This window comes from Pelobates fuscus, chromosome 6, assembly GCF_036172605.1.
Source record: "Pelobates fuscus isolate aPelFus1 chromosome 6, aPelFus1.pri, whole genome shotgun sequence".
Classification (NCBI taxonomy): Eukaryota; Metazoa; Chordata; class Amphibia; order Anura; family Pelobatidae; genus Pelobates; species Pelobates fuscus.
Window position 1 is genome coordinate 249059525 of NC_086322.1, and position 144179 is coordinate 249203703.

General features: G+C 41.9%; 2 protein-coding genes across 3 annotated transcripts; one reads left to right on the plus strand and one right to left on the minus strand.

The window, feature by feature from the left end:
• Positions 1-2118: 2118 nt before the first annotated feature.
• Positions 2119-45215, minus strand: BECN1 (beclin 1). The gene is made up of 12 exons (XM_063458913.1): positions 45065-45215; positions 42068-42192; positions 40732-40796; positions 32344-32402; positions 30806-30896; positions 30525-30661; positions 20124-20318; positions 15431-15577; positions 10651-10800; positions 6701-6761; positions 3743-3885; positions 2119-2959 (listed from the first exon to the last, which is right to left on the minus strand). Exons 2-12 carry the CDS (start codon positions 42186-42188, stop codon positions 2791-2793), a joined length of 1338 nt encoding a protein of 445 aa, XP_063314983.1. The 5' UTR covers positions 42189-42192; positions 45065-45215; the 3' UTR covers positions 2119-2790.
• Positions 45216-45794: 579 nt separating this feature from the next.
• On the plus strand, positions 45795-95999 carry PSME3 (proteasome activator subunit 3). Of its 2 annotated transcripts, none has more exons than XM_063458919.1 (11): positions 45795-45955; positions 62045-62077; positions 62469-62531; positions 62608-62712; positions 62882-62930; positions 65559-65671; positions 70748-70816; positions 72775-72842; positions 85247-85301; positions 92380-92466; positions 94017-95999. In XM_063458919.1, exons 1-11 carry the CDS (start codon positions 45914-45916, stop codon positions 94095-94097), a joined length of 765 nt encoding a protein of 254 aa, XP_063314989.1. In that variant the 5' UTR covers positions 45795-45913; the 3' UTR covers positions 94098-95999. The 2 variants fall into 2 exon arrangements, with proteins under 2 accessions (XP_063314989.1, XP_063314990.1); XM_063458920.1 differs by lacking the exon at positions 45795-45955 and adding an exon at positions 47876-47926.
• Positions 96000-144179: the final 48180 nt, after the last annotated feature.

Below are 144179 nucleotides of genomic sequence, written 5' to 3' on the forward strand. Positions count from 1 at the left end.
AGTCGCTTTTCTCTCTGGTTTCTGCCATTCTTGGGAAATTATCTCTTTGATTGTAGAGTGTCCCGGAAAGGTAGGTCTATTAGCTCTTAAATCCTCAAAATATCTATCAGATTCCTTTATTTCAGATTCTTCTTCCGGGAATCTCAGGGATATCCGGTCTCAGACACTGTTCTTTACCCAACCTCTGGGTTAACAGGTTTCATCAGTTTGGTGAAACACCAAGGGGTGGAAGAGAGACCAAAAGGGAGGCAAGTGAATTGCCAAAAGTCTTGCCAGAGAAACTACAGAAAGTAACGATGCAAGGATGTCACTGGGACAGACATGCGTCCCTTAAATCGAAGCGGGAGAACCAATGTCCCTCACAGAGGAGGTTGCGAAGCATGTGTATGCCCTCCATTTTGAAGTGGTGATATACCACATCAGATTTCTTCTGAACCAGGAAAATGTTGATAAACCTGGGTGGACAGGGAGAGCACTCGATCGTGCTTTTTTCTCCGAGATTGAGTAATGTGTGTAGGATTGCGGTGTCCGACAGGGACATATTTATGGGATACTGGGGGAATTCTTGAAGAGGGTTTGATATAAAATGTGAAACCTGGACACTGTTTGAAGGATCCAAGGATCCTGAGTAAGTAGAGATCACTGTGAAAAAAAATATGTTAGACGGCCTGCAATATGCACTAGAAAATAATGTAAGTTGATTACCTGGAGCATTGCGACCCCTGAGTGAAGCGGATCCACGTCCTCTGATTGATCCTCTGTTAGTAAAGAAGGTGCTCACTCAAGGGTCCTATTTCCCCAAGGACCTAAACAATCTACAAATAATACTGAATGAGGAGCACAACCATAAAATGTTTTTTTTTTTAAAAATCACCTTTATCAAGGAGGCATGATGCTCCCTTGATAAAGGCAATCCTGCTGTAACATTGGGGGCTACTTTCTCCCTCTTCTCACTATTTCCCTTTTTTTTGGTATGTATTTCAATGTTGGGTAGCTTTCTTTTAAGGTATCATTGGGACTCTACTCCATGAATAGCATGGTTGTATTTTTTTTTTTTTTTGCTGTCTATGAATACATGTGATAAACATATTTTGTATTTTATGTATTAAGTACCGTTGTGAGATTATTGCTCATGTTTTTGGCATGATCCTTGGGATACCTAGCATATTGGAAAGTGATTTTTCATTTTTTATGGTTGTGCTCCTCATTCAGTATTATTCAAACTAATTATCTACCAGACACACGAGGTACAACAAGTAAAACCCCCAAAACACAAGGAAAACAGACAGGAACCCCCACATATTTTATATCCCCGGATAGCCTTGATTGGAGCACCCAGGTTGTCCAAATAGCACTCAGATCTATGTTGTGTAGCCAGATCGCCACCGGGGTTAACTTTTGACCGACCGCACATATGGCTGAAGCCCAAAATAGTTTCTGGGCGATTATCCTTGTGGTCTGTCAATTTATTGGGAGTTCCTGAGGACAAATAAATACAAACTTCCCCTGGCTCTAAGGGAGCGATTGGTTGCCATACTCCAGAGTGACATCCCTCCAATTGGCTGGCCAGTAAAAGGGAGGAAACCAGTGGTGACGTGGACCGGGAAAAGGCTGGTGGAGTGGTGCAGACACATGAAAGTTGTTGGAATTGAACGATCACGCCTAGATTGTTGTGTACCAATAGTCAGATAGTCTGAACCTGATAACACGCAATGCAGGAACTGGCAGCTGAGGGAAGTTTACAGAGAGTACAGCATACATGGTGGATATCTAGCTCTGTATGAGCTTATGGGAGGTGTAGAATACAAGTGTCAGTTAATGGTCAAGAATTATGTATGTACTTTGCATATTGGGATTGATTGATATATTTTAAAAGAAAGTGAACAATAAATATCGCACTATGAAAGTTATTGGTTGCACTGTGTTTCATATATGTTAACTAACATGCATTTGTTTTCATAGTTCAAATCTGAATCACATATGCAACTCTTTTTTTTTATATAGAGTGTGAGAAAATGTAATAAGCATTTTATCAAATTCAAGTAGTTGCGTCTCACTAAATGACTTACTATTTAGAAATTTAAGATCTTCAACACACAAAAATCCAATGAGATGTAATTCAGGGTTACAAAATAATATTTATTTCAGTGTTTTCTGTTTATCAGTGCAAAGATGCTAGAAATGTGCATTACATATATTTTGATTCTGTTAAACAACTAGCTCAAAACATTACACAATTCTTACATTGTTGCAACATCCTCCGATTTTCCAATCTCTTAAATTCAAATTTTAATACATGGTCTTAAATTATAGTTATTTTCAAGTATAGAAAAATTGCAAAGGAGGTTATGCCTTCCAACCTCTCTGTCAGATATGATATTCAATGAGTAGCAGCAGCAGGACCAATAACCTGTATCTGTAAAATGTTTACTAGGCTGTTATGTTGCCTTAACAGAAAAGGTAATATGGGCATATATATCAATGTAACTTATTTCAGCCTGTTTTGTTTTTTTTCACAGGAGGTATGTATATTTAGTTGTAGACTTAATCATGTAATAAAGCCATCTTTTTCTTTTGCAAATACTTGTCTACAAAAAGCTATAAAGCCAGGCAGACTGATGCAATTGTGTGGCAAACGTGTCTCTAAATCTTCTTACTGCCAGAGTATCCAGCCTCAAACAGCAAAAGCGTTAACAGTACAAACAGTCACAAAGATGATACTGCTGTTACTTCCTAACATTTGAGAAGACCACACTTTAATCATTAGTGCAGTCTATACTAGCCTCCACTTCATTTGTTATAAAATTGCGATGAAACCCAGGCCAGTCCCCATTTGAGATTGGTTAACATAAATTTCAAGGCTTTGGTCCACTGCTCCTCAGAATTAAATTGTGTCTTGATGGAGTAAGATCCTCCACTGCCACCTGTATCTTCAATTTTCCCTTTCTCTACATCCATCCTGAGGTTGTTTAGGAGAATTGTGATATAAAAACAGAAAAGAGCAAGTTATGTGAGTTGTGTTTTTTCCATGACATACAAAGTTTTTAAAAGTGCAGAGTGATTTAAAATTCCAAGCAGACCTGGCTACATTATAATGCACTATATTAATACTCTAAGCACAAAAACTATTTTAGCTTAAATAATCAGTCTTTTGTTTTGCTCATACCCCTGCAGTTAAATCACCTCTTGTTTATGCAGCACTAGCCACACCTCCCCTGGCTGCGACTTACACAGAAAAAATAATAAAAAAAAGTTTAATTTTCAATTAGATCGAACAGCGTAGCAGTGTGCTTACTTTAGAAGTTCTAATTTTCTGCTCTATTAATTAAACTTTAATCACATACATAAGGCTTCTGCAGGATCTAGCATGCAATTAACAAATCAGGAGGTAACAATTCTAAATTAAACACATTATGCAATAAGGGCAGTTTAAAAATGAGATTTCTCTTTAGAGGACACTAGGGCAACATTCATTTTTATTTTATTCCATTCAGTAATCTAAGCAAAGGAACACATCTCATTAAAACCGCAGAGGTTCAGACTTGAAAAGTTGAGACTTGAAAAGAATCCAAATCGGTACTGGGTGCTCAATGAAATGTTTACGTGAGATTATAAGAAAAGTATTTTTTGCCCAGCAAATTTGAATCACAATCTGCCATATCTTTTTCACTTTAATAAACAGTCTATTAACAGAAGTGAACCCAGTGAGTTGTTTAGATTATTAAAGAGCACTGTTACCGACCTGTAAGGTAGACAGAAATCTGTATCTTGCTTCTCCACCTTTTCCTTAAATTGCTGTACACAGTCGAGGAAGGCTACCATTGCATGATCAAATTTGTTATCCCAGAAAAACCTCAAACCGCCAGAACAATATAGGGGAAGTTCCTAAAAGAGTTGATCAAACAAATCAAAAATTGGAATGGGATTTAAAATTTTACCTTGTGCTATATTATAAATAAATTGAACTGTATCAATTTTCATTGTGCAGACCTAAATTTTATTCAACCAATTTGAGGCAATCTACATTCCACCTTAAAAGATTGCCAATCCAATGTAGCTAATTATATGAAGAAACCGCAGAATAATGTGTGTTACATCAAATCGTATTAGGGAGGTGAATTAAGAAGTTGTCTGGAAACAATATTAAAAGAAGAATATGTGGTGTGATGGACCGCTTGGCACCCTGACTGGGTGCCTCTGTCAGTCGAAGCTCCTAGTGCTAACCGAGGGCTCCAAGTACTCCACCAGACACCATCAGCACTGTAGTTCCCAGTGTTACAGCTTGGCTGGGAACTCGCCTTCCTCCACCCACCCTGGACCCAACACCAGGATCCAGCTTTCAGTGGGTGAACCACTCCTACTCCAGAGAGCGTAGCATGAACAGCTCTTAAAAGAGCCAGTGATTATAATCCCAGGGGAGTTTAGTGATATAGCAATCCCCAGGGTAGATACAGCAGTTTCCCCCACACGAGATGAGACTATGTGGAGGGTAAGCAGGAACTAAATTTTAATAGAGGCCTTTTATGCAAGTTTCCCAACAAGGGTGACACCCAGGTGGACCCTGTCGGGCACAGGGACACAAAGTTAACAAACCAATAAAAATAGTTATACAGTGAGACACTCCCATACAGTATACACAATCCCTCCCCTCATCCTGGGAGATAATTAAGGCAGATAATGTATTAACTTAATTATCCCCAGGCAGAAAAAAAGACATTTAATAAAGTCCCATAAGTACCCCAAAACATAAATGTTACATCCCCCGTTAGCCCTGATCTGGGTGAACAACATATCCAAAAATCACCCAGATCAGGGGTTCAGAAATGTTATGGAAGTCTCTTTTTGACTAACCGCACGCATGGTTTCATGCCCAAAATAGTTCCGGAGAGTCCGGCTGTGTGGCCGGTCTATTTCAAACAGTCGAAGTAACGTTTAAATAGTCGAATGGAGCTGTTCGTGCACAGAGTCAGTGAGTGTATCTGGTTCGGTAGATTTTTTCTACCGAACGGCACTCCGTTTGAGCAACTCTAGTCGAACCTAACTGGTGGTTGAAGTCCCAGCGGTGTTCGTGCCGTGGAGTGTACAATTTTAATTCCATGCGCTCGACGACAACACACCGCTGAGCGCGATCGACTAAACAAGATGGCCGCCGCCACGTGTTCGACTATACCAATCATCAATTAAGCTGCGGTTAACCACAGCTTCTGGGAGATTAACAAGTAGCACACTTGCGGGTGGTCTGGCTGTTCGACAGTTCGAAGTCCCACTTCGAAAGTTCGAAGTCCCACTTCGAAAGTTCGAAGTCCCACTTCGAAAGTTCGAAGTCCCACTTCGAAAGTTCGAAGTCCCACTTCGAAAGTTCGAAGTCCCACTTCGAAAGTTCGAAGTAACATTGTCCAAAGTCCCAATGGGCACAAATGTTTTTAACCCAAAGTTCACCACAGGGCCATTGTCACGTATTCATCCACACATAAAAATGTGGTTACTGGCATTTACTGTCCTGACAGGAAAAGTTGTGCCGAGCAACATTACCGTCCTGACAGGAAAATTTGTGCCAAGCAGTAATCATGCACATGCAAACCTGGTAATTACTTTTGGGGTCAAAGGCCGGTCATGGCCAATCAAATCCACAGGAGGGTTTAGCTGAGCAGCACTCATGGACACCTGGTAAATGACTTTGGGGTCAAAGGCCGGTTACAGCCAATCTGATCCAGAGGAGGGGTATTTAAACCCAACTCTCCTCTTGCTCATTGCCCTGTCGTGGTTTCATGCCTATGGTAATCCGAGAGTGCGTTCCTGATTTAGATTTTCTGGTATTTGACTTTGGCTTTGTCTTGATTTCCCCGATATCTGGTATCTTTGACTTTTGGCTTTCCCTCCTCTTTGTGTCCGATTCTGTGTCCCTGACCTCGGCAAGTATTTTGACTATTCTTGGAGACATTAAGTCTGGCCATTCTAAGGTCAGGTTATACGTTATCCTTAGTCTTAGGTGTGACACAGTACTGCGTGCTGGATCAACTTGTAATCCTGACAGCCATAGTCACAGGGCAGGAGGATGGCAAACAGACCCCTCCAGAAACCAGTGGTGAGGTCACTTTCGCCACATGTGGTTCGTCTTTTAATCGTAAAACGTCCACTGCACAACTTAAAGCAACAGGGTTGACGGCAAGAGTAAAACTAATCACAAACTTTTTACCATAAACTATGTCACATAGCCAATATGTCACTTGAACCAACAGTTCTGATGAACCCTTTGTAAAACCTTGATAATTAGCTTTAATCCAATTGTGTCCTGTTTTTTGTCATGTTCCTTTAAGCCTGAAATACAAAATTATTGAAACACAGCTTTCAAAAATCTGATCCTGGTACTTATGGCATCTATCTGGCTAACAAATCATATTTTCTAGACTAAGTTCATGGAGGAACTGGGTAGATAATGCACTACTCTATTTCATGGTTATTCACTAATGTGAGAATTGTCAGGTATTTAGAGTGAATTTCAAATTCATGGCCAAAATATCCAAACTGGAAAAACGTACCACGTCAGCTGTCCATCCAGTTTGCTAGCCTTAAATTTAATATACACAATGAATTCCTGGCAGTTCACACCACATCAAGATAGTCATAAGAAGAACTTGCATCGTTTTGTTTTTTTAATCACAGTTACCTCATCTGATTATTAATGCACATAAACAGTCACCTTAGATTTATCTGTGAGAGATTCTAAGTATGAGTGATTTCCAAATGGAACCAGCCGATACCTGTATCAAAAAAAAAAAAAAAAAAAAAAAAATGAATTAGTGATGAAACTTGAACTATTTGTTATTACTAATGGCTGTAAAGGGAATACAGATATCCCTGGGTGGGGGGGAGATGTTAGACATAGGTGTGTAAACATTGACTTATGGCAAAAGGGAATAAAACATTGTGGGGGGGACAAAAGGACAGTGGAGGGAAGGCCAGAGTAGAACGAGCATGAGGAGCAAAATTTAGGGCAGGCAAGATTCACAAAGGGAACAAGGGATGTAAGATGTATGTATTTTTGTTTGATGGGGAGGAACTTGGGAAAAAAAAAAAAAGAGAAAGGAGATAAAAAGGCCTTGTAAAAAAGTAGGGCAGAAGAGGAGTGACATAGATGAAGAAAAAAAAACAAAGTGAGGTGAGTGAAGCTGCAACTTCTATGATTGGAAGGTGTAGTGAAACCGGTATGAAGAAATCAGAGAAAATAGGACACTGACTAAATGTTAAAACAAAATGAAAAGGTAGAATAAGAAGACTGACATACAAGGAAAGGAGGAGGAGGATAAAAGGTTACTTATGAAGGCTTGAAATGGAGGAATTGTGACAAAGGTGAACTTGATATCCTGAATAGGATAGGGAAGACCAAAGGCAGAGGCACACCCATGTTTAACATTTAAACTAAAATAAAGCAAGAAAAGTTTAAAAAGTAATTAATAACATCTATAAACTTACTGAGATTATTTTGTTCGGCCCGCCTCTTAATCTACCCATCAAGAGCATAATAACCATCAAAGTATAATAGCCGATGCATTGCACAGTGAATACAGCTATATACTGAATGACACCCACACTGCTTTGCGCAGTGAATCCCTCTATCTAAGCCCTCAATGAATACAATCCTATCAACCTATTTTTCTACCCTATCCTTACCTTTTGTGTCACTATACCACACTCCCTCTAGCACATAAGCTCATTAAGCAGGGCCCTGAATCCCTCTATTCCTGTGCGTAAAACTTGTCCCCCCTCCACCTCAAAGGGAACCCTTTTGCCATTTAAATATTTTTTTGTACTATCATGTCAGTGATTTAAAGTAAATGCCATATTATTACTATTTATATAGTGCCAGCAAATTCTGTAACGCTGTACAATGGGTGGACTAACAGACACATAATTATAACCAGACAAATGGACGCACAGGAACAGAGGGGTTGATGTCCCTGCTCAACGAGCTTACATGCTTGAGAGAATGGGGTATAGTGACACAAAAGGTATAAGTAGGGGTAATTAAATAGGTTGCTAGAAAAGTATTCACTTAGACTGTGTCATGGGGAGGTGGGAAGGGGGGATTTCCTGTGTGTTTTCAAAGATTTTTTGAAGGAGTAGAGAGTATGTGAAAGTCTAATGGAGAAGGGAAGGGAGTTCCACTGAAAAAAATGCAGCCCTGGAGAACTCTTGGAGGCGATCAATCAGATATCGGAGTATGGACAGAGGATAGACGTAGGTCTTCGGCAGAGTGCAGGGGCCTCAACGGGACATACTTGTGTATTAGGGAGGATAGGTAGGTTGGAGCAGCATTATGTAGGGACTTGAAAGCAAGCACCTGAATCTTAAATTGAGCCCTATATCTAACTGGAAGCCAATGTAGGGAGTGACTGAGGGGGGATGCGTGGAAGGTGCAGGCGGACAGAAAAATGAGCTTCGCCGCCGCATTCATTATAGATTGCAGCGGTGCACTCTGGGAACTCGTAAGACCACTGAGAAGGGAATTGCAGTAGTCAAGGCGAGGAAGAACAACGGCATGGACCTGCACCTTAGCTGCGTCTGGTGTTAAATAGGGAGCGGATGCGAGCTATGTTTTTGAGATGGAAGTGGCAGGATTTGGCGATCGACTGGACATGAGGGGTGAAGGAGAGGTCGGAGTCAAAGAAAACACCTAGGCAGCAAGCCTGCGAAGGAGAGGTGATGGTGGCGCCATTGACTAGGAGGGAGACAGACACAGAAGTAGCAACACTTGATGGAGGAAAGACCATAAATTCCGTTTTAGACAGGTTGAGTTTAAGGAAGAAATCGTGGAGAGGCAGTCATGAGTCAAGAAGGGCGGATCTTGATCAGGAGAGGACAGGTAGATTTGCGTGTTATCTGCATATAAATGATAATGGAGGCCAAAGGAGCTTATGAGTTTACCAATGGAGGCAGTATTGATGGAGAAGAATAGGGGACCAAGGACAGAACTTTCGGGAAGGCCAACAGAGAGGGGTTCGGGAGAAGAGGCAGAGGTAGGAGGAGCACCAGAAGAGAGCAGTATCTCGTAGACCGAGATTATGGAGAATGAGAAGAAGCTGTTGATGATCAACAGTGTCAAAGGCAGCAGAAAGATCAACGAGAATTACAGAGAGCAGACAGGAGGCATCAGGGCAGTTGAGGTTTTTGATTGGGATGTTAAAGTCACCAAGAATGAGGGAAGGAGTGTTAGAGGAGATAAAGTGGGGTAGCCAGAAAGAAAAGTGTTCAATGAATAGCCTTGCATGGCCAGAGGGGGTGAGGGGGGGCGATAGATGATGGCAAATCTTAAAGGAGTGGGCTTAAATATGCGGACACTGTGAACTTCAAAGGAAGTAAAGGATAGGGCAGGGGCAGGGAGGATAGGTTTAAAGGTACATTGAGGGGAGAGAAGGACGCCTACACCGCCACCTTTACAGTTGAGTCTGGGAGTGTGGGAGAATTGTAGTCCTCCGAAACATGAAGAATCTGGAGTAGCGTTATCAGAGGGGGAAAGCCATGTCTCAGTGAGTGCTATTAGTGTGAGGGAATTAGAGATTAAGAGGTTGTGTATGGCTGTTGATTTAATATTGCTACAGATGGAACGGGCATTTCAGAGTGCACACTGAATGTTGATAGAGGAGGATATATATATATGTATTTGAATGAGGTTTGTGTGGTTTCTAGTTGTTTTAGTGTGAGCAGACGAGGTGAAGGGCACTGGGTTGGGAGAGACGTCACCTGCTGCTAGAAGTAGGAGAAAAGATAGCAACAGGAGGTGTGAATGGGTTTTATGGGGTCTAGGATGATATTGGGTGGGAGCAGGAGAGAAGGAGTAGAGAAATTAGTGCAGGGCATGAGATGAGAGAAGAGGGGGAGTGTAGCAGAGATGGATTCATGTGGATGTGATTGTGTTGTTGAGGGAAGTGGGTGTAAGGAGATATGTTAATGCTGAGGGAAAGGAAAGAAAAGGAAAACAGGAGAAGATAGATTATTGCTCAGATGAGCAAGTACTTTGAGAACAGCATAATGGGCAGAAGTAAGGAGAATGAGTGTTAGGGGTTAAGGGAGTGTATGAGTGTTCTGATTGCAGCTGTCATTTCTAACTATCTATATGCACAGAGGAGGTGAGGATTGGTCAAGCAAGACATTTGGGTGGGTATCAATAAAATAAGGGGGGAAGTGCAGCAATTACAGTGAAAGTCTTTAGAGATAAGCAGATAGGTGAAATAACATTTAAGTTAACAAGTCAACAATGTTGAATAGGGCTAGGAACAACAAGCTTTAGCATGCAGGGCATGACAAAAAAATATATATATGTTTAAATAAACAAGTACACATGCACACCACAACTGTAAATACATATACATACACACATATATTATTATTTAAAAAAAAAAAAACAATAACAAAGAAAACACGACCGTGTATGTTAAAATGATAAAGAAATGGAGATTAAAGATACATGTATTCAAATATATGCAAGTAGTTAAAGTACAATAAAATTATAGTGTCCAGCATTAAGGGTTGATAGTGTCCTCCATAATATAGAACATACAAATATGACATGCTGTCAGTTCTTGACTGAACATCTCCACACATTGTTTTATTTTAATCAATATACACAATAGAATTGAGATGGTATCATACCTCTGAAACTCCAGGCCTATCTTGTTTGATAGTGCATGGAGGAGCAAGACAGTTTGTCCCCAGGCTGCATTTATCTCATTCCATTCCACAGGGACACTGGGAAGACGCCCAAGGCGGAAGTTGTTGATGGTGCCAAACTGTCCACTGTGCCTATTAGAATAGAAGTACTAGCTATGATTGTGACATTTAAGAAGCATACTAAATTAATGGCATTATAGAAATAAAGACTAATGCATACAATTCCAGGTCATACTTTTTTCTGCAATGTACTTTCTAAATCTTAGGAACAATTTGAATCAAAATGCAAGCAGTTGTTGCTTGGACGTGTAAAACTCCCACTAATTTCGAACAGACTAGAATTATTCTCTGTACATTTTGACATTACCATCTCTGCAAATTTAAATATATATTTATTATATATCTAAATATTATTTGTTTTATTTATAAAACATTTTACCAGGAAAGATACATTGAGATTTCTCTTGTTTTCAAGTATGGACATTAACCCCCACAGGCTTTCATTTAAACTATTTTTAAAATGCCGTTCCAACACCTTTTTGCAATCATTCTTGCCATTTATTTCAATCACTGAGTCAGAAGCTTTCAACGCTAAGTATAATATCAGATCGTTTTTATTGGAAATCGATATTATCCTGAGTGATATTTATTTTCTCTCTATAAGTCTTAACGTTAGTAATTAAAGGAACACTATAGGGTCAGGAACACAAACATGTATTCCTGACCCTATAGTGTTAAAACCACCATCTAGCCCCCCTGATCCCCCCTTTCTTCCCTAACTATAGTAAAATCTTACTTGTATTCAAGTCTGGAGCTGCTTGCTTTGTCCCGGTTTACTTTTGACCTACCTACTGCCTGCTGACATCATGAAGAGTGGTGGCCTGATCCAATCACAATGCTTCCCCATAGGATTGGCTGAGACTGTCAAGGAGGCAGATCAGGGGCGGAGCCAGGGCCGGATTAACATAGGGGCTGATGGAGCTGCAGCTCCAGGCCCAGGCCCATGGAATAGGCCCATTTAAAAAAAAAAAAAGAAAATTTTTTTTTTTTTTTACACACTACTCTTAGGTTTGCCACCTGACTGGTATTTTACTGGCACAGCCGGTATTGCAGTAATACCAGCAATACAAATGCATGTATTTTTCTCAGAGTAAATGAGAAAATAAATAGATTACTCTGCAATACCAGCACCGGCCAGTAGGGGTCACTGTGTGTGGAGAGAGGCAGGGATAGGAAGTTACAGCATATCCCTGCCTCTCTCTACTACTCATTGATCTGTGGGGGAGCAGCAACACAGCACAGAGTCCAGACAGCAGCTCTACAGCTCAGGTAAGTGAGGGATGGGGGGAAAGGCAGCAGGGACACATGGGGACACTGAGACACTAGGGGACATGTGGGGACACTGAGACACTAGGGGACACGGGGAAACACACTAGGGGACACAGACACTGGCAGACCTGGGAACACTGAGACACTTGGGGACACTGGAAAACATGGGGGCACTGACACTAGGCGACACTGAGACACTAGGGGACATATGGGGACACTAGGGGACACATGGTGACACAGACACGAGAACACTGAGACACTAGGACACAGACACTGGGAGACCTGAGAACACAGACACTTGGGGACACTGGAAAACATGGGGACACTGGGACACATGGGGATGCTGAGACACATGGGGATGCTGTAAGACATAGGGACATTGGGAGACACTGAGACATTGGGACACGGAGACACTATGTCCCCATGTCTCCCAGAGTCCCCATGTCCTCCAGCCAGTGTCCCTAGTGTGTTTCCCCAAGTCTCCCAGTGTCTGTGTCCCATGTCTCTCAGTGTACCTAGTGACCCCATGTGTCCCTATATGTCCCAGTGTCCTCATGTCTATGTCCACAACTGTCCCCAAGTGTCTGTCTCCCAGCCAGTGTCCCCTAGTCTCCCAGTGTCTGTGTTCCCATGTCTCTGTGTCCCTAGTGTCTTAGTGTCCCCAAATGTTTCAGTGTCCCCATGTCTCCCAGTGTCTGTGTTCCTAGTGTCTCAGTGTGCCTAGTGTCCCCATGTCTCCCAATGTCCCTATATGTCCCAGTGTCCCCATGTCTATGTCCCAACTGTCCCCATGTCTCCCAGTGTCCCCAAGTGCCTGTCTCCCAGCCAGTGTCCCCTAGTCTCCCAGTGTCTGTGTTCCCATGTCTCTCTGTCCCTAGTGTCTTAGTGTCCCCAAATGTTTCAGTGTCCCCATGTCTCCCAGTGTCTGTGTTCCTAGTGTCTCAGTAGGCCTAGTGTCCCCATGTCTCCCAGTGTCCCTATATGTCCCAGTGTCCCCATGTCTATGTCCCAACTGTCCCCATGTCCCTAGTGTCCCCAAGTGTCTGTCTCCCAGCCAGTGTCCCCTAGTATCCCAGTGTCTGTTTCCATGTCTCTGTGTGCCTAGTGTCTTAGTGTCCCCAAATGTGTCAGTGTCCCCATGTCTACCAGTGTCTGTGTCCCTAGTGTCTCAGTGTCCCCATTTCTCCCAGTTTCCCTAAATGTCTCTGTGTCTCCCAGTGTCCCCATGTCTCCCAGTTTCCCCGGTTCTCTGTGTCCCCATGTCTCTAGTGTCCCCGTCACCATGTCTCTAGTGTCCCCGGGTCTCACTGTGTCCCCAGTATCCTAGTGACATGGGGACACACTGAGACATTGGGAGAAATGGGGACACAGATACTGGGAAACTAGGGGACTGGGTGACATGGGGACACTGACACTGTGATACATAGGGACACTGAGACACTGGGTGACTTGCGACACTGAGACACAGAGACAGGGAGACACTGGGAGCAATCCATCTATACAGCAGAATCAAACTGTGAGTAGTTTGTTGGTGATTTTACAGAATTTTCTCTGATGTCACTCCTTGTGATTTACATCATGTGGTGTCACGCTTAACTAATTAATTATACAAATGATTAAGGCTGGTATATTTTTCCAAGAAAGGTGGCAACCTTAACTACTCTTCACATACTCTTGCTTAAAGGAGCACTATAGGGTCAGGAACACAATCATGTATTTCTGACCCTATTATGTTAAAACCACCACCCTGGCCTGTTCTTACCTCCCTAAATATAATAAAATATTACTTGTATTCAAGTCTGCAACTGCTGGCTCTGCCTGTGAACAGACTGTCTGCTGACATCATCAGAAGTGGTGGTCTGAGCAAATTACAATACTTCCCCATAGGATTGGCTGAGGCTGTCAACTAGGCAGATCAGGGGCAGAGCTAGCACAAGTCCAACATAGCCCTGGCCAATCAGCATCTCATCATAAAGATAAATTGAATCAATGCATCTCTATGAGGAAAGTTCAGTGTCTGCATGCAGAGGGTGGAGACACTGAATGGCAGTGCTGCACACTAGGCAGTACTGCCCCAGGAAGCACCTCTAGCAGTCATCTAAGGAGCGGCCAGTGGAGTTATTTTCTCTGAAAACACAGTGTTTACTGCAAAAAGCTTGAATGGAATGATTCTACTTACCAGAACAAATACAATAAGCTGTAGTTGTTCTGGTGACTATAGTGTCCCTTTATGTTTGGAAGCTTGAGAGGGATGTATGGGAATAAAACTTGTGTGGACTGGCTGATAATAAAATTAGTTTAGGTAATGCAGACGTTGGTCTCTTTAACACTGTGGCATGTCCCCTTTATTCTACACTCACCTTTTCTCTGTCTCAGACTATATACCAGGAACTTCTGCCTGCTAGTAAGAAGGTAAGGAGACTAGTGGACCAGCGAGTGCTAGGGTACAGTCCTAAGAAAGCATGGAGTGAGCGCATCATTAGACACATTTATGTCAAGCTCAGGGTGCTGCCTGCATAGTATGCCCTTAGTTGGACAGCCTGCAGGATTGGCGGGCAGCCTGACATGCATTCATGCCAGGCTGACCTTCCAATTCTTTGGACAAACATGCCCCCTTTCTGGGCATGTTCACCCCTTTTGGCAGGTCTGGTCACGTGATTCGTGCCAGTGGCACACCCTTTTACCGCGCCCATTGATTTCCTGCTTCACTGGACACTGCTGTTAGGGGGTATGGATTTACTTATAAGATGAACGCATAAATTAGAGGGAGATTAGCATAGAGTATGTGTTTTCTTATAGCTGCATCCTTTGAGTTTCCTTCCAGCACCATCTCCATCAGATACATGATGCTTGGGAGGTATGACTGTTTTAGTGTTTTTGGTCGATAAGATTCCGTAATTAGGCCCATCATAATTGTCAGCTCCAGGCCCACTGGGCTCTTAATCCGGCCCTGGGCGGAGCCAGCACAATCCAAACACAGCCCTGGCCAATCAGCATCTCCTCATAGAGATTAATTGAATCAATGCATATCTATGAGGAAAGATCAGTGTCTGCATGCAGAGGGTAGAGACACTGAATGTTGTGATGCATTTTAGGCAGCAATGAGTCAGGAAGGATCTCTTACAGCCATCTGAGGAGTGGCCAGTAAAGTTATCACTAGGCTGTAATGTAAACACTGTATTTTCTCTGAAAAGACAGTGCTTACAGCAAAAAGCCTGAAGGGAATGATTCTACTCACCAGAACAAATTAAATAAGCTGTAGTTCTTCTAGTGACTATAGTGTCCATTTAAATCAAATTGAACTGAACTGATAAAAGGCTTATCAGGAGTCGATTAACGTTATCATCTGGAATGTAATCGAGGCCTAAGCCTGCTGTAATAATTTAAATAGTGTCATCATTGTTGTATTCATTTGACCCCACCCATTGGTTACCAGATGTGAAATGTTGCATTAAAGACATTGGTCTTCTTTAAATTGTCTAGCTGGCTTTGTGCATATGCCATCTGATTCTCCACACTGACTCGTTCATCATCAAGTTCCAGTTGCTGACGTTTGAACTCACTGTATTCTTTCTGGTACCTTTAGTAAAGGACAAGTGTAATGTGTTCATTTGACAGTCATAACAAGCACTAATTATGTTTAGTAAATACTCTGACATGTTAACAAGAGCAAACCCAGAGATTATTTCCACCAAACAATTTTAACATGATAGGATTTTACTATACCTCAGAAAAATAGTTTTGTATGTTTAGGTAAAATAGTTTAACATGAAGTGTAGTTTTCAATCAAGAGGATGGTTACATGTGATGTTCTCAAAACAGCACAACTCCTATCTGGAAAATATTATTAATCCAATACTATCTAAACAAACACAGGCAGATCATGGAGAAATAAAAAAAGGCACTGTGGTGGTTATAAACCAACATAAGAGATTCCTGGGTGTACAATGTTCGGCCCCTCACCTATCAAATTGCTGATGTGGAAATCACACTTTCACTTTACAAATACTTTGAAATGTTGCTTTGTTAGCCACAATGTTGCTATTTCCCATAACTAAATGCCACTGAATAGGATATGGTGTGCATGGTTCTTTTCTTCAAATGGTGCATAGTCGGTTTTCTTTGGAGTTTGTCAGCTCTGGATCATTGAATTCCAAAAGATTAATCTACATAACTATTCTATCGATCTAGAACTATTCACGTACACTTTAGAATCTATACAGGCTACTAAGAATCTGTCCTTTTAAAATCACTTGCACGTTTTCTGTTGTTTTGATTTAATGAGTCCATTGATAATTTAATAAAGATTGTTTTTTACTTTTACCATACTAATTTTGTGCCTCACGAGCCACTATTATCACTGTGGGTATACCTCTGGCAAGTGTTTTGAGGGGAACGGCTTCATGCCTTTTATCCTCTTTAATACTCCGAGGTAATTTCTATCTCTATAAATTTGGGGTTCATGCCCGCCTATACCCACAGAGTCCTAATTTGTTGGACCTTGGGATTTTGGTTGTCCTGATTCCCAAGTCCTTCCTATCTTTTTTCTTCTAGAATTCCAAAAGAAGTAACCACATTGAGAGCTTGCATGATAAGAGGACTTTGAGGACCTTGGTGATGAATGTTTGATAGATCTCTGCAGTTAAACAGACCACACAGGTGCTCTCTAGAGAGTTATATAGGTCGTTTGTACAAAGTTTTATATTCATAAAATAGCCTAGAAGAACAGCTTGTAGAACTTAAGCTTGCAGAGCTGGTAAAGATTACTACAATGAAAGAACTGAAAAAACGTCTAGTTGATTTTTATTTTCTCTGTACCCAGAAAAGAGAAAAGGACAAAAAAATGGTGTCAAACACCATATTTCAAATAAGTTGTATGTACCATGTAAAGCCTATGAGTCAAGTCACTGTTTGCATATGTATCTATATTTACCTCTTTTTTTTGAGCGTGTGTTTTAGTTATTTTGTCTTTGTAATAATTGTATTGTTCCATGATTTTGGTAGTTATTTCCTTTTATATCCTGTGCTTCTATTGCAATTTAGTCTATACTAGCTAAGTCTTACAAAAGTATTTTACTGCAAGCTAGCAGTTCCACAAGCTGTGAATATAAAATTATTTCTGCACGGAGCGGAGCCTAACTGCCTAGCGGACCAGACGTGCCCGAATAGGGCTCCCGCATCTGGGGACATAATCTGGGGTGATCCAGCCCCAAAAAGCAACATTTGCCTACCGCAACCTATACCACGCGACCCGGGAGAGGCTGCTGCACCGGACGGTGCCTTTCCCGACCACATCGCTGCTGGAACGAGGTTTGCGGCCTACATGAGGAAGAGACCTGGGGAGACGGCCGCTCTCCGGACTCACTAACCACGGCTGGACACCTCGGGAAAAACTCCCGGACCGATGGGGGTTATCTCGGTCCACGCCAGCACACCTCACCTACCGCACAGCCGGCAGACGGCTAAGCCTGTGGTCGAGAGCACTCGCAACATGGCGGACACACTCACTATCAGAAACACGCGACAGTCCAGGCCAGACGGGAGCGCTGTGCTGGATGGCATGCTACAACGCATCGACGAACTCTTCACCCGATTCTGGAAGAAGCTGGAGGAGCGTATGATGACAGCTAAGGGGGAGTGGAGGAGCACATGGCTGCAAGCGGGTGAGAGGGAGAGGGGGACCCCACAGGGCATTAACTCCCGCCGAACCCCCAACCCACGTATACATAACCCACCAACGAAGAAGACCAAGCGAGTATACCTCTCAACCCTCCCCCTCCCCCCCCATAGGGGACAGGGGACGGGTACTAGCATGAAACCCCCTGTACAATAAAGCGGCAACTGGCAATGGCCGTCCCAAAAGCCTTCCCGGGCTGAAGACCACTCGGAGCAACCCTCCCAGGCACCGACCACATCGCCGGAGAGTAGGCCACCGCAGGCGGCGGCAAAACATCCACGCTCTACACGGCGCCCGACTGAGGATTAACCCGGCCTCACAGAGATACAGAGTTGGTGGATTGATGGTGCAGGCCTTCACAAAGACCTGGGGCCGGCAGGCGGCCGCCACATACCCGCATCCTACTGCCCCTTGGGGCGCTCTCTTAACCGTGGGGGCCAACATACCCAGTAGAGGTATCGGCTGATCTTTATCTCTCTGCCCAACAGACCAGACAAGAAACCTTCGGCGATGGGCACTAAACTCCCCACCTTGAAGGGGCACACCTGATAACCAATGAACTCCAATTAAACGACAAATCTCCCCTGTTACCGGATGGCTGTTACTCCTGGGCGTTCCATATCCAATACTTGACACACCGGAGACATACCCAGCTTACAAGGACTTCCTAACCGGGACATGAAACCTAACATTAAGACCCGCACACATTTACCACACGCGTTTGCTGATCACGAAGTGGACAAGGTGCGGGCCTAGCTCACGCGGCCATTTACAAGTCCCTCACGTTCTGGACTTTCCCACCGCTGGGCAACCTATCTCGACTGCCTAAGATGTGATGTTTCTGCACGTCTAGACCAGGACTCAAAAATCTCTTTACTTGTTTCGATTGTGCCTGACTTTTCTCATACAAAAAATGCATATAATACCGCACAATGATGCTTAAACGCAAGTAACTCTAACTCTAATGCCCACCCTGTTAGGCCTTGAGACACAGCGGAAGGTTTAAATGTGCCATTAACTGCACACTTGTATATATGTTTTCCGAATTGCAAGCTCGAAGCCTGTGCTACAGCGCAGGGTTGGAACACGGGGGATGTGACGCCTAGGGGTCCCGTAGCCTCTTTACAAATAGGCATAGGCATAGCAGCTACCCGGTAGGGTAATTCACACTGTTATCTCCGAGCATAACGAGAGGTTGACCCACGCCGGAGATTAGGTTTAAGTAACAGACCTAGGGAACTCGGTGTTGAGATGTGCCCACTTCCTGTTAAACGTTACCGTACCCAAATGTTTATTAATCAGTCTCTCATTTAGCCTGTGTGTAGCCTCGCTGGGAACTCTGACTGTAAATATGACTGACAATTTGCAACCATTTATGCTTGGACTTACTCCGAGCGAACTCCTAGCCTAATTACGAGGAACCATAATGTACGATGTGCATGTTGCTTATATGCAGGTGAGGCCCACTTCACTTCACTTAACTCACCCTTACGGGCTTCCTTTACCACTTGTAAGCGGAACATCGTTCAGCTTGGCTATAATTTCAGTTTACTAAACAACTTGTTCCATAATCTGACACCTATAATGAAAAATGTGCAAAGTTTCTTAATGCCATACCAATGTTATGTAATGTTTATATACCTGCTTACACCAGCTGTTGTGGCAGTGCAGGCATCTTTGTTCTCTCTAAGCACAAATAAAATAAAGATTGAAAAAAAAAAAAAAAAAATCTTTCTGCAAACATATCCCAACATGACTTATATAACTTGCTTTCAAGCATAAGGTTACATCCTCTGGTTTGCTTCTCTCTACAAAAAATAACCATGTACAGGTCATACACAAAGTATTCCATACACCATTATTACTGGTGGCAGGGTTCATATATCATAAAGTAAACTCATGATGTCAGTAAAGATAAAAAATAAAAATACCAACTGGGGCATAAAAATATATTAAGAAATACCAATATCTGGGGGAGCGGTCTGGTTGGCAGCCAAGACGGCCACAAACGGAAAGAGCTCTGAACAGACCTGCGCTAAAAAGCAAAGAAACAGCATTGTATTTCACTTGGATTTATTATCTATATGCTTATGGAAAAAAAAAAATCAAGATGTTTCCTGTATCAAAAACTGAAAGTAAGAGGGTCCAAGCACATAGCAGGATAAATATATATGTCACATCAAATTAAGGCCCTTTTTGTTCTATAAAAAAAAAAATGGTATATAAAATATGTGTAGGTGCAATAAATGAGAAAGATGGAAATTGTGGAATAACACACAAATAGCAAAAATTGCTTGCGTCCGGTACAAAACAAGCAAACAGAAGCAGTGTCCTTAAGAGGTTAAATAATTTTTCCACATTGGCGGTTTTGAACTTAAATTTGCAAATCACTTTGAATTCTCACTTATGAATAACCCTGAGTGTGTCAAACATGGTGGCAAATACATACTGTGCTTCCTCTTGCTCCAGTCTTTCAGCTTCCGCCCTGACTTTCTCTATATCTTCTGCGACCTGTTCACGTTTCTGCTCTACTTCTTCCAACTCTTGTATAAGTCTTTGTTCATCTCCCGCTAGTTCCTTTAATTTAGTTTCCAACATGTCCTTGTCTTCTTCATTCATTCTTTCCAGGATCTCCAGGCAACGTCTAAAAGCAAATCAGAAGAGACCTAATCTAAAGGTTCAATGAGATTTAGGCATCAGAACACATAAATCTATTGGGCCAATGCATTCACTTGGTAAAAAAACAGTGCTAAGCTGGGGAAAAAAAGTTATGTAGAAAAATAATACAAAAAGATAGAAGCACACTAACAAAGCATCCATCCCTTAATATGCATAAATGAAGACAAAATAAACAGGACGTAGGCATACTGTGCAAAAACAAACATAAACGATTTAGCTTGCTTTGAAAGCTTTAATCTCCTGCTCTGTGGGTTGAACTTTGATTACATACAGGATGCTCCTGCAGAGTCTAGAAATACATTTACAGAGCAGGAGATTAAAAATTTTGGATTAAACAGAATGTGCAATGGGGAAGTATAAACTTGGCAGTGAGTGTCTGGGAGGGCTGTGTGGGTCACATTCAGGGAGGTGTGACTGGGGTGCATGAACAAAGTGGTTCAGCTCCTGGGTGACAGGGTGTTGAGTGGTGGGACTGCAGGGATGTGGTCTGTGCAACAGGGATGCTTCAGTGTACGGAGGTTGGTTTGGCAACTATTGTGTCCCTTTAAGCATTTCTAAATAGAGTTAGTAGTGAAATGAATTGTCTAAAAATCTTAGCCATGCCCTACATGAGATAGGACAGAAAGGAGATGGGCTTTAGAACAGTATAAGGAGGGTGGAGACGGGGGGAGGGGCAAGCTCAGAACAGAGAAGCTATGTAATGTTGGTAATTCACAAAATAAACAAGAGACGCATGATATTAAATGTATGCTTACTAATGCAAGGAGCCTAAATAACAAAATGGGGGAACTAGAGGCATTAGCATACACTAAACAATATGATATAATAGGCATAACTGAAACATGATGGGATGAGACACATGACTGGGCAGTTAACTTAAATGGGTACACATTATTTAGGAAGGATAGGAAAAACAAGAAGGGTGGTGGGGTATGTTTGTATGTCAACCATGATTTAAAGCCAAATCTTAAGCAAATTGAATGCGATGAGGAAAATGTGGAAGCTTTATGGGTAAATATCTGCTTGGGGGAAAAGAAGGGAAACCAACTATTGGTTGGGATATGTTATAAACCACCTGATGTTAATATTGACGAGGAGCAACAGCTGTTTGAGCAAAGTGAGAAAACTGCAAATCTTGGTAACACTTTAATTATTGGAGATTTTAATTACCCAGGCATAAATTGGGACATAGGGACTAGTAGCTCAGCAAAGGGAATTAGGTTTTTAAACTTGTTAAATGAAAACTTCATGTCACAACTTGTACAAGCACCAACTAGAATGGACGCTTGTCTGGACCTGGTTTTAACAAACAACGTTGATCTTTTGACCAACATTCAAGTAGGTGAGCACTTGGGAAATAGTGATCACAATATAGTGTCCTTTGAAATAAACTCAAAAAAACAAAAGCACATGGGGTATACTAAAACATATAATTTTAAAAAGGCCAATTTCAATAAGATAAGGGAAGCTTTACAATATATTGACTGGCATAAACTCTTTAGTGAAAAGAACACTGAGGATAAATGGATCATCTTCCAACAAATATTAGAAAGGTACATTTCTCAGTATGTACCATTGGGAAATAAGTATAAAAGAAACAAATTAAAACCAATGTGGCTTAGTAGAGAAGTAAAACAAGAGATTAAAAATAAGAAAAGGGCATTTAAAGCATTTAAATCAGACAAATCAGATGCATCTTATAAAAGATATAAGAAAGCAAATAATGCGTGCAAAAAGGCAATTAAACTTGCTAAACTTCAAAATGAAAAAATGATAGCTAAAGACAGCAAAACAAACCCCAAAGCATTTTTTAAGTACATAAATTCCAAAAAACCCAAAAATGAAAGTATAGGTACACTTAAAACTGAAACGGGGGTGTTAGTTAATGAAGACCAAGAAAAGGCAGGAATTCTAAATAACTATTTCTCCTCCGTATATATTAAAGAAGAACCCATGGCAATAGATGTGCAAATGATTGCTACTAAAAACTTGCAGAATAATTGTAATTGGTTAACTCAAGACAATGTGCTGCAGCAACTAAAGAAAGTTAATATAAACAAAGCTCCAGGGCCTGACGGTATCCATCCACGTGTACTTAAGGAACTAAGTGTAGAAATAAGTGAACCTCTGTTTTTAATCTTTCAAGATTCTTTTCTTTCAGGAAGTGTTCCGGAGGATTGGAGGAAGGCAGATGTGGTTCCTATATTCAAAAAGGGTTCAAAATCCTTGCATGGAAATTATAGACCTGTGAGCTTAACTTCTGTGGCTGGTAAAATATTTGAAAGGTTATTAAGGGATAATATTCAAGAATTCCTTGAGAAGAATATGGTTATCAGCAAAAATCAGCATGGTTTTATGAAGCACAGGTCATGTCAAACTAACTTGATTGCGTTCTACGAAGAAGTAAGTAGAAGTATAGATCAGGGTGTTGCAGTGGATGTGATCTATTTGGATTTTGCCAAGGCATTTGATACAGTTCCACACAAAAGATTAGTGTTCAAACTCAAGGAAATCGGTCTCGATGAAAATGCTTGTTCTTGGGTAGAACATTGGCTTAAAAACAGAATACAAAGAGTTGTCGTTAATGGTAAATTTTCAAGCTGGACAGAGGTGGCAAGTGGTGTCCCTCAGGGGTCTGTTCTGGGACCCCTTCTATTTAACATTTTTATAAATGATCTTGAAGACAGCATTGAAAGTCATGTTTCAGTGTTTGCAGATGACACAAAACTTTGTAAAATAATACAATGTGAGCAAGATATTACTTTGCTGCAGAAGGATTTAGATAGACTGGAGGACTGGGCACTCAAATGGCAGATGAAATTTAATGTTGAAAAATGCAAAGTTATGCACTTCGGCGTAAAGAATACACAAGCAACGTATACCCTTAATGGAAGTGAATTAGGGATAACAACACACGAAAAGGACTTGGGAATTGTTATAGACAACAAACTATGCAACAATGTGCAATGTCAATCAGCAGTGGCCAAGGCCAGTAAGGTATTGTCATGCATGAAAAAGGGCATTCATTCTCGGGACGAGAATATCATTTTGCCTCTCTATAAATCACTGGTAAGACCACATATTGAATATGCTGTGCAATTTTGGTCACCTGTTCTAAAGAAGGACATCATGGCACTAGAAAAAGTGCAGAGGCGGGCTACAAAATTAATAAAAGGAATGGAACATATCAGCTATGAAGAAAGGTTAACAAATTTAAACCTATTTAGTTTAGAAAAACGTCGCCTGAGAGGGGATATAATAACATTATACAAATATATTCGGGGCCAATACAAACCATTGTGTGGAAATCTATTCATAAACCGGACTTTACATAGGACACGAGGCCATGCGTTTAGACTGGAAGAAAGAAGATTTCGTCTAAGGCAAAGGAAAGGTTTTTTTTACTGTAAGAACAATCAGGATGTGGAATTCTCTGCCTGAAGAAGTGGTTTTATCAGAGTCCATACAGATGTTCAAACAGCTACTAGATGCATACTTGCAAAGACAGAATATTCAAGGATATAATCTTTCAATGTAGGGTAATAACTGCTTGATTCAAGGATAAATCTGACTGCCATTCTGGGGTCAAGAAGGAATTTTTTGTCCTAGCTTGTTGCAAAATTGTGCTTCAAACTGGGTTTTTTTTTTTGTTTTATTTTGTTTTTTTGCCTTTTGGATCAACAGCAAAAAACAGGTGTGAGGAAGGCTGAACTTGATGGACGCAAGTCTCTTTTCAGCTATCTAACTATGTAACTATGTAACTATACATATATCCCAATGACATAAACTGTACTTCTAACTCTTGTTTAGACCAAGCTCTACTGATCTATGCTACTGCATTACTATAATTTCCTAACAATATGTCCTCAGGATTCCTCCAGTAAATGTAAATCTAATTCTTGTAATAACAAAAAAGCTAAAAAAAAAATGTAAAAGTGCTAACAATACAATAACTGGAAAAGCATACATAGAAATGCTAATAATGCATGTAGATGAATTAAAGGAACACTAAAGCATTAGGAATTTAAACCGGTGCCTACGTTTATAGCTCCCCCTGCCCCGGCATTTATCTTGGCGCTGATTTACTCTCCTCATCCTACAACAGCAGCACAGAAGAGGCATGACCTCGTCCACGTATGTCCAATCCAAGGCTCCTCATAGAGGAGCATTGATGAGTTTATGCACATGCGCGGCAAGTGCGTCACTTTTCCTTACAGGAAAGCATTTAATCAATGCTTTACTATGGGGGAATGCAGTCTTGATGTCAGAGTTTTACTCCGTTACTACAGCAGGGAGCATCTCCAGTGGCTGTAAGTATGATAGCCACTGGAGTTGTGTTTAACCTTGCAATATAAAAAAAAAAAAAAAAAAAAAACTGCAATGCTTTATATTTCAGTGATAAACATACAGAACAACAGCACCCATGCCACTTCATTGAGATTAAGTGGCCTGGGTGACTTTAGTGGTCCTATAAATGTTACCCCAGCCACTATGACATCTCTGCTTAAGTAAGCACACCTCCCTCACACATGAACTAGTCAGCACGGAACATTCTTGTGTAAAAAAAACAGTAGTCGTCAGCATGCACTGTGTGCTGGCAATGAATGCAATTAGCTTTTTTATTGGCTGGCAGCACTATGAGCTTACCCTTCTAACGGTACAAGGCACACTTATACCTATAGTGGAGCGCTAAAGTACAAAATAAGAGGGGGTAACTTACCCCACTTATATATACAGAAGATAATGTCTGGCACATTAAAAAAAATAAAAAAAAATAAACCAGAATATAGCGCAGACAGTTGGCATAGTATATAGGGCTGTTATGCTTTTAGGACAGCATTACAACACTACTTCCCTCCGGAAAAAACACAAGACCCCTGCACTCACTCACATTGATCTTAGCCAGCGGGACCTCAAGCATGTCACCTTCCTGGACACTAAAGGTATGCCAACAGGAGGATGACTGCAAATATAAAAATTATGCCATTTATGTGTATATGTATGTGTCAAGATGTGTGTACCTACCAGTGTGAGTCTCTGTAGAGGTGCTTGTGTGTACAGTGTGTGTCAAGGTGTGTACATGTTATGGTGTGTGCACATCTCTGTGTCAGGGTGTGTGCATGTGTCCGAGTATGTGTGCATATGTGTGTCAGGATGTGCACCTGTGTATATCTCCGTGTGCGTAACTGTCTGCCAGTGCATGTATCTGTGTGTGTGTGTGTGTGTATCTATGTATGTGTATGTTATTGTGTATATGTGTCAGTATCTTAATATGTATTTATCTGTGTGTTAATGTGTATGTATATCTGTCTAAGTATGTATATGACAGTGTATGTGTTTATGTGCATACATCCAAGTAATCAAACACATGCAAACACACTTCTGCAATCTAACACAAATATTACACGCAAACACATGCCTTCACTCAAACACCAATACTACACATAAATGTACATGTACATCTAAAAACCAACATTACATCTAAACATATCCCTGCAATCAAATGCAAACATTACATACAAACACACCCCTGTATTAAAACACAAAAATTATATACAAACACCCCTTCATTCAAACACCAACACTACACACAAAAGCACACACTTCTGCAGGCTCTGGTAACAGGGGAGGAGATAAGAAATTAAAAATTAAATACACTGTGTAATAAAGGAAGTTTAAACATTAGATCTCACTCTACAGGAAATTTGTTGGTCACATGCAGCGGAGGTGTGACTATGGCTACATAATAAGTGATTTAACTCCTACATTGCACAGAATTGAGCGGTTAGACTTTAGGAGCATGACCTATACACCAAAACCACTCCATTAATCTAAAGTTGTTTTGGAGCTCAGTGCCTGAAGGTTCTCCACTGCTTACCTAATGTTTTCTGCAGTCATTGGTTCAACACACTTCAATATATTTTTAAAGGTTCTCCCTATACATAGATAACATATCTTATCATATAAATTTAAATCAATGTTATCTCATACGTTGTTTGATTTTATGAGATTTGTGAACTCTATTTACTTTTTGCAGCAGACAAGTACATTGAGGGGATTCGTGTGAATGGAATATGGAATCTATGATAATGTCACTAAGGCACATATGTATGGTGAGACAGTCTTGCTGCTCAATTGTCTACTATTTAAGAGTTAAACAGTTGTATTTACTTTTGGAGTATTAATATCTCCTGCTCTGTTAGTTAAGCCTTAACCCCTTAAGGACACAGTTTCAGAAGCTGGACATACCCTTAAGGACACAAGTATTTTTTTTTTTTTTTTTGTGGTTTGTGTTCAACTGCAATTGGCATCTCTCTCATTTATTGTACCAACACATAATAGATACCGTTTTGTAGACGTCAAAAATAGCTGTAATTTGATGTAACATATACATATATAGATTCCCATTTTTTACAAAAAAAGATGTAAAATAATGGGGGGAAAAAAACGAAACAAATATGCATTCCCCCTAAGTTTTGGCAATAATAACGTGTGCATAATTTGTCCAGCTTAGGAAAAGTAAATCAAAATCAATTAAAGGGACGCTATAGTCACCAGAACAACTACAGCTTATTGCATTTTTCTGGTGAGTAGAATCATTCCCTTCAGGCTTTTTGCTGCAAGCACAGTCTTTTCAGAGAAAATGCAGTGTTTACATTACAGCCTAATGATAACTTCACTGGCCACTCCTCAGATTGCTGTTAGAGATCCTTCCTGGGTCATGGCTGCCTAAAATGCATCCAAACATTCAGTGTCTCCTCCCTCTGCATGCAGACACTGAACTTTGCTCATCGAGATTCATTGATTCAATTGATATCTATGAGGAGATGCTTATTGTCCAGGGCTGTGTTTGAATCATGCTGGCTCTGCCCCGATCTTCCTTTTTTGTCAGTCTCAGCCAATCCTATGGGGATGCACTGTGATTGGATCAGGCTACCACTTCTGATGAGGTCAGCAGACTGCTTGTTTTTCTGAGTCAAACAGCATGCAGAGTTACAGCTTTTCATAGGTGGTCCTATGTCTGATTTTGTGGCATTATAGCCATTTGACTGTTCAAATAAACCCACAAAGGCTTTCCATTTGAGAAAGCAGACACTCCAGGGTATCTTATTAGGCATATATTATACTTTAAATTGCCACCAACTTTTCGCCAATTTATTTCAAATTTTGTGGTGAGAAAAAAATATTTTTTTTTATATACATGTTGCATTTTCGCTGGGTATTTCGTACATTTGATAAATGCCACTGTCATAAATTTCCCCTTCGTACGCTCAGTTACCTCGTCTGAGTAAAACAATATGTCCAATGTATGACCTAGACACTATTTTGTGTAATTACAGTGTTGTAAAAGAGACCTGTCAATTTCAGATTTTTAAGTGTGAATTTTCATACGTGGTTTTGACGGGTCCGTATTCTATTTTGAAATATTTTAGCAGGTTGCTTTTTCCAACTACCCCAAAAAGGCATACTACCCAGAGGGTATTTGAAAAAGGCAAGATTTGGACCTTAGCATGGAATAATTTTTCCGCAAGCATGTATCAAGTGTAGTGGTAATAAGCATTTTTTTCTCCCTTTCTGACACGCACAGTGAGTTTGTCCTGTATATTTTGCAAACTTTATGTGTGTTACGGCTTTATAATACTTCATATGTACCTTTACCAGGTATATGACAACTTTAAAGGGGCACATTTGAAACACAGCCATTTAAGTTTGATTTTTATGCTGGATCCATGCCGCACTTTTGAATTTTTTTAGTAGGTTGTTGTTACAAAGTACCCTCTGTCTGCCACTTTCCTACAATGTTTGTTTATTTCCCCTGAATAAAACCACGAACGTAATTCACCATGCCATTCGTATTAACGAATGACCGACCACCCGGCATATGGAGTGTGCCGCCTATTAACCGCCCTGAAGCTGCGGTTTGCCTTGTTGACCTTTTCACCTTGCAGTAACCGAACAAACTGCCAAACGACCGACCACCCTGCAGGAGGAGTGTGCCTCTTTTTAGCCGCCCAGAATCTGCGGTTTGTGGTTAACCGCAGCTTACTTGTTGAACGGCTAGGTGGTCGTCGTTCGTATGAACAAACACGTGGCAGCGGCCATCTTTAACTGCCGAACGCCCAGCAGGGTTTTGTCGTCGACCTCATGGTACTGTTTTCGGTCACTATTTTTCACGAACCCCACCGGGACCTCAAGACTTTCATCCGTTTGTGGATAAATCATACGAACGAAGCGCTGTTCGGTATTTTTATACTCCCGAAGTGTCAGGATTAATAGTTGATCCAGCATGTAGAATTGTGTCACACAGATGACTAATAGGTAACGTATTACCGGGCCTTAGAATAGCCTGACTTAACGTACCAAAGAGTAGTCAGGATACTTGCCGAGGTCAGGGGTTACAGAAAGAGACACAATGATAAGGGAAAGCAGGAGTCAGGGATACCAGAATACAGGGAAGTCAAAATCAAAGCCAAAGTCAACAACCAGGTAGAAAACTATAAACAGGAACGCACTCTCGGACAACCACTAGGGAAACCACAACAGGGCACTGAGCAGGATGAGAACTGGGCCTAAATACCCCTCCTCAGGATCTGATAGGCTGTAATCGGCCTTTGACCCCAAAGGCAGTTACCAGGTTCTCATTTGCATAATTGCTGCTCAGCACAAACCCTCCTGTGGATTTGATTGCTGCTCGGCACAACTTTTCCTGTCAGGACAGTAATGTTGCTCGGCAAAAACTTTTTCTGTCAGAACAGTAAATATCATTAATCACATTTTTATATACAAATGAATACGTGACACTAAGGTAGAGCGACCCTATGTCTGAAAACTGTGGAACTAATTCTAGGTTGACTGCCGAACTGCCGTGGAGACACACTTTACCCCCATGGCGATCCCACTATATTCGTGAGATCTGAGTGCTTTTTGGACATATTGTGCGCTCAGGTCCAAGCTATCTGGGGATATGTTGGACATATTGGTTAAATACTGTATTATATAAGTTATGTATTTGTATGTATTTTTGGTTATTTGTTCAACTTTAGAATATATTTTCTGTACCTGGAGATAATTAAGTTACTACAGCCACTTAAGCCATTTATCTCCAGGGCAGAGGGGAGGGTTCAGAAAGATGCACTTTATTCTGAATGGTTTGTGTTCCCTGTATCACTGTGTTCCATCAGGTCCTGAGGGGTGTGCCCCTGGCCTAAAAATGTGTATATAAGCAATGCCTTTCTGCTCAATAAACCAGATCTTCTAACCCTCAACTCGCAGCCTCGTCTCGTGTTTTAGGGTACTGCTATATCACACTGGGGATTGCTATACTCTGTGTACTCCCCTGGATGCTAATCACTAACTCTTGTAAGAGCTGTTCCTGCTTCGCTCTCTGAAATAAGAGAGGTTCACCCACTGGAGCCTGGTCGTAGGTCCAGGGTGGGTAGGAGACGGCGAGACCCCAACCAAGCTGCAGCGGCTGTGGGGTCTGCAGTGCTTATGGTGTCTGGTCCGGTGCTGATGGTTCTTGGTAAGCACTAGGAGCATCGATTGACGGAGGGTCTGTTACAGTTGTGTTTTCTAATTCCAGGGTGTTTCAAAAGGCATATTTTAAACCCTAGGAGACACACTACAGGAACATAAACCCACGATTGCCGCAATCTGGGGTTAATTTTAGTATTGGATGGAAATTTAAGTCCAGTCCTTAAGGGGAGTACAGCAATGGCGGAAAATTTCCGTCCAGCGTCCTTAAGGGGTTAATCAAACATAGGAGGCCTGTCAGGCTATTAACAGAGCAGCAGATAAATCATTCTAAATTAAACAGTCTCTGCAATAAAGTATGTTTTAACATTATAGCTCTCTTTACAGGAAATGTGTAGGGAGACCGTGTAGATCACACAGGGGATGTGTCTAGGGCTGCACAAACAAAAAGACTAAACTAAATAGCAGAGAATTGAGCAGTTAGACTGCAAGTACATAATATATACTCCTACACCATTACGCTTTTGGTGCTTATAGTGGCCTTTTAAGTATACATTTAGAAGAGATCTTACATTTCTGTACATCATCAAAGAGAGAGAATGGTAAAGAACACTTAAATATGAACAAGAAAATATGAAAGGTGGCTGTAAATACAAAATTTTAGAAGTCAGTGTTTAAAACACTTTAGCAACCTTACTTATAGGTTTGACATTCATTTTCTGTGATGTTCAACTGAGTATCCAACTGATCGAGTAATGTATCAGTACATTCTTCACAAAGAGGGTGATCCACATCCGTCTGTCCAGACATGATGTCAAATAGATCTCCAGTTACCTAAACAAAAACAAAAAATACATAATAGATAGAAATAGATAAAAGTCTTGTATTCCAACCTAGATCTGAAGGTGTATGTAGAATGCTACTTTATTTCACAGGTACCTTCAAGAATTGTCAAAACAGAGAAGAAACATTTGTTACCTTTAGTCTTCTGCTCAGGTTCTCCATTGTGCCTCCATCAGAAGCTTCACCTATCAATGTGAAGCTATTGGCACTTTCTGTGGACATCATCCTGTAATTAAGACACCAGAACAATTAGAAGACGAAGTTGTTGTTAACAAAAGGAAGTTTCACACATTTGTAAAAAAGAAAATTACCCATGTGGATGTCATTAGTGTCCACTGCAGCAGCCTCATAATGGCAGTAAGAAATGATGGTGAGTCAACTGCTAACAATGGCTTCAAGCATTTTACTACTAAATGCAGTGTCTTCGAAGGAAAGAATATAGGAAAGTAAAACTACACCTCCTACTCCGGGAAGAGCAGGCTTTCTGTCCATTAATATACGCCTAGTGGTGATTCTGAGCAACTACACCCATTGTTTTTACTTCATATGTAAGTGAAGTTTTTTTTATTACATACTCAATTGTGCACTACAATTTTATCCTTTTCTTCAACACATGGTAAACTGAACACACTGTGAAGACTGAACTCTTGAAGGGGATTTATGTTAAAGGCATTAATACTTCAGTAAAAGTGTGAGTGGCCATTTGGGAATACAACATTTGTGGCACATTATCCACATAGTTATACGCTATGTCTTCTTGTTTCTTATTGGTTTAGAAGACTATACCCTATTTTTTGTATATATAGAGTTTGTGAAAGACAGGAGGAAGTCTTCGGGGTACCTTTGGAAGCTTCACCCCATACAGGGAAGTTTCTGTCTGCTAACATCTCATTTGCACTAATTGCACTTTTTTGGTTTGTAAACACACACATCTTGTTTTATCTGCACTTTCTGTCCATTTCCCCCCTTGAAAAATGACTGTTTCATAAAGATAAAATCTTATGATAAAGTCTTCTGTTCTCAACACCTTTATGCTGTCTTCCACACCCAGATTTCAGGATTTGCACCAGAGAACAATTACGATGCAACAGGGTTTTAGGCAGGTTACCATTTTGGCGGCAGCCCTTCATTCTTTACATACAGTGTCATTCACTAAAGTGAGAATTCAAAATGAATTTCAAATTTAAGGCCATAGTAGTCAAATTGGAAGCATACTTTCCATTTCGGCAAATGTGTCCTTAAATTTAAATTCTTACTTTAGGAAATAACGGTGATAGCTTTGGGACAAGCAAATGCATGACTCTGGTGGTCTAACTCATGGGACCTAGTTGGCCGCCTTAGGTCACTTCATGGTTAAGCCTACTCTGTTTGAAATCAAATTTCAGAGACCTATGGCAACTGCCATATTGATTTATTTTACTACTCCCAGAAAATGAGAGCTGTGGCCTCTGAAATTATGTCTCCACAACTGCAGTTCAGTTGCACAATTTAATTTTTTTTTTTAAATGCATTTAATAATGCATTTAAAATGTATATACTTTTTTTTTTTTTTTAAATAAATAACCATCAGCTAAAGCCTGTCCTTCAAAGAAAAAGGACTTAACAAATCAAAAGGATGCTACAATGAACCATAGGGAAATATAAATTTAATACTATGAATAACTAATATGTACCTGGCAGGTGGTATTAATCTTCTTGAAACTCCATCTGGTTTGCTTTGGGCAAAAGTTTCCTAAAAAAAAAAGAAATGTTTTGTAAAATGCATGTCATAAAGAGACTAAAACCTTGTTATAAGTATGTAAAAGTATCAATACTTTGGGTAAATGAATAAAATCAACATTAACAGGTTTTTTTTGTTCCCTTTTATATTTAAAATGTAAAAAATATAATGTGACTTTAAAAGTACTATTTCTCAGGTTTTTGGATGACACGATAATAATGTTTAAAAAAAAAAAATGAATATGTAAAATGTTTTTCAAGAATTCATTTTTAAATATAGAATAAAACCTGTCAGTGCCGTTTCCCCCCCTCTCTTTTATTAAATGTGTTTAGCAAATTCATCTGCAGCATAATCAAAGTACACATTTGAAAAGAGGGTGTTCTTAAGGTTTTTTTTAATTAGAAGGGATATGCATAGTTACATAGACTGAAAATAAACAGGTGTTTCAAGTTCAGCCTCTCTTACATCAGTTTTTGCTGTTGATCCAAAAGAAGGCAAAAAATGAAAAAAAAAAACAGTTTGAAGCAATTATCAATTTTCCAACAAACAAGGAAAAAAAATCCTTCTTGACACCAAAATTGGCAGTCCTATCTTTTTGCTTCAAGTAGCTGTTCCCTAACTATTGAAAAATTATATCTCTGAATATTATGTTTTTTGCAAGTGTTCATTCAGTTGCTGTTTAAACATATGTACAGACTCTGATAAAACCACCTCTTCAGGCAGAGCACATCTTTTTTGTTCCTACTGTAAAAAAAAACAAAAAACAAAAAACACACCTTTCCTTTGCCTCAGACTAAATTTTGTTTCTTCCATTTTAAATGTGGGACCTCGTAACCTAGATTTCCAGACAATGGTTTGTATTGATCCTTTTGAGGTGCTATTTTTCAAAACTAAACTGATTTGAATTGTATAACCTTTCTAAATAATGAAAATCTTCCATTCTTTTTTAATACGTTTGTAGCCTGCTTCTGCACTTTTTCTAGTGCCATAATATCCTTCTTTATTCCCAAGTGCTGACTTACTAGAAGTTTTGACAAAAGATCAATAGTGTTTGTTATAGCAAGACAAGCATTCTTTTCAGTTGATACTACTACCAATTGTGAAATGAATGAGTAATTTAACATTTTCAAAAACCTAACTCAGCTAACCTTTACCACTAGTCCCAATTTATGTCCAGGTAATTAAAATCTCCCTTAATTAAGGTGACAAACTACTTCTTCAGCAACTATGAAGTCAAAAGCATTTTGGATATGCAAAGTAAAGGAGGAAGGAAAACATTGCTGTGATTGACACACTGGAATAAGAAAAATCATGAGATAATTCTGAAGAGTTTGTGAAAGAGATGTTAATTTCTGCATTGAATCATGTACAGATTTATGGGTGTGAGTAACTTGATGCAGAAAGGTGCAAATGGCTACAGCCCGGATCATATACTTTTTTGTCAGTCTGAGCCCTGAGAAAGTATAAAGAACACTCTATATACTCCCACTAAACAATGTATCTCCTTCGTGGCCTAGCACCTCCTCCTTGGTAGCGACACATTCGTCTCAAATGATAGAGATATAGGAGACAAAAAAAAGAAGAAAAAGGCAGTTTGCATATTAAGGAATAACCTTTTTTCCTGGTGTAATTAACATATGTCATTGTATATATATCAATCACTTACAACATTAAAATCACCTGCCTTATATTTTATTGCTCCCTCTCATGCTGCCAAAACAGCTCTGATGCGTTGAGGCATGTATTCCACACAACCTCTGAACGTGTCTGGCACAAAGACATTAGCAGCAGATCCTTTAAGCGCTGCAAGTTGCGATGTGGGGCCTCCATGAATCAGATTTGTTATTCCAGCACATCCTAATGATGCTCAATTGGGTTAAGATCTGGGGCTTTGGAGGCCAAGGCAACACCTTGAACTCTTTGTCATGTTCTTCAAACCATTCCTGAACAATTTTTGCAATGTTGCAGGATGCATTATTCTGCAGAAAGAGGGCACTGCCCTCATTGAACACCACTGTCACGAAGGGGTGTACGTGATCTACAACAATCTCTAGGTAGGTGTTACGTGTCAAAGTAATATCCACAAGAATGCGAGGACCCAAGGCTTCCCAGCAGAACATTGCCCAGAGCATAAATTGGCCTCCACCAGCCTGCCTTCTTCCCATAGTGCACCTTGCTACAATCTCTACCCCAAAGTAAATGTCGCACATTGAGCCGGTCATCCACCAGATCTAAATGAAAACGTATTCATACTGTTAAGTGTTCTGCTTAATCAGCACACAAGTCCTCTGCAAAACCATAATGTGCCCATACTAGAAGTGGTCTTCTCTAGGATACAGTCTCCTTACTGCTCTTACAATGCAAGATGATGTTGGTAATCTATATTTTTTTCAACCAAAAAGACTGTGCATCCAATATGCTGTCTTTGAAAAATTTAATTACACTGCTTTATTTTACAATTATTTGATTTCATTAATATGTTATAATTATGGATGATTGAAATAAAAAAAAATAAAAAATGTTTTTAAATTTTACACTCTCCAGTCTTTATTCGGATTCAGTTATAGTATTGGAAAGTTTTTATGTTTGTTTTTTTTGTGACATACCAGGTGGAAACAGTACATCGGGATGTGTACTGTGAGTAATATAGAATTTTTAAAAATTAATTACATTTCAGCTTACACTGAACAAATATTTAAATTTGCTGAACATATAACTGTACACATCCTTAAATTAGCTGATAATATTGTTATAATATAAGTCACTATGTTTACCTAGATAATTTGGAAAGAATAATTTGGTTTGTCCAGAAGATGTCTTTTGTACTACAAGATGTATCAGCTAAAATACTTAATTGAATAGAGGATGAGAATTTAATTTCATGTTGACTGTTAGATGTTTAGAAAGATAGAACTGTATTCATTAAAAAAATGGCATTTTTCTATAACTACTTTTGTAAATTCATCTCCATTCCCAATATATAAAAACATATACGGTGGGACCTCGGTTTACAAACGTCTCGATTAACATCATTTTCGGTTTACAAATGAAAATCCATTGAAAATAATGCCTTGGTTTACAAAATGTTTTCGCAATACAAAGCAAGTTTCCCCAGGATGCACTGCACCTGGGAGGATTATAGCACCGTCCCCTTCATGCTGGAGCCTGTAGGTAGCACGTGGCATTGAGTGTGGAGGTGTTGGAGCATTTTTTGCAGTGAGTTTTGGAGCCATTCTGGAAATTTTTCGCAGCGGTTTTGGGACTTTTTGGGTGCATTTCTCAAGCGGTGAAAAGGTAGAGAGCTGAGCATTGTCATTTGCGTTCCTTTTACTGTGTGTTCTGCATTGTGGGTTGTTTCCTTTAGGGATCGACCAATTATCGGTTTTGCCGATATTATCGGCCGGTATTTTTTTTTCCCTTTAAGTATCGGTCGATAATACCGATGAGGTGGGCCGGCGCGTCCACAAGGCGGCACAAGCAACCGCCTTAGGGCGCACCGGCCCAGGGGGCGCTAGATTGGAGTGACCAGCAGAAGGTGGGCACACAGCGCTCCCTCCTGCCAGGCACTCTGTGTAGCGAGCCGTGCGCACCACGGTACAGGAACTTATGTTTCCTGTACCCGGCCAGACTGAAAGGAAGTGCTCACTGAGAGAACACTTCCTGTCAGTCCGGCCGGGTACAGGAGACTGAATCTCCTGTACAGCGGGAGACAAGACAGGGGGAGGAAAGAACACTATGGGACAGGGGAGGGAGGAGGAAGGAAAGAAAAATATGAGAAAGGGAAGGGAGGGTGAAGGAAAGAACACTATGGGACAGGGGAGGGGAGAACACCATGGGACAGGGGAGGGGGGGAGAGAGGGGAACATTAAGGGAAGGCACTAAGGTACAGGGAAGGGAAAAGGAACACTGGGGTGGAGGCACTAAAAGATAAGGGAGAGGAACATTGAGGGGAATGAAAGGGGGTGGAGGGAGTTCCTACCACACATATTTACCCACAAACGCACTGCATCCACTACACAAACAAAACACACATATAAATATTCTTGAAAATGAAAAAAGAATTCTGACTGGCATGTATATTTTGTGCATTTACCACTTAATAAAAAAAATAGAGATTTGCAAAAAAATTTTTTTTTCCCAAAATGGTAAATGTACAGAATATCGGTAAGCTATCAGGTATAAGCCTGAAAGTTCACAGATTATCGATATCGGCTCAATAAAAAATAATAATAATATTGGTCGATCCCTAGTTTATATGCCATCTCATGTGCTGTGCATGCCTTACTGTGTGTTTTGCATTGTGGGGTGGTTTCCATGCCAGTTAATGTGGACAGATAGATGGGGTTTTCATTAGCTTGCGTGGATAGACATGGGTCTCTTGGACTGGAGCATTGAGAGCCTGGGTGTGTGGGTAAAGCATTTTTTTTTTTTACTTTCTGCTCACTTAGTGACTGTGGTGTCATGGCACCCAAGAAAGCAGCGGAAGCTGAGAAGAGAAAGAAGGAGAGGATCATGCTCGAGGTCAAGAAAGAAATCATCAGAAGGTATAAAGGAGGAATGCAATTGACTGACCTTGCTAAAGAGTATGGAAGGAGTGCATCCACAATCGCTTTCATCCTAAAGATGAAAGAGAAGATAACTGGGAGAGATGCAGCCAAGGGAGTCACCAGGGTCTCCAAGCAACGGCCACCTGTTCTGGAGGAGGTTAAAAAGTTGCTCCTGCTCTAGATTGAAGAGAAGCAGCATGCTGGGGACACAGTGACGGAGGCGATCATCTGCGAAAAAGCCAAGGCCTTGCATGCTGACTTCTTCAACCAACAGCTAGAAACGTCAGCCGATGCAGAAGACTTCAAGGTGCGCAGGTGGTGGTTCAAAAGGTTCAAGACCAGATCTGGCATCCACAGCATGGTGAGGCATGGAGAGGCCTCGAGTTCCGATGTTGCTGCAGCTGAGGAATTTGCTACGGAGTTCCTGGAGGTCATGGTTTCAGAGGACTACCTTCCTCAGCAGGTCTTCAACTGCGACGATACTGGGCTCTTCTGTAAGAGGATGCCAAAGCATACCTTTGTCACGGAAGAGAAGACCTCATTGCCTGGCCACAAGCCGATGAAGGACCGTCCCACCCTCCTGTTCTGCACCAACACCAGTGGGGACCTTAAGATCAAGCCCCTGCATGTCTACCACTCAGAGAACCCACATGCCTTCAAGAAACACAAGGTGAAGGAACAGTTGAGCATTTTGTGGCGGTCCAACCCAAAGGCTTGGGTCACACACCTCTTGTTTGTGCAGTGGGTCAATATGGTTTTTGGTCCTGGTCTCAAACAGTACCTTGTGGGCAATAACCTGCCGCTCAAGGCCATGCTGCTCATGGACAATGCTCCTGCTCATCCTCCAGGCCTCGAGGAAGACTTGCTGGAGGACTTTAACTTCATCACAGTCATGTTCCTTCCGCTTAACACCACCCCACTAATACAGCCAATGGACCAGCAGGTCATCTCCAATTTCAAACAACTCTACACAAGGGAGCTTTTTCGGCAATGCTTTGAGATGACAGATCGTTTAAGCCTCACCCTCCGTGAATTTTCGAGAGACCATTTTGACATTGTGAGAGGTCTGTAAATTATCACCATTGCCTGGGCCGGGGTCAGCCAGAGAAACCTAAATTCTGCTTGGCGCAACCGGTGGCCAGACTGTGTTGTGACACCTGCCTCAGATGTTTTTGCACCTGCACCAGAGTCAACAGTGTTGGAGGAGATTGTTTCCTTGGGGAGGACCATGGGGCTGGAGGTGACTGAGGAGGATGTCTGCAAGATGGTGGAGGGACACGACTGCGAGCTAACCACCGAGAACCTGGTGGTACTACAGAAGGAGGCGATAGAGGAGCGGATCTCATTTGAGGAGGAGGAAACGAGTGATGTACAACTCATCCAGGGAACTTAATGATATTGCACCCACTGCACTTATTACATCACAGCACCAGATTGCACACAAAGCTATTGCCACAGCATTAGGTAGCACACACAGTAGTTTCCAGAGTACTAAATGACACAGCACTAGCTTGATCACCAGAATGTGAACACAGCAACAGATTGCATCCCCAACACTTCCACAGCACCGTCTAAATGCCAGTAGTAATAATAATGGTCCCTGGAGGGAGGTCTCTTTAATAGAGGCCGTCTCAGTATCCATTAGAGAGTCTCTGTTAGAAAAAAAAAAATACATCTTCACCTGTGTGTTTCTTAACCCCCCTTTTGTGTTTCTTATCCCATCTTTTAAATATCTTACACCCCTTTAATGTATTCTATCCTTCATTTTCCCCTTTGTGTCTTACACTCCTTTGTGTGTCTCTTGCTTCCCTCCAGCTCAATATATGTCTTACTTCCCCCCAGCTCCTCAGTGTGTGTCATTGTGGCTGGCAGGTTTCTGCGGCCGGCTGGCAGGTTGGCTGCTGAGGCCTCTTTCTTCCCCCTTTGTGCATCGGTTTCTCTCCCAACCCCTTTGTGTGTCTCTTTCCCACAGCATGTGTACGCCTTTGTCACCCCAGTTCTTTTGTGTGTCTTTGTGCCCCCCTCCCACATCCCCCTGGCCCTCTGTATGACTTTTTTCCCCAGCCCATCCTTTTGCCCATCTTTGCCCCCTCCTGTGCATTTATTTTGCTCTGCTCGTGTGCCCTTCCTTTTACACCTCTATTGTTCCATTCTTTTGCCCCCTCCGTGCCCTCTTTAGCTCCCCTTCTGTACCCTCTTTAGCCCCCCTACCATCCTGTGCCTTTCTTTAGCCCCCTCCCATTCTGTACATACAGAATTGTTTGAGTATCGTTGGTTCATGGGTACAGAATGTAAAATGGTGTACAAGGGTACAGTAAAGTAACTGTGAAAACAAAAATATTGGCAAGCACCTAGTGCAACATCATAAAGTACATGCTGCTATTTAGTTACCCATGTACTTTATGATGTTGCACTAGGTGCTTGCCAATATTTTTGTTTTCACAGTTACTTTACTGTACCCTTGTACACCATTTTACATTCTGTACCCAAGAACCAACGGTACTCCGCCTATTGTTTATGTATCAGTTAATTTGCTTTTGTGTGGGTAGAGAGGTTACCACACAGGTGTTTAGAGTAACTTTGTTAATATTTGAAACAGACTCTGTATTTATATTTTTCCCTCCCATTCTGTGCCCTCTTTTACTTCCCTCCTGTACCCTCTTTAGCCCTCCCTTCATCTTCTGTGCCCTATTTTACCCCTTTTAGCTCCCCTCCCACGCCCTCTTTTGATCCCTTCCTGTGCCCTCTTTACCCCCCCTTCTCCTTCTGTGCCCACTTTTGCCTGCTTTATCTTCCCTCCCCTGTGCCCGCTTAGCCTCACCTGTTCAGCAGGCGGACCATGGTAGGGTAGCTTCTGCTCCCCTACCCGGACTGACAGGAAGCAGTTCTGTGCTCTCTGTGAGCACTTCCTGCCAGACCGGGTAGGGGAACAGAAGCTCTCTGGTCCGCCTGCTCGGGCATACTACATGGTGTGACCGGCAGGAAGGGAGCACTGTGCAGTACGCTCCCCCCGGCAGGTCACCTGAAGATCGCACTCCCCGAGCTCCCTTATAATGAGGACAAAGAGCCCCCATCTGCAGCACGCTGCTGCCTTGTGCCTCTTCCGCCTCTGAATTGCGCCCTGCACACAGAGAGAGTGTGCAGACTCAGATCGCCCTTTTTAAAGGGCAAGTTGAAAAATCCAGTGGGGGTCAAAAGGGTCCCCTTAACCGCCCCTGCAGACGCCCATGCCTCTGTATACTGACACCTTGTCCTGCACAGTGAATCCTTCTATATACTATATATATTACACACAATCATTACACTTGCTCTTTCTGATCTGTATATAGAGAGTCATGGTTTGTCATTTGAGATACTTTGTTCTGTGTTTGCACACAATATGAGGGTGCACACTGTTTCTCATGTCTAGTACTAGTGCATGTATAGTGCTAGTACACATGAACCGGTGACGGGTAAGTTAGTCGGTTGGTAAAAGGCTGATAAAAACTTTTATAGCAGAAGGGCATGCCAGACAAACTAAACTGATAACATTTATTGAAAGTTTGTAAATGTTTATTACATACTTTTAAAACTTTACTTGCTTAGGTATATTTGTGTATAAGCGTTTGCACGCTGGTTTAAAAAAAATAAAAAAATAGTCAAATGATGCATGTCCCTTTAAATATTGCATACCATCAACGTGGCATAATCATGACAGCACAAGGGAATATGAAGTGCAATGGTGCATATACCTGAAAAGCAGTTCCATGGAGCTATATAAAGCTACTTGGTTTATTTGGTAAAAGAGCATGTACCTCAACATGTGAATCATCTTCTTGAATATCTGCTGTTTTAACTGCAGCTGCAGTCACGAGTGGCGCTGTAGTGGGAGAAAAAAACCAAAACATTGTTCTTACATGTACACCAAAATAGTTTGACAGACAGTCCCAGATTTGTTGGTTAGACAATACATTTGCACAGAACACCAGGTACCATTTTTAAAAGCAGTGCTCTAAAACTACACTCACCCAATCAGACCTGGGGAGTGTACACTAGGCTATTTTGTTTCTTCTAACTGCACTTCATCTACCACTAGCTGTATACCTGCCAGGTCCAATTAATTTGAAACAGGGCACAGACATGCAACATATTATATAATACGTAATACTTTACTTAACACAGACCTAAATGTCACAATGTTTTTCCTTTCCCTTTTCCCCCATGTTTGTCAAGTGACTGGAGCAAGAGGCTAGACATTTCCCCATAGCATACATCTCTTCTTGAATGTAATAAGCTTTCCAAATGATCCAATACTGCTAGAAAAACTTGATGAATAAATGCCATACACAATCTTCTCTGCCCTTCATCATGCACATTTTTAGGGAATGTATATTCCACACTACAATGAATAGACATTTTGACTTGCCAGCAGTATGTGCACAAAGATGAAAGTTCAAATATAAAAAAAGATAAAACCTTCTGTTATTCCTTCACTCTATGACCATCAGTGTGAGCGTAAATCAACATCAGAATTAGAAGGCAGTAAACTGGCCATCCACTCACTCCACCACTGATATTGTATGGGGGGAAAGTAATTTAATGTGGTGTACAGTAGACTATATCAAACAGGGGTCTGCTGAATGTTGTACCTTAAATCTAAGCGCCAAAACCACTTAATCATTGTGCAGTGGTTTTGGTGTGTAGACCCTGTCACTTTTGTTTAGCAAAGGTGAAACAGCAGCTATTTCTGAAAAGGAAAACTTTACATTGTGCAAAACAATGTCTCTAGTGGATGTCACCTTTTCAAGAAGGACTTCACATTCAGGCACATACCTGCAGGACGACATCACAAGAGGAAGTGCAAGCAGCAGTGCCAAGGGAGAGAAGGTGATTAAAATTACTTTTATTACTTTTCAGTGCACATTGGTGTCAGGGTGGGGTCTGGAAATAAATAGGGACACTGATACTATAACGTTAAGGGGTTATGAATGTGGTTCCATAAGTGGTTAGATGATTTTGAAAAAGGGTAGTCTTTTATGGTAGCAGTTCTAAAGCCTTTTGTGATTAACAGTATCTGAGGATGGAGGGTAGTTGTAGTGCAGATGCCTTGTCATTACACTAAACTGACACATATACAAAATATAACACTACCTGTCAACTCCATCATTGTAGCTTTGTCCAAAATTTTGAAGGAGGTATCAAGCTTTAGAGGCTGGCTGCATCGCTGGCAAACAAAGCTGACCTGCATTATCGAGGATTTGGAGGTCTCCATATTCCTAGAGGAAAAAAAAAAAAATACACATATATATATATATACACATACACTTTCACCAGTGAATTACATGTTTTCATCTATTTCTTAATTGTCCTTTCTATTTTATTACTGCCACTCTTACGCCCTCCTCTCACTGAATTTACTACATGTGGTAGTGGTGGGGTGCCTGACCTAAGTTGCATGTTAAAGGAACTCACTATAACAATTTTATCTTATTGAATTTGCTGTAGTCCAGGGGTGCCCAAAAGGTATACCCCCCAGCAGTGGTGTATTTAGGCTGCCCTAGGCATGTCAAAACACAGGCACCCTCCTAACCTAAATTTGACCCACCTCTTTCTGTCAAGGCTGCACTTCTACACTGACACACCCACTCACTGACAGGCACAGAATCTCAGATACACACACACGCACTCGATGACAGACACAAACACACTCACTCACAGACATTCACTCACTGACAGAGTCACACTCACAGACAGGCACACACTGATACTGGCACACTCACAAATTATTTAAATTGTTTTAATTTAAATCCACCCAACATCCCTACCTTTGGTTGAGCTGGAGTGGATTCTTTACCTGGAGTCCAGGTAGATAGGAAGGCAGGCAGCTTTATGGAAGCTGTAGTTTTAAAACATCTAGGGATCTACCTTTTGGGCACTTGAGTTATAGTGCCTACAGTAGTTACCTTCTAGAAATTGCCCGCAAAATGCTTTATTTTTTTTTATTTTTTTACAGTAGTTACTAATAAAGTATTCACATTTTTTTGAACGAGCAGTAGCAAAGTTTTATTTGGGACACAATATAGGAGGACACAATGTCTTCTGCTAACAGCCCTCCTTTTTGTATATTTAGAACAAAAACTATGGAGATTCGGAAAAGTGACAGTTAAATTGCAAAATTATTTTAAAAGTATTTTTGTTAATGTGATATAAAACAATTTCAGTTTTATTTATAGTAAAGTCCCCTAGTTTTTGCCAAAATTTCCTTTTCAGAAAAGTTTAAAGCGGCACGATAATTATGTTACTTTTCTGTAAAAAAAAATAAAAAAATTGCATATATTCAAAAACAATGGAACAAAACAATCGACAGACTGAATAAAACTGCACCAAGCATTTGCTAAAAATTAGATGGATAAGTGTTGACAACGTAAATATCCGCAATGTATTTTATTTACAATTACATTTTTAAATGCTGTGGAGCTTTCAAATTACTTCAGACACACTATGAATACAGATCTACTACAAAAGAGGGATACTAAAGAACACACGGGAGGTATGAGTTCAGACATAGAGCAACTTGACAATTTTGTATTTATTTAAATAAATACAAATTTACATAATAGTCCAGAAGTTTTCAGATGACACGCCTCTCTCCTGCCTAGCTCCACTCCTGCTACATCATACTTCACTTCGAATGTCAGTATACATAAAATCCTTAACATTAAGGATACTGATTGTAGCTAAGAACTGGATACCTCTGATTTGCAAGAATGAGACCCCTCCCCTTATCCTCTGGTTCCAAAGTATGGTACAACCTCTAACCATGGAGGAACTCATTTTCCAAACCAGTGTTAGGTCTCAGATTTACCTAAACATCTGGACTCACATCTGGACTCATTGGATACTCATTACGGAATCGGCTGATTTCAAATCACTTATCTAATAGAATGCATGCCTACATTCCTGGGATAGAATAGCAATTAAGACCCTAAGAGAAGGTCAAAGCCAAGCAGTGAGCAGTAGGCACTTGGGGCAGGGGACATTCTTCCCCCCCTCCCAAACACTGTACACCGTGAATAGATTTGATTCTGATTAAAGCAACACTCCGCGGACATTATCCACTACAGTGAGCTGTAGTGGTTATGATGCAAGGATGGTTTTATAAGGATTTACCTTTTTTTATGTCTCTTTTGCTTTAGTGAAATGTGAGGAGTAGACTGTAAATATAGAGGAACAATTTGGACAACATTACTTAGTTGATATTTAATGGTTTATTTATTTAATTAACAAGTATAAACTGGAAAAACCAACAACGCAATTTTACACTGAAACAAGTACTACGTGATACACAGAAGTGTGGAGTTGTATTGATCCAAAAAGCCAATTACTCCACCCATTGATTCTATAAAGGAAGACAGATTTTTTTTATTTATGATTCTACTTCCAATTCAGGCACTACAACACCCAATTACAGCTAGCCCAAGCCTACCCCTGACCGTCTGCACCCCATTTCCAGTGAATAACTGGCAAAGGAGATTATGAACAATTTGAATCAAAGTTGAAACTATGGATACATTTCCTGCAGGATACATTGGTACTCGTCAGCTTTGTTGGAAGGTGTGTTGTGCGTAAACACGGAATGAAAAATCTGGCTTTTTTGGGGGGGGTCAGGTGATGGTATTCTAAATCTTTCTAGCTTTTTACAATAAGAATTCTGCGACTCAGCGAAGTCTTGAGAGGGTGGCAGCCAGCAGAGTTACTATGTGTCTGATCACTCTACCATTCTAGTTTAGTCCGTGTGAGATCATTGCGAGGAGGTCTTAATATAAAATGCCAGCTAAGGACCTTTGCTGGTCTCTTCATTGCAAGCATATAGTGCTGAATGTTTTGTGACTGTGCAGCAGACAATTAGCACCGAAATATTCTTTCCTCCTACTGGGAGCTGACGCCTAAAATCCTTAGATCCATGTATCATACATAAAGCATATCTAGGCTTTACCACAATAATTTCCAGTACGGTCTCTCCTAGCTCTATAAATCACATTTCACAGTCTATTTTTAAATGGCTTACATCGCCCTAAACGTGTACATTTGTGCTTTATTGACTAACTCAAGACGGCAGCGATTTTTTCCTTTATAAAATATATTTACCTCGTGTTTTTCGACTTAAAAAAAAAGATTGATAGATTGATTGACGCGAGCTCCAACCTTCTTAAAGTGAGACGTTCAACCGTAAACCATTGTTGTTGTTGTTGCTGCTGCTCGTCGTCCGCGGGGACTTGTACGTCGAACCGCGCACGAGCACGTACATAGTGATAATGGGTTACGTCATCCACGGGGCGTGGAAAACGCGAGGAAAAAGGGGAATTATGGAAAAAGAAAAATCATATATTTTTTCCCCAGTCTTCAGAACGAAGACAACTGTCTCATTCAATGTTAAAGCTCTTGAAGGAGACAGTTAATTCAAAATGAAGATCGTCCCTAAGGACAGATTTATTAAAGAAAGTACAAATCTTCGAAAATACATATTCAGTCTCTTTTTAAATGGCTTACATCGCCCTAAACGTGTACATTTGTGCAGCATTCTAATGCTGAAAGAGAAATATTACCATAAATGGCAACACGAGAGGCAAACTTGTTACACACGGTTTACTCAATACATTCTATGTTCATAAAAAATAAAACCACTGGCAGAGAAAATGTTGACAACAGATAAAACGATAATAATAATAAACGTTAGTTTGGCAATGTCTCCAAATGAGGTCTCCGCACATGCTAACTTTCGTTAGCACATGCTTCCGTCGCCCGGTTATGACGTGTGATTCACGCTCCGCCCACCAGTCCTCTCGAGGTTGCATACTGCCAGTACTCTGTCCGCGCGCCCATCTAGCGTTGCCTCTGTTCCTCGCGCGTTGACTTTGACGACACTTCCGGAACTGTGATAGCACGCAGCCGGTGTGTGAGAGTACTGAACAGTCAGCTAGCCGTGCAGCTTTCGCCATGTCCTCCCTACTTAAAGTGGACCAGGAGCTGAAAAAGAAGGTGACGTTTACAAATACAGCTTTGTTATGTCATGTGAATTGTGGAATCGGTGTAGGTTAATGAAAGTTTGGGCCTAAATATAATCACCAGAGAAGACATAGGCCGTCGTGAACAGATGCGTGGCTAGGTAGAGGATGCGTATTTTAGTCTATGAGGGGGGGGGTTCTGTTTAAGGTTGTCAGCCATTATGTTTTCTTGACGGTTATATCACTTCTTCATGTAATTGGACAGTATATGAAATAATTGCAATATATGCTGTAAGAAGTAAATCATTTAGCCAAGTAAAATTAATTTTGGGTGGCTCTATAAAAATTAATTTCCTTTCTGCAGCATATTAATAAGACTGAATCTGTAGCAGTGGCTTGGAGGAATTTGAAACTATTTTGGAAAGTTTTTGGACTGCTTTGATCTGCCTTTTTTTTGTGTCAGCAGCTACCTTTGTCAAGTTTTGTCATTTACCCCAATTATCACTAGTGACAGCTGTCAGTAATTGGTACTGGTTAATAGAAGATTCATGTCTTCTGGCCAGTCAGTGGTTAATAAAAGTAAATATAAGTTTTTATTTAGTTTGTAATTCTAAGTCATTAAGGAAGATCTGTTTTGGGGAACAAAGTGCAATTGGCCTCACACAAGGTACCTACAAACCCACTTGACAGCAGAATACCACAGGTTCTAGATCATTTTTAGGGCTTGAATTTTAAAGTCCAATGCTACTAGGCAGACCTTAAAGTTACTTGCCACTGTAAGCCATAACATACTCAACCAGGTTTGAATTTCTGCTTGTCAGGGCTACATTTTCACATGAGTGAGCCCTTACAATAAGCCCTAGCATATTCAGTCTTCAGCTCCTGCCACTTCATCCGCCAGCACAGCCTTTTGTCAAGCTTTGTCAACATAGGCATTTACTGTAAGACAATGTATGTCTTTGTCTTTTATCTTTGGACTTATTTGTAGTTGAGAAATAATTTGAAGGGAGATTAAGTGACAATATTTAGGAATTAAAGGATTACTTAAATCATCATAACTTCTAAAGCAGGGCTGTCCAACCTGCGGCCCCCCAGATGTTGCTGAACTATAACTCCCATGATTCCCTGGCTATCTGTTTAATTGAAAGAATCATGGGAGTTGCAGTTCAGCAAAGGCTGGTTCCCTGGTAATGGAGCAAGCCGTTTAGCTTAATGGGTTGCTTCCTCACCAAATCACTGAAATGGTCAAGGTGCTTGGTTTAACCTTTTAATTGTGATAAACATCAGTTGTAGGGTACAGCGTGGTTTTATGAAGGACAGATCTTATTAAACTCAATGTATTGCATTTTGTTGCATTTTATGAAGAAGTCAGTAGATGTATAGGTAAAAACAAAGAAAATATATATAACCACTATTAATGCAATGTGAACAACCCCACTTAAAACAGTATGCCCCCTGTACACCAAACAATTAGCAAACCAAACAACCAATAAGTGGGGTATAGATAAAAGAGGATATATCTCCTATGTAAAGGAGATATAAGGGTGTTCCATTGAATGTGGTCTATATGGATTTTGCTAAGGAATTTGCTATGGTTCAGGACCAGTTTAATAGCAGAGTTCAGGCAGACTGGAGATTTTGTAGCACCTTCAAGGGTATAGACAGTGGTGCTGGATGGGAGGGAGATGTTTGTATTTCACTTTAAGGTAAAAAATACAACACCTATATGATAAATATATATTCACTTGGGGGTGTCTGTTAAAGGAACATTCAAGCACCATAACTACAAAAGATATGGCTGTAGTGATTATAATGCCAAAAATGCAGTGGCTGCATGAAACGGTTTAAGAATTGTTTGACAGCTTACCTGGGGTGAACCATTTATCCCTTCTTCAGACAGAATCTCCTGCAAGGAGTTTCCATTAACCTTTTTGGTTTTTCCAGGTTGAGTTCAGGGAGCTTCCTGATTCCAAAGAGTAGGCAGTGGGTTCCCAGTGGTACCCAGGTAAGTTGTCAAACCGGTCTCACATGGTTTAACTACTTAAAGGACCACTCTACGCTAAAAACAAACAGAAACACAGTTTAGTAGATATACCCACATTAAATACATACATACATATGTATGTAAATACATACAATACATACATGCATATGTTTATGTATTTATTCATTGTGAGTATGGTCTAAAAGCGTACAAAAGCTGCAGTTCTTATGACTGCAGCCTTTGTAAGCCCTCCCATTTTTTCCTGGAGGAGACTTTGTCTTTTCAAAGGGAAACAACTAGTCAAAGGCTTCTCAGCATTGCGTGCACATCTGGAACTATGGAGCTAATCTGAGATCTGTGAGAGTGGGGGAGGTCGGCATGCTCAAGTACAGCGTGCCTGCTGTTTCCGTTGGCTCAGGGGAGCTAACGAAAGTAGGAAGGTATCCTCCTTGGCTGTTTGCCAGCAAAGCCCATCTTCATTAGAATGTTTTGAACAGAAGGACATTTAGATGGAAAGTACCTAGAATAACTGTAGAGCCTTGGAAGATAGTATGGTTCCTTTCATGAAAATGGTCGAACCTCAAACATATGTCTGGCTACAGTAATAGCAACAAGGAACACAGTCTTTTGAGTGAGAAGTGTAATAGACTTCTTCTTCTAAAGACTCACAAAGTGAATCCATAAGGTACTACAAAACAAGGGGAATATTCCAAGTTCATAAGGTATCTTTGAAAAAAATTAAATGCATCTGTGTGACAGGCCCACTTATGATCTGACAGTGCAGAAATGGTCAAGGCCAACTCGTTTTCCTGGCACTATAGGGACTTTAGGTCCTCCCCACCATCAGGGTCCCACTACCACTGGGCTCAAGGGGGTTAAACTCTTTAGAAAAAAGGTAAAGAGTGGTGGTAATATGGCGCTACAATGTGCTGCTACAGGGAAATCAACCACACAATTTCACAGAAGAGCATAAAGCAGAAAATAGAATATAAAGTGGACAGTGCACTGGAGAACCAAAACTGTGTACTAAAATATTTATACATAAATAGAAAATAAATAAATGCATATACCATAAAGTATGTTATAAAGGAGATCTTTATCCAGATGTCTCTGAAAAGAATAAAACTTTTATATAGGGCAATATCGTACTGGTAAATATCCCAATTGTCAAATATGTATATATAAAAGGTTGAATTTCCTAAACTCTTACCTTTCTCCAGCGCCGGGCTCCCTTGGCGCAGGGGAACTCTCCTCCCTCTTTTGACGTCGGCTCTGAATGCGCATTCAATTAGTCCATAGGAAAGCATTTCTCAATGCTTTCCTATGGACGTCTGCGTCTCACAGTGAGAAGCGCAGAAGCACCTCTAGAGGCTGGATTAACCCTATTGTAAACATAGCAGTTTCTCTGAAACTGCTATGTATACAGCTGCAGGGTTAACCCTAGATGGACCTGGCACCCAGACCACTTCCTTGAGCTGAAGTGGTCTGGGTGCCTATAGTGGTCCTTTAAGAGAACTGCTTGCCAGGCTCTTACCCAAACCACCCTGTAAAAACTGAAGGATTTCTCAGCTTGAGATGGGTAAGTTTAAAATAAAGGACCGGATCTTGAGAAAGAAGCTCTGCTTTAATTGGTATTTTCCTTTGAGGTTTCCACTGCTATTCTCCGTAGAGCGGGAAGCCAGGGTCATAGTTACATAGCTGAAAAAAGACTTGCGTCCATCAAGTTCAGCCTTCCTCACATATGTTTATGCTGTTGATCCAAAAGAAGGCAAAAAACTTAGTCAGAAGCGCTTCTAATTTTCCAACAAACTAGGAAAAAATTCCTTTTTGGCCCCAAAATAGCAGTCAGATGTCTCCTTGGATCAAGCAGCTATTACCCCACTAATTAGAAATTATATCCATGTATGCTATGTTTTTGCAAGTATTTACCCAATTGCGGTTTAAACTAGGGATCGACCGATATTGATTTTTTCGAGCCGATACCGATATTCTGTGAACTTTCAGGCCGATAGCCGATATAATTTGCCGATATTCTGTACATTTACCATTTTGGAAAATAAAAAACTATTTCTAAAGGTAATTGCTCAAAATATACATGCCACGTGTAGTGGATGCAGTGTGTTTAGACAGGAGCTGTGTGTGTTTGTGTAGTGTGTATGTTGTGGATGCAGTGTGTTTGTGTAGTGGATGCAGTGTGTGTGTGTGTAGTGGATGCAGTGTGTGTGTGTGTGTAGTGGATGCAGTGTGTGTGTGGATGCAGTGTGTGTGTGTGTGTAGTGGATGCAGTGTGTGTTTGTGTAGTGGATGCAGTGTGTGTTTGTGTAGTGGATGCAGTGTGTGTTTGTGTAGTGGATGCAGTGTGTGTTTGTCTAGTGGATGCAGTGTGTGTTTGTCTAGTGGATGCAGTGTGTGTTTGTCTAGTGGATGCAGTGTGTGTTTGTCTAGTGGATGCAGTGTGTGTTTGTCTAGTGTGTGGGTAGTGTGCGTAAAGTGAATGCAGTATATACTAAATGCAAAGTGTGTGTATATAAGGAATGCAGAGTGTGTGTGTATTTGTGTAGTGTGTGTATAGTGAATGTAGTGTATTTATATAATGCGCAGTGTGTTTGTATAGTGTGTTTGTATATTTCAGTGTGTGTATATAATGCAGTGTGTTTGTAGTGTGTTTATATAATTCAGTGTTTGCATAGTGTGTGTATATAATGCAGTGTGTTTGTATAGTGTGCATTATATTATATACACACACTATACACACTGCACACTATACAAACAAACACTACACAAACACACTGCATTATATACACAGTGTGTTTGTGTAGTGTATGTGTATATAATGGAGTGTGTGTGTGAGGGGGCATTTTTTATTAAATTATTTTTTTTATATATATATTTTTTCCTATCAGATTAGAGGCAGTGCTTACACCATAGGGATATCCAATCTGGAGGGAAAAAACAGGCAGGCAAATCTCCAAACATTTTAACCCCTCCCCTAATTACCTCCTTTCCAATAAGTAGCAGCTCCTCCTGATCATCCCCAGTTCTTTGCCTGCCTTCGGCAGGGGAGGTTATGCAGGAAGGTTCTCCAGGAAGCAGGTGAGAAGGGCTGAGGCTCGGGAGGCTCTGCTTCCTTGATGTTCGGGTAAGTAGCGTTTAACACGCCGGACGGCGTGGTCCCTCAGAATTTATTCCGTCTCTTGCCGTGCCAGGTGCCGGTCTGACGAAGGACGCAGGCGTGCGTCGGCTGGGAGGTCCTGTCGGTGGAACGCACACACAGGTTGCGTTGCGTTCCACCAGGGAGTCGCAGAGCGCTATGCACATGCGCAATGCGAACCTGGATTCAGGCACCAAATTTGAACTTGGCGTTTTTGTTTGGTTACAGGACTTAAAAGGAGCATTACCAGCAGCAACCTCTGTTTGCCAGGAGCTCTCAGAACGGTTGCAAAGTGTGTTTCTCACCTGCCCTCCAACACACTCTCAGGCCATTTAAGGTAAGACTGATTAAGTTTTTATTTAAATGGTTCTAGCCTGAATCTTTAGGGAAAAATTTTGTTTATTTTCCCTTGTTTGTTTTCTGTTCCCAGTATATAATCCTGAAAATTTGGATAAAGTTGCTGAGAAGGGGAAATGTACATCTAACCAAGCATGTAATGTGCTCTGTGTGTGGCCATCTTATGCCAGATGGTTGTAAAAAGGAAACTTTGCTCTGTGTGTTCAAAGAAGCTTCAGAGGAAGCACAAAGAACAGAAATGTCCACTTTATCAGCTGGTTGCAACAAAGTATGCAGCAAACAGTTGTGGATATGTGGTCAGCAGCATTACAGACAATCCAGGCTTCGGTTGCCCAGGATTCTCAGATTGTTATACATGCTAACAAAAGCCTAAGATCTTGGGAAGTTCCGATTCTAGTTTGGAACTAGTGGTTCTGAGTATGGCGATAATTCAGCAGTGTCTCATCAAATGAGGAATCTGCATTCCCAGTAGAATCCATTTGGGGTATTGATTAAAGAAGTGCAGTGGCATTTGAACTTGAGGAAACAGGGTAGAAGTCCAATAGGTTTCTTTTTCACCCACAGATTGGGGAGTTGATTTAAAAGATTGGAAAATTCCCAAGTCACATGCTGTTTATTGGCTAGACAGTTTTTAAATCTCTCTTTTCCATAGAAGCGGAACAAGACTGTAAGCTGGATACTATCCCTGTAGTGGGCGTTCCTATTGCTCAAATAGGTAAGAAGACTACATTACCAATTGGAGATTCAAGCGGGCTCAAGGAGGTCATGGATAAACGCATGGACTCCTCCTTAAAGATGTTGTTCATCTCTTCTGCAGCCCAAGCTAAAGCTTTGATTACGGGGTCATCCGTTACCAAGGCCCATAAACTTGGTTGGAAGAACTAGAAAAGGTATATACGGGAGAAGCTAAGGAAGACCCGTTAAAGCTATTAAAAAATATCAGTATGGCATCTGATTTTTTTTTAGTGGATGCCTCTGCAGAAAGCCTTAAATTATCGGCCAAGAATATAGGTATTTCAACAGTCGCCAGAAGAGCGCTTTGGCTTAGAAATTGGTCAGCAGATGCGGCATCTAATAATTCACTGTGTGAACTGTCTTTTGAACCAGGTAGACACTTCGGTTCAAAACTGGATGAGTTGTTGAAACAGATGAAGGAAGGAAGGAAAGCTTTACCAGTATCATATAGGAAGCAGTTTAGAAGCCGTAACGCAGAGACACTTCCCTCATTTAGAAGTTCCTTTCGTAGAAACTATTTCAAGGGTCAACAGAAAAGAGCCTTTGATTATAGGAAGAAGGAAAGGTTTACTGCCAAGAGAAATAAAAAATGATGACGCCAGGCCTGTAGGTGGAAGGTTGAGTCACTTCCTAGAGCACTGGAAAGAGACCACATCGGATCGCTGGGTCCTTACAGTGATGGAGCACGGATACGCTCTAGAATTATCACAAGCCCCAAAGAACATGTTTCTATGTTCCGAGATTCATTCTCTAGATATGGAACTCCCTCTGATGCGGGAAGTATCGACTCTTGGTGCCAAAACCAGATGGTTCGTTCAGACCTATCCTAGACCTAAAGGCCGTAAACAAGCGGATTATCAAAAAGAAATTCCTCATGGAAACAGTAAAGTCAGCTGCTCTGCTTATTCACCCATAAAGTTGGTTTGCGTCCCTGGATTTGAAAGATGCCTATCTTCATGTACCCATAGCAGAATCCAGCAAAAGTTTTCTACGGTTGCGGTGTGCTGCCAATCGGTAACCAAACATTACCAATTCAGAGCACTGCCTTTCGGCCTGTCATCAGCGCCCAGAGTATTCACAAAGCTTCTAGTAGTAGTTTCAGCTTTTCTAAGAGGTATGGGCATCGCTGTCATTCCATAGACCTGGGGACAGCCATCAAATCGCTGGAAAAGCATGGCTGGCTAATAAATTTCAACAAATCGGAACTAGTGCCAGTTCAAAGGATCCAGTTCTTGGGTCTAATTTTGGATTCTATCGCGATGAAGTTATTCCTGCCAGAAGAGAAGATACTAATGGGCTGATGAGGTTTAACGATCTAACTTTGAAAAGTCTGCAGTGGTGGACATTTTCTCGATTCCTCCACGAGGGTCTGTCATTCCGGATGAAGTCCTTCACTATCATAACAACAGACGCCTCTGCGCTGGGCTGGGGGGCCCATCTGGGAGACATAAAGAAGCAGGAGTCCTGGCAAGAGAAGGATATGAGAAGTTCCTCGAACTTCAGGGAATTAAAGGCCGTATGGATGGCACTCTTGGCGTTTCAGTTTCTCATCAAAGATCAACATATTCAAATTCGTTCAGACAATCGAACGACAGTGGCATATTTGAACAAACAGGGAGGTACGAGATCAACAAGATTAGAAAGCCTTTGTTCAATAATCATGCTGTGGGCAGAAGTGCACCTTATGTCATCTCTGCAGTTCACATTTTAGGAAAGTTCAATGTGGTGGCAGATGCCCTGAGCAGGCATCATTTGAAACAAGCAGATTGGTCCCTGTCATGCAGAACTTTCAAGTTCATCACAGACCGCTTCGGTGTTCCAGAGATAGTCCTGATGGCATCCAGAGTGAACAGGAAGACAAGACGTTTTGCATCCCTAAATCCAGCAGACAGGCCGGATTTCATAGATTCCCTGTCAGTACCATGGAAGTTCAACCTGGCATATATCTTCCCGCCAGTAGTGCTTCTTCCCAGAATACTTCAAAAAGTAAGGCTGGAAAATGTAAGTATTATCCTAATCCTTCCATGGTGGCCAAGAAGAAGTTGGTTCTCGGTTCTCCTGAACTTTCCGGGGGCCACCTTTTGGAAGCTTCCTCTTTCAGGAGTAATTCTAGAGGACGCCATGGTGCCTCTTCCGGCCCTTCGGAGATTCCGTTTGACGGCCTGGTTTCTGAACTCCAGATTTTAGAGAGTAAAGGTCTGGATCCTGAAGTTATAAAAAATTTTTTTTGGCATCTTACAAGGAATCTACTTCAAGGTTCTACGTTAGGATTTGGAAGTTTTTTCAGCGGTGTTGTAGGTTTGAAGTCAACCCTGTTTCCGCGTCCATCCAGAAGATTCTATGCTTCCGTCAGATGGGATTTGCAAAGGTCTTAAACCTGCTTCATTTAGATTACATGTTTCTGCTATCAGTTTCTTCTCCCTCAGATGTTTCACCTCGAATTTTCTGATTTCAAGGTTCTTCAGAGCTCTGACACGTTTGGTGCCCTTTGTTAGGGAAGCCTGTCCTCCCTGGGATCTGAATTTGGTCCTTTCCGCGCTTTGAGTACCGTCTGTTGAACCATTGGAAGAAGTTTCCCTGAAGATGTTTTCGTTGGATACCGTTTTTTTTTTTTTTTGGTGGCTATTCGTCAGCTAAAAGAGTATGTGAGATCCGAGCGCTTCGGGAGTATTTTCCCTTTTTGGTTTTCATCAGGACAAGGAGGTTCTGAAGCTCGATCCTTCAGGTATCACTAAAGTTTTTTCTGTTGCCAATGTCAACCGAGAAGTGGTTTTGCCGACCGTTTGTCGGAATCCGTCTAATGCCTTGGTAAGTAATTTTCACTGCTTAGACGTAAAGATATGTCTTTGGCAATATCTAAAAGCTACGGAATCCTTCCGGTAGGATATCAGTATGTTTGTCTTGTTCATAGGCACAAAGAAAAGGTATGTTGGTTTCGAAGAGTTCTCTGGCTAGATGGCTGAAGGATTGTATTCTGTTATCTTATTCTAAGAGTAGCACGGAATTTGCAGGCCCTATAAAGGCACATTCTACTAGAGCTGTTTCGCCGTCATGGGCTCTGCGTGCAGCTGCTTCTCCGTCTCGAATTTGTTCAGCTGCTATTCGGTCCTCTCTCCATTCGTTCTCAAGACACTACAAGTGGGACATACTGGCCTCGGAGTATGCAGCTTTTGGGCGCAGGGTGCTTCAAGCAGTAGTGAACTGAAACCCGCCCTCAGGATCTGCTTTATTATATCCCTATGGTGTAAGCACTGCCTCTAATCTGATAGGAAAAACATAAATTTTGCTTACCGAAAATTTCTTTTTCCTGAAGATTAGAGGCAGTGCTACAATTCCCGCCCCTTTTTCTAATAAACTCAGTAATTTTGCAGCTATTTGGCTTATGTATTGTCTGGGGATGATCAGGAGGAGCTGCTACTTATTGGAAAGGAGGTAATTAGGGGAGGGGTTAAAATGTTTGGAGATTTGCCTGCCTGTTTTTTCCCTCCAGATTGGATATCCCTATGGTGTAAGCACTGCCTCTAATCTTCAGGAAAAAGAAATTTTCGGTAAGCAAAATTTATGTTTTTATTTAATTATTATTTTTGTTGTCCCCCCCCCTCCCTGTTTCATACTTGGCCAGGGAGGGGGGATATAGCAATCCCTGGTGGTCCAGTGGCATTGGCTGAGCGGTGGGGGGGAGCGGGCAGCAAGCACTTACTCAGCTCCTCCAGCTCCCTAGTGTAAGTCTCGCAGCCAGCGTGCCGTGCGGAGCGTTGCCATGGTATGTTTATGAACAGTTTTCCAGATAAAGGTTTGTACTGGCCCCGAATATACACTGCTTAAAAAATTAAGGGGAAAAAAACAAACACATCCTAGATGAATGAATTAAATATTCTTCTGAAATACTTTGTTCTTTACATAGTTGAATGTGCTGACAACAAAATCACACAAAAATAAAATGGAAATCAAATTTTTTAACCCATGGAGGTCTGGATTTGGAGTCACACTCAAAATTAAAGTGGAAAAACACACTACAGGCTGATCCAACTGTGATGTAATGTCCTTAAAACAAGTCAAAATGAGGATCAGTAGTGTGTGTGGCCTCCACGTGCCTGTATGACCTCCCTACAACGCCTGTGCATGCTCCTGATATGGTGGCGGATGATCTCCTGAGGGATCTCCTCCCAGGCCTGGACTAAAGCATCTGCCAACTCCTGGACAGTCTGTGGTGGAACGTGACGTTGGTGAATGGAGTGAGACATGATGTCCCACCCAGATGTGCTCAATTGGATTCAGGTCTGGGGAACGGGCGGGCCAGTCCATAGCATCAATGCATTCGTCTTGCAGGAACTGCTGACACACTCTAGCCACATGCGGTCTAGCATTGTCTTGCATTAGGAGGAACCCAGGGCCAATCGCACCAGCGTATTGTCTCACAAGGGGTCTGAGGATCTCATCTCGGTACCTAATGGCAGTCAGGCTACCTCTGGCGAGCACATGGAGGGCTGTGCGGCCCCCCAAAGAAATGCCAGCCCACACCATTACTGACCCACTGCCAAACCGGTCATGATGGAGGATGTTGCAGGCAGCAGAACGTTCTCCACGGCGTCTCCAGACTCTGTCAGTGTGAACCTGCTTTAACCTGTGAAGAGCACAGGGCGCCAGTGGCGAATTTGCCAATCTTGGTGTTCTCTGGCAAATGCCAAACGTCCTGCACGGTGTTGGGCTGTAAGCACAACCCCCACCTGTGGATGTCGGGCCCTCATACCACCCTCATGGAGTCTGTTTCTGACTGTTTGAGGAGGCACATGCACATTTGTGGCCTGCTAGAGGTAATTTTGCAGGGCTCTGGCAGTGCTCCTCCTGTTCCTCCTTGCACAAATGCAGAGGTAGCGGTCCTGCTGCTGAGTTGTTGCCCTCCTACGGCCTCCTCCACGTCTCCTGGTGTACTGGCCTGTCTCCTGGTAGCGCCTCCATGCTCTGGACACTACGCTGACAGACACAGCAAACCTTCTTGCCACAGCTCGCATTGATGTGCCATCCTGGATGAGCTGCACTACCTGAGACACTTGTGTGGGTTGTAGACTCCGTCTCATGCTACCACTAGAGTGAAAGCACCGCCAGCATTCAAAAGTGACCAAAACATCAGTCAGGAAGCATAGGAACTGAGAAGTGGTCTGTGGTCACCACCTGCAGAACCACTCCTTTATCGGGGGTGTCTTGCTAATTGCCTATAATTTCCACCTGTTGTCTATCCCATTTGCACAACAGCATGTGAAATTGATTGTCACTCAGTGTTGCTTCCTAAGTGGACAGTTTGATTTCACAGAAGTGTGATTGACTTAGTTAGATTGTGTTGTTAAGTGTTCCCTCATTATTTTGAGCAGTGTATATGAGACTGCTGACAAATGCCCACTGATGCCTCATATAGTAACTAAAAGCTTTCAGGACATTCATGACTGTTCTCAATTCTAGGACGTTGGCTGTTAAGACTTTCAAGCTCTGACCAAGTGCCTTGTACAATATGTTCTTTCAAGTGGGCTCCTCAACCTTTGGAACTGAAGTCTGAGTCTGTGACTGTAACTTAGATTGTACTAAATACCATCTTATTGTTTAGGTGATAAACCACTACACTACTTCATCCACTACCCTCACAGTAAAGTAGTACTTCATAATCCTATTATAAATATGTAAAGCAAACCAAATAATTGTGCAATATTGTAATGTATGTGTATATACCCATATATATATATATATTCTAGAAAATTGTGGTGAAACTTTTCATGGAAACAGGCTCTAAAAATAATGGGGTTCTCTGCCTTTAAGGCAGCAATACTGCCTTCTTGAACATCTTAAATGGCGTTTTCTTTAAGACTAGCTCCAAGCATTGTAGGTATGGTATCAAAATGGTGTCTTTCCAGAGCCAAGATGTATTATCAGAAGGAATTAGCAGGTACATGAAGTGGAAACAAATGTATTATTAACAATTTAAAACATACAAATAAGTGCTAGTGAGGAATCCATAGCATGCAGTTATGTTTTTAATTATTCTTTATAAATTTGTCTTAAAAGTCAAGATTAATTGCACCTGAATGGAGAGGGTTTTTTATGCTGGGGAGATAATAGCTAGAAGGTTGGTTTAAACTAGGTGAAAGGGGTCAAAGAACGGTAATGTGGTAGATAGAATAGAGAGGGGATTCAGCTGAAATTAAGGAGGGTGTAGATCTGGAGAGAGTGGTAAGATTAGCAGACAGAGCAAGTAGGTATTACATGTTGTTCACATAAAGTTAATAGGGAAACTATAGTCACCAGAACGACCGCTTTTTGTGTTTGTTCTGGCGGGTATAATCATTCCCTTCGGTCTTTTTGCAGTAAACACTGTCTTTTCAGAGAAAATGCAGTGTTTTCATTACAGCCTAGTGATAACTCCACTGGGCACTCCACAGATGGCTACTAGAGGTGCTTCCTGGGGCAGTGCCATTCAGTTTATCTAATCTCTGCATGGAATCACTGAACTTTCCACATAAAGATGCATTGATTCAGTGCTTCTCTATGAGGAGATGCTGATTGGCCAGGACTGTTTGGTTTGTGCTGGCTCTGCCCTTGATCTGCCTCTTTGACAGTCTCAGCCAATCCTAAAGGAAAGCATTGTGATTGGCTCAGAACACCACTTCTGATGATATCAGCCAAGCAGGCAGAAGAAGGGGCATGAAGCATTTGATTGGGCTATTAAATTAACCCCATAGTGACCAGACCATTTTTCAATTTTCTTACCGTTAAGGACCAGGGCTGTTTTTACATTTCTTCTTGTGTTTGTGTTTAGCTGTAATTTTAATCTTACTCATTTACTGTACCCACAAATATACTGTTTTTCTTGGCATTAAATGGTCTTTCTAAAGATACCATTATTTTCATCATATCATATAATTTACTATTAAAAACATGATAAAACTATGATGGAAAAATTTAACAAAACCCAAAACCCCACATTTTCTAACTCTGACCTTTTAAAATCTGTTGCGCATCTTTAACTGCCAAAAAACACCTGTGCTAAATAGTTTCAAAATTTTGTCCTGAGTTTAGAAATACCGATGTTAACATGTTCTTAGCATTTTTTCTTTTTCTTTTTTGTGGAAAGTTATATGCCAATAAGTACAAGAAACACTTTTCTATTTCCTAACCTTTTCTCTCCCTCACTCCCCCTCCCCCCCCCCCCCCCCCAAATTAACAAAAGTTACATTGTAACAATATCTGTCAGGAATCACTGAATAATGTGTAATATTTTTTACAAGAAAACAACCTTGGGGTATTTTGACTATCTTCATGCAACCATTTTACCACCCATCTATGCCAAAAAAAAAAAAGTAAAACATTGATTTTTTTGACACACATAGCAATTTAAGAATACATGTACTGAGAACTTTAAGAGTTGCTGCCAAAGAACACCCCAATATGTGTTCAGCTACATCTCCTGAGTACAACAGTGCCCACAATGTACAGGTTTTATGGGTGTTTGCAAACTTACAGGGGTCAAATGTAGGGCTTTCCCCTTTTCCATGTTTACACATTGAAATTTGCCATATTGGTTTGTTGGGCCTTTGAGACCGTATGGCAGCCCAGGAATGAAAATTCACCCCATCATTGCATACCATTTGTAAGAGTAGACAATCTGCAGTATTCAAAATGGGGTATGCCCAGTCTTTTTTAGTAGCCACTTAATCACAAACCCTGGCCAAAACTAGCGTTTATATTTGTTTTAGTTTTTTGCATTTTTCAAACATAAACTGCCATTTCACCGATGATATTACTGCTCTAAAACACTCATATTTGTGTAGAGTAATGTCTCACGAGCACAACAGTACCCCTCAAGTACAGGTTTTATGATGATTTGGAAAGTGACAGGTTCAAACATAAGATTTGCCGATTTTATGTTTTTGTAAATTGCTATTTGACAGATTGGCCTTTGAGACTGTATGGCAGCCCAGAAATGAAAATTAACCGCATCATGGCATCCTATTTTAAAATGTAGACAATCCAGGATATTCAAAATGTCCAGTCTTTTGTAGTAGCCACAAATGAAGGCCAAAGTTAGCGTTCATATTTGTTTTTTGCATTTTTTAAAAACACTAACTGCAATTTTACTGGTGATATCATCTTCGTGATAAGTTTTACTTTTTAAAACACTCGTATTTGTGTTCAGCGAAGTCTCCCGAGCATAACAATACCCCCCATGTAAAGGTTTTATGGTGTTTTGGAAAGTTACGGGGTTAAATATAGGGCTTGCCAATTCAATTTTCTGGACTGCCTGCCTGGGTTGTCAGACAGGTCCCTCAAATTCTAATTAATAAAATCAAATAATTACGTAGTTGTTGTGTGTGTGTGTGTGTGTGTGTGTGTATGTGTATATATATATATATATAAATCTATCCATATTTTTTTTATTTATTTTTTTGTACTTTTTAGCAGCTTGGGGGACTGCCTGGTACATAACGGTCAGGAAGGGGTTAAACTAATATACTTCTGTCAGGCTAGAAAATTGTGTGTGTGTGTGTGTGTGTGTGTGTGTGTGTATATATATATATATATGTGTGTACAGTAAAACCAATCGTTGTTGCAGGAATTTACCGCCACCTAGCTCCCCAGTGCATTCCCTTTCAGACATAACCCATATCCTTAGCGAAAGCATAGCTCAAAACCCAGAAAGTGAACTATTGGTCTTTGGAGATTTTAATATTGATTGGCTAACGCTGTATACCTGGCACTAAAGCTCCCTCTGAGTCCCACGCTCTGATAAATAAAGGGTTAATAACCCTTTATTTACATACCTTATCCCAGCGCTGATGTCCCTCGACGCTGGGTTGTGGCTCCGCCTTCTTCCTTGTCCCGTGACAAGCTGGCGCCTGGGGAAAATCTGACACTGGATGTCCTCATGCAGAGCGTGAGGACGTCCAGTGTTGGTTACCAGACCAAAGGTCTGTTTGGATCCAGGAAGCGCCTCTAGTGGCTTTGTGGTAGACAGCCACTGGAGGCAGGCTTAGTGTTGCAATGTAAACATTGCAGATTCTCTGTAACGGCAATAGGGACACTGTACCCAGACCACTTCAATGAGCTGAAGCAGCGAGGTGCTCTATGGCTCTAGAATCCCGGTTTTCAGGAAAAGACTCAACCAGGAATCTGTCAAGCCATGTACGAACAGTTTGACACCTATCTGTGTTGGAAGTCTACAGTCATTCCTGTTTGAGTAGCTGTGATAACCAGATAACACAATTTGCATATGTAACAAATTATTGGCGGATGAGATATGTCCCTGCTGTAAAATATGCAAGCAAGATTGAAACCCTTTATTTGAAAAACAGAAATCTTCCAAAAATGTTTATTGTAAGATATTGGTTTTTGAAAAGGCATATGATGATGAATTTTTATTGTTATATTTCACCTACAAAATGTTTTTTTGACGTTGGTATGTGCAACTTTTATTTGTGCGCCTTCTGCATAAATTACAAGATGGTACAAAGTAGCAAAAATATTTATCTTGTAATGTGCATTTGCTATTTTTTTGTTAAGTAACTGTGGCTATAAAGCCCTAACTTGTGCATTTTTTTTGTAAGCTTAAATTATATCAAATGTGAAGGAATAATGTGTATGTTTTAAATGTTCATAAAGCATTGCCTCCATTGCTGTTGTTGGCCATGCATAATGTGGAAAACTGCACAATTCTGTGGTGGCGCTTTCATTTTAGTGGTTAAAGTGTCACATTATTGTATCATTTTGCACTATTCCTGTAAAACATGTTTGGCCATGCCACAGCATATCTTATCACTCTTACAGGCTGTGTGTGTGTGTGTGTGTATGCGTGTGCGCGCTCTCTCGCTCTCGCTTTTCTTTTTTTAATAAACTTCCTTTTACTCTTTCAGGTGGATCATTTCCGGGAAAGAATCACAAGTGAGGTATCAGTATTTTGTTTATGAATTCATATTTTTCTAAAGCTTTTCTAAAAACATACCTGCTTATAGGAAAAACTATGTATACATTTATAAACTCACATTGGAGCTTGATTCTGAATAGTTACCTGCTTTTTGTTCTATATTGCTGAGGCTTGCTGACAATCAAAAGTGTGTAAGCTTACCAATTAACATAATGCACAGAGTAGTATCTGTGTTGATTCTGCAAGAAGTGGTGTTCATTCAAGAAACAAGACCGTTTGAAATAAACAAATAATGTTGCAGTATGTTACCTGTTCATTACTGTAATAAATGTGTTTGTATGTTATTGTAAACCTGGCTTGTAAAGATGAATTGTATTATAAATTTGTTTACATAACCATTGATTTTCTTGTAGGCTGAAGATCTTGTTGCCAGTTTCTTTCCAAAGAAATTATTGGAACTAGATGGCTTTCTTAAGGTATTGAATACAAAAACTCACAATTTGTTTGCTTGTTTATTGACAGTACATCTAAACACAGTTTGTTTATATATAGGAACCCATGTTAAATGTTCAAGATCTTCAACAGATACATTCTGAAATGAACTTGCCTGTTCCAGATCCTATCCTCCTCACTAACAGCCATGATGGATTAGACGCTGTAAGTGTTGTTTTTTTTTTTTCACTAATTTATGACATTCATAGAAGACACTGGAAATTGTTAATGGCTAATCTTGGTGTGCAGCAAATGTTTGTGGAAAGCAACATGCCAAGCTTAGCCATTTTTATAGAACAATTGTTAGTATTACTCATTAATTTCATTTTTGCAGCCAAATTTAAAGAAGAGGAAATTGGAAGATGGAGATGATGCCTTCACAGGTAATATTTGTCAGTGTTTACACATTTTTTGAGATTTTGATGTCCGTTTACTTAATTATTGAGTGTACTGCAATTTTCAGTTTTACTTGTTGACTAGGGGAACACATGGCATGTATGGAAATGTGTGTGTGGTGGTTTAAAATGAAATAAATAAAACGGTTTACATAGAAATTACATTTTAGCAAATTAGAAATTTAGTATTTTTATCATGCACTGTTTAGTGGCCCCCCACTAAAAAGGTTGTTTTATTTACCATTTCTCCATTGCTGTATTGGTCTTGATGATGTCAGCAAATCCAATGCCTTCTCATAGGAAAGCATTGGCAGGCTATTGTGCATGTGCTGCAGAACGCCTTGTGCACCAATCAGTATCTACTCATAGAGATTTATTTAATTAATGCATCTCTATGGGGAGTATTCAGTGTCTCCATGCAGAGCAAATATTTTTTTCTGGGAGGTCCAAACACTGAAGAACTTCTCCCCCCACCCCACCCCAAAAAAAAAAACCTCCAGTCGTTTCTATCAATCACTTTAACCACGTAAAGGAAACTATCAAAACAACTTTAGCAGTTTGTTGTGCAGATCTTGTCCCTGCAAATTGTCCGCTCAATTATCTGCCATTTAAGAGTTAAATTGTTGGATGTTTCTGTTTATGCAACTGTAGCCACACCTCTCCTGGCTGTGACTGACACAGCCTGCATGAAAAAAGAAAATGGTTTCATTTTCATCAGACTTTCATTTTAGCCGTTTTTATCTCCTGCTCTGTAAATTGAACGTTAATCTCACACACAGGAGGCCCCTATATTGTCTAGAAAGCTATTAACAGAGCAGAAGATAAGACATTCTAAATTAAACAGAATGTGCAAGTCACATGGAAGGAGGTATGACTATGGCTGTAAAAACAAAGTGATACAACTCCTAAATTGCAGAGAATTTAGCAATGAGCCTGCAGGGTCATGTGTGCAACATATATTTACCATACAAAGGTAAGTAAGAAAAAATGCAGTTAACAAAGCTACAAAGTCTAAATGGTTGTTGTATCACACTGGCCAGAGTCTTTCATTCACGCACACAAAAAAGAAAACAAGTACACATGACGTTCACCAAGGAGCAGTGAAGTATAAATGTTTGCAAAAAAAGAAAAAAAAAAGATTTTGACTGAGGAATATGTTCTTTAAAGAAAGGCAAAAACTGCAGGAAACAGCTCTGAATACTTTATAGCCTTCAGCTTATTCTCCCTGGAGGCAGTGCGCTGTCAGAGACAGGTTGACTTCCAGTGACACTCTGATGACCTCTAGTATTAGCAATATGGTGGTTGGTGGTGGACAACTTGGCTGATAATAGTAGAGGATATTGCATGTCTGGGACACCGACCAACTGTGGAGACTTTACAACAAAAGCTAATCATGCGTTTGTCAATGATAACAAACTTTACACATTCTCAATTTCTTGAAATGTTTGCCAGTCTGTAGAGAGAACCCCCCACCCACCACCCACACATCAAAACACTCTGAGTGCTTGTATAAGTTAAATAACTTGAACAAGAGCTCTAATTCGGTAATTTTTAAGATTTTGTTGAATAACCTTTTACGTGGGAATGATAATTCCAGTTCCTCTTGAAACGCGATTTAGGCAGGGAATCTGTTGGGGCCAGGATATTTACTACTTGTCATAAAATGGATACAAATGTGTATAGAGATGGACCCAGAAAGATTGTTGCACATTTTCCCAAGTTGATCCCCAATCTATCCAAGTGTATGTTCCATGAGAGCATTGTATGTTCATATCTCGTAGCAATGCCAGAATGTAGCTGATTTTTGGATGTAAGCGTTTTTTTAAATGGTATTCTGTTTACTTATAGATAACCATTACTCCTAATCCAATACTGGCACTATTAAATTAAGCTCATTCTAATACCAGATTGCTTTCTTTGTTGCTCTCACTCTGCCACAAAATATGTACCGAAACAAAAATCAGCATTGCAAAAAGGTGGAAATACACATACATACAAAACGTACTTGAGAGAAAAGTTATATTTGTCTATGAATTGAGGCAATGTCACCTAGGAAAAATTGTCTCTCATAATAAGGTTTAGTTTCCTTTAGATGGAGTACCGAACATCAAGAGCCAATTACTGAACACTTGTGAAATATGTAGCCCCACAATTCCATGCTAATTATATAATTGGATGGATTTGTTTGCATAGTTCTTATTTGTGTTATAATTTCTCCCTCTTTCACTGGTTTTTGTTTCTTTATTCTTTTTTTTTTCCATGTCCTTATCCTCAAATCCCTGATTCTTCCTCAATTCTTCTTTTAAGTCTACTTTTATCCTTTCCATGTTACTACTTGCTAGCTCTGTATTAGATGTATTTACATAAGTGAGCATTCAAAGTGAATTTCACATTTTTCCAGTTATGTATATCACTATCTGTTAGATCCATGTTCTCTCTGTCTTTAGTGTCCTCCATATTCTGGTAATTTGAGTACTGCAGCAGTCATCATTATGTCCCCCAACCACCATCACCACACATCCCACACAAGCTAACCAATGGATTTCTGTTGTCTTGACATGTTGCCAAGTTGTAATAAGGTTTTTTTTTTTGTTTTTTTTAATTAAATTTTTACAGGAACCAAAGTTTTTGTGATGCCCAATGGAATGCTGAAAAGTAATGCTCAGTTGGTAGAGATCATTGAGAAGGTGAAGCCTGAAATTAGGCTTCTCATTGAAAAATGCAACACGGTGAGTTAAAAAATGACATTCATTTTTGAATGCTTGTTCTCCCTTTAATTTAATTGTCTAACACAGTGGTTCCCAAACCTTTTAGGTTCATATTTCAATATTTTTCTAAGGTGCCCCAAGTCGAAACAATTTTCTAGGTTGTATATGTGCAGCGCAGTGGCATATACTGGGCCCCTGTTCAAGCATATATCCACAATCTAATCTTGGGAGGGTCACTGGTAGATTATTGAAAGAAACAATCCAGGCACAATAACTACTACAGCACTTTAAAGTGGTTATGGTGCCAGTAGGGCCGTAGTGCCTTCCCAGAGTAAGTAGTGAAACTGCTCAAGAACAGTTTGACAACTTACCTGGGATCTGCCGGGATAGAGGCTGTAGTAGGGGATAGGGGCAGAAGTGTGTGTGTGTGTGTGGGGGGGGTGCAGTGTGTGTGTGGGCGGGGGTGCAGTGTGTGTGTGGGCGGGGGTGCAGTGTGTGTGTGGGCGGGGGTGCAGTGTGTGTGTGGGCGGGGGTGCAGTGTGTGTGTGGGCGGGGGTGCAGTGTGTGTGTGGGCGGGGGTGCAGTGTGTGTGGGCGGGGGTGCAGTGTGTGTGTGGGCGGGGGTGCAGTGTGTGTGTGGGGGGGGGTGCAGTGTGTGTGGGGGGGGGGTGCAGTGTGTGTGTGGGGGGGGGTGCAGTGTGTGTGTGGGGGGGGTGCAGTGTGTGTGTGTGGGGGGGGGTGCAGTGTGTGTGTGGGGGGGTGCAGTGTGTGTGTGTGTGTGTGTGGTGCAGTGTGTGTGTGTGTGTGTGGTGCAGTGTGTGTGTGTGTGTGGTGCAGTGTGTGTGTGTGTGTGTGTGTGTGTGTGGGGGGGGGGGTGCAGTGTGTGTGTGTGTGTGTGTGTGTGTAGTGGGGCAGGTTGTATGAGGGGGTAATCTCCCCTTTGCCTGGGAGGTTGGACAGTACTAATCCCTGGTGGTCCTAGTGGTGAAGGTGAACAACGCCCCTAGCTCGTGAGAGGAGAACCTGGCAGAGCTGCAGGTTAGAGCTCCCCCTCCTGCCGGCTGCCAGCATTACACTGCTAGCGGGCCGGTGAGGGAGATCTCTGATCTCCCCTCCGGTCCTGCAGTGCCGACAGGGGAGAGGCGCCACTGTGTGCCCGTCGCGGCGCCCCAGGGCACCACGTCAAACCGTTTGGGAACAGCTGGTCTAACATACTAATAGGTTACTCCAACCACCATGACCACTTCTGCTTTTAGAATGGTCATGATAATAGCAGTCTTCATGAGGAGCATTTCTGCTTACATTGCCTGCAAGTGAAGGCATTGATCTTCCCTGCCTCTGGGCGCTTCCTCCCCGCTTTGATGGTTATTTCATTATTAAATTTTTCTTTCTTTTTTTTTTTTTCTTTTTTTTATTCCCTTCCTCTCCTACCTGGCTCAGAGACCATGCAGAACTTGTTGAACGGTCCAATCAAATGCTCCTCTATGGTTCCCAGTTTTACATGCAATGAGCACAGACCTCTTTTGTGTTCAGACTTCATATAAAATTTCTGCAGATACCCTTTGTAATGGACACTGTGTTGAACATTGCTTCTTTTAAACGAAAGGGTGAGCTATGATCCAAAGGGATCAGTGACCAGAAACCAGGCATGGGAGACTGATGGTTCTTAGCAGTATCTTAGCTGGTCCTAGAACGGCATTCTTCTGGACTACGATCTCCGATGTCCCACCTGGAATCTGCTAAAGCCCATACCCAAACTTGGAGTGCTCGTATGACAACTGGGACTACTACTGCCTTCATTTTCCATGTCCTTTCTAGATTTTTTCTCTCTCTCTCTCTCCGTATAAATGCATGTTTGTTCATTGGGGTACATTTACTAAATAGACTTTATTTTTTATTTTTACTGTATTTGGGTAATGTCTCTGTATGGGTAAGAGCGTCTCTTTAAATGCAATTGTGAGATTTAAGCCTTCTATTTATGCTGCATTTTTCATCCTGTTAAAATCTGTTTGTTTATTTTGGTTTTTAAATCATTGTTTTTAAATCATTGTGCTTCGTTAGCGTACATAAAAGAAATAAAAAAGGTTGTAGGGGAAGTGGTACATAAAAGACAAAAGAAGGTGAGAGGGAAAAGCATGATAGTTACACAAAATTGATTTAAAATGGCATTAATGTGGAATCATTTTTATGGTAACACCCTCTTGAAGGGGGATCAGTAGCCTGAGGATTACACAAAACACAGTGCTACCTCTATGTCGTATAACAAGTAATACCCAAAGGAGAAACACAAAGGGGTAGGAAAAATGGTGAAAGAGATGTTGGGGGACAAAAGCAATGTTGAAACATACTAAATATACTCCGAATTGAGTACCAGGTTATCGTGTATCCTCAAGAATTGAATACGTTCCGTGGCAGATCAGTGTAAGGAGAAAATATCTTTAGTTTTTAGGTGAGAATTCTATCTACAGTGTAACTCCACCTCCTTAGACACATCTTCCCTTTTTTTTTTTTTTTTTTTTTTTTTTTTTTAGATTCTTTATTTTTGAATGTGCAGTGTTAAATACATAGGTCAGTGATGACAAATGATATTACATTCAGTAGATAATTGGTAACCTTATGGTAACAGATTCAGGATGCGCTGCACTTTTTTTTTTTTTAAGGAAAACAAGAGTAAACATAGACAGGCATAGCTTAATGAAAGGGACTAACAGACTATACATGCTGCCTAAACATTTTAGCTTCGAGGTAAGATTGCATGGTTATGAAATACAAGTCATAGATTGTAGGTATCACATTTAAACTGAGTGCATCTTGTAGCTAGATCAACAATGAGCGTGTTATGCAGTACAACGAGAAATGGTGCCACTGTATCCCTGCCTCCGTATACGGTCGCCCAGGTTAGGATTACTTACGATGGCACAGAGGAATGGGGTTGCAATAGATGCTATAACGAAGCGTATGGTGGGTAGTGGCTGTAAGGGGCCATAAGATGACGCTATTAGCCAAGCGGCAGGCTGCAGGGCTTAGTTCTAAAGACCTGTCTGGTATTATTAGGATGATTGTGGAGGCTAAGTTGTAGCATGCACTTAAGGAGAAGAAACATCATAAGTTTTACAATATATTATGAGGTAAACTAGGTTAGGTTAGCAATACTGTGGATATATCTAGACATGGGATAGCGCCTAAGCATTTTGATCAATCTTAGCTTTGTAAATTGTTTATGAATTGAAGCCGTCAGTGTAGCCTGTAGTAGGTAGTGTTTTGCCAGAACCAGCTCTCATGATGAGTGAACAGGTCCCTCTGCATGCTATTCTTCACCCTATGCCGTTTCTGTAGGGTCCCCTAAGCCAGGAGTGTTGGACCTTCATGGTCTGGACCCAGTTGGTGCCTGCGACAAAGTTCCAGGGAGCGGCTTGCTCGTTTGGTGAGGAGATACTCTGCCACAGGTAGCATGAGTGTCGGCTCAGAGGTGACCGGGGAGTTCTCTCCATGAAGTTGAGGACAGACGCCTGAATGACGTGGCTCGTCACTCTGCGGTAGCGGCTGGCAGGGTGTCGGACTACTCTTCGCCACCCCAGCTGGTCGTGCGGTTTCCGCGGCTGACGTCGCTTTACTCGGTTGGGAGGCGGGTGCTTGTTCTGTTTGGATCTCATGCCCGGCTTCGTTCGCACTGGAGCCGAACCTCGACGTTTTGGGGGTGGGAATCCTTCCCTGCCCCGGTGCTGCGGGAGGGCTGGAGTTTGTATGCTACCAGCCTGGGGACCCACGAGACCCAGGGTCGCCCCGTGCGGGGTAGTGCGGTGAGTATTCTTCAGTCGCTGGTTCGGTCGCTGTGCTGCTCTCCACCAATGTGGCCGGTACCTCCGGACCATACCCTTCGTTGTGCTCAGCCCGGGAGGGCTCTGGGTGTGTGGAGCTGAAGTGTGGTTCCCGTCTTCGGCTCTCATCCCTGCGGCCTTTTGGTAGCGTGGGGTTGCTGGCTGCATGTAGGCCTCTAGTTTCGCCCAAAAGCGATCAAAGATTCTGTCAATAGAGTCTCTCGTGCAATCTTTAGTTGCTGCTGTAACAGTTTGGTGCCTTCGCTTGTCCGACCTTTGCATGTCAGAATGTTCCACCATCTTGGGGACCCCTGCCTCCATTTCGTATAGGGAGGTCGGTGCGCCTGTCTCTTGGTGCGGAGGCCAGAACACCCCATCCGGTGGGGACCGAGATATCCCCCATCGGTCCATAGGGGGGGGGGGGTGAGTTTGTTCCTCACTCTTAATGCGGTTGGCATCTGGCGGGAAGGCGGCCGTCCGACCCCCGTGCCTCCGCTAGGCCTCACGTTGCCGCTGCGGTTCCCGGTCGAGTACGTCGCCATGGATGGTACCGACAGGTCCGTGGGAGCTTTCTCCGTGTACTGAGCTCAATTGCGGTAAGTCTCCAGCAGTCAGATTCGGGTTATACGCGGTTTTTGGACTCTCTCCGCAGGAGCTCACACAACGTGCGACTTGTCGGTTAGCTGGTTCGGCTCCGCCCCCCGACACATCTTCCCTTTTTATAAAACATATTCCTATTTGCAAGGTAAACCGTGTAGCTCAAGGCACAGCCAATTGCTGTCATCTTCTGAAACACTGTACAAGTTTCAATGCTGTGCTAAATAAGTGGATAGTCATTGACGGATGAACAAGTCTGCTAACACTGATCTCTCTTTAGCTTAGTTGAATACATCCTCAGTTTATGTAATAAGGAATTTGCTTTGTAAAAAGTAGTATGGAGGTGGAGTAACACTGCAGAAAGCCTGATTTTTATTTATTTATTTTTTTAACTAAATTAAAGATTTTGAAAGTTTAGAAAAATACTGCATCAATATGAATGTAAAACGCAGTTAAATTTTGTAGATGCATGGAGTGACATTTTTAATATATAAATTTTGAAAGAAAATCGAGAATCACGTGGAAAAAAATATACACAAGTTATATAAATGATTTTCAGTGGTACCACCAGAGAAGTGACAGTTTAGCTTTAAGATGTATGAGTGCTTATTGTCCGGTTAAAGATTGTGTTGTGATCATGTTGTATGTAAATACAAATGTATTTGTTTTGTTTTGTGGTTTAGGTAAAAATGTGGGTTCAGCTGCTTATCCCAAGGATAGAAGATGGTAACAATTTTGGAGTGTCCATCCAGGTACAATCAGTATTTTATATGCAATGCCAATAATCCATAACTTTTTTTAATTGCTACACTACCACTAAAGGCTCTCCCTGCTCATCCTCTGCCCCAGGCTCTCCCTGCTTCTCTTCTACCTAAAGTGTGTGTATCTATCTATATCACACACCAACCCACATGCAGTTACAAATACTGACACATACACTGGCACAAACACACATAGTTATAATGCAGTCTTTGAAAATAATGTCTGTTCTTAATTTTTGTTGCGTTATTTATTTATTTTTTTTGTACTTTTAAAAAGTGGCCTATTGACATTATACAAAATAAAATAGACCTTATATCAAACTTTTTTTATATACAGGGACTTAACTCTAGTCCACAAGAGATCATAGACTGACCAAAACAGCTATAGTAAATGGCTGAACACAGCTTGGGCAATCTTTGCTCAAATCACGCTGCATGACCTGGTACCCGCCGAAATCCCTGAGGACAAAAGCTGCATAACCCAAAACGTATAATAATAAATTAATACAATATATTTTTCTCCTGATATGTGTAATGCTACTATAATATAATATAATAATACAATAATATAATAATAATTAGCAACAAATACTAGTTCACGCACTTTTGAGATTTAACCTGTCTCAGTCACTAAGTATTATTCATAAACCTTTCAATGAGCTTGGCAGTGCAGATCATTGCGAACAAAAGATTTGTCCAGATCACATTTGTGAAAGAGGAAAAAAAAGGCATACCTATATGTCAAGAATGAATTTATGATATTTGCATTAAGCTAGATTGAAATATAGATTTAAAATAAAATATATTTAAAAAATCCCATCTCCTCTATCATTTAAACCATTGGCCTGTAACTGTGACATAGATAAAACAGATGCTGCATGAATTTGGCACGTGGGTTTGATAATGTCGTATTCTTGTCAAACATTAGACTAGCAGGTCTTTCGTTGAAAGCCCAATCATATTAGAAAGACAAGGGGCAAAGAGCACAACTGGAGACCTGCTCCAAACACAATCTGTAAGCGTATCAACTTCTTGTTTCTTGCAGAAATACAAAATACCCCAGTTGAACTTTAGCTCAAATATATGGATAAGACCATCAGTGGTTCATTTGTTGCTGCACTGGAACTCCTATTACTCTCATGATTATGGGGTTACATATCACCAAACTCCTGTACTGAAAGAAAGAAAGTTTGGAGTTGTTTTATAAAACTGAAATTATGAGCGCCAATGAGGGAATAGCAAAGATCATGCCAAAACAGTCAGTTTTGAAATGTAACCAGCTCACCCTTTTGGCTTAATATTTGTAATTCTCTTGTCAATTCTCCACAGTTCACTGTTTAGTAAAAAAAAAAAAAAGTCATATGTTTCTGCTTTCTCTTAAAGCGGCATTAAAGTAGTGGGGTGTGTTTTTTACAACAGTGAGCCACTGTTTAGTAGACATGCGAGTAGGGGCAGATTTATTAGTAAATTTGAATAAAAGACCAATTTAGATCTTTCAGCCATTTAGTAGACCGCTCCCTTATACTGTGGGAATTGGGAAGCTATCTACTTGCGGCACGAATAGGATTGGAGTTTCATTCATTCAAATGAAATTCCGATCCAAACAAAAGTCCTTATTTTCGTCCTAACACGAATGGACAAACTGTTCTCATTCTGTTAGGACGAAATTCGGTAGTTTCACTGGCGTTCTAACGCCGACGGAAGCAGCAGGAGGAAGCTGAGAATTGTGGGAAAATTGCTTTGACTTCAGGAAATGGTGCGGACTTTGCTCCTCCCCTGGGTCATAGCTGGTCAAGTGTAAGAAAAATACATAAGACAAAATAGACCCTACTTTGTCTTATGTTTTAAAGAAAACTAGAGCAGACAGGAAGAAAGTTATTTTGTTCCATTAAATACTAGTATTCCTGGTAATGAGTTACTTGTCATAACTTTATTTTTTTTATATAAAGGAGGAGACCGTGGCAGAACTACGGACAGTGGAGAGTGAGGCAGCCTCATACCTTGACCAGATATCTAGGTATGCATTTTGCTGTTGTTTTGTGGTGTTACAGCCTATTATGTTGTTGTGGATGTTTGAGAACCTATCCCTGACCTTTTCTGTCAAATCGTTTGTAAGCAGCATGACAAATACCGGGTCCCTTTCTTTTTTGAAATTCTTTATTTTTGAGTGCATATATAAGGGTAACATTCACATATACGTGTGCCATGCCCCAACAGCAGGCACCCGCTTTATATCAGTAAACATCATTGCTGTGTGACATGTCTTAGAAATACAATGCACATTTTTTGTTTTAAGTGACTCCTGAAAAATACAATGCATATTCAATAAAGATGTTGAACAAAGTCAAGTGCGAAAGGATTTAAAGCAGTAACTCGAATTACTATAGTTGCAATGTTAATTCACCTGTGGTTGTATAATATAGACAGTATCCAAAATTTGAACGTGTAAAGCTTTAACATGACATTCATACTTATGGGTTTGGACTGTGCTTGAGACACCTCATGGAGCAGTGTACTGCGGTGCTCTCTCGTGTCGGGTTGCTAATTGGAGCGATCAGTCAGTCAAATCAAAGTAATTTCGTTTCTCCGTAACTGCATGGCTCAAAGCCTTGTAACGGCCCAAATATTACACTAGGGCAGGTGGGATAGTCTATTATATGAAGCGTAATAAGCGTAGTTAGATGCAGTTTTGGGAGGACAGGTAGTGTGGGGCGGTTAATTGTAACTGTGGAATTCCTCCATCTTTTAACTAAGCGCATTATATATACATAAAAGCTATTCACAGAAATTATCTAGGGTATTCTGTCGCTTCAGAACCACCGGGGTAACGGTGTGCTGGTCTGCACTAGTTTTTACACATAAGATAGGCTGGTTCCAATGTTAAAGGTATGAGCAAGGAAATGAACAATTAAAAAACAATACAACTTTCAGCTAGTTATCTGAGTGTAAAGTGAGTGTAGATAGGTTCCGGGCCCAGCACTGATCATGTTGGCTATGCCTTGCCCCTGCTGGATTCAGTATAAGGGTATATAATTTAAAACAAGAGAGACCAAACTCAGCTGAGGGATCCTAGTGCTGTTCACCATTAATAGCAGGTGGCTTTGGCTAGCTTAAATCAGGCTAGGTATCTTGCTGGGTGGGCCAGTGGACTGACACACCTGAAATTCGTGGTTTGCATGTCTAAGGTGTATAGAAGCGTGTCGTGTTAGTTTCGGATTGACTAAAATAAAATAGAAATAAAAATAAGGTAGTGCTGAGGTGAGTCGCCAGGACAGTCAATTTTGATATTGAGTGTAGTGTGTTAGCCTATAGGTGGCTTATCATTGGTTAAACTGAAATTCAAACGGAAAGCGCGACTTACTGCGTGTAGGGTAACTTTAATGGGAGGTTCTGAAAAAAGCCTGTTATGCGCTACGTGGTGAACTACACCATCGTATCTACTTGGGTGTAGGCTTGGACGATTGCCCCTTATGCATGTTAATGCCGCAGTAGTGGCTTGGAACATATAAAAACACAACAAAACTTAACTTTTGCAGTTGATCTGCGCTCAAGCATGGCAGCGCTTTGGGGTACCAGCCTGGCTATTGCTTGAAAATTAAGAACTGAGGGTACAAGAAGACATGACCCTAACCTTAGCAGTCCCAATAAAAGTCCAACTCAGGGGCGATGTCCCAAATTCGCGCGTTCTGGTATTGCGGTTAGGACAACGGTGGGTAGTGTAAGTCTCTGTGGGTGTACTCCGCCGTCAACCTGCGCCTACCTCGGAAGTCCCGTATGCCAACCTGGTGTTGAGATGTTGTTGCAGGTGGTCGTTGTCGGGTGCTGGAGTATTCAATTTGCGTTCATAGAGCGCTTCAGAGTTGTTGCTGTCGGGGGACAAATGAGAAACGCCCGTGGGGTTGGAGTTCACAGATCTTCGGGCATGTCGCGTTGTTCCGTGGAGGCCGATGCCCCCAGTACGGGGTGTTGCATATAGTCCAGTGGATAGAGGATCATGTTTCTGCAATTGGGTAACAAACAAACTGTGTGTCCGGGAGCATTGAGCTCAGAGGGGTGGTTCACTGCGCTGTGCAGGTGAGTGGGATCACCTGTGATACCGGGTCCCTTTCTGGCACCCAAAACCCTGCCTATTTGTAGCACATCAAAACATGTTGCATATTTGGGGTCAGGCGTGAGGACGTAGGCACGCCGGGATGGGGAAGGTAGGAGATAGTTACGAGAGAGAGAGTGAGTGGTGAGATAAGAGGACGAGGGATGGAGAAAGAGACTTGCACGTGCGGATACAAAGCTGACGAGGGTTGTGGAGCAGCTGGAAGTTGAAAAAATAACGGTGAAGATAGAAGTGGAGGAAAGAGAAAAGGGGAATCTGTAAAGCAGACCGTTTGCACAATCGGTCACAGACTCCATTAACCCACCCGCAACAGAGATTGGAACTTGGGGGATTTGTGGCAAAAACGTCATACACTAAAGATAGCCATTGCAGTAAACAGCTCGAACTGCTCTAAAGTCCTCTTTACAACAAGGTAATAGCCAACCAAAGTATGAGTATGCAGCACTGAATTGGGATTCTGTTAAATTCTTGATAGGAAATAGTAATAGTTGAAACTTCTATAAAGAAATAATTTACCTCTGAGAATGTTTAAACTATAATACAAGATCTATAGTCAATACAAATCTAATCCTAACCCTTGAGTAGGGTGATATGCGCATATAACTGGGATAGGAATTTATATATTTGAAAACGGAAACGGTGAGCAAAAAAGAAAAAGGGAGGGAAAAAAGAAAGTAAAAAGCTACTGCAAGCTACCTAAGTGCATTAATTAAATTATACTCTTATACAACCTCAATAGGGGGCACCAGTGGAATTTTGAAGCATAATTTTCCAAGCGGCAGTCATGACAAGTGGGATGTAGTTGCCCATTTCTCACAGGACAGGTAGCATTGAAAAGGTTGAAACAAAATGCAGCCCCAACTCCAGTCTCCTCCCCTCCTAGCCTTATAAAGGGCAACTCCACCCTGAGCTCTCCAGTATTTGCCTGTCCTCGCGAGAGTCAGGTCAGGTAGCAGTGCTCTGCCTTCCCTTGGCAGAATTGGTGAAGCTATTCACCTTTTTTTGTGTTTTGGATAGACGTGGTGAGGGGACTGCGGCTCCTAGATGGCTCCGTCTTCCTTTTGAAGGTTTGCTTGTCCTTCAATTATCACAGGATATGAACACACAACGGGCTCCTGTATTTCACTCATTTATCATTCCGCCCAATCCGTGCCGGGTGATGGAAGAGGTGAATGTGCATCTGTACACACAGCTGGCAGGCTCCATATGTTGACAACACAATGAGGTGTTCTTGCATTCCACTTACGGATCGCAGAATGCTATGCACGTGCACAAAGTGATGTCGGCACCTTGTGAAAACTCTTGAATCTGGTGCCTAATGAGAGGATATTTAAACCCAGCAGTAACTACCTGGCCACCGGATGTGTTTGAGGTTAGTTAGCAGGGTGCTCTCACCAGCCCTCTAGCACACCAGTGGCTTATTAGGGTGAGACCTATAGCTTTCATCTTAATAGTCTCTCTTTCTTTCCTAAATAAGTTTATTTGGATATGTGTCTGCCAGGTGCAGTCCGCATTAGCCTCTGTGGGTTCCGCCAATTTGTCCAACAAACAGAGACAATTAGGCAACCAATTTCTTATAGCCTCGTTATCCAAATAGAAGGCAGAAGCACGTTTAAGGTAAGTACATAGTGGTTTGTGTCAGCAAGCTTGTACGAAAATTCAAGGCAATTTCCAAGGCTGGCATATCTACGAAGGAAAAGGCTGTACCCTGCGTATGCTGGTCTGAGTGTTGCAGAAAGGCTGGGCTTCCTCTAATGCCTGTGAAAGCCAACCACATTGTGGAACACATGTACAGGTTGTTCTGTGTCTCTAATAACAGAAAAGGAATGTACACAGCCAATGCATGTGCACGTTATCTTATGTTTTGGTGCACATTAACCATCTATGTACAACCCAAATGTCCATTTGTGTGCAATGCTCAGGCCCACCTATGTTCAGCCTTACTGCATGTTTGTGGGCAGTGTTCAGACCACCTGTGTGTTTTTTTTGTTTTGTTTTTTTCTTGCCTTTAGACACTTGTTTCAGTTAAAGCACTAGTGAGACCTGTTAAGGTATACGTACTGGGTGTATGGGAGAAATATCCCTGATTGAAAATTTCACAGATTCAATTACAATTATGCATATAGTGCAACATATTCTGTGACACTGTACAATAAGTCAACTCAAACAATCCTACAAAAACTGTTTTGACATACAGGAACGGTAGGTGAAGAGGGACCTACCCAAATAAGCTTTATTATCTAAAAGTTTGGGTTTTCCTTGGACAAAGTGAATTCCTCTATAGTTTGCCCATTATCATGGTTGTTTTAACTCTATTTGCTGCCAATATAAATTACTGGTGGAATTTTATTTTAACCTATGGTTATCCACAGTTGTGTTTAATTAGTATCAGATCTCCTGCTATTGATGCAGGAAATGGTTTAATGATGTAAAATATCTTACCCTTGAGATTATAACTCATATAACATAGTTGATGCAGCATTAAGGCCAGAGTTGTTAGACTGACAATTTACCTTCCTGTAAATCATCTAAATTTTGGATCTAGTTTTATTCTACTTATGAAAGGTGTATCTTAAATCGAATTCCAGGACTTTTATGGATGAACTGGTTTTTTTTTTATGTGCTGGCCTGGTTTTATAAGGGTTACATTGTTATCTACTAATACACTTGAGTTGCACCTACATTTAATTGATTCCCCTTTTCACATTTCTGATTTGTCAGATTCAAGTCAGGTGAAAAGGAAGGATTCTGGTACTTGTGCACTAGGCTGTCTTAGAGTCTATCTCTTTCTTTTCTATGACTGTTACCAAGTCAGCCTCTGAGCATTCAAGCAGCAACTTGTGAGCCCTTCTGTGGATTTCAAAGTTCCATCTTAGCTGTGCTTTGGATAATAGGTGTAGTTCCTCCCTTGAAGCAATCAAATGTTTTTTTGTTTCTTTTTTCCCAAGTTTATATTTTAGACTATACATATAACAATTTTAGGATGTGTATTTCTGTCTAGTATGAAACCCAGACTTCCTGATATTAGAAAAACACAGCTTTTTATTTTTACGTTATGTCCAGAGTGAGCATTTCCTTTTCCTAGTTTCTTTTAATAACCTCCACTCACTTTCCCTGGGTCACATCAAATTGATATAATCTTCCAGCATGGCCATGTTTCTTAGATTGGTAATTGAATTGGGAATTGTCAGCCAACTTCAGTGAGTTGGGCTAAAACTAGAATATTCACTTCCAGTTTGTCCTCCTTTAAGAGGTAATTTATATTTTAATCAAACCAGGTTTCTGTATTTTCATGGTTTGATTTTTTTTTTTTTTTTTTTTTTTTTTTTACTTCACCAATTTATTGAAATACCCTGTCTTACACCACAAGGGTCTGCTGCGTAGCCCAGCAGGGCAAAATTATTATAGTTATCACTGGAGAAGCTAGACCAGGCCTATGCTCTAAAATAAGCTCAAATGGCTACTATATATGAGGACAGTTTTATATTTGATTTCTTTGTTTCCATTTTGAAATGAGCTGTACCCACTACAATGGTGCTACAATCAGATCAAACTGACTTTATCAGTTTTCCATTAGTCAGTATGTGCTGTGCACAGAGGCATGGCTTTAGAGCGAGATGTTGGCATCTCAATCACACCTAGAGGAGTTCGGACATTGTGTAAACCAGCAGTTGGTTTGATTTTTATCACACATGTAGGCCATAAATGTTATGCAGTGGAATTGGTAATTCAGCTTCACTTATTATTATTGTGGTATTTTGGGCTGCAAAGGCCTAGAGTGGCCTTTGCAGCCCAAAATACCACACCACGTTCCAAAATACTTCATTTCCAGAGGTGTAGAGTTTGGGATATATATTTTTTTAAATGTATGTGCAATTATGTATGCCTCTATATGTAGGATTTAATTTTTGTTGAATCCTCTATTATAATTTTTTTCTAGTTATAGCACATTCCCTCGGTGCAGATATATCTTGCAGCTTTGCTTGCAGCTTTTTCACATGGCGATATCCAAAGATTAAGCCATGGTGTACTGCAAACATTTTGATATCTGGACTGTAATAAGCTTGCTACGTTAAGTTTTTATAACTCTTAACTCTAAAATTGTGATCTGCACAATTCTTCCAGACTCTAAATGCGTTTTATTCCTACTCATCCTATTTTGTGTGCTTACCTTTGATATTAGGGGGTATTAGTAGGTTTAATTTTTATTTTCCTACGTTTATTCATGGGGTGTTCTTAATATGTTGAAAGTATCTCTACAATGGCTAGTCGTGAGGCTGGCCACGCTAATGGTTTAATTGGTGGTTAATTATTTGTCACGGATAGGGATTTATATCCTTTTTTTTTTTCCTATTTTCTGTTTGGTTTTGGTATGTATTGGGCTATATTACTCACCCTGTAATGATGGCAAATATATATTTTTCATGCATATGTTTGTCCGTATAAGTGACAAAATACACTAAACCATACACCTTAAATGCCACCATTGAATATATGAATAATGAGCAATTACTCTTCTCTATTCTGAAAACTGGAGAGAGTATAATATTCCTCCAAACATTCGGATTTCTGTCTGTATAAGTGGTTTTTATTTCCATTTTATATGCATATTTAACCACTTAAGGACTGAGCCAAATGTACACGTTGTGATCAACACAAAACGTAAACAAAAACTTGAAATTGCGCTATATGTCTATTCAGGCATAATTCACCTCTTCCATATTATGTGCACCCACACTTATTATATATAATTTTATTCAGGGGAAACAGGACTTTCATTTAACATCACATATTTAGGTATAAAACATAATTTAATATGAATAAAATATAAAAAAATGGGACAAAATAAGAATAAAATACAAAAATGTTGGGGCGTGGCTTGGCCCCGAAAGAGAATGGCCGCCTAATCTCTCCGCTCCCGACTGCCCCAAATCACACCTAAACAGCGCAATATGGCCGCACCAAGCAAGCCCAAATGACCCCCCTCCACGGCGAGAACACAAGGAAACAACCCGCACCCCTCAATCAGAAGCTACCTGAACACCCCGGGCGACTTTTTCACGCAGGAGGAGACATCCAACATGGCGCCCTCCTCACCAAGCTCCACGCTATCGGAAGAAGGCCCCAGCACAGGAATCAAAGAGGCTGCCCCACCAACACCAGACTGGTATGCCCTGTATGCGTCCTTGCCCAAGAAGGAGGATTTCCACTCCCTCCTAGAAGAGGTTAAAACCACGCTGCACACGGAGATCTCTGCACTAGGCACCTCCATCACAGCACTGTAAACCCTGCCCTGCAGTCGCAGCCACGAATACACAAGCTAAACAGATACAGGATCTACGCCTACATGTTGAAGACCTGGACAATCGCAGCCGCAGGCACAATATACGGGTAAGAGGCTGCAGGGAAACAGACACCCCAGAAGACGCTAGGGCCATCCTGTTACCACTCTTTAACCGGATTCTTAACAGGCCCAGGGACGCTTGCATTCCCATAGACAGAGCTCACAGGGCCCTGAGGCCAGAACCTCCACCGGGCGCCCCTCCCAGGGATATAATTTGCCACATACCAGACTTCCAACTTAAGGAAGAAATAATGAGGAAAGCCCGAGCGGAGAGATCCTGGAGGCATGAAGGGCAGACGGTCGAACTATACAATGACCTATCCCACCTCACCCTACAGGCCCGAAGAGCGCTACGGCCCGTAACCGCCGCCATGCAGGAGGCTCAAATACGCTACCGCTGGCAATTCCCATTCGCCCTTACTGCCAGACGAGGCGACACTGAAGCCACAATAAGAATGCCACAGGACGTACAGGCCTTCCAAGAGGCCTTAGACCTCCCGCAAGACCCCATCATAGACTGGACCAACTGCCCGGTAAACGAACGCTTCACAGGAAGGCCAACCCGCTGCAACGTCCAGCAAGGTCCAGACGCCGAACTTACCACTCTACAGCAAACGGAACCCGAAGAATAATACCACCAATTTCGCCTGAGCGGTAAACGAGGACTTCACGCAGACATTTTCAACGGGAACACGATGTCCACCCCCCCCTCTTTTTTCTTAAAAACTCTTTTACAATTTTTTTTTTCTTTCTCCTCATGCTGACCCACCGGAGTACGACCAAGCACGACTAGAGGAAGCACAGGCCTAGACAACTACACAATCCGCCCAGGACTCACGTACAACACCGCCATGACCACCAGCAAACCTCTACAGTGCACTCACCAGCCCTCACACAAGCCGCCCGACAAGGGACTGAATTCATCCCCCATACCCGGTGGCAGCATGAACTCTCACCAAGCAAACTCCAACACTGTACGGGAACCCCCCCACCAGCAACCGATAAGAGGGACTGACGCTGATACAGGATGGACTCTCCCAAGATGAAGAAGAAAAACTCTGAAAGCGCAAGAACAAAACTGGGGGCCTCAACCCCTCCAGACAACACTAGCTACACGCACTACATAAGACCACACGCAAGATGACACAAGCCTAAACTCACCACACATGGCACACCCACACTCACACCAGCACGACACCTAGCCACACACTACACGATGGCGATATACTGTACATGCGGACACCAGTGACATTCGCACTATGCTCAATCACAAATGCAATGCTAGAGCCGAGACTCTTACTCCATGCCGCTGCTCTGATATACAAACAGCAGGCTCTGATTGCAAGGTCGAATACCAATTGTACTAGACGCGGTGGGGTCCGCAATGCCTAATTCAAGCCATGACACACTGAAGACGATGCTACTTGTCTGTACTCCTCTGTATAATCTGTGGGTGCTAAACAGTAAAAGCAAACACACAAGAGAGACGCCACGACATATAACTACACATCACATACGGGCGACAAAATAGCGTCGCAGACATCAGGGACACTGGTATTGTACAAGCAAGGCTAAATTAAGCCTATGTCGACGACACAGCCATAGGCCTACACTTTGGTATACAACCGCTAGGTGCTACCCCAACTAAGGGAACAGAAAATGTAACTACTCCGTGACACTGAGACTATTAGCTACCAAAGACGACTGAACACAGCCTGGGGAAACCCTCAGATGACCAAACCATAACCTGACCATGCCAACGACAACCGCCCGCTCCCAACACTGACAGACGAGCTATTCTGCACTGATCACGCACGAACCCTACAGATTAGGCTTTCCCGACAAACCATGCCAACTGACGACCATGGACGACAACAGACTATGCCGGACACACAGACTCATACGTGACTATACGGAAGAATCTTACACTGAGCAATGAACACCCGCCGACACGAAACAGAAGACGTACAACTTACGACGAGACCAAGATGGCATCTAAGTCCCCTACCTTTCCCCCCTTTCCTCTCCTACCTGACTGAGCACCTTGAGACCTCGAGTGACCCACAGGACATAACCTCAGGAAGAATGAGACTGGACGACCCACACACCACAAGGGAATGGTTAAACTGTCAAACTGTACAAACTGCACGAACTGGTTGAGTTAAAATGTTTTTGAATGTTACAAATGTCTTCTTATATAATGTAAATCACTGCGTGTTCATAACCTGCATGATGTTCTCTCCTAAACCCTAACTCACCCTCATCATACGTATTATATGATACAAACCATGGAAGGGACAACACAGAAACCCGCTCACACGCATCTTTGTCAACACACACGGCAGTCCCCTCGATGGGTGCCACACCACCCTACACCTCAAAACTTAGGGGCAGCGGGGGCCGGATGAGGACCAAACGTGACACACCGCCCAGCGAGAAGTCACTAGTGGGCGACCTACCCTCCCACCGGCGCCCCCAACCCCATGGGTACACTGCCAACGACATGTTAGGTGGACAGGGGAGACAACACCCCCAGACTTCCACCTACCAGCGGCATATCACCGGCATATCACCCCTTACTACCGCTACCTCGACGAGTCACCAACACCTATACTCGTTGCCCCACCTCGCGCACTCTACTACCCATCGGGCCCCCCCCCCCTCTCCTACTGAACTTTTCCCCCTTTGCCCTTGCCCACCCCGGCCCACCAACCGTCCCATCCCAGATGAAACCCCCAAAACATGGGCTCGCCCCCCCTGCTCCCTGCACCCTCTACGCGGGCGAACACAAATTGACCACATCAAACTCTACACGAACAACGCAAGGGGCCTCAACACCCCTCACAAACGGGTCAGAGCATTAGGGGAGCTCAGAGCACTAGGAGTGTCGATAGCCTTCTTCCAGGAAACCCACTTCCACGCACCCCAGGCCCCGAAGTTCTCCAACAAATACTACCCCATTGGCCATTACGCGCATAATCCCTGGACTAAATCTAAGGGAGTGGCCATACTATTCTCAGCAGACATCCAGTTCCACCTGGAAGCAGAAGAAAGGGACACGGAAGGCAGATACATCTTCCTCAAAGGGAAGATGGGCAACTCCACACTCGCAAACCTGTACCTCCTGAATAAGGGCCAGAGAACGTTCCTGGCCTCTGCCCTCAGAACCCTGGAAACATTTGGAGAAGGCACAATCGTAATGCGAGGAGACTTCAATGCCCCCCTACACCCCACAATGGACACATCCAAAGGCACGTCCACAATACCAGATCACATTCTAGGAGGAATGAGGACCCTCCATCAACAACACCAATTTGCAGCAATGTCTCACGTGTAGAACAGTACCACCCATGTACAGGTTTCATGGTGTGTTGGGAAGTTACAGGGTCAAATATAGCATGTTACATTTCTCAGTTTTTTCACATTGAAATTTGCCAGATTGGTTACGTTGCCTGAGACTGTACAGTAGCCCAGGAATGAGAATTTCCCCCACGATGGCATACCATTTGCAAAAGTAGACAACCCAAGGTATTGCAAATGGCATAATTCATTATTGCACTATGGAATATTGTGCATTAATGATCTGCCTGCCTGGTAGAGCTGGTATTGTCAATGTCAAAATAGGTTAATTTGATTGTATGGAAGGTCAGAAGGTTTTTTTTTGGTTTTTTTTTTAAGCCTTAATTCTTTTTGGAGCTGGAATCCCCCACACAGGTCAGATGACAGATGGGGTAATGGAATTTGCATTGGTATGTGAAAAGGGTTTTACCATATGGATGGAGCCTGTGAATTAATCAAAGGCTCTGTAAGGTGTGAGAAGTTGCACATAAGTAGCCTGTCTCTTCAGCCATATGACCTCTACCTTTTAATTAATGAGTGGATTTCTTTGATATGTTAATGGCCATTAGCCTTGTTCCAGTATCATATCTAAAAGAAAAAAAACATTAACATTTACCCACATGATAATAATTAAGCCTCATTTCTTTTACATTTGGAATGTGACAAGCCCAAACATGATTGGAAGGAATTGTGATGTCAGACATATTGGGTCGCAAGTACGGTGTGCAAAATATCTATAGAATGGGAAAATAATGACAAATAAGTAGATGCAATTATTATTTCTGTGGCCGGTACATAAGAGAAGATAGAACCAAATGTTTCCATTTGGATTTATATTGGTCTGGAACACAAGGGGGTGGACAATCATTATCTCTATAGATATGTCTTAACTCCACCTCTTGACCAGGTGTGGTAGATATCCAATGATACTGAAATGTCTGTGTACTTGCTTTGGGCCAAAATCTAGTTTTGAGTAAGTCACCATCTTCCGTGCCGGAGACCTACTAGGCAGAAGTTTTACTTTGAAAACCTAAGTGAGTGAGTGTTTAGGACTTCTGTTATTTAATCCCTTTTGTTTTTATCTGTTGTTGGTGTAAATAATTCGTTTTTTCATCTATATTTTTGTTTGCACTGTGACAATTTTTTTTGCTCTTAATAAATATTCCTTTATTAAGTTCTACCTTTGTCTGATTAAGAATCACGTTACCTGAAGAGACTAATTAGTATTTTGCATTTGCTTAGATATTGTGCCAAGTTGTATTTGGTGGGTTTTTATTATTGATTTAGCTGGGGGCAGCCCATTTATAAATAGTTTTGGTGGTGGCAGCGTTAAAATAGTAATAGTTATATTATTATGTTAAAGTGTGGGTGGTGTTAAGTGGGATTCTGTCATTATTTTCCGGTCTAGTGCAGACAAATAGTGAACTTTAACCCTTTCACCACCACAATTACGTCACGCGCACTCTTGAAGTAGGGTGCGTTTGTGACATTACCAGCTACAGTTTTCTACATACATTGACATTTTGATAGGTGAATTCCAATTTCAGAAGGACTACCAAATGACCAAACGTAAGTTTGTACTTGAACTCATATTTATTTTATTTTTTTATTTATTTTTCCATTGCAGATATTACATAACTCGAGCAAAATTGGTGTCTAAAATAGCCAAATATCCCCATGTGGTGAGTAACCATGTGTAAATGCTCATGTGTCATATTGTAAGGCTGTTTATATACTGATTTTTCTATGCATTGCTGTACATTTGTCTGTTTCATTAAAATGTTTGTTTTTGGTTTTGAGTACCATGCCTGTTTTTGCATTAAAGTAAATGATCACATTTGAACAACTGAAGAAAGTGTTAATTTGTTTCTTAATTAGATACAAAGATTCTCTTGGTTATTTTTTTATTCAGTTATTAAGGGGTGAATTTGTGAACTTGTCCCAATTGGGTTTTTTTTCACATCTGTGTATCTTAATAGAACATTTTGTTATCACCTTAATTTTATAAATATGTACATGCGAGGTCTCCATACAATTATATTCAGAAATCCCCACATCTACCCTGGGAGTCCCTCAATCATGGCTCCCTACCTAACATTGTTATAATCCATGCTCTTCTTACTCAATAAACATGCAGAAAATATAGTGAAGTGTTTTTTTATTATAATAAGTGATGCAAAAATTGAAAATGGAGTCCAGTCACCCTTTTGCCTTTTTGTTCTTCTCACTCTCACGGTGATAGCCCTCATGTTTTACTACTTTATGACTCATTTTTAGAACAGATGATTTTGATACATTTCTCCCAATGCTGGATTGTAACATCAATTGCTAGATCTTTAATATACATTTTAAAAGAAAGTGTATTACCAGCTGAAGCATTGTATGAAAAATGACATTAATGGGTTACTCCAACCATCATAACCACTCCATTATAGTTGTTTTGATACTTGGATCCTACAGGGTTCTTTATTTCCTTAGTACTCAGATTTGACGTCTGGCTTCTGCAGAGCTGCAGAAGCCATGGTAGATCCTGATTTTCATTGAATGGCAGAGAACGTGAGCGGATCCCTCTCAGCCAATCAATGAGCGCCTGTTCTTCAAAATTTGAACAGAATTTGCATTAGTCAGTCTGGAAATCATTTGCCCATTTAATGTTGTTGTTTGGCACATGTTAAACGGAACAATGTATTGAAACACAAATTTACATTTTCCAGGCTATGGGCCTCATCCAGCATTCACAGTGTCACAGCAATGTAGCTGTCACATGTTGAAATGATTTGGAGAATGAATAACTTCATATATCTTAATTTTCTTTGCATATCATGATCATTAATAGAGCACTCTAATGTTAAAGCATATGTTCAGTGGCATCATGCTACTGCCTGAAAACCAATAGACATGGTTTTTGGACAAATATAAACATTGATATGTCTCAGTAAGAGCAATGTTTTAAATTGTCCAAGAAAGTGGACAGCCTCTGTGCTCCAAACAAAACCATGACTAAAGATGTGGTTTTGTTGCTTACTGTCCTTTTTAATGGTTGCTAGGCTTAAAATCACCACAGGGTCTCATAAACCCTTACGCAGCCATAGACTTATGCACTAACACATTTATGCTTTCCTTGTCTGTGTAAACTCAGCTGCTGGGAATACTCAAAGAAGTCACACCAGTTCAGATGGATTATCAATAAGCATTAAAAAATGTAATGCGTCGTACATCATATCTATAAAACACAGTTTGTCTAGGGGTGTATTCATCAACGGAAAAAGTAACCAATCATAGGAGTATTAGAACAAGAAGTATCATTTTTCATATAACATTACGTATTGCTGTTAGTATTCTGTTAACTGATGCACATGACAGTCTTTGCTTTAGGAACCCAATTAAAGATTGCATGTGCTTAGAAAGAATGTTCTTTTTCTTCAAGTGCAGGATGTTTATAAAAAATAGTGATAACTGGTGTCAGGCACACAAGCACAAGAAGAGAAAAATACTGTATGTATAAAAAAAAAATGCAAGGTTAACCCTTCCAAAGAATGAGTATTTTGTATTATAATCAGGGCTACTGACCATTCAGTCTTTCATGCCATGTATACAGTATATACTTTTAACTAGTAATAAGAAATACAGACGTAGAAAGCAGGACATAAGACTGACACCCTGTAATATAAAATAAATATATATATGTATATGTGTGTGTGTTCCTATATATGCGCAGAACCCTCAAACTACCACCCAGGAGCGGTGAGAAAACTGTCATTTTACTCACCGTAAATTCATTTTTCCTTAATATGGTGGCAGTACAATAGGGATGTACTCTTCCCTCGGGACAAGCATCTGAAATAAATAATTAACATAAAAAGTTCCTCCCCTTACCAGGTACAAGAGACCAAACCAGCCTGTGACCTCAGTACGTACCAAGAACACCTCAGTGAATCCATAGAACACCCAAAAAATTTATATATGTATATATACATAAAGGGAGGGATTGATGTACTGCCACCATATTAAGGAAAAATGAATTTACGGTGAGTAAAATTACAGTTTTTCCTGACATGGTGGCAGTACAATTGGGATATATCGAGATCCCAGAGTAAGGGTGGGAATTTAGGCAATAACAGCTTGTAACACCTTGTGCCCAAAATCAGCATCAGAGGCAGAGAATACGTCTAGCCCGTAATGTTTGACAAAAGTGTTGAAAGAAGACCAGGTAGCCCGCCTTGCATATATCTTCCAGAGAGGCACACTCTTTTTCGGCCCAAGAGGCAGCCATGGCTCTAGTAGAATGTGATTCGAGGTAGAATAAGCCAATTTAATAGTATCCACCAGACATCTTGCCAAAGTGGCCTTGTAGGCAACTTGGCCTTTAAATTTTCCAAAGAAATTCACAAATAGATGATCAGTCATCATATACGCAGAGGAGCGGTCCAAGTAGTTTTTCAGAGACCTACCAACATCTAGTTGGCTCCAATCAAATTCCCAATCTGGCATAGATGGACCATTAACCCCTTAAGGACACATGACATGTGTGACATGTCATGATTCCCTTTTATACCAGAAGTTTGGTCCTTAAGGGGTTAAAGAAAGGAAGAAAAATAGGTTGGTTGATAACCTTGGAGGAGATGACTTTCGGAAGAAAGGAAAGATTAGGGTACATAACCACTTTATCCGGAAGAAATGTTGTAAAGTCAGGAGAGGAAGAAAGGGCATGGAGTTCCACTATCCTCTTAGCCGAAGTAATGGTCATCAAAAACACGGTCTTCAGGGACAGATTCTTCAATGAAGCTTCTTCCAAAGTGTAACGGATCGCCTGGCACCCCGACTGGTTACCTCCGTTAAAGGATGCTCCTAGCGTTTCCTGAGGACTCCAAGCACTCTGGCAGACACCACAATCACCGAACCGAAGAAGCATATAAATCCTCTCAAGCATATGAATGCTGTAGACAGTTGAATAGGAAACCATTTGAATAGGTTTACACTCCTAGCAGTCAAACTGGAACAGCATACAATAAATCCTCCCCCAAGAATGAGACAACACTTCACTTTGAGGGTTAAAACAGGAACTCCGGTTTAATGGCAGGTACTCCGCTTTTATGCAGTGCTCCCCTGCAAGGGAGACGCCCACAGACAATTAGGCATTAACCAATCAACTATCGGTTACATCCCACATATTCCCTCCCCTCTGCTTGGGAGATAATTGAGTTTCTCACTGCATCTCCTCAATTATCTCCAAGCTAAAACTTATATATTTTTATACATTTTTATAACTTTAAAACTATAATTCAATCTTAATAAAAAAAAAAACACATTATTAATCAGCACACTTGAAATATGAACATACTCAAAAATCATGCAAATCCTTCCATTAGTTCAAAAGGTAGTCGGAAGTCCTTTGTGACCGACCACAGGCACATTTCCATGCGCAAAACAGTTCCACAGATTCAGGCTGTGCGGTCGGTCTATTTCTGCCCTGAAAATAACAAAGTCCCATCCGAAGGCGGCGTTCGAATCGTCGAACGCACTTCGACTTCTGTCGAAGTGTCGAAGTGAAACCGGGGTTGTTTCCGTTGTTATATTGTCTACCAGAGGTCTATTTTACACCCAGAAATGACAAAGTCCCGTTCGAACGTGTGTTCGAATCTTCGAACGGGACTTAGTCTCCAGCCGCAGTGTCGAAGGGTAGGTGAAGGTACAGCTCACCGCGTTCGACTGGATTAAAATGGCCGCCGCCACGTGTTCGACTGTAATGGCGGCTACTTCGACGACTTCGACTGCATCCGAAGTGACCATTTAAAAGTTGTAATACTGCTCCACAGTATTTAAAGGGCCAAGAACAGCATATAAACATCCATTGTGCCCAAATACCCTTCTTACAGGGTTGATACACCCCAGGGCCATAGTCGCAGGGCAGGAGGCTAGCAACCAGGCTTCTCCAGTTCACAGTGGCGAGGTTCGTTCCACCACACAAGGGTTTGAAAGGCTGAGTACACAGAGATCTCAAAACTAAAGACAAATCCCAAGAGGGAAAACAAATTTTCTTTTGAGGATTTACGAGTCTTACAGCTTTAAAAAATCTCCTAATGAGAGGATTAGAAGCCCAATTTTTTTTACCAAAAAATGACTGAGAGCGGAAACTTGGACTTTGAGGGTAGACAGACTAAAACCTTGAGCAAGACCATCTTGCAAAAAATGAAGGATAGTATCAGTAGAAGGAGAGGATCCTATGCAACGATGAGATATGCACCAGTGAAGTGGTAGAATTTAACAGTAACTGAAACCTCTCTTCTTTAATGCCCCTATCATGCAGAATTAGCCGTGCAGCAGCCAAGCTGTCAACCTGAACATGTTCAATAACTACTGGAATTCCCTCGTTTTCCAGAAGATCCGGTGTTACCAGGAGAATCCATTACTTTAAAGCCATCTTCTTTAAAAGAGAACCAGCTGCGGTTTTGCCAGTACGGTATTATGGCCAGAATGTGAGCTTGATCTGATGTTACCTTTTGCAGAATCCTTGGGACAAGGCTTACTGGGGGAAAATGTAAGCAAGGGGAAACTCCCACCGGATTGAAAGACCATCCATTACCAGCGGCCTGTCTGCCTTGAAGAGGGAGGCAAACGCTCTTACTTTTGACTGGAAGACCGAATATCTTCACCAGATGAGCGAAAATTTCTGGATTGAGAGACCACTCGTTCTGGGACCATTTTGATCTGCTTAAATCGTCCTCTACCACGTTGTCTACCCCTCGAATGTGAATCTAGATGACTTTGAGCCCAGGACATAATCCGTGAGCAAAGGAAATAAATTTTTTCCTCTAGCTACCAAGAGTTTTTCTTTTGTATGATCTGATATACTCATTAATGCATCCAAGTCTTCTTCCTTCTTTGACCATTGGACAAGAATTTCCCACTGTAAGGGCCTTGATTCTGCTCTGGCCCATTTTACTGCCGGGATTGTAGAGGTCAGAGGACCTAATACCTGCATGGCTTTCCTCACTGAACATTCTGACATCCGAAGAAGGTTTTTTATTAAAATCTTTCTTTTTTCTCTTGTCAGATTTTTTTCACTCGACAGTGTCTGACTTGATCAAAAACCCTAGAAACCGGATAGACCTTGTAAGGGTAAGGTGTGATTTTTCTAGGTTGATAATCCAACCATGTTCTTCCAGGATTTCTAGTGTATAGGCCACATCTGATTCTAGAGCGCCCCTTGAGTCTGCCTTTATTAACCAGTCGTCCAATATTTGTAGAAACAAATAAAAATATAGAGAGTTTTAAAGATTAGAGACCTAAAGAATCTTTACCTCTAAAACCTCTAACCCGTGGGGTGGGGGGGGGGGCTGGTGACACGGGAGACCTTCACTGCAGAGCTCCATACTGACAGTAAGATCTGCACGGCATAAATAGGCAGATATGTTTAAAATCTGGCGCCATTTCGGGGAGTTCAGACCGCGCATGCGCATAGCGTGGTCGGAACTCCGGGTTATGCGCATGCGTCTCGGACGGGCAGTGATTTGCTGCCATAAGGGACCGCCTCTCGGCATAAAGCAGGCTTACCATACATGCTCCGTAATCCTGCAGGATGCTTGCTGGCTATTCAGCTCTCCACCCAGGAGGCTATCAGACTGGATCCCCCGGCAGCAACCCATGTGCCTCACCATTTCATTCCAGATGCCGTCCGTTCCTGTTGGAACAAGAAAGAGAGAACTGAGGTCCCAGGGCAGGTTTGGTCTCTTATACCTGGTAAGGGGAAGGAACTTTTTATGTTAATTATTTATTTCAGATGCTTGTCCCGAGGGAAGAGTTCATCTCTATTGTACTGCCACTAAATGTCAGGAAAAATAAATTTTTGAATTTTGGTGTTTGTATGTATATATATATATATGTATGTATGTATGTATGTATGTATGTATGTATGTATGTATGTATGTATGTATGTATGTATGTATGTATGTATGTATGTATGTATGTATGTATGTATGTATGTATGTATGTATGTATGTATGTATGTATGTATGTATGTATGTATGTATGTATGTATGTATGTATGTATGTATGTATGTATGTATGTATGTATGTATGTATGTCTAGGGGAATATTCACTAAGCATTACATAGGTAAAACAATATATTTTCCATTAATGGTTGAATACATCTTCTGTATTTTTTTTTTTTTTTTTTTGTCAATCTTTATTTTTATTGAGGCATATGATGGTTCAGTACAGAAAATAAAGTGATGGGTTAATGCATGTAAAACATATAGTTTGCATAAGTGTACACAGTAGTTGCATGTATTCCCAAGAGTAGCAGCCTCTTTTTTTTTTTTTGAAAGTTTAACAGTAGAGTTATCCGTACAGGTTACACCGATTATATAAACACGCTGGGAAATAAATATATAAACACGCTGGAAAATAATAAGTTGCGTCACATTTACATGGTTTCATGCTAGGTTAATTAGGCATTGAACTTATTTTTAATTGTGTTTAATGGTTGAACATAAAGTCTCTAGTCTTTGTGCATGCAATCACACCTTTGTCGTGTATCTTTGGGAGCCTTGGCAAGAGAGGCTTGGCTAAACCAAATATACAAATATAGGTTTGAATTCCTAATGCTATAATGTTCCTTTAATTCACTGATTGATTTTGGTATATACCTTATGCTTCTCTACCCCTTTAGGATTGAGGACTTGTTAGGACTGCCAATAGATATGATTAACCCTGGGATACAATTTTGTAATTTTCTAAAACCATTTCTGTTGTTACAGGAAGACTATCGGCGTACAGTGACAGAAATAGATGAAAAGGAGTATATCAGCTTACGGCTAATTATATCAGAGCTGAGGAATCAATACGTGAGTTAAAAAAAAAATCCTCACAAAATTATTTTCCCTTAACATTGTAGCATGGTAACAGATCTGGATGATTGCAGTCCACACTTGCAGAGAAAATAACAAAACAAAAAATCCAAAGTTTAATAGCTATACCCCCAATGAACACATTGTATGCATGTATTCATGGGGAGTATAGTCTAAAAGGGACCACAAAAGCTGCAGTTATTATGTCTGCAGCCTTTGTAAGTACACCCCTTTTTGCCCTGGATGTTGGGAAATAACCAACAGAGGTTTCTCATTGAGATGCCTCTGACTTGGTGCACCTGAGGAGCTGGTCAAGGAGGGGGGTGGTGGTGTGATGTAAGTCCAAAGCCATATCATTGGTAATGAAAGACTAGCTAAGCAGCTGTTTGCATAGCCCCTAAATCACCTTAGATTAATCTGCCAAGCCACTACCAGTGAGCAGAATTGCTAAGCGTAAATAAAAATCCCAGAATCTTATGCAGTAGTGTAAACCTAAACTTTTAGTGCACAAGGTCAAGTATCAAAAGATATCCGTGCATAGGATTATGAATGCGCAAATTACACCCTAAATGGTAGTGATTTAGGGATAACCACACTCGAGAAGGATTTGGGAATTGTTCTAGTCAACAAATTAGGCAGCAATATGCAATGTCAGTCTGCAGTTGCTAAGGCATATAAGGTTTTCGCTAGTAAGACCACACCATGAATATGAAAGATATTATGGCACTAGAAAAAGTGCAGAGACGAGCTACAAAATTGATAAAAGAAATTGAGTATTTTAGTTGAGAAGAAAGGTTAAAAAATGTAAATCTGTTTAGTTTGGAAAAACGGCGCCTCAGAGGGGACATGATAACATTATACAAATAATGGGGCCAGTACAATCCATTATCTGGAAATCTATTCATAAGCATGGGGTACAAGGTCACACATTTAGGCTGGAAGTAAGGAGATTTAATCTAAGGCAAAGAAAAGTTGTTGTTTTTTTACAGTAAGAACTTTTATAAGGATATGGAATTATTTGCCTGAAGAGGTGATTTTGTCAGTCCATACAGATGTTAAAACAACAATTGGATAAATACTTGGAAAAACATAGCATACAGGGATATATAATTTCTAATTAGTGTGGTAATAGCTGCTTGATCCAAGGAGATCTGACTGCCATTTTGGGGTCAAGAAGGATTTTTTTCCTAGTTTGTTGCAAAATTGGAAGCGCTTCAGACTGGGTTTTTTGCCTTCTTTTGGATCACCAGCAAAAACATGTGAGGAAGGCTGAACTTGTCTCTTTTCAGCTGTGTAATGGTGCCTTAGCACTCTATGCACGTTTCACATAATGGTCATGAGGAGTGGAACAGACCATCTTGAACATTCACAGCCATGGCCTATTCCCCCAAGCTTATCCTGGATGTGTGGCATAACTAAAAGGCACCTATCAACATACAGACTACTCACGATGTGTTAGTAAAATAGCATCCATTAACCCTTCACAATCTCTGTTTACACACAAACAAGAACATGTAATCGACCATTTACCATTTCTTATTTTTCAGGTCACATTACATGATATGATTCTTAAAAACATTGAGAAAATCAAGAGACCTCGAAGCAGCAATGCTGAAACCCTCTATTAACCATCCTGAAGCATTCCTGCATTTTTCAGTGTTCTTCAGTGTATTTTTTTTTCTTTTTTTTCTCGAACTTAAAAGGAATACAAGACCGTCATTGCCTTGATTGAGCTACAGACATTCTCTTACCAGAAAGGGAAGGAAGGGGAAAAGGAGACTGCAAAATATTCTTGTTTTTAATGTTTTTTTTTTTTCAACTCCTTATGGATTTTTCTGATCAATCTGTGTTGGAAGCAGCTCCTGACAACAAAGTTGTTAATTAGTGTTTTTAGTTATATAGTACTCGAGGCATGAACCGCATGTCCTACAAAAAGGAGCAAAATGTATTTGTGTTACTACCCCCATTTTTCACAAAATGTTAATTCTATCAGCAAGATACCTGCTCACTTACAGGCCATCTTAATGATCAAATGTACTTTTTAAAAATATTTGCTGGTTGATGATATAGACACATCTAAGACACATCAAAATCATATACAGACTGCTCATTCAGTGTGGACTACCGAATGTTTAACTGTTGACATTAGTCCTTTGATATGTAGATATGATCTGTAAATGCACACATTTTTCTATATGTATCTACAGTAGGTCAATGATTAGCCACCAGTTTCAGGAGACTAGTTAGACTGGCTAAGTATAATCAATTTTGCTGAATTGTCAATCAATCCAATATGGTGGAAAATCTCACAGGGTAGTCCATCTTTTTTGTTTAACTTACAAGGTTTTAGGTGCACATTTAGCCTACAGGTTGATATTCTGCTGTTTGTTTGTTTTTTATTTGTTTTTTATTTTCTAGTTAATCACTCGTAAAGATTTATGGTCTTGAGATGTGCATATAATCTACAATCTATTGTGCGTTTTTTTTTTTTTTCCTAGTAAGGCAAGCTTTATGCCAGGCTTCCCATTCTCGCACTGCTGTGCTTGATTAAACAGGGCTTTGCATTCTTAGTCTTGCACCTTCCCCCCCGGTAAAGTGGCAATCCATTTTGCAAGAGTTTGCTTCTTACCTTGGTCCCACTGAGTTTGTAGTCTCCTAACACCCGGCATGGTCGCATCCAACTTTTGCAGAGAATCATCTTGGTGCTCTCGGTTAATAATTGAAGCTTTGTCCATGGAATATGCACAGACTTGACACTAGCCAGACCAGAACTTTTATTCTAGGTTGGCTAATGTTGCTGCCTAAAGTGGAGTTGCACCGATGGCAGCAGCATTAAATATCATGCTGAAATACTGCACATGGAGTGGTCATGGTGCTTGGAGAGTTGCCCTATAGCAGTTTTGATAGTGCAGTTTAACTAGCAGAGTACAGTGCTTTAGCTGGCTGATCATAATAAAACATAGTCTTCAACAACTGGAGTGACATCACTACTCCCATCTGATTTGACTACTCAAGAATCTATTCTTTAAACAGTGAATTTCAACCAAATGGTAGGTGATTGCAGTTCAGCTGTAACATGGTGACTGTTTTAACCAAGTTAAATGTATTATTATTCACAAAAGTTTGTAAATTTATATGGGTGCTCTCCGATTTGTCTCTGAAATAAACCAAATCTTAGTTTTCATTGTAAAGAGGGGGAAGTCTGCTCAGTCTGTGCAGCAGGCACTGGGCAGCTTTGTAAGCTGACCGTACCTGATCCTCCTGAGATCATATCTGTATAGACTATCTGATGTAGTGTGTCCTTCCCAACAGTGTAATATATTTCTTTTGTCATGGAGAAAGAGGTGCACATTTGTTTTATAGAGACATACAGGTTATAACATAATTATTATATTTGGCTACTGTGTTATTGAAGTTTAGAATTGCTTTAAGTTGCAGGGCAGTTTCATTACTCTCTACCCTTAAAACACTTCTCTTTCCTTAGCAGTCAGCTGTTGTGCAGTTGAGCTGTTCTTTTGTCTTTTTTTTTTTTTTTTCACACTAAGATACATTTTAAAATAGTAGAGATTCATTCAACTATTCATAAATTCAGTGATCCTGAACCAAATGCAGGATTATTGATCCAAATTAATGCAGATTTGTAAAAAATAAATAAATTTGAATTCGGCATTTAGTGTAAAAACCCGCTAAGTGCCTGCTAAATATGGACACTTGATTAGTATTAAACCATTAATACTTATTTAATGTTGCATGTAAGGATAGCATCAGACGTTATACCACTCCAAATAGATATTTCATATTTTTGTCCCTTTCTTTTCCCATTTTATAAGGTTTGCCCTCCTTTCTCTCTGATAAAACCAGCATCAACATACTTGTAAGAGAGCATGTTTTCAAACGTATATAAGATCTGCTCTTAGGTTATTTTTTTCGTGGGTGATTTTCCTTAAACACAAAAATATATTTTTATTTGTTTTTGAACATTCATAGTATTAGAAGTGTGTAATTTATGGAATAATCTGGCTGCACATGGATCCACGGAAAATTGATCTCAATGTTGTTCAAAATAAGAAACTTTCCTCTTGTGCACCACATTATATAACCAGTTTGTAAAAACTTTAAAATCAAGTTTCCACCCTTTGATCCCCAAATATCAAGCACAGTTTGTATAACATAATCAACCGAAAGTGCTTTGACAATATCAATGTCAACCATTTGCTTATTTCTATGAACTGCAACCAAAGTTTGTTTTGTTTTGTTACTTATGTTTTGCAAGTAGACTATAAAATTGGTTATTTTTAACATTGCAGTCTCAGTCCATTTTTTTTCTTTTTTATTAATGAAGTTAAATTTATATATTATCATTTCAAGCACAGTTTGTGAAGTTATACTGTTTAATCTGTTTGCAGTATTTCAGTTAAGAACCTTTTACACTATACTGGATTTAAAACTCAACAATGCATTGGTTGAATAGCACTGTAGACCACTGGCATTCTTAGAAGAGATAATATAGCTGTCTTGTAGCTAAGTGGGGCGGGGTTAACCTGCAGAAAGCTGCAAAATGTTTTTACATGATGCCAAAACCAAGTAGAGTGCTGATGCCCATAGTGTTACTTTTAAATAGTCTTTAATATTACACATCTTCATTGTTGTGTATACGGTATGTTTCAGAACTGGCCCTTACTATGTATCTTACTATCTTACCAGATCCAGGACCCAATAACTGTTACAATTTCAGTGTTCATTATTCTCTCCATAATAAAAGGGTGTTTTTAATTCTCATGTTCAGAACACATTTATCCTGTGTAAGTAAGGAAGCATTTGTCATCTCCGTGCAGAACCTTATTGTACAGGTAACTTTTTTTCCCATGTGTGCAATTTGATATGGAACAAATTGCCAGAAACTCCAAAGATAGCATTTGATTACTCTGGTTGATTGTTGTAAACATATTCTGCAGATATTAATCTGATAGTCTCCAGCATCTACCCAAGTGCAAATTAATTTCTCTATTTAGATTGGTATGCCAGCCTTAAATTTTACATTTAATATCTATTATTGTCATATTGCATCTTTAAGATATTTTATTTTGTGTTTTTGTTTTTCGCTATGCTGAAATGATGTATGTAAAATTTTAAAATGTCAACATATTAAAAGTATCCATTGAATGTTTTTTTTATTTTATTTTTTGTAAATGGTTTCTATAATGTTAATTATACAATAGTTTAAAAAAAAATATTATTTTACCTGCAGCAGTACTTCCATAGTGCATCTGCTTAAATACTCATGTGGTGTGAAACAAGATCCAGAAGTTCAAAGACAAAATGTTTGTTTTTCAAGGGAAAGTAATGACTACACACTGTATGGTTATGCCTAAGGAGCAACCCTAGACGAAAAGAAAGGCAATATTATTCCTTTATGACCGTGAAATCCCTCAGTGACAGTAGCCACTAAAATCAAGAATTATCAACTGCCAATATTTGAGGGTAAAATGGGTAATTACACTGGATAACCAGAGGAAAATGGCAAAGCATAGGGTGAAACGAAGAGGAGAGTAGGTGGGAAAAGGGGGAAAACACAGGAATGAACCATGCTTACACACCAACCAGGGAAGATGGGATAAATGGAGATCAGATTGATCTAAAGAGTCCAGAAGTTCTATAAGTGGGAGATAGCCTCTGTCCAGGTTGACCAAATTTTAGATACTATTTATGAGTGTCATTAATGTAAGCGGCAGGTTTCTCTATTGAGAATAGGTGCTAAATTTTAAGTTAAACTTGTAAGTATCAAGAAAAAGAAGAAATTCACAAAACATTGAATTTTCAGAAGACCATTAGGCAAAACCTAATGAAGGGAGTAACTCTCATAGAAATACATCTAAGGCTAGAAAAAGCAGGAAGAGAAGTTAAAATGAATATACTTTAGTGAGAATAATTTTAAAAAAGTGAAAAATGTGTATATTTACAACAATAGTGCAAACAAAATATAAATAGTAGTAGTGTGACTGGAGCAGTTTTTTTTCATGTAGCTAAGGTGCACCCAAGTTTAACACATTTCAAATAACCAAATTCAAATTCAAGAAATGTATCTAACGTGCTTGAAAATATTACACTCTGCCCATTGAAATGCAAAGTATCTGTTACTTTGCAGTGACCTATTACTTAACAGAAAAATTGTATTACTGCAAACATGCACTATAAGGAATAAATACTGAGCATTGCTGTTATTATTATTATTGCATTTATATAGCGCCAACAGATTACGTAGCGCTTTACAATATTAAAAGAGGGGGATTTAACTATAAATAGGACAATTACAAGAAACCTTACAGGAATGATAGGTTGAAGAGTCCCCTGCTCAAACGAGCTTACAGTCTATAGGAGGTGGGGTGTAAAACACAATAGGACTGGCAATCAAATAAGGTGGGAGTGAAGTAGAGCTGTAGGAGAGAGCAAGAGACTGGTTTGTGAGGTAGTGGTTACTCTGGGAAGCCATAGGCTTTCCTAAAGAGACGGGTTTTAAGGAACTTCTTAAACAATTGAAGAGTAGGGGAGAGTCTGATGGCGGTAGTCAGGCTATTCCATAGGAAGGGAGCCGCTCGCAAGAAGTCCTGGAAGCGTGAGGTGGCCGCACGGGTGCGAGCAGCGGACAGAACGTCACGGGCAGAGCGGAGAGACCGAGAAGGGGCATACCTATGGATCTGTGAAGAGATGAGGGGCTAGAATTGTTAAGTGCTTTAACCCCTTAACCCCTTAAGGACACATGACATGTGTGACATGTCATGATTCCCTTTTATTCCAGAAGTTTGGTCCTTAAGGGGTTAAGGACACATGACATGTCATGATTCTCTTTTATTCCAGAAGTTTGGTCCTTAAGAGGTTAAAGGTATGGGTTAGAATTGACTCCTTTGAATTGACTCCTATAGCATACAGGAAGCCAATGTAAGGACTGACAAAGGTGTGGGAGGACCGACTGGAGATGAAAATCAGTCTGGTGGCAGCATTCATTACAGACTGTAGAGGGGCAATACTGCTTTTGGGAAGACCAATCAGGAGAGGGTTACAATATTTCCATGCAGGAAATTACTAGAGCATGGACAAACTCCTTAGTAGCATCTTGCATAAGAAAAGGCTGGATGCTGGCTATGTTTTTAAGATGGAATCTACAGGATTTGGCAACATACTGGATGTGAGGCCAGAGTCAAGTATGATGCCAAGACAGCGCGCTTGCAAGGATGGACTTATGTGAATAGCGCTAACTTGAAGGGAGAGCGAAAGAGGAGGATCAATTTTAGGAGGAGGAAAGACTAGGAGCTTCCGTTTTAGGGAGCTTGAGTTTCAGAAAGCGTGAGGACATCCAGTCAGAGATGGAAGAAAGGCAAGCAGTGACACGTTGCAGGACGGCTGGGGAGAGGTCCGGGGAGGAGAGATATATCTGGGTGTCGTCAGCGTACAGGTGGTAGTCGAATCTAAATGAGTTAATATAAAGAGAAATTAGAAGAGGCAGTATAACGAGAAAATAGAAGGTAACCAAGGACAGAGCCTTGGGGGACTCCAACCGAGACAGGATGAAGGGAGGAGGTATCATTAGAAAAGGCAACACTGAATGAGCGTTGGAAGAGATAAGAGGAAAACCACGAGAGGACAGAGACCGAGTGATTGAAGAGTTTGAAGAAGTTGAACATGATCAACGGTGTCAAAGGCAGCAAATAGGTCAAGAAGAATTAGTATGGAGTAGTGGCCTTTGGATTTAGCTGCGATTAGTAGTTAGTAACTTTGATAAGAGCAGTCTTAGTACTGTGGAGGGGGCGGAAGCCAGATTGATCTAACCCTATAGTACCCCTGCTCCCCATTTACACCTATAGTACCCCTGCTCCCCCATCTACCCCTAAAATGCCACAGCTCCCCATCTACCCCTATAGTGCCCCTGCTCCCTCCATTTACCCTTATAGTGCACCTTCTCCCTCCATCTACCCCTATATTGCCATTGTTCCCCATCTACCCCAGTGCCCCTGCTACCCCATCTACTGCTATAGTGCCCTTGCTTCCCCATCTACCCCAGTTCCCCTCATCTACTTCTACAGTGCCCCTGTTCCCCAATCTACTGCTACAGTGCCCTTGTTCCCCATCTGCCACAGTGACCCTAATCTACTTCAACAGTGCCCCCTGTTCCTCTCTCCCGTCTATAATGGAAAGATGTAACTGCCTGTGTGTGTCTTTCTGCTTGTAACTGTGCGGGGGAGGGCCCTGTTAAGATATTTCGCACAGGGCGCCTGAAGACGTAAGGCCGGCCCTGTGTGTTACCAATTGTTTTCTTGGTGACTATGGTCCCAGCTGCCTTGAGATCATTAACCAGATCCTCTCGTGTAGTTCTGGCCTTATTCTTTACCGTTCTCATCGTGATCATTCCACGAGGTGAGATCTTGCATGGAGCACCAGACCGAGGGAGACTGACAGTTATTTTGTATTTCTTCCATTTGCGAATAGTCACACCAACTGTTGTCACCTTCTCACCGGGTGCTTGGCGATGGTCTTGTAGGCTATTCCAGCCAATTATAATGTAAAAATAAGGAAGATTATTTAAAAATATTGATCGATTCTGCAAGATGACCCAATCTTAAAGCAAATTTTACCCCCCGAACCAAAAATAGTACATAGGGGTTGTAAAAATATGAAACAGTTGTTAGTAAAAAGTAGTTTTAAGATAAAACAAACAGAGCATTTTTTAAAAAAATAATAAAGGTTTTTATGGTTGTGGATCCTATTTAGCTTGCAGAGAAACAAATCAGAAAAAAGGCACATCACCTCTTCGTTATCAAAAGGATAAAGAATTTAATATTAATAATCAGTTAACATGGTTCTTGAAAAATTTCATTTATGTCTTAAAATGCCCCTGCAACCTCATCTATGTGGGAAGAACCACTAGATGTTTATATATAAGAATAGCGGAACTTATAAGAAACATTAAGAAAGGCATGGAAACACAGTGTTTCAAACCATTTCAAAATTCATCATAAAATTGATCCAAGGAATATGTTCTTCTGTGCCATTAAGTTGGTACAGAAAGATTGGAGGGGGGATTTTAATAAGAAAATAGGAGAAGAGGAAATGAAGTGCATATATAACTTTAATACGTTGATCCCACACGGTCTTAACCAAGATTTTGAGTTTATCGTAATATTCTTAGTAAGTTTGTTTTAACCTGTTTAGATTCCTTTAGTACCTTTTAACAAATACATTTGAGAATACTCTACCGAATATTTTTCCATCTAATTTTACAAGAGAGGGTGTCACCCATATAGGTGAATTAATATCTACACCCAATAAAGCACATTGTTATTTTATGTAATATACATTTGTATCTATTACCTCGCTCTCTGATACTATATAGATAAATCTGATGAGAGAATACTGCCACTTGAAATAATGTCTGTTGGTGTATATCATCTTACTTTGGGAATCCAATATAACACATATATTAAGGTTGCACTTTAATCTTTGGTCTTCCATTCCACTCTGTGCTATTTAATGTAACATACATTAAGGCTACCCTGTCACTTTAAACTTTGTAACTTGTTTTAAAACATGGAACTTTGTGGGAAAAAATCTTCTTTTTGTTGCACTGTCACTTTAAATGTGTAATAGGATGAGCATATGAAGTGAATGTATCTAATTATCCAGCTTTTACTCTACCCTTCCAATACAAGAAAATCAGCCAAGAGATGTGTTAGGATTATGGACTAAATACTACACTGAGGTGTAGTGAAGAGAGAAATGCGTCCCATAAATACAGAGTATGCATGACCGAGATGAATACTGTCAATTCGATGGAACACATGGTGCGTTCCACCCACGGCGAACTTCCTCATGACCAGAACCAGGAAGTGAAATGACGACGAACGAGTGGAACACAGGTTGTGTTCCACTGATGAAAAACACTGCAAAATTGAAATACAGGCAGCATATAAAGACTTATTCGGACTTAGGAGTATTGACAAAGTCAACTGAAGAAGCCACGTTGGGCGAAGCGCGTTTTGGCAATATTATACTTTATATATTTTATTCACATTTATTTTTTATCTGTATATTCAATACATTTTCATTTTTTAATTAATTGAATTTCCTGCTATTCACTGCTGGGAGGGACTACAAGTGTTCAGACCAAGCATCTAGATCAGGCATCCAGACAGAGGGATTTGAATCACCCTTAAAAGATCCTAAGGCCATCCACACCAGAGCCAGGTTATACATATGGCTCTACTCTTGTGAGTACATTTTGTTTATGCAGTATCTTTATATAAATATTGTGAGTTATCTGCACTATTGTATACCCCTTGCTGAACAGCATTGCTGAACAAGAACAAGAATTGAGGAAAGTATTCCTGCTCCACCTATTATGTTTGTATTATTCCAGCCTTGTGTAGGTCTACAATCTTGTCCCTGACATTCTTGGACAGCTCTTTGGTCGTGGACATGGTGGAGAGTTTGGAATCTGATTGCTTCTGTGGCCAGGTGTCTTTTATACAGGTAACTAGTGTTGATTAGGAGAACTCCCTTTAAGAGAGTGCTCCTAATCTCAGCTAGTTACCTGTATAAAAGACACCTGGGAGCCAGAAATCTTGCTGATTTGATAGTGGATGAAATACTTATTTCACTCATTGACATGCAAATCAATGTATAACTTTTTTTTTAATGCATTTTTCTGGATTCTTTTTTGGTTATTTTGTCTCTCACTGTTGAAATTCACCTACCATTAAAAGTTTAGACTGATCATTTCTTTGTTAGTGGGCAAACGTTCAAAATCAGCAGGGGATCAAATACTTTTTTTTCCCTCACTGTATCTTACACCTGAATATATAAGTATCATCAACCGAAGGCAATCAGTATCTCTAATATCCACAATTTTTTTCTAATGTATGGGATTACTAGTAGTTCTAAATTAATTTAAGATGCTGCGCTCCCCTACCCTCTAGTACTACTTATATTTATACCCTAGCAAATTTGTGTACATATTCCATTTAATCCCCGTTCAATATCGATGTTGATTTAAATATGATACATAAGTCCTATTTGTATACTATTTAGATAATCAGTAATTTCTAGGCACAAAGGTGCTAAAGTGAAAAGGGGAGATGTCATATAGGAGGGTGGACTATCGACAAAAATTAAAGAATTAAAAAACATTATAAAAAAAACAAATGTAAAAAAGTTTCTTCTTTCCTCTACATAGTTCCCCAAAATCAAAGTCATTCTTTATACTTCTAAATCCTCTATTAACCCTAAGCTTCCCTCTATAAAAGTCCTTTGCGGCCCCTATAATCTTATGTTACTTCTCCATAATGCCCAGCATCAATAGCTTGTTTTTTGCGAGGTTAGAGTCTTCAAAACTGAACACATGATTGTCCACAGTGAAAGTCAGCTTTGTGGGGAATGACCATATATAAAGGATCTTCTAATTCCTTAATGTTAAAGTGACTTCATTGTATTTCCTTCTGTTATTTCTCATGATTATTGAAGGGGCCAGATACAACATCAGGTCTTTATATAATGTTGAAGGAAACTGACTGCTATTATATTACAGTCCAAAAAGTTTTTTATGTTAAAGGGACACTATAGTCACCTGAACAACTTTAGCTTAATGAAGCAGTTTTGTTGTATAGAACATGCCCCTGCAGCCTCGCTGTTCAATCCATTTAGGAGTTAAATCCCTTTGTTTATGAACCCTAGTCACACCTCCCTGCATGTGACTTGCACAGCCTTCCATAAACACTTCCTGTAAAGAGAGTCCTATTTAGGCTTTCTTTATTGAAAGTTCTGTTTAATTAAGATTTTCTTATCCCCTGATATGTTAATAGCTTGCTAGACCCTGTAAGAGCCTCCTGTATGTGATTAAAGTTCAATCTAGAGATTGAGATACAATTATTTAAGGTAAATTACATCTGTTTGAAAGTGAAACCAGTTTTTTTTTCATGCAGGCTCTGTCAATCATAGCCAGAGGAGGTGTGGCTAGGGCTGCATAAACAGAAACAAAGTGATTTAAAGCGGCACTGTCAAGCCGAATCCCGTTTTTTTTTTTTTTTTTTAACCCGCCTCCACTACATCCAATTGACCCCTTAGTCACCCCCAAATGCCCCCAAGCCCCCCACATTACCTATTTTTTATTCTTTATCTTCTGTCCCGATCTTCATTCAGGGCGCCGCCATCTTTGTGTGGGTAGGTGAAGTCCCTGTGGGACACGTCATCTGCCCACACTAGACAGATTGTGAGATTCCCGCACATGCCCAGTGAAACACCTGGACATGCGAACGGGAATTTCACCTATTCATTCATTCATCAGACAGAAGAATGAATGAATAGAAAAAAATCAAACGAACAAACAAACACCGAATATCAGTGTTCGTTTGTTTGTTCGGTTTATTACAAGGAGGGAGCTACCGGCGTGCGGCTCCCTCGTTGTAGCTCCCTCCTTGTAATATGTAAAGACAGAAGCGGCAGGGAGCTGTGCTCCCCACCACTTCATAAGCCCCCCAGGTCCCCCCCTCACTCTATGGGGGTCAATATGACCCCCATAATAGCATAAGGGAGAGATTAAAATCTCCCCAATGCCCCTACTCGCTATACCGCGAGTAGGGGCATGTCCACTAAACAGTGAGCAGCCTGTGGCTGCTCACTGTAAAAAAAAAATGGTAATAAGGGGGGACGACCTACTGTCCTCCCCCGCCAGCCCCCACCGCTGGGCGGCGGCGGGTGGGGGCCATAATGGTAATGAGGGGGGGACCTACTGTCCTCCCCCCAGGCCCCCACCCCTGGGCGGCGGGTGGGGGCCATAATGGTAATGAGGGGGGGGACCTACTGTCCTCCCCCGCCGGCACCCACCCCTGGGCGGCGGCGGGTGGGGGCCATAATGGTAATGAGGGGGGGGGACCTACTGTCCTCCCCCCCAGTCCCCCAGCCCTGGGTGGTGGGTGGGGGCCATAATAGTAATGAGGGGGGGGACCTACTGTCCTCCCCCCCAGTCCCCCAGCCCTGGGCGGTGGGTGGGGGCCATAATGGTAATGAGGGGGGGGGGGACCTACTGTCCTCCCCCCGGCCCCCACCCCTGGCTGGTGGGTGGGGGCCATAATGGTAATAAGGGGGGGGGACCTACTGTCCTCCCCCCCGGCCCCCGCCCCTGGGCGGCAGGTGGGGCCATAATGATAATGGGGGGACCTACTGTCCTCCCCCCGCCCCCAACCCTGGGCGGCGGGTGGGGGCACTAATCAATTCCTCCCCCTCCCCCCATCAAGGTGACTAGGGGTCCCCAAGCCCCTAGTCACCCACCCCCCACCCAAATAAAAATGCCCCTACCTACCCCCCTCACCCTAAAAAATAGTGAGGGGGGAATAAAATTGCTAACCTGTAAAGTAAAATTAAACTTACCATTCGACATCTTCATTTTTCTAAAATCTTCATTTTTCAGCCCCAAAAAAGGCCAAATAAAAAACCATCATACCCATCGAACTAAAAATAAAATAAAAAACCTGACGAAAAAGAAAAAACCCGAGCGCAAAAAAATTTATCTATCTTCACCCATGGAGGGCTCAGCGCAGACTGAGCTCTGCAGGGCGCGGGAAGGCTTATAAAGCCTTGCCCCGCCCTGCAATTAGGATAAGAACACTCTGATTGGTGGGTTTAAGCCAATCAGAGTGCTCTTTGTCATTTTACAAGCGTGGAAAAATTATTTGGAATTTTCCCACTCTTGTAAAATGACACAGAGCACTGTGATTGGATGGATTTCAAGACATCCAATCACAGTGCTCTGTGTCATTTTACAAGCGTGGGAAAGTTCTTTGGAATTTTCCAACGCTTGTAAAATGACACAGAGCACTGTGATTGGATGGCTTGAAATCCATCCAATCACAGTGCTCTGTGTCATTTTACACAGCGTGGGAAAGTTCTTTTGAATTTTCCCACGCTTGTAAAATGACAAAGAGCACTCTGATTGGCTTAAACCCACCAATCAGAGTGTTCTTAGCCTAATTGCAGGGCGGGGCAAGGCTTTATAAGCCTTCCCCCGCCCTGCGGAGCTCAGTCTGCGCGGAGCCCTCCATGGGTGAAGATAGATTATTTTTTTTGCGCTCGGGTTTTTTATTTTATTTTTAGTTCGACGGGTATGATGGTTTTTTATTTGCCCTTTTTTGGGCTGAAAAATGAAGATTTTAGAAAAAAGAAGACGTCGAATGGTAAGTTTAATTTTACTTTACAGGTTAGCAATTTTATTCCCCCCTCACTATTTTTTAGGGTGAGGGGGGTAGGTAGGGGCATTTTTATTTGGGTGGGGGGTGGGTGACTAGGGGCTTGGGGACCCCTAGTCACCTTGATGGGGGGGTGGGGGGGAATTGACTTAGTGCCCCCACCCGCCGCCCAGGGGTGGGGGCGGGGTGGGGGGGAATTGACTTAGTGCCCCCACCCGCCGCCCAGGGGTGGGGGCGGGGGGAGGACAGTAGGTCCCCCCCCATTATCATTATGGCCCCCACCCGCCGCCCAGGGGTGGGGGCCGGGGGGGGGAGGACAGTAGGTTCCCCCCCTTATTACCATTATGGCCCCCACCCGCCGCCCAGTCGTGGGGGCCGGGGGGGAGGACAGTAAGTCCCCCCCCTTATTACCATTATGATTCCCACCCGCCGCTCTGGGGGGGAGGACAGTAAGTCCCCCCCTTATTACCATTATGGCCCCCACCCGCCGCCCAGGGGTGGGGGCCGGGGGGGAGGACAGTAGGTCCCCCCCCATTGTAATTTATGGCCCCCACCCACCTCGCATGGGTGGGGGCCAGGGGGAGGACAGCAGGTCCTCCCCCATTAACTTTATGGCCCCCACCCACCACTCAGGGGTGGGGGCAGGGGAGGACAATAGGTCTCCCTCCCTTATTTTACTTTAGGGCCCCCACCCGTCGTTTAGGGGTGGGGGCCAATAGGTTTTTTTTTTTGTTTTTTGTTTTTTGTTTTTTACAGTGAGCAGCCACAGGCTGCTCACTGCTTACTAGACATGCCCCTACTCGCGGTATAGCGAGTAGGGGCATATTATTTACTAATACTAAGTCATTTTTACTTAGTGTTAGTAAATTTGGCTGAAAGACCAATTTAGGTCTTTCAGCCTTTTAGTAGATAGCTCCCTAATACCGTGGGAATTAGGGAGTTATCTACTAAGCGGCTGCAAAATGCAGCCACAGCAATGAATAGGATCGGAGTTTCATTCATTTGAATTAAATTCCGATCCGAACACAAAGTGCTGAATTGCGTTCTAAAACAAACGAACATACTGTTCTCATTCAGTTAGAACGCAACTCGGCAGTTTCGTCTAAAATGACAGGAAGCATCGCGGGAACACAGAGGAAAGGTAAGGATTATGGGAAAATTGCTCTGACCAGCGGAAATGAAGCACACTTTGCTCCTCTGCTGGTCAGAGCTGGTCAAGCGGAGAAATCCTCCATAAGACAAAGAGTCCCTACTTTGTCTTATGATTTTAAAGAAAACTAAAGAAGACAGGAAGAAAAGAATAACAGATCCTGAGAGAGGGGGAGAAGAGGAAGAGATTGAGGAAAGGTAAGTTCGGCATGACAGTGCCGCTTTAAGTGTTTTTGTGTCCGTGTGTGTGAAAATAGGGACATATGTGGGGGGTCAGTGTGCGTGCATATATGTAATGCCTTAACTATGGTATCCTCTTACTTCCTGGTTCCACGGAGCCTAGCCACACCCCTGTATGACACGGTCTGCCTATTTAATCTGACTGCACCAGCTGATCAGGGCTGGATTATTGAACTACGTTCCTTACTCACAACCCAGCTACAACTTCATGGTGAAAGCCTCTGCTACCAGACCGGACTGAAAGACTCTGCAAAGTTCCCTTCACCTCTCCTCATCCACGACTAAAGATTAAACACTCTTCATATGCCTCTGAGGAGATCTCGGGAACCAGTGTTCTATATGCCGGAAGCTAAGTAAAACCAATGTGATAAGAGTTGCATCTAAAAGCTGTTATTACCTGTCTCCAAAAGTCCTACGGTAAAAACAATCCCGTTACAGCTAACTTCAACTCATACTTCATATCAGTTATCTGCATCTGTCTTGCTTCAGTTAAAGTATGGAACAGCTATTGTAATTACTTATCACCTAAACCGTTTACTCTACTAAGAGACTCTTTATTGATTCAGTGTCTGCAATTTACTACAGTTTACTCCTTAAAGCTACAGTGCCTGTAACTGTGGACTTCAGTTATCATTTACTACTTAAAGCTACAGTGCCTGTAATTGTGGACTTCAGTTATCGTTTACTACTTAAAGCTACCTGTAAATTGGAATTAAAGTCTTTACCTTTTACTTTCGTTAATAAATATTCAACTATACGAAATCTGCAGTTGTGTTCCTTCATAACAAATGTTTAAACGTGACAGAATAATCCAGCCATTGTAATGGATCCAGCAGATTTCGATTCTACTATAGCTACGCTGAATCAAAGAGTTAATGCACTAGCCCAAAGTGTGCAAGACCTGCAAGTTACTAATGAAAGACTTCTCACTTATATCAGAGATTTACAAACTCATACTCCTCATACTACTCTACACTCGGCTAGTGATCCTGCTGTGTGTAACCCTGAAAAGTTCTATGGAGATCGTTCCAGATACAGGGAGTTCCTCAACTCTTGCAAACTTTTAATTGCTTTGAAACCTAGATCCTATCCTACAGAAAGAACTAAAGTTTGTTCGGTTATTTCTTTTCTAAGAGGTGAACCTATGTCATGGGCTCATTCCTTTCTGGAAAACGATGACCCCATTTTAGACTCACTGGATGAATTTTTTGAAGCCATGTCTCTTCTCTATGAAGATCCTAACAAACAAGCTACAGCTGATTTAACAATCAGAACACTACAGCAAAGAAATAGACCCGTTGAAGATTACATTGCTGAATTCAAAAGATGGGCTATAGAAACGCAATGGAATGACATCACATTGCGCAACCAGTTTCGAATTGGTTTATCGGAAGCTGTAAAAGATGAATTATCTAGAACAGAACTCCCTACTAATTTGAACGCTCTAATTCGCCTATCAATCAGCATTGACAGAAGATTAAGAGAAAGAAAGGCCGAAAAAGCCCTTTCACATTCAAAAGACCGCAAACCTTTCACTCCCTCAAAAGCTCCAGATAAGACTTCCATACCAATCGAACCTATGGAAATAGGGATAATAAGAAGTCCCCTCACTCCTGAAGAGAAAAATCGAAGACGTCAATTAAACCTATGCATGTATTGTGCCTCTCAAGTTCATTTAGTCTCTGATTGTCCTTCATTGAAACGGATAAAAGGCAGAAGGCAGTCTCATGCCTCTTCCATCCTAAGTGTACTTCCCTCTACAGCAAATACTCAAATGTCCCCTATCGTTCTTGTATTACAGTGGGACAATAAAAGAATTATAACCAAGGCTGTTATCGATTCCGGTGCAAATGGAGTATTCATCGACTCAGCCTTTGTAACAAAGAATAAAATTCCTTGTGTTCGTAAAAGAACTTCTGTACCTGTTAAAGTGATTGACGGGTCCCTCATCTCATCGGGACCAATACTTCATGAATCCATCCCTCTAAAAGTAACCATCAATCATACTCATACGGAAAGTCTTATATTTGATGTCATCTCATCACCATTTTTTCCTATTATATTAGGGATCAACTGGTTAAGGAACCACAACCCTCAAATCTCATGGTTTCCCTTCTCTCTTGCATTTGATTCTGATTATTGCAAGAAAACATGCTTGCAACGTATTCCAATTCTCCAGTCTACGAAAGAACCAGCTAAAACCTCATGTTGTTCTGACACCGAACTGGAGTCTCCTCCTCCTACAGTCATTGGAATCCTATCTTCTCTTATCGACGTCGTTAAAGGTCTCAGTGAAGACGCTCTTGAACTTCCTGAATCAAGTAAATTATCCAAGAAAAACGGTCTCTACTATTTTAAAGACCGGATTTATGTACCTCCCTCTTTCAGAATTAAAGTACTTGAAATTATTCATGATTCTCCTCTGGCAGGTCATCCAGGTATGAAAAAGACCCTTGAATTGTCTAAAAGATACTATTGGTGGCCTCGTCAAGACCAAACTATTGAATCTTATGTCAATTCCTGTTCTGTATGCCAAAGATCCAAACATGTGTCCTTGCTAAAGCCTTATCATCCTGACCCTTTCCAAAGAAATGTCACTACTTCTCCTGATCCCATATTGGTCCAGGGTGAAGAAGAATACGAAATTCAAAGTATACTGGATTCAAGGATCCATCGTGGCTCCTTACAATACCTCATCAGATGGAAAGGATATGGTGTTGATGAAGATACATGGGAAAACTCCTCTGTTGTTCATGCTAATAAAGTGATTTCCAAATTTCACAAGCATAACCCTTCTAAGCCAAATCAATAGCACCCAGAGGTTGCTCATTAGAGAGGGGGTACTGTAATGCCTTAACTATGGTATCCTCTTACTTCCTGGTTCCACGGAGCCTAGCCACACCCCTGTATGACACGGTCTGCCTATTTAATCTGACTGCACCAGCTGATCAGGGCTGGATTATTGAACTACGTTCCTTACTCACAACCCAGCTACAACTTCATGGTGAAAGCCTCTGCTACCAGACCGGACTGAAAGACTCTGCAAAGTTCCCTTCACCTCTCCTCATCCACGACTAAAGATTAAACACTCTTCATATGCCTCTGAGGAGATCTCGGGAACCAGTGTTCTATGTGCCGGAAGCTAAGTAAAACCAATGTGATAAGAGTTGCATCTAAAAGCTGTTATTACCTGTCTCCAAAAGTCCTACGGTAAAAACAATCCCGTTACAGCTAACTTCAACTCATACTTCATATCAGTTATCTGCATCTGTCTTGCTTCAGTTAAAGTATGGAACAGCTATTGTAATTACTTATCACCTAAACCGTTTACTCTACTAAGAGACTCTTTATTGATTCAGTGTCTGCAATTTACTACAGTTTACTCCTTAAAGCTACAGTGCCTGTAACTGTGGACTTCAGTTATCATTTACTCCTTAAAGCTACAGTGCCTGTAACTGTGGACTTCAGTTATCATTTACTACTTAAAGCTACAGTGCCTGTAATTGTGGACTTCAGTTATCGTTTACTACTTAAAGCTACCTGTAAATTGGAATTAAAGTCTTTACCTTTTACTTTCGTTAATAAATATTCAACTATACGAAATCTGCAGTTGTGTTCCTTCATAACAAATGTTTAAACGTGACAATATAGGGTCATCATAAGTTGGTTGAAGTTCTATGTGCTTGAATGGCATGGCACTGTCTGTGTGAACAAAGTGGTAAATTTGTACCCCTCATTGTCTGTAGTCTAGTCCATGCCCAACTCCAATAACTAGTATCCCATTACTACTACCTATGGCTATGAGGCATTGCTAGCTAGTGGAGTTGGGAATGGGCTAGGCTACAGACAATGAGGGGTACAAATGTACTACTTTTCTCACTTCCCACAGACAGTGCCGTGACATGCCATACAAATACACCTTCGCCCCCTGCATTCAAGCACATTGAACTGCCACACATATGACGCTGCATGCATGCACACTGACCCCCCACATATTTATTCATGTCAAGGTCACCATTTTCCTATGGGTGGAGAGGAATTTTCCTCCTCTCCACCCATAGGAAAATGGTGGCCCTGAGATTAATAAAGTCCAAAGGTGGGCCAGATGGCACATCACTTTACATAACACATACTCCATTAAATTATTACATGATCAAACTCTTTTTGCTCACTCACTTCCTGTTTGGCACTAACTGTTCTTAGGCTGACCAGGTCTTGGGATCCACTTGGTGAGGAGTGAGGGCTCACGTGGCAGTGGCACAGTGGCAGTGTGGCTGCAGTCAGACAATTAAATTAACATTTTTCAAGGCAAATGGCAATGGTCCGATGTCCCTTAGTGTTCCTCTCTCCTCCGCCCTCCCCTCCATGTCCATTAGTGTTCCTCTTACCCATCTTAGTGCCCCCTCATTCCCCTTAATGTTCCTCCTACCCCATAGTGTTCTCCCCCCTCCCCTGTCCTATAGTGTTCTTTTCCCATCCCCTGTCCCATAGTGTTCTTTACCCCCCACCTCTGTCCCATAGTGTTCTTCCTTACCACCCCCCAAATAATATATGTATACATATCCACTTCCAATGTATTTTTACATTTAGTTTTTAAATATATATTCCAACATTATAGCCAAGGATATGTTAAGAGAGTAAAAGATAAAGAAAAAACAAACAAAAAAAAAAACTGATTCGAGATAGAAGACAAACAAACAGAAGAAAGGCAACAACAACGTACCCATTCTCTATAGTTTTGCTTATCAAAATGTACCCTTATTCAGATTCAGATTAAGAATGGAATTAGAATCCCTTTAGGGTTGTGGCTGGACTTAAAGTTTGAGTTAGAAATTAAAATCACAACCCTTAAATTGCCTTTTGTCCAAAATAAATGAATAAAACACCATACAGCAATAGGCATCAAATGTATCTATCTTTATTTCTTGCCATCCCTGCCAATCCTTTTTACATTTCTTTTCCTTACCCCTTAGCCAATAGCCCATTTGCTCATATTGGCTTGACATATCTACTCTTGCCAACATATCTTGTACGTTGGGGGGGAATGGGTTTTCTTCCAATTAAATGATATTCATGCTTTAGCCGCTAAGAGAATGTGGATTTAAACTGTACATTTTGATTGGTTCATCTCACTCGGGAACATATGTAATAAATACTTTTCAGGTGTAGGAATCAAAGGGCAAGCATGTCAAATTTGCGGCCCATAAGCCGCATGCAGCCCACAAGGACCATCTTTGCCGCCCGGAGAGCCGCGAGTACATGCTTGGTGTTATAGCAGAGTAGGCACCCCACATTGCAGGTGCCTATTCTGCTAAAACCTACCCGGCCGGGGAGGAGGGCCAGAGAGGGAGCTCAGTGTTCCTGCTCCTTACTGTTCCCTCGCGTGCCGTCTGTAGTGATGCCGGGCGCTGGAATATGACTTTGTAAAGGCACGCTATAGAGACACAAGATATGAGTGGCAAAGTACACTTGCAGAGGTTGGCAGAGCACACACTGAAGGCCTGACACCCGCTTTAAGGACACTGACTGCTATTAGCTTACAGTGAAACACTTTTTTTCTTTGTAAAGGCACGCTATTGTGACACCAGATATGAGTGGCAATGTGCACTGGCAGAGGTTGGCAGAGTACACGCTGTAGGCCTGACACCCGCTTGAAGACAACTAACTGCTATTCAATCTATAACAGTGAAAACATTTTTTTTGTTTTTAAATGCACGCTATTGTGACACCAGATATGAGTGGCACTGTGCACTGGCAGAGGTTGGCAGAGTACACGTTGTTGGCCTGACACACAGACGCTTGCAGATAACTAACTGCTATTCAATCGATTACAGTGAAATTTTTTTTTGTTTTTAAATGCACGCTATTGTGACACCAGATATGAGTGGCACTGTGCACTGGCAGAGTACACGCTGTAGGCCTGACACACACGCTTGAAGACAACTAACTGCTATTCAATCTATAACAGTGAAAAACAATTTTTTGTTTTTAAATGCATGCTATTGTGACACCAGATATGAGTGGCAATGTGCACTGGCAGAGGTGGCAGAGTACACACTGTAGGCCTGACACCCGCTTGAAGACAACTAACTGCTATTCAATCTATAACAGTGAAAAACAATTTTTTGTTTTTAAATGCATGCTATTGTGACACCAGATATGAGTGGCACTGTGCACTGGCAGAGGTTGGCAGAGTACACGCTGTAGGCCTGACACACAGATGCTTGCAGACAACTAACTGCTATTCAATCTGTTACAGTGAAAAAAAGTTTTGGGGTTTTTAAATGCACGCTATTGTGACACCAGATATGAAAGGCACTGGCAGAGGTTAGCAGAGTACATGCTGTAGGCCTGACACCCGCTTGAAGACAACTAACTGCTATTCAATCTATAACAGTGAAAAAAGTTTTGGGGTTTTTAAATGCACGCTATTGTGACACCAGATATGAGTGGCACTGTACACGCTGTAGGCCTGACACCCGCGTGCAGACAACTAACTGCTATTCAATCTATAACAGTGAAAAAAGTTTTTTGGTTTTTAAATATAATCTATTGCGACACCAGATAAGAGTGGCACTGTGTACTGGCAGAGGTTGGCAGAGTACACGCTGTTGGCCAGGAACTATTCGCCAGCGAACCGTTCGGTACATCACTAGTGGCATGTCTGCTAAACAGGGAGCACCGAGCGATTGGTCGCTGTCATAAGAAACAGTAGAACAGTAGAGGACGGAGGCTTGGGATTCCCCGATATGAAAGAATACCACAGAGCTACGCACCTGGTTAATGTCTTAGGATGTGACCAAACGGCCCAACCCCCTCAGTGGCTAGCAGTGGAATCCAGTAGACTAGAAGGGACCCATCTAACTCATCTCATATGGGCACCCAGAGACATGAGACCCCGTACCCCCAAGATGTTGCCGACCACCAAGATAATGCTATCCGTATGAGATAAAAATAGGCACGGGGGGGCGGAGCCAACAGCCGAACTGACTGGTCGCATCTCATGAGAGCTCCGAGATCCACAACCCCAAAACGAGCACATTTCGACTATTTTACCCCCAAAAGGCTACCAAAGCTAACCCACTGATGCAGACACAGCAGACAACGCACTAATGGGCAGAAAAAAACAAAAACCAAAACCAGACATGCCCCGGCCGGTGCTAGCATAGGGGACCTATGGCGGCGCGCACGTGGCGCTCTGGAACCAGACTTAGACTCCTACATGGAGGGCTTAGACGACTCCGAAGAAGGTCTTTCTGACCCTGAAGAAGCATGCCCACCCGCAATGCGCAGCCCGCCGCAACCTCAACCAAAGCCAGACACTGCCCCGGTCACTAAGGCAGAAATGAGGGAGCTGCTGGCCGAACTTCCCAGCAACATTCAATCTGACATGGCCGAAATGAAAAAAAGCATTCAGGGCCTAACGCACCGCATGAACACGGTGGAACAAGACTGCCGAGACCACTCGAGGCTCGTAACTACGCTCCGACAGGAGGTACAAAAGTTACACACACGGCACCTGCAAATGGAACAACATATGGCGACAATGGAAGACTCACGCCGGGCCCAAAACCTGAAGCTAAGAGGCATTGTGGAGACGGTCCCAGAGTCTGAACTTCCTCACCTCATGTGGCGCCTAATCGGCAAACTACTCCCGCCGAAACAGGCCAAGGGAGTGGTGCTGGACGGCATATTCAGAATCCCGAAACCACCCACAGCCCCTCAGGCAGCACCCAGAGACTTAATCGGCAAGTTTCAAAAGCGGCAAGACAAGATGGCAGTAATGGCGGCCGCCAGGGGTAACACACCCCTCTCCTTCGAAAATATGGCCCTCTTGCTATACGCTGACCTCTCCAGGGGGACCGTGGCTTGGCGCGCAACCCTGAGGCCTTTTACCACCTTGCTCCGCGCACACACCTTTACTTACCACTGGTGCCCCCCACACAAGCTCCAGGTGATAAAGGATGGAAAAACGTACCTTATCTCGGACTTACAGGAGGCGAAGTCGCACCTCGTCCCTCTGGGCCTCCCTCCGTATTCCCTACAACAACCTCGCATACAATCCACGACCCACGAATGGAACCCTGCCACAGCAGAGACTTTTGTACCGAGAGAAACGGCTCGAGCTTCACGGATTGTGGCCCCTACCTGAACGCCCCTGACAGGGGCACCAGTTAAGCATGACTCTGTTTCACTTTGGTTTGAACATTTTATTGATATGTTGCACATGCGAGTTTTGCCCACGATAATGCCTTGATCCAGAGATGCGGAGACACCCGCCTAAGGGGCCTTTTGGGTTCCTTCCAACCCCACCACCGTTGGACGCTTAGACACCTGGCCCACCAGGCTAATTTGAATGTATATTGTTCCATAGCTAAATAAGGTTGACAAACTGACTACTCATTTTATTTATGGTTTGCTGTTTTTTTTGTACTTGTTGTACTTGTATTTCAACGGGCAATATGTTCAGACCGTCATGACGGTTATCTGCACGAGTTAGCTCCCGTTGACATTCATGCCCTTCACATTTCTACACACGGACACACCGTGTAAGAAGCACTCTCCCCTCCCCCCGTCCTGCCCTGGACGATACAGCGCAACACAAAAGTGTCTTCTTAATTAAACCGGGAGGGGGGGTTACCCCCGACAGGGCACTGCATGACCCACGTCAGCAAGACACATTTGTACCCTAGGGACATTACTGAATGGACCCCACTCCCACACCACTTACATACTAAATTAAGCTGCTCACATAGACAGCCTTAACTCGCCGGCACATTATATACTTTCTCTCACGGCTAGCTGACACATAGGGAGTCTCGCAAGCCCACTCCCGGACCCAATCACCCACTGTATAGGACTGTGACCCCCAAATGCTGCTACGCTGGTTGAGACCCTTTCACGCTTGACCTATTTGACTTCTTGAACAAAAAAAAAAATCAGTGCAGTATGGATAACCTTATATGTTACTTGAATGTATGCCTCATAACGGACATATGTATACATGCCTTTTGAAAATTGTCTACCTCATGCTGCATTGTCAAAAATAAAAGAATTAAAAAAAAAAATAGGCACAGGATATGCTCAAAACAAAAGTGGTCCCCGGCAACCCCCTTGAAAACGCTACACGCTCTGAACCCCTCGTTTAACTATAAATTATGGGCAGAACACAACATAACCCATCTACACCAAGTGACCCACGAAGGCTCCATTAAGAGCTTCCAAGACCTAAAAGCACAATTCCAGATACCAAACAAGGCCCAATTCTCCTATATACAACTATACCACACTCTGCGACCAGAGGGCACATATACACAGAATGGAAACGGCGAGGCGAGACTGACCCACTTTGAAACTAAATGCCTAGACACAAGACAATTGAGCAAAACTCTATCTATATGCTATAACCTATACTAATAAGAGAACCACAAGCGCAGCTCTGGAGATTTCAGAGAGAGTGGAATAGAGATATAGGAAGCGACCTCACACCTCAAGAATGGAGCTCGTCATTCACAGCCCATAAGGGAACAACCAGGTGTGCATCCCACCATGAAACCGCTAGAAAGGTATTATACCGATGGTACCTCACGCCAGATAGACTCGCAAGAATGTATAATAGCACAGAAAACATATGTTGGAGGTGCAAGGGACCAAAGGGGATATGCTGCACATATGGTGGGGCTGCCCACAGATACAACAGGTATGGGAGTTGGTGGGAGACATTATAACGCAAAGCACAGGAATGGTGGTTATACCTTCTATAGAAACGTACCTTCTGCACATCTTCCCAAAACACTTCCCGAAACACATACGCAAAACGATATATCTTACAATCATGGCAGCAATGACTATCATAGCAAGGAATTGGAGATCGACAACAGTTCCCACTAAACTGGAAATATTGAACCCTGTATCCACAAACGTGACCTATGAAAGATTCACAGGACCACAGGGTCAAAAGAGCCGTATAAGTGCGGACTCATACACCTTATGGCACAATTATATAGACAATCCCCACGCAAGAGATCAGAATAGCAACCATGACCCCTCTTAATGGCAGGGAAACACACAAAAACCAGAAGAGAGTGGCACAGACGTGGGACAAACGGACGACCAAGACGAGACCCCAAACAGAGAGTCAAGGAAGGCCGTTAATGGCCCAAGGGACAAGCCCCCATAGAGCATACACCACTAGAGACCTGGACACACAGACATGTAAATAGGTTTCATTGTTTTACTATTTGTATATACCATACATACAACCCTACTCCAGGGGAAATATAGATAGACCTATGAAGTTACTGAAAACATGGTCGAAAGGTTAAGATGTGAAAATTGCAGGCAAGCCGGATATGTAAACAAATTGCAATGTTATCCCCCCCACCCCTTTTTCTTCTTTCTGTATCCCTTGAAATAATTATTTTGCTGCAAACAGAAAATAAAAACTGTTAATTATAAAAGAAAAGTCTGGCAACTGGGTAGCTATTGCTGCCCAATTGCTAATCCAAAAAAGTGGGACTTCACATAGGTCCCCTAAGGTTGAGAAACTATTAAAATAATTAACTTGGGGGGGGGACATATCGTCCCGCGAGTGGGGCTATTAAACTAAACAAGGGGGACCGATTGTCTCCCTCAAGCTCCCTCCATTGTCACAGTTCAGGGCTATTAATTAAATTGAATTTGGAGACATAATGTGCTCCAAATCCCCACCCAAGTGAATAATAAAATGGGAGGTGGACCTGTTCCCCCTCCCCCCCCCCCCCCAGCCCATTCTTTCTTAACAGGTGATGGCCCTAAGTAATAATGGGGAGTGGACCAGTTTCCCCCCCTCAGCACCCACCTATTGGTAGAGGGTGGGGCTCTAAATAATAATGGAGTAGGACCAATTGCCCCCCAGCCCACTAATTTGTGGTGGGTAGGGGCCCTAAATAATTACCAATAAACAATAACTATTAGTGACAGGTTATCCACCTCCCCCTGACTACTTGTCCCAAAGCTACTAGTCAACCCCCCAATAAAATAAAAAAATACCGTACCTCCCCCCTCACCCTAATAATAGTGAGAGGAGGCAACATAATGAGGTAATACATCTTTCCCAAGAACTGTGCTAACGTAATAGTACATAGTGACAGAATAATAAAACAAAACAAAAATAACATAATATACATGAAGAAAACATAAAATAAATCCAATGAGCCAAAAGAGAATAAGCAAAAAAAATTGAACGATTAATGCTGGTCAAATGTATAAATATCTTAAGTATTCCTTGATAAAGAATTATTAACGTTGGGTTTTCCTGCAACTCTGTCACCAACTTAAGATATGTATGCATTTTGATTATTCTATCACGGTGTGCTGCATTATTTAATTTTTTAGCCACTAGAGGGAGTGGTTCAATGCTGACCTGCATCCATAAATTGTATACTTATTACTGTATTTTTCTGTGTATAAGAGGCCCCCATGTAGAAGACAACCAATATTTTTTGAGCCCAAAATTAAGAAATTAATATTTTAAACATCAAATAGAACAAATTTGACATTTTAGTGGTGACTTCTGAGGAGAACAACACACTTCTGATTCTCATGCCTCTCCTGTGCTACAGTGCTCTTTGAAGTTAATGGCTCTATAATGCATGCTGGGAGACTACAGCTCCCACAATACAGCAGGTGGAGTGAGGGCATGTTGGGACATCACCAGGGCTGCCATCAGAAATTGTGGGGCCCCTGACAAAGCACAAGGTCTGGGCCCCCCGTCCTCTGCCCCCTCCCGGGCCCGCCCACGCCCTACCTAGTCCGCTGACAATGATGCGGGACTGAATGTGGTGTGTATAGTGGAAGTGAATTAGAATGTGTGTAATGGATGTAGTGTTTGTGTGTATTAGATACTGTTTGTGCAGTGAATGCAGAGTGTGTGTTTGTGTAGCGGATGCAGTGTGTATAGTGAACGCAAAGTGTGTTTGAGTAGTGCATGTAGTGTGTGTACAGTGATGTAGTGTGTGTTTGTGTAGTGGATGTAGTGTTTGTATGTACTAGATGAAATGTGTTTAGTGGATGCAGTGTCTGTAGTGGATGCAGTGTGTGTATTAGACGCAGTGTCTGTGTATAGTGAATGCAGAGTGTTTCAATTTGTGGTGGATGTAGTGTGTGTACTGTGAATACAGGATGTTTGTGTAGTGGATGCTGTGTGTACAGTTAATGCAGAGTGTGTGTCAGTATAGTGTGCAGTGAATGCAGAGTGTGTGAAAATGTGTAGTGAATGCAGAGTGTGTGAAAATGTGTAGTGAATGCAGAGTGTGTTAATGTGTAGTGAATGCAGAGAGTGTGTTAGTGTGTAGCGGATGCAGAGTGTGTGTTAGTGTGTAGCGGATGCAGTGTGTTAATGTGTAGTGAATGCAGAGGGTGTGTTAGTGTGTAGCGGATGCAGAGTGTGTTAGTGTAGTGAATGCAGTGTGTTAATGTGTAGTGAATGCAGAGGATGTGTTAGTGTGTAGCGGATGCAGAGTGTGTGTTAGTGTAGTGAATGCAGAGTGTTAATGTGTAGTGAATGCAGAGAGTGTTTGAGTAGTGGATGTAGTGTGTGTACAGTGATGTAGTGTGTGTTTGTGTAGTGGATGTAGTGTTTGTATGTACTAGATGAAATGTGTTTAGTGGATGCAGTGTCTGTAGTGGATGTAGTGTGTGTATTAGACGCAGTGTCTGTGTATAGTGAATGCAGAGTGTTTTAATTTGTGGTGGATGTAGTGTGTGTACTGTGAATACAAGATGTTTGTTTAGTGGATGCTGTGTGTACAGTTGATGCAGAGTGTATGTTAGTATAGTGAATGCAGAGTGTGTGCATAGTTTAGTGAATGCAGAGTGTGTGTTAGTGTGTAATAAATGCAGAGTGTGTGTTAGGGTGTAGTGAATGCAGAGCGTGTCAGTGTAATGAATGTAGTGTGTGTGTAAATTTGTAGTGAATGCAGAGAGTGTGTTAATGTGTAGTGAATGCAGAGAGTGTGTTAGTGTGTAGCGGATGCAGAGTGTGTGCTAGTGTAGTGAATGCAGAGTGTTAATGTGTAGTGAATGCAGAGAGTGTGTTAGTGTGTAGCGGATGCAGAGTGTGTGCTAGTGTAGTGAATGCAGAGTGTGCATATGTAGCGAATGCAGAGTGTGTGTCAGTATAGTGGATGCAGTGAGTGGGTTAGTGTGTAGTGTATGCAGAGTGCATGTTGTATTCGTGTATGCAGTGTGTGTGTTGTGTTAGTGTATACAGTGTGTGTGTTAGTGTATGCAGTGTGTGTGTTGTATTAGTGTATGCAGTGTGGGTTGTGTCAGTGTATGCAGAGTGTGTGTTGTGTCAGTGTATGCAGAGTGTGTGTTGTGTTAGTATATGCAGTGTGTGTTGTGTCAGTGTATGCAGAGTGTGTGTTGTGTCAGTGTATGCAGAGTGTGTGTTGTGTCAGTGTATGCAGTGTGTGTGTGGTGTTAGTGTATGCAGTGTGTGTGTGGTGTTGGTGTATGCAGTGTGTGTGTGGTGTTAGTGTATGCCGTGTGTGTGTTGTGTTGGTGTATGCAGAGTGTGTGTTGTGTTAGTGTATGCAGTGTGTGTGTTGTGTTAGTGTATGCAGTGTGTGTGTTGTGTCAGTGTATGTAATATGTGTGTTGTGTCAGTGTATGTAGTGTGTGTGTTGTGTTAGTGTATGTAGTGTGTGTGTGTGTGTTGTGTTAGTGTATATAGTGTGTGTGTGTTGTGTCAGTGTATGCAGTGTGTGTTGTGTCAGTGTATGTAGTGTGTGTGTTGTGTCAGTGTATGTAGTGTGTGTGTTGTGTCAGTGTATGTAGTGTGTGTGTTGTGTCAGTGTATGTAGTGTGTGTGTTGTGTCAGTGTATGTAGTGTGTGTGTTGTGTTAGTGTATATAGTGTGTGTGTGTGTGTTGTGTTAGTGTATATAGTGTGTGTGTGTGTTGTGTTAGTGTATATAGTGTGTGTGTGTGTGTTGTGTTAGTGTATGCAGTGTGTGTGTGGTGTTAGTGTATGCAGTGTGTGTGGTGTTGGTGTATGCAGAGTGTGTGTTGTGTTAGTGTATGCCGTGTGTGTGTATGCAGAGTGTGTGTTGTGTTAGTGTATGCAGTGTGTGTGTTGTGTCAGTGTATGTAATATGTGTGTTGTGTCAGTGTATGTAGTGTGTGTATTGTGTATTGTGTTAGTGTATGTAGTGTGTGTGTGTGTGTGTTGTGTTAGTGTATATAGTGTGTGTGTGTTGTGTCAGTGTATGCAGTGTGTGTTGTGTCAGTGTATGTAGTGTGTGTGTTGTGTCAGTGTATGTAGTGTGTGTGTTGTGTCAGTGTATGTAGTGTGTGTGTTGTGTTAGTGTATATAGTGTGTGTGTGTGTGTGTTGTGTTAGTGTATATAGTGTGTGTGTGTGTGTTGTGTTAGTGTATGCAGTGTGTGTGTTGTGTCAGTGTATGTAGTGTGTGTGTGTGTGTGTGTGTGTGTGTGTGTGTGTTGTGTCGTGCAGTGTAGTGTTGTGCAATCTGGGGTGAGGGGGAGGGGGGGGCATTTTAACATAATAAAAAAAAAAATGACATTTCATTAAATGTTTCTCCCCCCCTCCCTGCTTACCTGTGTCTAGGGAGGGGGGAGATTCCATCCCTGGTGGTCCGGTGGCATGATGGGGCCCCCCTGGTTCCCTGATACCGCAGAGGGGGCCCAGGCAGCACACAGCCTCTTCTCTTCGCTCTCCTCTAATAACTCTCGCGAGACCCGCGGAGCGTTGCCATGGCAACCGGGTCTCGCGAGAGTTATTAGAGGAGAGCGAAGAGAAGAGGCTGTGTGCTGCCTGGGCCCCCTCTGTGGTAACAGGGAAGCCGGGGGCCCGGGGCTGCACACATAGATAGCGATATTCGCTATCTATGTGTGCAGGGAGGGAAAGTGGGGCCCAGGACTGCCAGAGCAGTCCGGGCCCCCCAGGGCCGCCGGGCCCGTGACAACCGTCATGGTTGTCACCCCCTGATGGCGGCCCTGGACATCACAGTAGTATTCTCTCTGCTCCCTAATCCCCATTTCCTCCCCCATATAATCAGAAAGCTAGATCTATCTGAGGTGGAGCAAACCTTAATGATTAAAATTTACAATACTAAATACATAGTCACAATATATAAAATATACCTGAAAATAACCTGAAAACGCAATTGATATATATTGTGACTATGTTTCATAAAATGTGCAGGAATAGTGTAGGAGAGCTACATAGAGAAGGTTACATGGGCACTTAAGGACATAGACAACATAGGTCAACTCGCATGTAAAATAATTCTTAATATTATATGAACGACCTGTTTGGGGATGAAAAAAAGGTATCACCTTTAATAATAGAGTCGCAGGAACTACAGTTATGGCATGGAAATGTGCCATATACTAAAGTCGAAAGAAACCTTTGGGTTTTTGATTTCAAAGGGCCAATATCAGCTTTCTAATATTCTGCGGTCTTTTGTACGAAAATAGGATACCCCAGGGTTTGCAGACAATATGTGCCACTTTGTTGCTATATAAATTATATGTAGATACAAAAGGTATCCGGGTCTGATTATTAAGAGATTTTAATTTGGGTCTCAACAAGGAATCCCTTTCAATGCCTAATACTTTTTCTTTTTCAGAATTCAAGAGTGTAACTGGATAGCCACGGCTTCGAAACTTGCTGCTGTAGGCGAGTTGAGGGGTCCGCAACATTCCTGGCTACTCGAATCAACTGACTGCGGGGTAAAGAATGGATAGTCCACTGGGGATGAAAACTATTGAACTCCAAAAGACTATTCCTGTCCGTGGGTTTAGTATGTAAATCTGTTAAAAACCTGTTCCCATACCGAATGATCTTTAAATACAGGAAACTAATTGTAGTCATGCTACATTCCATAGTAAATTGAATATCCCCACAGACCGCATTCATATCACCAAAGAAAGGATCAAGTTCTGCCCTGGTGACACACCATATGCCAAACACGTCATCGATGAATCTCCACCAGACACACGCATGTGCCATGAACAAGTCATGCCCATACACGTGTCTGGTTTCAAATCCATCCATGAACAGGTTGGCATATGATGGAGCCATATTGGAGCCCATAGTCGTGCTCCTAAGTTGTCTATAGTAGTTGTCCCCAAACAGGAAATAATTCCTGTGTACCACCAAGTCCAAAATCGACATAAAGAATTCAACTTGTGTATTAGTATACTGGTTCCTACTGAGAATATCTTTTTTGAAGCTGGAACCCCCACAGAGGTCAGATGACAGAAGGAGTAGTATGAATGGCATAGGAATGTGAAAATGATTTTACTATATGGATTTGAAGTAATCAAGGCTCTGCAAGGTGTGAGGTTCTACACTTGGAAAAAGTCTGAATGTCTCTTCATCCATTTGGCATGTACCTTGTAAAGGATAGTTCAATCATTTGATATGGTAATGGGATTAGTTTCATGAAGATCCTTGTGTTCCAGTATTTTATCCAAGAGAAACATTAACCCCTTAAGACCGCAGGACGTACCATGCCGTCCTTATTTGGGCGGCTCTAAACGCCGCAGGACGGCATGGTACGTCCTGGGCGGTCTTACCCCCCACGTGGCCGGCGGAACATGGCCGCTGCAGATCGCGGTCGGGGGGCATGCCTAGCCCCCCTGTGCCTGGGGACCGCGGTCTGCAGCTTCCGATCGCAGTGACAGGCTGTCACTGCGATCGGTATTTACCATGTGTCAGTCGATTTTAAAATCGGCTGACACATGGAGCCGGCCGCATTTTCACTCTGCAGATCGCGGTCGGGGGACATGCCTGGCCCCCCAGGCAGTCCCCCTGCGGTCAGTGACCGCGATCTGCAGAGTATGATCGCAGGGAGAGGCTGTCTCTGCGATCTGAATGCAGAGACAGCCTCTCCCTGCGATCTGATCGCAGTGACAGCCTGTCACTGCGATCAGAGTTACTATGTGTCAGCCTATTGGCTGACCCATAGTAACTGCAGGCAGGATCCCCCTGCAGATCGCGGTGGGGGGCATGCCTGGCCACCCAGGCACTCCCCCTGTGGCCAATTACCGCGATCTGGAGGAGGTGATCACAGTGACAGCCAGTCACTGTGATCACTGATCCTGTGTGTCAGCCAGTGATGTAAAATCACTGGCTGACACTGTCACTGCCCCTCTCCTCCCCTCTTAACCCCTTAAAGTAAAAAAAAATAAAAATTAAAGTTAAAAATAAAATATACTTACATCATTTATATATATATTATATATATGATCTATATATATATATATATATATATACGCACACATTTACACATACACTAAGTGTATTTTAATATTTATATATATAATTATATATATATATTAATATCAAAATACACGTAGAAGGATATTGATTAAATATATACATAATTATATATATATATATATATATTATAATAAAAAATATGTAAATACGTAAAAAAAAAAAATTATAATTAAAAATATATATATGTGTGTAATTTCGTTCTAACTGTATTTTGATATTAATATATATATATATATATATATATATCAAAATACATGTAGAACGAAATAATATATATATGTATATACCCAAGTATATACGTATACATCACTATATGTATAACTATATATAAATAAAAAATAATAGTAAAAAAATTATATACATATATATACATATATATATATACACACACACGTGTATATATAATAATTTTACATATATATTTATGTAATAATTTTACATAATTAGGTCCTTTTATTAATTACAATTTGCAGGACCTGCCTAACAACCCAGGCCGAAAGTATAGGGAATTTAATTTGCTAGCATTATATTTAACCCTATAACTTTCCAAGACACTATAAAACCTGTACATGGGGGGTACTGTTTTACTCGGGAGACATCGCTGAATACAAATATTTGTGTTTCAAAACCGTAAAATTTATTACAACAATTATATCGTCAGGGAAAGTTAAATTTATTGCATTTTTCGCACACAAACGGCACTTACACTGACGATATTTTTGCTGTCATACTTTTTACTGTTTTGAAACACAAATATTTGTGTTCAGCAAAGTCTCCTGAGTATAACAGTACCCCTCATGTACAGGTTTTATGGTGTTTTCAAAAGTTACAGAGTCAAATATAAGGCTTGCGTTTCAGTTTTTTCACAATGAAATTCGCCAGATTGGTTACGTTGGCTTTGAGACCGTATAGTAGCCCAGAAATAAGAATTACCTCCATAATGGCATACCATTTGCAAAAGTAGACAACCCAAGGTATTGCAAATGGGGTATGTTCAGTCTTTTTTAGTAGCCACTTAGTCACAAACACTGGCCAAAATTGGCTTTCAAATTAGTTTTTTGCATTTTTCACACACAAACAAATATTAACGTTAACTTTGGCTAGTGTTTGTGACCAAGTGGCTAGTAAAAAAGACTGGACATACCCCATTTGCAATACCTTGGGTTGTCTACTTTTGCAAATGGTATGCCATCATGGGGGTAATTTTCATTCCTGGGCTACCATACAGTCTCAAAGGCAACGTAACCAAACTGGCAAATTTCAATGTGAAAAAACTGAAAAGTGTAACATGCTATATTTGACCCTGTAACTTCCCAAAACACCATAAAACCTGTACATAGGGGGTACTGTTTTACACGTGAGACATCGCTGAATACAAATATGTGTATTTTATTGCAGTAAAAGCAAGCAGTATTATGACATTCACAGTTAGAATGTCACATAGAACTAAGAAAATGAAAAAAAATCATATTTTCTCTCATTTTTTTATATTTTATTCATATTACGTTATGTTCCATACCTAAATATTTGATGTTAAATGAAAGCCCTGTTTCCCCTGAACAAAATGATATATAATAAGTGTGGGTGCATTTAATATGAAAGAGGTAAATTATTTTTGAACAGACATATAGTCAAAATCTGTGGTTTGTTTACATTTTTTTTGGTTCACAACTTGTACATTTGGCTGCGGTCTTAAGGGGTTAATACTTACCCACAGTTTAATAGCTAAGCCTTATTTTTATTATATTTGGAATGGGACAAGCCCAATCTCTTAATTAAGCCTAAACATGAGTTGCACAACTTAAACCATGTGGCAGGAGTTGTGATGTCTGTCCTATTGGATTGTGGGCGGGGCGTGCAACATGTCTATGGAATGGGAAAACAATAACAAATTCATAGAGGCAATTATTATTTCTGTGGCAAGTACAGTAGAGGAGATAAAACCAAACGTTTATATTTGGTTTGTTGTTTTCTGGAACAAAGGAGGTGGTCACTTAGTATCTCTATAGGTATGCCTTGGCTCCACCCCTGGGTGAGGCGTGATAATCCACAGGGTATATCTCCTGTGATCCTGAAGGGTGGTGGTGTACTTGCTTGGGGCCAAGATCTAATTTTGAGTAGGTCACCATCTTTCCTTGCCAGAGACCCCCTGGACAGAAGTTGTACTTTGAAAACCTGTGCTAAGTAATACTTGGTGGGTTTTACTATTGATTTACCTGGGGGACTAAGGCACCCCATTTATAAATTGTCTTGGTGGTGGCAGCGTTAAAATAGAAATAGTTATATTATTATGTTTAAGTGTGGGTGGTGTTAAAGGGGGGTTTTTGTCATTATTTCCGGTCTAGTGCAGACAAATAGTGAACTTTAACCCTTTCACCACCACAACTACGTCACGCACACTCTTGGAGTAGGGTGCGTTCATGACAAATTGGTGGCATAGCGGTGGGATAACTAAAAAGATTTTTCATCTTTTTGTACCAGATTTTAGTGTTGCTGGATTTGTTGGTTAATCCAGGCACTAAAAGAAATTGTGTCTCAATTTCCAAAGGCTGAATGAATAATATATTTAAACCTCAACAGTCCCCTCCTTCTCTGTTTTATCTTTCCTAACTTTTATTTACCAAATGGAGTACCAGGCGCAATCCAATGCAGCGCTAGACCAGCTTTGCCGGGAGAGATCTATTCCTTGTCGGGGAAAAACAAAAGAGGAACTATTACAAGCGCTGGTGGACTATGATATGCAACAAGCAGTGCAAAGTGATGCCTCAAACACTGAAGAGGAAGTACCTGTAGCTTTTGTCAGCGATGTACCGAGATCTGGAGATCCTTTGGATTGTTACTTACAAACTGTGTTGAAATATGTGGACTCAGCAGTCGCAAACCAAAGACTACAGCTTATCCTTCAATATCAGGAGGCTTAGAGAGAGCGCCAAGCTGAGAAAGATCGCCAAGCTGAGAAAGAGCGCCAAGCTGAGAGAGAGCGCCAAGCTGAGAGGGAGGATGTGGAGCGCCAAGCTGAGAGAGAGAGAGAGAGAGAGAGAGGCTGCGGAGCGCCAAGCTGAGAGGGAGAGAGAGGCTGTGGAGCGTCAAGTGGCCAGAGAGCATGAGCTAAAAATGGCTGAGTTGGAAAGGTTGACTGCCTCACCTATAAGTATTAATTCCAGAGACTCTTCTGCACCCAAACCACGTGCAGAGAATTTTCCAACTTTGGACAAAGATGGTGATTTGGATGTTTTCCTGCGCAGTTTCGAAAAAGTTTGCAGGCAGTATCAGCTACCAAAGTACCAGTGGGCAAAATACCTCACCCCTGGTCTCAGAGGTCCTGCACTGGAAGCATTTGCTGCGCTTCCAGCAGAATTTGACCAGGACTATGATGCGATTAAGGCTGCCTTGAAGGAACAGTACAACCTCACTCCTGAGGTGTACCGAAAGAAATTCAGGACTTTGCAAAAGCATCCCACAGAAAGTTATGCAGCAGTTGTGGGACACCTGGCGACAGCATTCCGACAGTGGACTACAGGGCTGGAGATTACCACTTTAGAAGGTTTGCAAGATCTGTTAATAAAAGAACAGTTTTTGCAGCTCTGCCAAGCCGATGTACAGGCATGGTCGCTGGACCGGAACCCCAAAACAGCATTGGAAGCGGGTAAGCTGGCAGATGTCCACACTGCCAACCGAGCAACAGTGGACCGGAGCAGAGGGTTTGCCAAGGGAGCATCCAGCTGGAGGACCACACCACCACAACTCCCCATCACCAGGCCTAGCGGGCCACCTTTTGTTTCAGCTCCTACCTCAGGGAGAGGGGGAGCTAGTGCCACTTCTGCGCAAGGAGATAGTCGCAGATGTTTTATTTGCAACCAAGTGGGGCACATTAGTGTTGCTTGCCCTGGGAAACGGCAGCCAGCATCATCAGCTGGGGAGGGACGCTCCTCAGAACCAACGTCCTCTGTGTTGTTTGTAACCAGACCAGAGGGCAGCAACAACATGAATCTGCAACCTGTAACAGTTGGAAGAGAGGTAACTGTGGGACTCAGGGACACTGGGGCAGATGTGACTCTTGTGCGTCCAGAACTAGTGCGCTCTGAGGACTTAATTCCTGGCAGGACTCTAGCAGTTAAAGGAATTGGGGGGTACGTCTTGTAGTGCCAATGGCACGAGTTTATTTGGATTGGGGAGCGGGGAAGGGTTTCAGAAATGTGGGGGTAGATGAGAATATCCCTGCAAATGTGTTACTTGGTACTGACTTAGGTAGATTGTTATCCCAGTATGTGCCTGAAAGTAATGTGTGCTATAAACCCAAGCCTCATAGGTGCCCTACTGTGCAGAGGGCAATATGTAAACGTGTACGTAGACTACTTTGCTGAGAGGGTGGGGCAAAATGAGCATGAGTGCGTGTCTATGCCCAAACTAGAAGTGTCTGCAATATCATGTGAGAATGTGCCAAAACAAAGTTGCTGGGAGGGAGTGCAGAATGAGCATGCATTCCAGGCTGTGCCAAAACCAGAGTTGTCTGTGGTACAAGGTGAAAGTTTGCCAGGGCAACTTCGCTGGGAGGGAGGGAAGAATGTGTATCAATCTGTGCCAGAACCAAAGGTTCAGAGTCAAAAAGTGCAACGAGCCCAGAAGACAGACCACAAAATAAAAAAGATAAGAAGTGTGGATACATCGCAGGTAACCCCTGAGCGGTGGGTGGGGGTCCTAAAGTAAAATAATGGGGGGGGAGACCTATTGTCCCCCCCCGGCCCCCACCCCCCACCCCTGAGCGGCGGGTGGTGGCCCTAAATACCAATAAGGGGGGACCTATTGTCCTCCCCCTGGCTCCCACCCCTGAGCGGTGGGTGGGGGCCCTAAACAAAATTTGGGGGGGGGGAACCTAATGTCCTCGCCTCTGGCCCCCACCCCTAAACGGTGAGTGGGGGCCCTAAATACTAATTGGGGGGGACCTAATGTCCTCCCCCAGGCCCTCACCCCTGAGCAGTGGATGGGGGCCCTAAATAAAAACTGGGGGGAGGGACCTAATGTCCTTCCCCCTGGCCCCCACCCCTGAGTGATGGGTGGGGGCCCTAAATTAGAATAAGGGGGGGACCTAATGTCCTCCCCCTGGCCCCCACCCCTGAGCGGTGGGTGGGGGCCCTAAAGTAAAATAATGGGGGGAGACCTATTGTCCCCCCCCCAGCCCCCACCCCTGAGTGGCGGGTGGGGGCCCTAAATACCAATAAGGGGGGACCTATTGTCCTCCCCCTGGCCCCCACCCCTGAGTGGTGGGTTGGGGCCCTAAATTAGAATAAGGGGGGACCTAATGTCCCCCACCTTGCCCCCACCCCTGAGCGGTGGGTGGGGGCCCTAAAAATTTTTTTTTGGGGGGACCTATTGTCCTCCCCCTGGCCCCCACCCCTGAGCGGTGGGTGGGGGCCCTAAATACCAATTGGGGGGGACCTAATGTCCTCCCCCCTGGCCCTCACCCCTGAGCGGTGGATGGGGGCCCTAAATAAAAAATTGGGGGTGGACCTAATGTCCTCCCCCCTGGCCCCCACCCCTGAGCGGTGGGTGGGGGCCCTAAATACCAATTGGGGGGGGGCCTAATGTCCTTCCCCCTGGCCCCCACCCCTGAGCGATGGGTGGGGGCCCTTAATTAGAATAAGGGGGGACCTAATGTCCTCCCCCTGGCCCCCACCCCTGAGCGGTGGGGGCCCTAAATAAAAATGAGGGGGCTAATGTCCTCCCCCTGGCCCCCACCCCTGAGTGGTGGGTGGGGACCCTACATATCAATGAGGGTAGGGACCTAATGTCATCCCCCCTGGTCCCTACCCCTGAGCGGTGAGTGGGGGCTCTAAATTAGAATAAGGGGGGGACACCTAATGTCCTGCCCCTGGCCCCCACCCCTGAGCAGTGGGTGGGGGCCCTAAATACCAATTAGGGGGGGACCTATTGTCCTACCCCCTTTCCCCATCCCAATTAGGGTGGGGGCCCTAAATAAAAATGTAATCCCCCCAGGTGACTAGGGGTCCCCAAACCCCTAGTCACCCCATCCCAAAAAAAATTAACCCCTACCTACCCCCCTCACCCTTAAAATAATGAGGGGGGAACTTTAACTAAGTAACTGTAAAAATAAAATAAAACTTACCATTTGATGTTTTCGATTATAAGCCTTCCCCCGCCCTGCAGAGCTCAGTCTGCACGGTGCCCTCCATGGGTGAAGATGGATTATTATTTTTGTGCTCTTTTTTTTTTTTTTTTTTTTTTTTTGAAGTGCATCGGTTATTATGGATTTTTATTTGGCCGTTTTGGGGGCTGAAAAAAGATTTTAGAAGAAAGAAAACATCAAATGGTAAGCTTTATTTTATTTTTACAGGTACTTAATTAAAGGACCCCCCTCATTATTTTTTAGGGTGAGGGGGATAGGTAGGGGTTAATTCTTTTGGGGAGAGGGACGACTAGGACCGAACATCCAGGTGTCCGCTCAACTCTAGTAGTATTCTGTCCAGAAAGACCGAAAGTGGCTGCAGTGCAGAGTCACTGCTGGCCACTATCGGTCTACCCGGAGGATCTACCAGTCTCTTGTGTATCTTAGGCAATATATAAAATGTAGGCATAATGGGATGTACTTTTATAAGATAGGTTTTAAGAGTCTGGTCTATGATACCATTAGCTGCTGCCTGTTCAATTATCAGTTTAATTTCCCTAATGAAGGAAAATGTAGGGTGTGTAGAGCAAATCCCAATTGGCATTCCACTTCCTTGATGTAATCGACCCTATTCATGCCCACCACGGCTCCACCTTTGTCAGCTTGTTTGATAGTAAAGCTAAACGTTTAACTCTTGTAAGGTTGGAGCCGTGGTGGCCATGAGCAGAGAAACCTAGATTACTCATATCCCTATAAACCAATCTGGAGAAAACCTCAACTTCTGGTGCCATTGGGGGACAAAATTAATTACAATTCCATAAACGGAAATCCTTAGCAATTAGGGTACCTGGGGTCTGGGATAAATTGTCACCACTCTCCCTACATTGCTTATTAGAAAAAAAGATTTTTAAATTAACTGATCTCATAAACCATTCAACATTCAGTTCACTTTCTTTTAATGTAGTGTTGGAGATATTCACTACAATCAAGTCCTTCTGCTGGGATTGTACGTCCTGGGGTGATATGTCTTTTTCTTCCGGTCTGGGTTCCATCTGACTCTTGGTCTGGCAGTTTGTTTGTGGTTTACTGCATCTCGTCCTCCTCTTCCTTTATTGCTCCACTTATCTGTTGCTAAAAAAAGAACTGGAATAATGTTTATTTGAAGACAGTTGATCATCTGAGGTGTCATAGTCAGTAGTTCCTAAAGTAGAGGATTTTCTAATTTTATATTGTAACGGATCGACGGGCACCCCGACTGGGTACCTCCGTTGAAGGATGCTCCTAGCGCTTCCTGAGGACTCCAAGCACTGCAGCAGACACCACAACCGCAGACTCCACAACCGCCATAGCTTAACTGGAGTCTCGCCGTCTTCCTTCCACCCTGTATGAATCTCCAGCATCCAGGACCGAGTGGGGAAGACCTCTCCTCCAAGGAGAGCGTAACAGGAGCAAGCTCTCAAAAGAGCTAAGTGATTAAAGCTCAAGGGAGTATGCAGCGCATAGCAATCCCCAGTGTGAATATAGCTGTCCCCTCCAATCACGAGACAAGACTACGTGTTGAGGGTCAAGAAGAACTCTATTAAATTTCTACAAAGAGATATTATTGAGATTGAAAAAGAGATTACCACCAGTATACAAAATCAATTGAATAGCATCCTGTCTCTTGAAAACCTTAATGCTTGGAATAGCAAACTAAATAAAGAGATTGAACAGTATAAATTGGATATGGAGCAAAGGAAAAGATCAAAATTTGTCAGAGATGCAGAAGATTCTGGGAGATTAGAGAGGTCAATGTGTGGCTAAAGTCTTGGTGCAGGAAAGAGGGTTTTGGGTTTTTAGAGCACTGGGCCGATTTTGCGCTTGGGAACAACCTGTATAGTCATGATGGATTGCACCTAAATGGAAGAGGGTCTGCTGTGCTGGGGGATAGGATGGCTAGAAGGTTGGAGGAGATTTTAAACTAGTGGTAGGGGGGGGAGGGTCAAAGCAATCTAGGAAATGGAGATAGGATGGAAAGGAGATGGGCTTTAGCTCAGAACAAAGGGGGTGGAGATAGGGGGAGGGGAAAACTCAGAACAGAGGAGGTATGTAATATTGATCATTCACAAAAAGTACAAAAGACTCATGATAATATTAAATGTATGCCTACCAATGCAAGGAGCCTATATAACAAAATGGGGGGAACTAGAGGCAATAGCATACACTAAACAATATGATAAATAGGCATAACAGAAACATGGTGGGATGAGACACATGACTGGGCAGTTAATTTAAATGGCTACACGTTATTTGGGAAGGATAGGAAAAACAAGAAGGGTGGTGGGGTATGTTTATATGTCAACCATGAGTTAAAGTCAAATCTTAGGCATATGGAGTGTGATGAGGAAAATGTGGAGGCTTTATGGGTAGATATCTGTTTGGGGCAAACAAAGGGAAATCAATTATTGGTTGGGATATGTTATAAACCACCTAATGTAAATATTATTGAGGAAGAACAGCTGTTAGAGCAAATTGAGAAAGCTGCAAATCGAGGTAACACGTTAATTATTGGAGATTTTAATTACCCAGACATAAATTGGGATAGAGGGACTAGTACTTCAGCAAGGCAAATCAGGTTTTTGAATGTGTTAAATGACACCTTTATGTCACAACTGGTACAAGCACCAACTAGAAAGGATGCTTGTCTGGATCTCGTCATAACAAACAATGTTGATCTTTTAACCAAACATTCAAGTAGGGGAGCATTTGGGAAATAGTAATCACAATATGGTAAATCTTGAAATAAACTCAAAAAAGCAAAAGCAAGTGGGGTATACTAAAACATATCATTTTAAAAAAGCCAATTTCAATAAGATTAGGGCAGCTCTACAACACATCGACTGGCATAAACTCCTTAGTGATAAAAATACTGAGGATAAATGGAAACTATTCAAACAAATATTAGAAAGGTACATTTCTCAGTATGTACCATTGAGTAATAAATATAAAAGAAACAAATTAAAACCAATGTGGCTTAGTAGAGAAGTAAAACAAGAGATTAAAAATAAGAAAAGGGCATTTAAAGCATTTAAATCAGACAAATCAGAGGCATCCTATTTAAGATATAAGGAAGACCACTATGAAGGTCCATGATTCCTTTTAGACTCCTTGTCATGTTTTAGAGTTTTCTCTATGGATATGCGTAATGATGATGCAATTTATCAATTTGTTTAATTGGGGTGGGGGTTATTTAAGCACTTTATCATGTTGTATCCCTTATGCATGATTAAGGCTCTATTGAGCTGAAACTTTGCAATTTGCACTTTATGAGATGGTGTAGCCTGTAATAAATTTACCTTCTTGATCCTGTTGACTGTGTCCTTCTGCTTCTGTGAGTCTTCTGGTGGATTCAGCGTTGTCCACCTTTGGCACGGAGAAGCTCCACGATAGAGGGCTGGAATTTGCAGGCGGAACCTGTGTGCAGGGATTCTTGTTTCTGCTATTGTGAATATGTCCAGTGTGGTGTACTGAGATAAGAGTATAAAGACATACAAAGATTGATATGTCAATGACAAGATGATAAGTAGGGATAGTAGAAAACTACCCGAAACGCCGAAACGCGCGTCGAGCGATTTTTGAGCCGATGCAATTTATTACTTTTACTTTTTCACTTTGATTTATTTTTCCTCTTTGGTTGGGTTTTCATATTCATTTACTATTTGTGCTTTGTTCGCTAAGTGGATGGAAGATGCTTTTATATAGCATTATGGTCTGAGGACTCTATGGGGAGATAGGGACAATTTGAGGCTGCCTTGAAGTAGCAGTTAGTTTTACTCTCACAGTTGTGAGTTAGACAGTTAGTCCAGGGCGACTTTAGGATATTGATGTGGTGTTCATGTGAGGGGTTTACACCTGGCTGTATTTCCAGCAGGAATACCCCCTTGCATTGGAGAAATACCCTCTAATCTGCGCATACTTTATGCAGTAATACTATATAATACTAAGAGGTATCTCTGTATATTCATACACTCTACACTACTCCAATATATGTGCACCTTAGGAACCTGTGGGTGTGTTTTCTACCACTCCATTATAGGCCTTGCTCTATCCTATATACACCAATTTGGACATAGTTGCCATTTATAGTGACTACAGCCTTCTGACTCTCTGTGTTATTATCACTTCTGCCAGGCACCCCACATCCCTCTATACTTATATATATATATATATATATAGTACTCTATACCTTTGTGCCAACGCTTTAGCTATATGTGTCTATATTATATATACGAGCATTCCTCCCCCTTTTTCTTCCTATCCACAAGTTATTCAGGTATTCATATCCTGGACACACTCGTTACCCTATGAACAGCAATATTTCGATGATACTCTGCTTACCCACCATTCAGGTCTAATCACCTATTGGTAACTTGCTTACCAATTTTTATTATACCCATTTTTTTCTAAATAAAGGTTAACAAACCCCCCTTCTTCTATGTGACTTTTACATTTATAGGTATATATCTGAGAACGAGATTGGACTACACCCACTGTATGGGAGTGTTTCTCCATTTTCATTCTCACCCTTTTTTGCTTTGACTTTATTTGGGGTTAAGCCCCTTATACCTCTCGTAACCTACCTGGAGTTTGTAGAGCTGGCTAGTCCAACGCCATTCATTCTCCTTCTTGATTCGATAGTAGAAAACTAGATGAGAACTTAATTAAGTGCATGAACCTAGGCCAATAAATATGGATAGGGTAGGGAGATACCTGAAAATGCTGCCTCTACAAAAGAGTTCCACTGTGCATCCCACCACCTGAAGGGCTGGTAGTATGTATTAAAAAAGATGGGGAACATCTCTAGTTTACTTGTCAGAAAACTAAACATGTAAGATCTGGCAAATGCCTATGACAGGAGTAGTGAATAAAACAAACTTGGTAAATATTAACAGACCACAGAGGCCTGATTTGCCTCATATATAAAAGACTAAAAGGGATCCCATGTTATCGGGTGCATAGAGAAAGAGGGTGGAATAGAAAGGAATTGTGTGAACCTAACGAAGCAGAGATGAATAGCTGACCACAGTACGATAGGGTTGTAGTTGACCCTTGTAAGCTGGTAATGATGTATTTAATTGCCCACAATCGAGGCTGGAATTTAGTCTTGGTGGATTGCCCGAGGAGGGCTGTATGTAAGGGAGTGAGGCCTAGAGAGGTCCGCGTGTAGAGGTAAGGCTGCAGAAGGCAAAGTGTTCCTGATATAAGTGCTGAGCTGCCGTATGTATTATAGGCTGTAAGAGATAAGCAGATTATGCAGGAACAAATGTAGGTTAATCGTTAGTGATGTCGTGAACATAAAATTTTCGGTTCGCGAACGGCGAACGCGAACTTCCGCAAATGTTCGCGAACGGGCGAACTGGGCGAACCGCCATAGACTTCAATAGGCAGGCGAATTTTAAAACCCACAGGGACTCTTTCTGGCCACAATAGTGATGGAAAAGTTGTTTCAAGGGGACTAACACCTGGACTGTGGCATGCCGGAGGGGGATCCATGGCAAAACTTCCATGAAAAATGGCATAGTTGATGCAGAGTCTGGTTTTAATCCATAAAGGGCATAAATCACCTAACATTCCTAAATTGTTTGGAATAACGTGCTTTAAAACATCAGGTATGATGTTGTATCGATCAGGTAGTGTAAGGGTTACGCCCGCTTCACAGTGACAGACCAAACTCCCCGTTTAACGCACCGCAAACAACCGCAAAAAGTCAATTTGACCAACCGCAAACTCCCCATTTGTACAAGGTTGGATACCAAGCTAGCCATGTCCCGTTCCTTGTCCTCACTGATGTCATTAAAGGTCTCTTCCTTCACCCAGCCACGTACAACACCAAGGGTCCCCGAAAGGTGACAACAAGCCCCTTGGGACGCCTGCTGTGTTTGGTCTTCCACCTCCTCAAAGCCACCTTCCTCCTCTGACTCCTCTTCTTCAGACTCCTCTCTCTGCGTTGCCTCTCTCTGCGTTATTATAAGGTGTGTTAAGTAGTACTATTCCTATCAGTTTAATCCCTGTTACGTCCCCTATCAGGGGACGTGTATATGGCATCGATTTTAGGAACCGGGCGATGGAAAAAGATGCTTGGTTGGTCCTCCTACTTCAAATTTGGGGCACTGCGCGTGTAATCTAACGTGCCACCAGATAGGAGTGGTGTGTTAAGTAGTCCCCCTCATCAGGCCTTTTTTCGTCGAATGTATCGCCCACTGTCAGTCCCTTCGGGATCCATCCCTCATTCATCTTAATAAAGGTGAGGTAATCTAGACTTTTTTGACCTAGGCGACTTCTCTTCTCAGTGACAATACCTCTGCACTGCACTGAAGGTCCTTTCTGACAGGACACTTGAAGCGGGGCAGGCCAGAAGTTCTATCGCAAATTGGGATAGCTCAGGCCACAGGTCAAGCCTGCACACCCAGTAGTCAAGGGGTTCATCGCTCCTCAGAGTGTTGATATCTGCAGTTAAGGCGAGGTAGTCTGCTACCTGTCGGTCGAGTCGTTCTCTGAGGGTGGACCCCGAAGGGCTGTGGCGATGCGTAGGACTTAAAAAGCTCTGCATGTCCTCCATCAACAACACGTCTGTAAAGCGTCCTGTCCTTGCCGGCGTGGTCGTGGGAGGAGGAGGATTACTTTCATCTTTTTCCCTGTTAGATTCCCGTTGTGCTGTGACATCACCCTTATACGCTGTGTAAAGCATACTTTTTTAATTGATTTTGGAACTGCTGCATCCTTTCCAACTTGCGGTAATTCGGTAACATTTCAGGCACTTTCTGCTTATACTGGGGGTCTAGTAGCGTGGACACCCAGTACAGGTCGTTCTCCTTTAGCCTTTTTATACGAGGGTCCCTCAACAGGCACGACAGCATGAAAGACCCCATTTGCACAAGGTTGGATGCCGAGCTACTCATGTCCCGTTCCTCGTCCTCAGTGATCTCACTGAAGGTATGTTCTTCCCCCCAGCCCCCTCGTTAATGGCTTTTTCTTGTTGGTGCAGGCGGTCGAACATTAGGAGTGTTGAATTCCAACGTGTCGGGCTCCTCACTGGCATGTTTTTTCGCCACTGGATATCTGAAAAGTGCGCCAATGCCGTGTAGGAACGCCTTGCCTGCTTCAGGACGTCCTGTAAGCCTGGATACTTATGCACAAAGCGTTGTACGATCAGATTACACACATGTGCCATGCACGGCACATGTGTCAACTTGCCCAAATTCAATGCCACTAACAAATTTATTCCATTGTCACAAACCACTTGGCCGATCTCCAGTTGGTGCGGAGTCAGCCACTAATCCACCTGTGCGTTCAAGGCGGACAGGAGTGCTGGTCCGGTGTGACTCTCTGCTTTCAGGCAAGTCAACCCCAAGATGGCGTGACACTGCCGTATCCGGGATGTGGAATAGTACCTGGGGAGCTGGGGGGTGCCGTTGATGTGGAGCAAGACGCAGCAGCAGAAGAGGACTCAGCCGAGGAGGTGGAGTAGGAGGAGTAGAGGAGGTGGCAGCAGGCCTGCCTGCAAGTCATGGCGGTGTCACCAACTCCTCTGCAGAGCCACGCATTCCATGCTTGGCAGCCGTCAGCAGGTTTACCCAATGCGCAGTGTAGGTGATATACCTGCCCTGACCATGCTTTGCAGACCAGGTATCAGTGGTCAGATGGACCCTTTCCCCAACACTGTGTGCCAGACATGCCATTACTTCCTTTTGCACAATCGAGTACAGGTTGGGGATTGCCATTTGTGCAAATAAATTTTGTCCGGGTACCTTCCACTGCGGTGTCCCAATAGCTACAAATTTTTGGAACGCCTTAGACTCCACCAGCTTGTATGGTAAAAGCTGGCGGGCTAAGAGTTCAGTCAAGCCAGCTGTCAGACCCCGGGCAAGGGGGTGATTTTGTGACATTGGCTTCTTACGCTCAAACATGTCCTTGACAGACACCTGACTGTGGGCAGATGAGCAGGAACTGCTCAAGGCGAGGGACGGAGTGGCGGATGGTTGAGAAGGGGCAAGGAGGACAGCAGTGGTTGACGTGGCTGAAGATGCTGGACCAGGAGTAGGATGGCGGCTTTGAGTTTGTGTGCTGCTTGTACTCATATGTTGATCCCGTTTGTGATGTGCGATCATGTGCCTTCGCAAAGCAGTTGTATCTAGGTGGGTGTTGGACTTCCCATGACTCAGTTTCTTTTGGCACAGGTTGCAAATTGCATCGCTGATGTCAGAGGCAGACACACACAAAAAATGCCACACCGCTGAGCTCTGCAATGACGGCATTCTAGTGGTGGCAAAAGCATGCATTGATTGGCGTGCTGTCTGGCTGACCCCGGGTGCCGATGCATGCTGTCTGACTGTGCTACTAGCTCCTTGCGACGACCTCCCCCTGCTTCCAACTCGTCTCCTCCTCCTCCTCTCTGTCTCCCCATCTGAACTTTCCCCCTGTTCTTCTTCTCTTCTAGCGGGCACCCACGTGACATCCACGGACGCATCGTCATCATCAACCGCTTCACTTGTATCTGACAACTCAGCAAAGGAAGCAGCAGCGGGTACAACATCATCATCATCATCATCATCACACCGTACGTCCATGTGTGTAATGCTGCCTGATTGAGACATATCCCTGTTATCTACATCCTCTGGCAATAATGGTTGTGCATCACTCATTTCTACCAACTGATGTGTAAATAACTCCTCTGACATACCAGGTGAAGCGGCTGTGGTGCTAGTGTCGGTGGTGGCGGCAGGCGTGCGAGTGGTAACTTGAGAGGTGCCCGAAGCTAAGCTGGAGGAGGATGGTGCGTCAAGGTTCCGAGCGGAAGCTGTAGAAGATTGGGTGTCCTGTGTTAGCCAGTCAACCATGTCCTCAGAACTTTTCAAGTTCAGGGTACATGGCCTCTGAACACTGGGCATTATTCTAGGGCCAAAGGGAATCACAGCACCACGACCACGACGGCCCCTGCGGGGTGGCCTGCCTCTGCCTGTCATTTTTTTTCCGATTAGTGGTACTATGCGTGCAAGCTACTGTGACAACAGATATGAGTGGCACTGGCAGAAGTTGGCAGAGTAGACGATGTAGGCCTGACACACACGCTTGCAGACAACTAACTACTATTCAATCTATTACAGTCAAAATTGTATTTTTTTTAAATGTACACTACTGTTACACCAGATATGAGTTGCACTGGTGTGACACTGTGCCCTGGCAGGCCCTGAAACGCACACGTGTGAAGGAAACTGACTGCTATTATATTACAGTCAAAAAAGTTTTTTTTTTTTTTTAAATGCAAGCTATTGTGACACCAGTGAGTGAGTGGTGGCACTGGGCAGGCCCTGAAACGCACACGTGTGAAGGAAACTGACTGCTATTATATTACAGTCAAAAAAGTTTAGTTTTTTTAAATGCAAGCTATTGTGACACCAGTGAGTGAGTGGTGGCACTGGGCAGGCCCTGAAACGCACACGTGTGAAGGAAACTGACTGCTATTATATTACAGTCAAAAAAGTTTTTTTTTTTTTTTTAAATGCAAGCTATTGTGACACCAGTGAGTGAGTGGTGGCACTGGGAAGGCCCTGAAACGCACACGTGTGAAGGAAACTGACTGCTATTATATTACAGTCAAAAAAGTTTTGTTTTTTTAAATGCAAGCTATTGTGACACCAGTGAGTGAGTGGTGGCACTGGGCAGGCCCTGAAATGCACACATGTGAAGGAAACTGACTGCTATTATGTTTCAGTCAAAAAATATATTTTTTGTTTTTTTTAAATGCAAGCTATTGTGACACCAGTGAGTGAGTGGTGGCACTGGGCAGGCCCTGAAACGCACACGTGTGAAGGAAACTGACTGCTATTATATTACAGTCAAAAAGGTTTTTTTTTTTTTTTAAATGCAAGCTATTGTGACACCAGGGAGTGAGTGGTGGCACTGGGCAAGTGGGCACAGTATACACTGTGAGCCTGACACACACGCTGGCAGGCAGGCAACTGCAATTGGATTACACAGGAAAAAGAAAAAAGCAGACTGATGTTCTAGCCCTAAAAAGGGCTTTTTGGGGTGCTGTCCTTACAGCAGAGATCAGATGAGTCCTTCAGGACTGTAGTGGACACTGAATACACTAGCCTAGCTATCAATTACCCTATTAAATAAGCAGCAGCACACTGTCCCTCCTCTCACTAAAAATGCAGCTTCAGAATGAATCTAAAATGGATGCTGTCCAGGAGGTGGGAGATTCTGGGAGGGAGTGTCTGCTGCTGATTGGCTGGAATGTGTCTGCTGACTGTGAGGTACAGGGTCAAAGTTTACTAAATGATGATGAATAGGGGGCGGACCGAACATCGCATATGTTCGCCATCAGTGGCGAACGCGAACAAGCTATGTTCGCCAGGAACTATTCGCCAGCGAACCGTTCGGGACATCACTATTAATCGTACCAAAATAGTAGGAGTTGTGAAATGGACTGAGAATTATGTATGGGTAGTATTGATGGCCTGGTGTTTACACAGGCCCATATAAAATGGTAAGGGGAATAGTCACCAAGAAAGGTCTAGCCATGTCAAACATAGGTTGTCTCCAAGGAAATTAATTATATGATCCACCTGATATATTCTTAATGTGTCTTAATGTGCATGGTCGCATATAAAGTAGTTGAATGAGGGGTCAAAGTAGGATGTAGTAGGTTACCTACTGTGGGGCATAAGAAACGTATGCTATAAAAGGTAGTTACATAGCTGTATGTAATGTTTTTGCAAGTATTTATCCAATTGCAGTTTAAACATCTGTATGGACTCTGATAAAACCACCTCTTCAGGCAGAGAATTCCATATCCTTATTGCTTTTACTGTAAGAAAAACTTTTCTTTGCCTTAGATTAAATCTCCTTTCTTCCAGCCTAAATGTGTGACCTATGTATGACCCTGTTTATGAATAGATTTCAAGATAATGGTTTGTACTAGCCCCAATATATTTGTATAATGTTATCATATCCCCTCTGAGGTGCCGTTTTTCCAAACTAAAAAAAATGTAACTTTTTTTTTACCTTTCTTCGTAACTAAAATGCTCCATTCCTTTTATCAATTTTGTAGCTCATCTCTGCCCTTTCTAGTGCCATGTTCTCCTTCTTTAGAACAGGTGCCCAAAATTGCACAGCATATTCAAGGTGTGGTCTTACCAGCGATTTATAAAGAGGCAAAATTATATTTTCATCTCGAGAATTTATGCCCCTATTTATACATGACAAAACCTTACTGGCCTTAGCAACTGCAGATTGACATTGCATGCCTAATTTGTTGTCTATAACAATTCCCAAATCCTTCTCGTGTGTGGTTATCCCTAATTCACTACCATTAAGGGTGTAAGTTGCTTGTGCATTCTTTACCGCAAAGTCCCTAACTTTGCATTTCTCATTTTAGTGCCTAGTTCCCCAATCTATCCAAATCCCTCTGCAGCAAAGCAATATCCTGCTTACATTTTATCACCTTACAAAGTTCTGTGTCATCTGCACACACTGATAAATATGTTAAATAGAAGCGGTCTCAAAACATAACCCTGAGGGACACCACTTACCACTTTTGTCCAGCCTGTACATGAAACCATATTTTGTTATCTGTTGGGTAAAACTAGGTGCTTACACCTTTGCCGTACCTAAGTCTTTGTATTTCTATTACCTTCCACATTTCTCTTCTAAAACTCCTGATCTGTAATAGATTTTCCTCTTTATCACCTCCTTTTCCAGCTTCTATTTTGGTTGACAATCAAGAGGAATACAAAGTCCAAGAAATTATTGACTTCTGTATCTCTCGAGGCAGGCATCAATCTTTGGTCAACTGGAAGGGATACAGTGCAGAGGAAAGATCTTGGACTAGTTCCAGTGATCTTCATGTCCGCCTGCTGGTCAAGAACTTTCTAAACCTAGAAGGAATAACCCGATGGATTGTTCTTTGGGAGGAATAATGTAACAAAGCCTCCCTTGTTGACACTCCTGCAATCAGTTCTGCCACAGTTCTGGGGCTCTGCATGAGTAATGCAGCTCCACACCTTTTTATAATGTGATTATGTAATTGTAATGTCATGATATCATTGTTATACCCACTCAGGTTTTGGAGCGTGGCTGTCAAGTAAATTCCCCAGAACTACAAATGCCTGGGTTATGCAGCTGTTCAGTACCCTTTTGTGGTCTCAGAGTGTATGTCTGTGTTCCTGATTCTAATTATTTGACCCAGCCTAGTTATTGACATTCCTCTAGTATTACCCAGTGTACTAGACCCTGGCTACTTTTGCCTTTGTTATACTGGTGTTCCTGTATGTATACCAGGCCTAGATTGTTCCTGACCCTGAGTTCCAGTGACCCTGTACCAATGTTTAGTCATTTTATTTTACTATTGCTGATTATATTTTTCATTGTTCTGCTTCTTCATAGCATTACTTCATAGATCCTGCTTTGCTTTAAATCCAGCCACTCTAAGGTCTGGTAATATGTGTGAAAACATACACTAATTGACATTAGAGCTCCATCAGCTGTTCCATGGCCATTTGAAACAGTCTGATTTTTAAACATACCCAGCCCAGCATAGAACTCAGAGCTCCATCAGCTGTTCCATGGCCATTTGAAACAGGTAGCCTTCTGGAAGACTCACATTTCATTCTATTTCTACATAACCTGTTA

Excerpts from the sequence above, each read along its gene's own strand:
- BECN1 (XM_063458913.1), bottom strand. The coding sequence starts at position 42,188 with ATGGAGACCTCCAAATCCTCGATAATGCAGGTCAGCTTTGTTTGCCAG. Across the intron at positions 32,403-40,731 it reads AAGATGATTCACATGTTGAG|GAAACTTTTGCCCAAAGCAA; the intron begins GTACATGCTCTT and ends TTTTTTTTTTAG. Across the intron at positions 10,801-15,430 it reads AATGCAACATTTCACATCTG|GCACAGTGGACAGTTTGGCA; the intron begins GTAACCAATGGG and ends CTATTCTAATAG.
- PSME3 (XM_063458919.1), top strand. The coding sequence starts at position 45,914 with ATGTCCTCCCTACTTAAAGTGGACCAGGAGCTGAAAAAGAAG. Across the intron at positions 70,817-72,774 it reads ATTTTGGAGTGTCCATCCAG|GAGGAGACCGTGGCAGAACT; the intron begins GTACAATCAGTA and ends TTTTATATAAAG. Across the intron at positions 72,843-85,246 it reads TACCTTGACCAGATATCTAG|ATATTACATAACTCGAGCAA; the intron begins GTATGCATTTTG and ends TTTCCATTGCAG.